Source organism: Xyrauchen texanus, chromosome 49 (assembly GCF_025860055.1).
Source record: "Xyrauchen texanus isolate HMW12.3.18 chromosome 49, RBS_HiC_50CHRs, whole genome shotgun sequence".
Lineage (NCBI taxonomy): Eukaryota > Metazoa > Chordata > Actinopteri > Cypriniformes > Catostomidae > Xyrauchen > Xyrauchen texanus.
In genome coordinates this window covers 3,522,027-3,666,205 of record NC_068324.1, presented here as the reverse complement: position 1 = coordinate 3,666,205, position 144,179 = coordinate 3,522,027, and the positions used below count along the sequence as shown (strand labels likewise).

Genomic DNA, 144,179 nt, shown 5'->3' with positions numbered 1-144,179 from the left:
ACATGTTTATCTGCATTTTCTAAGGCAATAGTTGTATTTTTTGGCTCATCCAAAGGTTGCATCCTAGTACTGGCCCTGCACTGTAACAGAGCATCACATGTGAGATCCTGCTTAATTAAAATACAATTATTATTGAATTATCAGTAGCAGTAGTAGTAGTACAGTGACTATTACATAACTATACAGTAGTGATTGGTTAACATTTGAATTGAACTTTTATTTTGCCGTGTGCTTTTATTCTGGAGTGAAGCCCTTTCCGTTTCTCACTTCCAGATAGACAGGTCACTACGTGAGCCAATGTTATTAATAAACTGCAAATGGCTGCTATACAATTATATAAATATATAGTCTGTATGTGCTACGTGCTACAAAGTGAATGAGCGCTTTGCTCGCTATCATCTGCAACAAACAGAGCGAGTGATGCTCATGATGGTGTTTACCCGTGCATGAGCCAAGGAGCTCTAAAAGCAGCCAGTGTTGGCACTGGCTCAACACATTTCAACGCACTCACATTTGAAGCATGCAGCACATGCAAACTATATTAATCATTAAATTGCAGCCTTTGCAGTTTAATAATCAAACTAGGACATAATGTGATTTTAATTACATGTGGCATGTAGTGGCGTAGTGGGCTAAAGCACATAACTAGTAATCAGAAGTAATCAGAAGGTCGCTGGTTCGATCCCCACTGCCACCACCATTGTGTCCTTGAGCAAGGCACTTAACTCCAGGTTGCTCCGGGGGATTGTCCCTGTAATAAGTGCACTGTAAGTCACTTTGGATAAAAGCGTCTGCCAAATGCATAAATGTAAATGCATATATGTAATTTGTGCACTGAATGTTTACGGAATGACATTCGTTCAACAAATGTATCGGTTTTTGGTGTCTGAGCATTATTTACGAGTACATGAGTGCATACATAGCGGACCCGATTCCGATAATGGTATCAGGACATCCCTAATTAAAAATTTGAAGAAACATAACTATTCCCATAAGATATAATTATATCTGATGGGTCATGCAGGGACATCTGGGAACACCCGATAATTGTTTTCACCATAGTTTTAACAATAGTTTACCATAATAAGTACATGTATTCTCCTGTTAAACATAATATACATTTTTACCATTAATTATTTGATTAGATACTTTTAACATCAAAAAAATGAAATTACATGTATTTAGATTTAAAGGTGCACTCAGTAATTTTTCCCTCTTCATTTAGGACTTCAGTCATTTCCGTAACCTTATAAAATCTGTTTTATTCTACATGTAGAGGGTCCCCGTATGGGGGCTGACATGTTAAGATCACATGACCAGTCAAATACTACTCGCTTAATCTAGCAACCGCCCTGTTTTTGGACACATTAACTAATAACTTACATTATTCATGGCTGAATGTGAATAGTGACATTTTACAATGGCATTGGTAACTGAAAACAATTACGTTTGAGTGATGCTGCATCCAGGCCCCTAGGACAAAAACATTACTGAGTGCACCTTTAAATATATGATCATTTTTACTGTATATGCAAGGGTAACTACCCATTAATCAGTTTAATTTTGGTTTACTATAGCATTTGTACATTCTTTTACCATTAAAATGAAGGACATTTTCAACAGGGCAAAGTAGGAAACTCTGATTATGATGGAAATATTGATGATGATGATTATGATGATGATGTCATTATTGACCCTACTAAGCCAAAGACATTTTAGCAAGTCAGTCCACTGTCGGCCATCTTTCGAACACTCTTGGGAGGTTATTTCCAGTCATGCCAGTGCAGCTCCTATATATCTGAATGGAGAAAGGCCAAAATCTCAAAAACAGTTGGTCAAGATTACGATCAAAGGGCGCATTTCTTAAGACATATGACAATTTTAATGGCTTGTATTGCTAATGCGCATGCACATGCACATTCTAGAGTTGATTGACAGGTGATGTCTGTTTTTAAAAAGTGATTGGCTCTTTTAAATATAAGGCGGGGCTTCCTTTCTACATCCGTTGATCGTTGGGTGCTCAGAGCTCCTTGGTTGAGCGTTACAATTTCTCCCATTCATTTAAATAGAAGTGGCCCGTCTCTGCTCAATAATTTGTGACTAAGCTACAAGTAATGACTACAAATTAGGGGTGTAAATCGGATGTTTCATCACGATACGATCTTATATCGATTCTCTCGGCCTGTGGTCTGATATATTCAGATACTTCAAAGTCTGCCGCGATACGATTTCGATTCGATTCGAGGTCCTGTGATCGATATTCCGATAGTATGTGCCTTTTTCACACAATCAATTAAAATATTTTTGCCCTCAAATGCAATCAAAATATAATTTTTATATTTCATTCAGCTCTCTGAATAGTGCAAATTTAGACCGTCAATCCATGCATCTTATCACGTGGCTTGTTGAGCGCATTACCGCAGAGACCTAGCGGATGTGGAGGCTTCGTGCTATTCTCTGCAGCATCCACACACAACTCACCACGTGTCCCACTGAAAGAGAGAACCACATTATAGCAACCAGGAAGAGGTTACCCCATGTGACTCTACCCTCCCTAGCAACCAGGCCAATTGGTTGCTTAGGAAGCCTGACTGGAGTCACTCAGCATGCCCTGGAATCGAACTTGTGACTCCAGGTGTGGTAGTCATTGTCTTTACTCGCTGAGCTACCCAGGCCCCCTGACATGAGAGTATTCATCTATGATGAATACTCGATATTCGATATTTATGATATCGATATTTACGCATTGTATCGATAACACTGGATCCTTGGTTATTTGATCGATGGATCGTTACACCCTTACTACAAATGTTATTCTTTTTTGCTCTTTTAATTATTAAAATGGAGGTTAAAATAGTTTGTCCTGTCTCTAAGGCTTATTCTATTATGCATATACATTTACACTGAAATTTGATGTTGACAACAAGAAAAGTTGATAAAAAGGGGCATAGATTTGGCTTGAACATTGGGGGGTTACAGTGTGAAGAATTAACATGTTTCCATTGATCATTGTATAAAGATTGGGGTGATTGTACTTGCTTGTTTTGATTATTAGGTGGGGTTCACTTTCCCCCATCCCAATGGAATATATGCCCCATGTGTTGCTATTTGCCAACACATTCACATCTGCTCAGTATGGAAACGAGTCAAAAAATTACTTGTCCATTTTAAAGTTATTTTACTCAAGTTTTTAAAAGAAATAGACGGGAAAACAGTGCTGAGATCGTCAAGATCTGCATCCTTCATCCACTCGTGTGAAATGTCACCCCACCGTCACGCGCCAGACGAATTTACCTCTCCCGTGAAATCTAACAGTTAAACTAAAGAGATGCCGGCTAAAGAAATCATACACACAATTGGCTCTATTGATAGCCAAATTCACCCACTTTAACAAGTGATGTTGTTATGATGATACGCGTTTTCAATAACTTGGCGGTAATATAATGAATTGCCGCGGATAAAAATAGCGCGCGCAGTTTTAAGCCGCTTTAAGACGGCTCGCGCAGGTGGATGGAAACAGAAGCGCTCGAGCTCTTAAGATGAAGATATCCTGACTGAAAACTTTAGTGTAAATGGAAATAACGTGCGAAAAGCGATGATTGCAGTTGCCCGTGTGTTTTTACCTAAAGAACTTCAAATAAAGGGACGCAAACTGTCGAAGGCGCGAAAGAGTTCCTATTCCGCGCGAAGACGAGAAATCGTGTCAGGAAGAAACGTGTTTTATCGGTGTGTTTTATCAAATGATTCCCAGATGACAGGTTATTATAGTGGCAGACATGCCAGCCAACCTCACCGTCTCCAACCACACCACGAACTACAACTTCCCAGCGCTCATATTCGGGATTTTATTGATTATTTTCATCATATGTGGGAACGTGCTGGTGTGTATGAGCGTTTACACTGAGAAAGCGCTGAAAACTACAACCAACTACTTCATAGTCAGTTTGGCTGTTGCAGATTTGCTCTTGGCTGTTCTGGTCCTGCCACTGTTTGTGTACGCAGAGGTGAGTGAATGACATTAATATGAACACAATATTTTGTATGATAATAATAATGCATTGTGTTATAATAACGTGTGCCTAAACGTGTAGTTAAAATATTAAGTTCTGTTTGGGACACAAGGCACGTTGGTCTACCGGCGATATTAACCAGCTTAACCAGCTTGTACTAGTTCAGCAGATTTGCCCATCTTAAAGCAGTTAGGTCTCATCCTTGAAATTAAAGGAACATTTCGGGTTCAATGCAAGTTAAGCTCAATCGACAGTGTTTGTGGCATAATGTTGATTACCACAAATGTAATTTTCGACACGTTTTCTTAAAAAAAGGCAAAAGTGTGTGTTACAGTGAAGCACAGTAGAAGTCAACGGGGCCAGACATAAACAATATGTTAACATGACTTTAGTGTACTAAAATCACTTACTAACTGTGTGTGAGTTTGTTTGTGTGTTTGGTTGTGTGCTTGTGTGTGTGTTTGTGTATTTGGTTGTGTGCTTGTGTGTTTGTGTATTTGTGTGTGTGTGTGTGTTTGGTTGTGTATTTGTGTGTGTGTGTGTTTGGTTGTGTGTGTGTGTGTGTGTTTGGTTGTGTGCTTGTGTGTTTGTGTATTTGTGTGTGTGTGTGTGTTTGGTTGTGTATTTGTGTGCTCGTGTGTGTGTGTGTTTGGTTGTGTGTGTGTGTGTTTGGTTGTGTGCTTGTGTATTTGTGTTTGTGTGTGTGTTTGGTTGTGTGCTTGTGTGTGTGTTTGGTTGTGTGCTTGTGTGTGTTTGGTTGTGTGCTCGTGTGTGTGTGTGTTTGGGTGTGTGTGTGTGTATTTGGTTGTGTGCTTGTGTGTTTGTGTATTTGTGTGTGTGTGTGTTTGGTTGTGTATTTGTGTGTGTGTGTGTGTTTGGTTGTGTGTGTTTGGTTGTGTGCTTGTGTATTTGTGTTTGGTTGTGTGCTTGTGTGTGTGTGTTTGTGTTTGTGTATTTGTGTGTGTTTGGTTATGTGCTTGTGTTTGTGTGTGTTTGGTTGTGTATTTGTGTGTGTGTGTGTGTGTGTTTGGTTGTGTGCTTGTGTGTGTGTTTTTTTTTGTTTGTGTATTTGTTTGTGTTTGGTTGTGTGCTTGTGTGTTGTGTATTTGTTTGCGTTTGTGTGTGTGTGTGTTTTTGTGTGTAGATGTGCTTGTTTGTGTGTGTGTCTGCGTGTGTTTGTGCGTGTTTGTTTATGTGTGTGTGCATTTGAGTTTTTGCGTGTGATTGTATGTGTATTTGTGTGTGTGCATTTGCGTTTGTGCGTGTGTTTGTTTGAGTGTGTTTGTGTGCATGTGTGTTTGTGTGCGTGTGTTTGTGTGCTTGTTTGTTGTTTGTGTGTGTGCGTTTGTGTATTTGTGTGTGTGTTTCCCCTTCTGTCACTCACTCTTCCCCACTAAAAGAGTTTATTTTCACTCGCAAAAGAGCAATACACATCAGGTGTTGAACGACTTTTTCTGGACGCGTCTTTTTAAAGATGCCCTTCCACCCCTGTGTAGTTCCTGGATGCGGTCGATTTCTCTCCAAAACTGACGGTCATAGAAGCTGCCTCGTGTGCCTGGGCAGCAATCACATTGAGGCAGCATTTGTGAATGGGTCATGTACTCAATGCGAGAATATGACCATGGCTACGTTGAGGTCGCAGCTTTCATTTCTTAAATTGAACGCCACTTCAGGAGCCCCCGTGCTGGCCTTCTTCCCACGGCGATTGGAGATGGCGACCCGGCTCGGCTGATGGAGGCGCATCTGCGGATGGCAGCGGCTCGACGCGTTCACTTGCTTCCATCTGGGCTCGAGGTTAGTGCGGCTCGCCTCACGGCCAGCCCGCATTCTCCCTTGAGCCCCCTGAGTTGGATGATGATGTCGCCGCTGCATCGGAGAGCGTTCAGACGTCTGATGCAGAAGTCTCGACTGGGCTGCCACCTTCAGGTCAGCCCGCCCAGTCTGAGGTGCAGATGGCCGACACGCAGATGGCCAACATAATTTCCCGGGCCGCCGTGAGCATGGGCTTGGACTGGAACCCTCCGTCCTCCCCACAGCCTTCACGACTTGACGATTGATACCTCGGGTCAGGGCACCACTCCCGCCCCCCCGGTACCTTTCTTCCCGGAAGTGCACGACGAGCTGATTAGGTCGTGGAGGGCACCTTTCACTGCCCGGAACCAACCTCCTCACCCGTCTGCTCTCACTACCCTTGACGGTGGGGTGGCCCACGGGTACACAGTGGTCCCCCAGGTGGACAGAGCAGTTGCGATCCACCTGTGCTCTGAGAACGCCTGGTGGGATCGCCCGGTACTCCCCTCCAAGGCCTGTAGGAGGAAGTCGTCACTGACCTCGAAAGCCTACAGCGCCACTGGTCAGTCCGCCTCCACCCTGCATGCCATGGCTCTCCTGCAGGTCCTCCAAGCCAAGGCACTCAAAGAACTGCACCTGGGTAGTCCCGACCCCGACGTGCTGCAGGAACTGTGGTCTGCCACCGACCTCGATCTCAGAGCCACGAAGGTCACAGCGCAAAAATAAATTGTGCATTACTAATGGTGTATTTTCACAAACAATGGTTGCCGTTGTAATTTTATCATTTGCTTGATTGTAATTAAGCACTTAATCCATCTGTTCACCTTTGACAATGCTTCCCCAATGTCCATAATATTACAAAACCAATTTAGCATCAATGGTCAATTGTTACTCTTGTGTGAAACACTCTGCAGACATGAATTCAAATCTGGTATGTGCAATGGCCTCAACTCCGTCCTGCTGAGATGGTCTGTCTGTGCCAGAACCGGACATCATAAACACATACCACACAATACACATTGTTTATATCACCCCGGGACATGGGCACCAGGTCCGAGCGGCTTCCACTAGAGAGGGCAAAAGGGCCTCCAAAATAACTACTGATTGAACATTCTGTACCAGCATGGAGGCTACAGTGTCCCTCAGACTGTTTTCTTAGGGCCCTGACAGCTGGGACGAGGTCACCGGCTGTCACTTCAGATGAAGACATGGAGGAAATAACCTCCTGTGAGTCAGCCATGACTTAATTACATTTTTACATGAGCCCCCTTTACCATAGTCTCATGGTTTGCACTTGTTTGGCGAATGTGGGTCATTGGCACGGAGGAGAAGCTATTACCAAAAAGCAATTAAGTATCTGCCCTCTTCTCCAGGCCAGTAATTAAAATGCCATTAAATCCTCCTCTCAGCTATTTTTTTAGAGTGCGATATGTGTATCAGCTAGTAAATAACCTATCAGGTTGAGAGCACATGTGGTGTGGTGTGTGTGTGTGTGTGTGTGTGTGTGTGTGTGTGCGTGTGTGTGTGTTGGTTGTTTTGACAACGACATGGCAAACTAATGGGGAAATGAAGGTTTCATACCCAGTAGGACTGTGGTGCCACTGAAAACAGGCAGTTCAAGGGTGGTTAAAGATGACAGAGAGGGATGGGAATTGAGCGCTATAGTGACCACACAGCTTTGATTTCAGAAGTATTTTTCCATTCATTTTCTCCATAGGGATTTCAGAGAAATCTTTATCAAAGAGTAACAAGGCATGAGCCAAATCAGCCACCCCCCAAGATAATCTCAACATTACAAATTTTAAATGAAAGCAAAACGTATTTGAAAAATCAGACAAAAGACAAAGGTACAAGACTGTGTACGTAAAGGAATAGTTCACGCTCAATGCAAGTTTAGCTCAATCGACAGCATTTGTGGCATAATGTTGATTTCCACAAAAATGTATTTCGACTCGTCCCTCCTTTTCATTAAAAAAAGCAAATAACTGGGTTGCAGTGAGGCACTTACAATGGAGGTGAATGGAGCCAATAAATGTACATTTACATTTATGCATTTGGCAGCACTCTTTTATCCAAAGTGACTTACAGTGCACTTATTACAGGGACAATCCCCCCGGAGCAACCTGGAGTTAAGTGCCTTGCTCAAGGACACAATGGTGGTGGCTGTGGGGATCGAACCAGCAACCTTCTGATTAACAGATATGTGCTTTAGCCCACTACGTCACCATCACTCCCAATAAATACACGATAAAAGACTCATTGCTTCAAAAGTATAGCCACAGTTTTATAACTTTGCTGCCATGATGATGTAACGCTGTAGCCTTAATCTTAAAACCTAAAAACGATGATTTAACAACTTTAAATAGTTGAAATAATACGTGAGTATAACAGATGAATTAATGTAAGTGTTTTTATGGAAATTATAAGCTTGAGATTTCTGCCTTTAAACCCTCAAAAAATTGGCCCCATTCACTTCCATTGTAAGGGGACACACTGTTACCTTGATTTATTATATTTTTAAGAAAATTAGGGATGTTTCAAAATCATTTTATGAGGTAATCAACATTGTCACAAATGTTATCGATTGATCTTAACTTGTATTAAACCTAATATATTCCTTTTAATATTCTAATAACAATGAGCTACAATCCCATGATGCATTATGAATCTTATAATAAAATATAAAACTATTGACTTAATAGTCATTTATTATAAAACAATACATTTGATATATTAGCTAATTATATAACAAAAGTGATATTCGCTGTGATAGTTCTCTCTGTTTCAGTTCCAGGATGGGGTTTGGTCCTTGAATATGACCGTATGTGATGGACTGATGACCATGGATGTGATGCTTTGCACTGCCTCGATATTTAACCTCTGTGCTATCAGCATCGACAGGTGGGTCTGACCAGATGCTTGCTGACTGAGACTTGTTTCATTCAGTTCCCATGTGTTTTGTTTTTATATTAAAAAAAAACATTTTTGTGAAGAATGTATATTTGTCTACAAAACTACAGTACTGTGCAAAGGTCTTGGGCACTTTTGGGAAAAATGTTGCATAGTGACAGGACTGGACTGGGAAGAGAAATTGGCCTGGGATTTTACATGGCAACTGGCACAAAAGTGCATATCGCAACGCTGTTTTGTGGTCCGTTCTGCATAACGCGGCAGCTCATTTTACCTTATCGTGGCCCATTCTGCACTTTCATGGATGACCCACCGGCCCACACGATTCTCCCGATGGCCAGTCTGCCCCTGATAGTGCGTCGGCCCACCAGAAAAATGCCCGGTATGCCAGATTACCAGTCCAGCCCTGCATAGTGAGGATGTCTTCAAAAAATAATGACATAAATTAGAGGTGTGAATCTTCACTGGCCTCTTGATTTTATTCGATTATGATTCAAAGCGTAACGGTTCAGTTATATCACGATGCATCTTGTCTTTCAAAAGAAGCTTTTTCAGTTTCTTCAAAATGTATTTTTTACTCAAAATTTTTTCCCTTTCAGCTTTTTATTTAACAGCTGTTTTAAAAATCAGAACGAGTCACATTACATATACTGGCCTTTTACAATCAGTATGAGCTGTGAACAAAACATGGAACATCCACAAGATGCACAAATGGAAGTTGCTGGTCCAGGATGAGAGGTATATCTGCTTCTATGAGAGTGCAGCCGTCAGCTTCTCCTCTCCTCACCTGCACAGGTGATAGTAAAGCTCTTTAAATAGCACAGTTGTTGCTTCAGAAATGTATCAAGCGTCCCGTATGCAATGTTCTATCTGTTTGCTCTGCGAGTAGAAGATAAAACCTTTATCATCAGGTGTGTGCTCCGTCCTGACAAGCGAGTGACCGGCAATAAAGCAAAGGCCAATGAAATGTAGATCGCACAAGAGTAGAGAAAGGCATTGGATAAAACAAAAATAATTAAATGAAAACATCACCAACATCTCAAGAACCGCTGCCTCGTCATTACTTTCTTCTGTGTTTTCCCCCGTTGTGTGCAAATCAGTGTAATAATGGGTGCAAGCTCATCTTTCATGTTGTTTGTTGGCTTCTTATCACGAATAAACTCTACCGTTGCTATGTGCGTGGGTTTGTGAAAGAATTACGGGATCGTAGTTTCATTCGGGTGTTTGATTCAGCTGGTCTGCAAACAGTCGTGTTTGTGCACTTGACTTCAGTGTATGCACTTAACTCGCATCTTTGTTTCCACATCTGTCTTGGCACACGCCACTGCTCAGCCGTTAAACTGAACTCAGAATTGTTTGAGTATGAATCTGAAACTATTTTTTCCATTCAGCTCTACCATAAATAGTTTTAATTGATCAATTAACATCATACAAAGTTCAGTAAACATAAAAAAGCTAAATCTATATTTGGTGTGACCACCTTTGCCTTCAAAACGGCACCAATGGCAGATAGGATGTTCAAGCTTCTTGGAGAATTCTCCACAGTTCTTCTGTCTATTTCGGCTGTCTCAATTGCTTCTGTTTCTTTATGTAATCTCAGACTGACACGATGTTCAGTGGGGGGTTTTGTGGGGGTCATGACATCTGTTACAAAAATCCCGGTTCTTCGATTGTAATCTTTTCTATTTGCCAAATAAATGTTTGGGAGTCTAAAATGTATTTTTCCTATTGACACACTAAAGCTAAAGCTATAAATAACCATCTTAAGAAAAATGTTAAGTGCCTATAACTTTGCACAGTACTGTAATTAATTACTGTCAAGCAATTAAGTGTTAAGCTTTACATTAAGGTTTTAATATCATGAGATATTAATTCAGTCCAACATGTCTAAATATTGAATTGGTCGGTTATGCTGCATGCATGGCCTATTTTTGCTCTGTATGATGCCCTGTAAACCTATTTATCGACACAGTCTTGTGTAATATTTCAGTTGATATGACTGAATCCTGGCCATTTGAACGTAAATGCAGTCCTCATGTAAATTAGACTTTATGTTTGTAATAGTTCTCAAAGATCCACTTCCAATAACTATTTTATAATGGGTCTGATCTCAATGCCGCAACCGTGGGGCGTAACTGCTGTAACTGAAAGTACCGGCATTACTAAATTAACTACATTCTTCAGTAGCGTGATAGAAGTTCAGCTATTTTTACAGTACTCTAGCTTTTCCAGTAACAAGCTGTGTTTTCGTCACTTTTTTCACATTGTATTACACACACACAGATCTCTGGGAAATCCAATTAATTTAAGCGCAACGTAAATCAATGTAAATAAACCACTTAATTACTATTCACTTATATTCAATTTGTTTTAGTAAGTCAGTTCGTTCTGACGGTTCATGTATATGAACTAATTCACATAAATGATTCACTTGAAAGGGACTTTGCCATAAATCAATAAATAGGGTGTTTTCAACTTTAGTTTTATTAGTATATCTTTAGCATGCATTCATATGATTTAATGTTGTCACCTTCATTTTGTTCTGTAATGTCATGCAAACTAACTCGTCAGAAATTCTGATTATACTATAAAAAGCCTGAATATTATATATTTAAAAATTAAAAAATAGCTTTACTGTGGTTAGCTCTGTTTTTTAGTCGAAGTGGATCTTACTACTACTTTAAATGAGTACTGTGTCTTTACTGTAGGGTAACTACTTTTAGCTATGAGTAAGTTGTAACTTGGGAAGCTACAGTTTTAAAAGTAGCTTCCTCCACACTGGTAGCGACACAGAAATCACTTTATTTTCTCAATGGACTCTCCATCCAAAGCACACATGCTGCAGGTGCTAGAAGTATCAAATGGACCTTACATTTGATGCTTGAACTCACTTGGGACAGGGAAGAGAGTATCCAATTCACACGTGCACTTGATTTTACACTGATGTAACTGTTCACAGCAAGGGTTTTGTTTTTTACTGGCAAATGTGAGGGTTCACCACAGGTGGCATTTTTAATTGGTAAATGATAAAATAGCATGTATAATGAAGGGCCCTCCTGCTATGATTAAAAGAGAGTTAAGATAGATAGATAATATGATATATCCAACTGTATGTGTGCAGAATAATTAAATGCCATTATTAAGTTACCAACATTATCTCGGAATTACTCCCGATTCCTTATTTGGACACTCCTTCGCTGTTGCACCATCCTTGGCCTGATGATTTGAGTCAATGGCAGGGTCATTAACTCCCCACCCGCCATTCTGTGAGACTCAGCTGAAAGTGTTTTGAGAGCTTAATGAGATATATGCTCAGGATGGCACTCTCTGGAGGTACAGCAGCATGAAACTTATTATGCAAGGAACGGCTACACATGCACCACTTGGCAGGACTGTCCACACTATCAGCATGAAGAAGCAATGTGTGGAGTAGATACACACTGGAGGCTGTTTGATCTGTGTGCACAGATACATGCGGCCAGAGTTGATAGACACATGCATTGGTGTTGCCTCGGAGTAAAATGCTGAGCTTGGTCTTATTTACAATCTTAGTGACCGTTCAGACCGAATGTGTTGTTGCATCTCTGTGCTGTATCTTAATTGTGCTAGATGGACGTCTTTGACCATTGCACCACGTTTTGCTGTTTGTTCAGCATTTTAAAAGATGTGTCTCCAGACACCTGCGTTCTATTTCATTCTTTGCGCTGCGCAAGAACACGTTCGGTCTGAACGGCCCCCCACTTGGTCCAATCATAATAGTACATGGCTTATTGTGCCACTAATGTGTAAATTATACCCCGCGTTACCTGTCGTTCCAGTCTAGTGTAAATGTAAATAATGTTTATTTTCCATCAGCCTAATTGTGAAAAGTTCGAGTCAATACAATTATAAGGCTGAATCTCTCACACACCTTTCCAGGTCATGTTTACCCCCAAAATCAGAAGGGAAAAAAACAAAACTATTTTTTATTATTTTATTATTTTGCATTGAGTCATTTTCATGTCATTTAAGCAAAATTTCCCCAACAGTTCTTATTACTGTAATGCATTGTGATGTTTTGTCTGCAGTTTTTTGTAATTCCCATTATTTTTAATGGTGATTTTCAACACCGTAATACAGTACTTATTTGTTTTATTATTTAAATGAGTATAAACTACTGTTAGAACAACAAACACTTGCATTATGCTCAAATACTTTGTTGGGGGAAATTTGTCCAAAAACGTAAATTTTTGTCATAATTTACTCACCCATATGTCGATGGATGTCGATCCAAACCCATATGACTTTCACTCTTCCGAGGAACACAAAAGTAGATGAAAGGTGAACTCTAGCATGCAAATAATATGACAATGCAAAATGATCTGTTCATTTGATCCATATTATAAAAGACACAAGGGTTAGATATAAGGGAATATTATCTGATTAGCAGTTGAGAGTCCAGGGGAATATCAGGTCAACAGATAATTGGGTTAACTCAATTAGTGAATTAGAGATTCAACCAGTGGCTTAGCTAGCTTATATGGCCAATTAAATGCTAAAAAAGGAAGGTGAGCACCAGAGCAAGAGGGTTTTTAAATGGGAATTAAAACGTTTTTAGTAAGTGTTTCTGTTGCCTGAACTCTCTTGATGTCCCGTTCGCTGCAGGTTCATCGCGGTGTCTATCCCTCTTAATTACAACCGCAAACATGTGGACCAGCGACAGATTGTCCTGCTTTCTGCCACATGGATCCTGGCCTTAGCTGTAGCCTCCCCTGTGATATTCGGAATCAACAACATCCCTAACCGGGACCACAGCGAATGCAAATTGGAGGACAACAACTACGTGATCTACTCCTCCATCTGTTCATTTTTCGTGCCATGCCCCATCATGCTGTTGCTGTACTGTGGAATGTTCCGGGGACTGAGAAACTGGGAGAAGGCACGGAAAGCCAAGCTGAGGAGTAGCATGCAGGCCTGCATGAAGCTCCAGGAGGCTGCCGTATCGCTGCAACCTTTGGCTGGCTTGCCGCCACCTCTGCCCCCTGTAATCGTGAAAGACCTCGAGGACATTTCCCTGGAAGAACTGGATCAGGATCAGTATCCAGATGATGGCCCATATCAAGTGAACTGTAAGGATGGAGGAGTGTCCATGCTTGCCTACCCTGGTGGGAGCAACAATAAAGATCAGAACCAGAACCGGCACAGGAAGAGGGCAAAGATAAATGGAAGGGAGAGGAAAGCCATGAGGGTACTTCCTGTTGTAGTAGGTAAGTTAGTTGTAATTAGTGGTGCTTGCTTTTACTTGGCGCCACTATTACTATTACGCCAAAATTCCTAAACAGTTCTTTTCTTATGCCAAAATTTTGTCATGTAAATCATCCTGCACCTTTTGTTGGACACCCATGAATGAGGTGTCAAATCAACCAGCTTAAAAAGGAACGTTGGGCTAAGAGTGATCGGATGTACAATGTTCGCCCAGCAGCCTAAAAACAGGCCAACATATCCTGTAGCCTTAACGTTCAAAACTGAAAATAGTGATTATATTGCCGGATCTAAATGTTATACAGACATGGGGTGAGCTAATTTGACCTGGGCTAGCAAGCAGCCTTAAGGCATACCCCTGAAATCTACCTAGCCATGTCATATCTACCATCCAAAGCACCCTAGCAACCGCATAGAAACATCATTGTAGAGACATGGAGGTGGGCTTGTCCAGAAACCATGTAGCAGTGACGGGCCACTTCTATTAAATTTAATGGGATAAATTGTAGCCCAATGGTCAACGGATGTAGAAAGCAAGTTCAGCCTTACAGGTGTTGCATTGTGAGTTAAAAGTAAAGAGCTAAATTGAGCTTCACAGACAGAGTCAACGCAAAAGTGGAGAGAAAGAGATTGAGACTCAAGCTTTTCTATGACTATGTGTGGTGTGTGTGTGTGTGTGTGTGTGTGTGTGTCTTCAGCCAAGAGCCTTGAGGCCTTGGCGGTTTGCTTCTGGTTATCTAGTGTCTGCTAGTGAATCCCACACATACCATGTGTACCCCTCCTTCGCTATGACACTGGTGGAGAAGTACAGCAGTGAAAAAAGATACAGGAAAAATAGCATATAACCACATTTTCCCCCCTCTTGATAATTAATATTATCATCAATATCTCTTCATATTCGAGGGAATCAAAGGTGTAGAACTGCCATAAGTAGAGAGAACCTTTGATATGGCACAGCATGTCAATTTATGGGCGATCAAGGTGGCAATGCATACACTTAAAGTCACAAGTTTACATACACTTAAGTTGAAGTAATTAAAAAAAATGTTTAACCACTCCACAGATTTCATATTAGCAAACTATAGATTTGGCAAGTCGTCTTTAAAACTCAAATCTACTTTGTGCATGACACGAGTAATTGTTCCAACAATTGTTTACAGACCGATTGTTTCACTTTTAATTGACTATATCACATTTCCATTGGGTCAGAAGTTTACGTACACTAAGTTAACTGTGACTTTAAGCAGCTTGGAAAATTCCAGAAAATGATGCCAAGCCTTTAGGCAATTAGCTTCTGTTAGGCTAATTGAAGTCAATTGGAGGTGCACTTGTGGATGTATTTTAAGGCCTATCTTCAATCCTTGGGAGCAATTTCCAAACGCCTGAAGGTTTCACATTCATCTGCACACACAATAGTATGCAAGTATAAACACCATGAGACCACGCAGACATCATACAGCTCAGGAAGTAGACACATTCTGTCTCCTAGAGATGAATGTAGTTTGATGCAAAATGTGCAAATGAATCCCAGAACAACAGCAAAGGACCTTGTGAAGATGCTGGTGGAAACAGGTAGACAAGTATCTATATCCACAGTAAAGCGAGCCCTATGTTGACATAACCTGAAAGGCTGCTCAGCAAGGAAGAAGCCACTGCTCCAAAACCACCATAGAAAAGCCAGACTACAGTTTACAAGTGCATATGGGGGACAAAGATCTTACTTTTTGGAGAAATGTCCTCTAGTCTGATGAAACCAAAATTGAACCGTTTGGCCATAATGACCATCATTATGTTTGGAGGAAAAAGGGTGAGGCTTGCAAGCTGAAGAACACCATCCCATGCGTGAAGCATGCGTGTGGCAGCATCTTGTTGTGGGGGTGCTTTGCTGCAGAAGGGACTGGTGCACTTCACAAAATAGATGGCATCATGAGAAAGGACAATTAAGTGGATATATTGAAGCAACATCTCAAGACATCCACCAGGAATGTCAGGAGTAGTGAATACAAATACAAATAATGTATTTGGCTAAGGTGTATGTAAGCTTTTATGGTCTGCCTTAATCCCTCTCAGAGGCTTGATTAGCCTGATAAGGGACTGGGTGTGTAGAATCACGACCCGGCAACGCCCTCCGACCCAATCACATTGATATTGTCATTCAGCCACTGTATTTAATTAATCAGATACTTAAAACACAGCAGACATATCAAAGATATGTAGTAACTGTATCTTATCAACGCTATCGTTCCGCAGCATTGGATAGGTACTAAATACTAAATTGTGTGATGGTCTTCACCCTTGGGAGGCCCCTCCCCATCTAAAAGGAGGAGTTCTTTCCTCAGGCTCCCTCACTCTTGGCCTGTAATGCTTCAGGCAAAATGTGAATAACATTCTATTAATAGAATGGTATATGGTCCCTCCCATCGGTTGCTTTTCACTTTTAACGATTTTATGTAGACCTGCTGTCCTGGTACGTAATTATGAGCCATTGTGTTCGTTTTGACCGGCTCTACTGATTTAGACCCCCACCCCCCTCCGGTCCCTGTCCCCCAAATCAAAGCAGAAGTCAATCAAAGCACTTCACATCATCTGCAATGGTTCTCCGATCTGAGAATTGCTCAGAAATCATGCTTGCCGAGCTGTGAAATGTATTTTAATGAAACTCTGAAGTGATTCACTGACTCCAACAAAGCCATTAAAAGAAAGATTTGATCCAACCTTGAATTTTAACATATATTGTGGCCTCAAAAATATTTGGACACGTTTTATCACATTTAAAAATGTCTGAATGTCTTTGCATTATATGACAAAATATCAAACCAGGTGGCATTTATTTAGAAGCAAAACATTTGAGAAAAGAACATTTGTTATATAATATAGCAGTAGATAAACTGTTCAAAATAAAGACAAAATATGAATAAGATCACCCCCAAGTCTCTATGATAGTTTGGTCTCTAGATATCACTCGTCCCAAAAATCTGGGTTAGAGTAAGACTTACAATGGAAGTGATAGGGGTAAATTTTTGGGGGGGTTTAAAGGCAGAAATGTGAAGGTTATAATTGTATAAAAGCACTTACATTAATTCTACTGTTAAAACTTGTGGATTGTTTTTATCGTTGTTTGTCAATTTTATCAGGGTTTACAGCGTTACATCGTCATGGCAATGAAGTTGTAAAATTGGTTATAACTTTCAACATAAAGGGTTAATGAGTGATTTTATCACACTAAAATCCTGTTAACACACATATTGTTTATGTCTTGTGGCTATACTTTTGAAACAGTGAGTATTTTAAAGTTTCCGGATTTGTCCCATTCACTTCCATTGTGAGTGCCTCACTTGAACCCAGATTTTTGTGTTTTTTTAAAGAAAAGTCTAAATAAATTTTAGTGGTAAACAACATTTAGCCACAAATGCTGTTGATTGACTTGTATTGAACCCAGAATATTCCTTTAAGTTTTCACCCAATTATTAGTGTTATGTATTACCTTGTCTTGTTTCACTGTTGCCCTTTTGTTTGCCATTTTTGTCACTTTTGCATTCCTTAGTTTTCACTTTTGTCCCTTGTGTAACTCCATAGTCTCTTTGTTAGCTTTCGTGTTCACCGTTCATTGTTTGCACCTGCCCTCGTTAATTTGCCATTTTGCTTCTGTTAATCACCTTGTTATCTTGTTTGAGTTCTGTTTGTTCATTGGCCCCTTTGTCCTATGTTTATGTATTTATACCCTGGTTCTTTGTCCAGTTCTTGTCTATCGTTGTATGTTGTCAAGCCTGGAATGTTTCCTCTGCCCGAGTCTTCTAGTTTATGTTTGTTTCCCCATCGAGGGTTTTTCCTTTGTGTTTGTTTACCTAATAAAGAAGCCTGCATTTAGATCCTCTCTCCTTGCCTGCCTCGCTGCTTCATCGTAACAATTAGAGACAGTATAGAGAGGAAAGGAAATTTGAGAACTGCATTTGACTCGAATCGCTTGGATGAGCATCACAGCTCAGGGTGTCGAAGCACGTGTTAACTGCTAGACTATGACTTAAAAAATTTGTTTAAAAAATGTGCTTTTCATTTTGTCTCACCTTTCACATTCTCATTTGTATGTCTCCAGGTGCCTTCCTGTTCTGCTGGACGCCATTCTTCGTTGTACACACAATGAGGGCGCTCTGCGAGGAGTGTGAGATCCCCAGCTACGTCATCAGCATAGTGACCTGGTTGGGCTATGTCAACAGCGCTCTCAACCCTATTATCTACACTGTCTTCAACACAGAGTTCAGAAAGTTCTTTCGGAAGTTCCTGCCGAGTCTGCCCAATTGCTGCTAGCCTGAACTTGTTCTTCGCTAACGGTTTGCGAACAAATGAACAAAACAAAAGTGTAAATAAACCAGATAAAATACAGCATGTTTTATGACACAAATATGAAAGGCTATAATGCACTAAGATGCTTCCTGCCATTATGCTTTACTTTTAACTTTGTATGTTTACGTTTTGCGAGCTGACATCAAAGGGCCTCATTCATGAAACACAAGCAGAAAGAACTTTTATAAATCGATCCTAAAATCATCCTCATGTAAATTGCCATGTTCATGAAAAATGAGCTGAACAAATTTCGGAGTAAATGTGTTCTTGTTTAAATAATTCTTGCATAAATCTTTGCATTCTTGAAACATAAGATAAACTAATTTCAGTGTAAATTGTTCATTATATCATTCTTTTTTTTTCTCCCCAATTTGCCATGCCCAATTCCCAATGCACTCTAAGTCCTCGTGGTGGCGTAGTGACTCACCTCAATCTAGGTGGCAGTTGCCTCAATCACCTCAATCTGAGACATCAGTCTGCATATCTCATCATGTGACTTGTTGAGGGCGTTACCGCGGAGACGTATCGAGTTTGGAGGCTTCAAGCTATTCTCCGCGGCATCCATGCACAACTCACCACGCAGTCCGCTGAGAACGAACCACATTATAGCGACCACGAGGAGGTTACCCCATGTAAGCCTCGCGGTGGCGCAGTTACTCACCTCAATCTGGGTGGCGGAGGACAAGTCTCAGTTGCCTCCGCTTCTGAGACCGTCAATCTGCACATCTTAGCATGTGGCTCGTTGTGCATGACACCGTTGAGACTCAAAGCATGTGGAGGCTCATGCTACTCTCCGCGATCCACGCACAACTCACCACACACCCCACCGAGGGGGAACCACATTATAGTGACCACTAGGAGGTAGGGCTGGGCAATAAAACAGTATTGATATATATCACGATAAAGAAAATCCACGATAAGCTTTTGAGGAATTTTCGATATTGAACGCGTGTCGCTAAAACACAAGCAGTTCGGCTTTCTCAGGCTGCGTTTCCACTGGGGCGGACGAAATCACAGCGCTAGGAGAGAGCTTGCTCCGCACCGCTGCCAATCCTACAATCCACCTTGCGAGCATGACGCTCGGCTTTCATAGGATGAAATTTTCTCTTGGGACACCCCTGAACCCACATTCAGCATCATTCCACAGTCACAAGGGCTTCTACGCCCCATACTTGAGTATCTGAACCTAAAGAAATATACAAAATATTTCATTTTAATGTAAAAATATTCCAACAAATACTGGACTGCTGTCACTATGAACAAACAGACGATCTTTTAACATTCATTTTCAATTGATAAACGTAAAAGACGATAAAATTGTTAAAAGATCCTGCAGACCAATTTTTACACAGAATTTCCTTTCCTCGTGTTTCATAAATGAGGTCCAATGTACGCTATGAAGCTTCTGTGACAGCAATGTCTGTGGAAATAATTTATGATGACTTCTCTTTGCCATTACTGCGTTCTCATGTGATACATGGAGTAGCATGCCCGCGGTTCATGAGCCTAGGTGTCAAATCCAGGGCGTTCATTTAGTAGTATCCGATTGCACTGACTGTCATCTGAGAAATAAAAGTTTTTCACAGGAACAATTTTGTGCTGATGTCTGAATAATAGAAGATAATAGGATACAATTACAAGCCTAATCTAAAAGAAGACATCAGGATGAGTGACAGCATGAATGCCAAGAACTAAGAAGATTACTACCAAGAGTTGAACTTAAGGTGACAGTGAGCACGACACTAATGTGGGGGATGCTGCTGGAAATGAAAAGGCGATTGCTAACTTTATTTAGACAATTGAAAGAATGACTTTTAGTGTTCCCAATGTTATTGATGCTAAGGATGACCGCTTTCGCAGCAATTAAATGTATAAATGATCCAATTTCAGGCATGGAGTGAACCAAGTCGAAGAAGAATCTCCAGTGTGGACACTAAACAATTGCTACGTTCATTTCTCCAACGATGCATCGTACCATAGTGGTAAAGCAGTGAGTACCGTCATTGTACGGGAAAAACAGAACAAATTCCTATGTAAATAATTTGTAAAACCAATTATATGATATGTTCATGAAACACACGTGAATTTAATTCCTTTTAATTACATTGTGCAGAACAAACCCAGCGTATGTTGTTTGTAAAAAAATCATTCTTGCATAAATTGTTGCATTCATGAAACATTAGCAGAACTAATTTCTGTATATTGTTCGTAAAAAAAAATAAAATGTGTGTAAATTGTCGCATTCTTAAAGGGATAGCTCTCCCAAAAATGGTGTGGGTGAGAAACAGAACAATATTTGAGTCCTTTTTTACTCTAAATCTCCACTTTCACATCTGAAAGTGAAAGTTAAAGTGGAGATTTAGAGTAAGAAAGGACTTAAATATTGATCTGTTTCTCACCCACAACTATTATATCTCTTCTGAAGACATGAATTCAAATAGATTACTTTTATGCTGCCTTTATGTGATTTTTGGAGCTTTAAAGTTCTGGTCACCATTCACTTGCATTGTATGGACTTACAGAGCTGAGATATTCTTCTAAAAATCTTTTTTGTGTTCTGCAGACGAAAGAAAGTCATACACATCTGTGATGGCATGAGGGTGAGTAAATGATGAGAGAATTTCCATTTTTGGGTGAACTGTCCCTTTAATTACGGACAAAACTAATTCCTGTGGAAATATTTTGTATAGTCATTCTTGCATAAATTGTTGCATTCTTGAAACATTAGCAGAACTAATTTCTGCGATTTGTGTGTAAATTGTCGCATTCTTAAAGGGATAATTCACCCAAAATGGTGTGGGTGAGAAAACAGAACAATATTTGAGTCCTTTTTTTACTCTAAATCTCCACTTTCATATCTGAAAGTGAAAGTTAAAGTGGAGATTTAGAGTAAGAAAGCACTTAAATATTGCTCTGTTTCTCAACCACAACTATTATATCTCTTCTGAAGACATGGGTTCAAATAGATTACTTTTATGCTGCCTTTATGTGATTTTTGGAGCTTTAACGTTCTGGTCACCATTCACTTGCATTGTATGGACATACAGAGCTGAGATATTCTTCTAAAAATCTTTGTGTTCTGCAGATGAAAGAAAGTCACACACATCTGTGATGCATGAGGGTTTATTAAATGATGAGAGAATTTCCATTTTTGGGTGAACTATCCCTTTAACTATGGACAGAACTAATTCCTATGGATATTTTTTGTAAATCATCGTCACATTCATAAACACAGGCAGAGACATTTTTTGGTGTAAATTGTTCACAAGATCATTCTTACGAGTGTGCATTCAGGAAACGTGAGCAGAACACGTTTCTGTGTAAATAAATGAACTACCAATCCAATTTCAGCCATTAATGGAGCAAGCTGACCCAGCCGATGTGAAAACCGAGTCATTGAAATCTAAAGTGGTCGATCTGCAATTAAAAAACTTTGGAAATGTCAGAGCACATTGATGAGCTAGAGAAAAAGTAAAGTAATTAACTAGCTGTGCAATATTTAAAGGAGAATATTCTATCACGTTTAATTATTTACAGTCTATCAAAATCACATAACAAGGGTTTCCTTAAAAAGTTTCTTTAAAGTAAAGTCAGGAGTGATATCAAGGTCAAGCGGAGATTGTGACGTGTCCTTCTGCAGCACAGGAGGCGAGTGTATTTTCTGATGCTTTTAAAATGAGACTCGTCCGAACTTATTACACTCAGAAAACCACAGCGCAGCGGCTGACTGTACAGGTTCATTCCACCCACTCTCTGCCCATGCACAAAAAGACGGAGACCTGTCAAAGGACACTTGCGACAACTGCCAGATATCAAGCAGTCACAGTGTGACCACAACATAAGTAGGTGCAGAATATGGGGCCACTGTGAACAAATGAGTTCAATCTCCTACTGTAAATTTTGACCAACCGTCCCACTGACTCCCACAGCACGGTGATGGTTTAGTCCAGTCAGTTTGCTTTCTTTTCCCCCTCAAAAAAAAAAGAAACCACACTTGTGATGGAAATGACTAAGTGCTTTTATTCTCCCGCGAGGTTAAAATATGACCACTCCCTGATTTATAAACTGCCTTCCTCCCATTAAAGTTTAATTCCAGGGTCACCACAGCCACAAATAAACCTTTACATATTCATCGAGTCATTGATGCTGGAATCTCTATCCCTGAAAATGCAATTGAGCAGCATCTCCCCCAGAGAGGAGCTGTATGGAGCCCGAAATAACAAAACCAAAAAATACCCCCCTTTTTACTAACATGCCTGAATGGGCTTTTAAATGTCAGTGTCGATTAATGTCAAATCTCAACAGGTTCCGACACGAATCACATTGTCAGCGATCCGTCTTTCTTTTAAGGGGAGATAGTTCTTCTGTGAAACACAATGGTAGGTATAATGTCAGAGCTGCTCTTTTCCATACAATGAAAGCATTTAATGACAAAAAATGTGTCCATATGGCTTGTGTGCTACATTTACAGTCTTCTGAAGCCAAACGATCATTTTATAAGATGAACAAGACAAAAATTTAAGTCATTATTCACTGATAATCTTGCACTACGCCGTAATTTGCAAATCTCGTGTTTATGTTTGTGTGTATTCATATATGCGTTTAAAGGCGCATCAGTCCAGATTTGACGTCAATTAAACTGAACGCCCTTGATCTCGCTACGCTGTACAAAAAAGCAATCCAGATGTCTACCAACGTATTACTAGTTACTTCTCTAAAATTGTAATCAGATCAATTTAGAGCACAATGCATATGGACTACTTTGTCCTTTTTTGCATATTGACAGCCCCTGGTCACTATATGGGGGCATGTGGTTTTGGGTGAACTACGCTTTTAAAGAAACACGGGCAGAACACCTGAAGATCTACAAAGATAGAGTAACTTCCAGAATGTTTATATTGTCTGGTTTGTCCTAGACAGTTATAAACTCTCATGGGAGATATTTTTCCTATACCAGATTTTTAAGAGAGCAATATAAAAGGTCTGACCTTGATATGAAAACACATATCAAGAAAGATGAGACAGTCAGACAGAGAGAGAGAGAGAGAGACGGACAAAGATTGAACGTCTCCCTGAAGTACAGAGACCTTTCATCCAGGACCTCAGTTGATGACTGAATTTAAAGGAATGTTCTGGGTTTAATACAAGTTAATCTTTATCAGCAGCATTTATGGCATAATGCCCGTTACAACAGAAAGTCATTTCGACTCATCTAATGTTTATTTAAAAAAACACGTCAAAAACGGTGGCTAGTGTGAGGCGCTCACAATGGGAGTGAATGTCCATATATGTTAAAATACGAACGTTTCTAAAAGTATATCGACAATATGTAAACATTATACATGTTAACATGATTTCAGGGTGATAAAATCGCTCACCTTACCTGCAAATAATAAGATAAATGCTGTAGTGTCGTTAAATCCCTGATCTTGCATCACTAAAATCATGTTAACGTGTATGATGTTTACGTTTTGTAGCTATACTTTTGAAACTCTCTGTATTTTAATGTTTATTAACTGGCCCTGAATTCGTTGAGCATCGTCCCATAAATCCCCCAACAATTTTGTTTCCTTGTGTATTGACTCCAATGTGGATGCTGAGCTACAAAAGGAGGTAATAAAAAAACCTTGTCCCAAGGCAAACTATCTGCCAAGGGTGCTCGAGGGAAATCTGACTTGGAGGCTGTAAAGTTCTGAAGAAACTCAATAAACAAGTCAAGATGTTTACACACTTTCTGTGCAACGGATTCGAATCTGAGGCTTCCTTGTATATTAAAGGGAAGATAAAACTTTGTCTTCAGTCTAACAAGAGCATTTACTGCCTAAGCTGCAAAAATGTTCAGAAGCTTCGGGAATTTCTGACATCGCCTAAATGAATATATTAACACATGACCTCCCACAATAATACATAAGTAGTTACGAAGAGGTAATACAGAGGAAGTAGGATCCTTACAATCATTCCTAAACACCTACATCCAGGGCTGGACTGGGAAGAGAAATCGGCCCGGGATTTTACATAGCAACTGGCCTAAAAGTTGGAGCTTGGGGGGATATCGCGGCGCTGTTTTGTGGTCCGTTATGCATAACGCGGCGGCTCATTTTAGCTTATCTCGGCCCGTTTCACGGCCAACCCACCAGGCCCGCTCGGTCTTCCTGATGGCCAGTCCACCCCTGATCGGCCCCAAGGTGCGTCGGCCCACCGGGAAAATGCCCGGTATGCCAGATTACCAGTCCAGCCCTGCATACATCTAGCAATAGCGCTTTGCTGTTTCTGGCTGTGTGTAGCACCTACAACTCTGCGCAACCTTCAGAAGGATCTCAATATTAGGAAAAAGTGTCTAATTAATTCAAACGAGCACCATTTGATCATTTCAGTCTGATCATTTCATCATGAAGCGAATGGAAGTGAATGGGGCCAATTTTTGGAGGGTTTAAAAGCAGAAACGTGAAGCTTATCATTTTTTATAAAAGCACTTGCATTAATTCTTCTGTTAAAACATGCATTATTTGAGCTGTGACGTTGTTTAAAATGTCGTTTTACAGTCATTTAGGGTGTTGAATTGACATGGTCATGGCAACTATGCTGTAAAATTGGCTATAACTTTACATAGAAAAGGTTAGTAAGTGATATCATATATTTTGTATATGTCTTGTGGCTATACGTTTAAAACAGTAGAGTGTTTTAAAGTTCAAAAACTGGCCCCATTGACTTTCATTGTAAGTGACTCACTCTCACCTCCATTGTTGTTGTTTTTTTAAAGTGAACGGTACGTTCCTTTAATAGTTACTTGGCTATTGATCATTTTAAGGACCATTCAAAGATTACAAGGCTATATTAAACTATATTACGTAACATTAATATTAAACTATATTAGCTTATATTAAAGGATAACTTTAAACCCATAAGCATTGTTACACATGTTTTACATGCAAAGAGTTCATCCAATCATATCAAGTCATTTACACTGAAACCGTGGCAACACTTTACAATAAGTTAGTATTTGTTAACATTAGTTGAACTACATTAACATGAATTAACAATGGAAAATACTTTAACAGCACTTATTAATCATGGTTACTGTTAACCTAGAGTACTTTTAAAGTGAAGTTGTACTTGAACTAACAATGAATACTGCAAATGTAAAAATACAAATTAAGATTAATAAATGCTGCAAAGTATATTGTTCAGGGTTTGTTCATGATACCTAATGCATTTACTTATAATGACAGATAGAACCTTATTGTAAAGTGTTAACGACATCTTAAAGCTATCTTGTCCAGAAATGGCCCAGAGGGCAGAAAATGTGTAGCAGACGGGGAACAGTGATTTATGAATTTCAAGGTTGTGTCCCCTTTTCCAATGCGCGTTCTGGTTAGCGTTGCATTGCTTTCAAGTCTGGATTATTTCAGGTCAGGACAGCTGTGTGACTGCTCGCACAGTAAAGCTCAGCTAATCTCTGCAATGTGCCATAGCCATTCAAAAAATGATGCCTACCATGATAATGCCTTTACTTTGTGTGAAATAAAAATGAATTTAGGGCAGATTTTTTTCCCCATTTATTTCAAAAACACTGTAAAAATGTAGTCCTCCATTAGAATGAGTTTCTGAAATTATAGCACTGTCCAATTAAAGGAATAGTTCACACTAAAAATGAAAATTCTGTCATCATTTACTCACACACATGTCGTTCCAAACCCGTATGACTTTCTCTCTTTCGCGGATGCAAAATAAGATATTTCGAAGAATCTTATAGCTTCTGCTTTCCAAAAAATGAAATGATAATGTGACCAGTGGCAGTCAAGCTCTAAAAAACACCATAAAAGTAGCTCTTGTGACTATATTTATACAGTCTTCTGAAGCTCTACTGTAGTGACTTTTTTGGTCCTTTCCTCAAACAGTTACCATGTGGCTTCAGAAGACTTGGAATATAGTGCATGAGTCTATTATACTGAAATGGTGCCGTTTTTGTCCTTTTTGGAGCTTAAGAGCCATACTCCACGTTTACTTTCATTGCAATGGAAAAGAGCAGCATTAACATTCCTTGAAAGATGTATCATTTAATAAACCCTCATGCCATCCCAGATGTGTATGACTTTTTTTCTTCTGCAGAACATAAACAAAGATTTTTAGGAGAATATCTCATCTCTGTAGGTCCATACAATGCAAGTGAATGGTGACCAGAACTTTAAAGCTCCAAAAATCACATAAATGCAGCATAAAAGTAATCTATTAGAATCTATGCCTTCAGAAGTGATATAATAGATATGGGTGAGAAACAGAACAATATTTAAGTCCTTTCTTACTCTTTTGTATTCTACAAAACAAAGTCATACAAGAACAAGATGAGGGTGAGTAAATGATGACAGCGTTTTCATTTTGGGTGCACTTTTCCTTTAAGGATCGCTGTCACTGACAGAACCTGTAGTGCGAGGTTCGAGGGGAGGATGCTGCTACTATGCGGCTTTATCGCTAAACTAAAACACATGCACGGAAAGAATCAATGAACTAAACTTCATACAGTGCGCTTTGGGGGATGGAAGTGCACTTTTGGGGTATGGAGCGCTACGCCTTCCCTTTCTCCGCTTCCAGACTGGCTATTGGAGTTTCTTCCTGGATGCTGACGGCCACGCTCGGCTGGCAGCAGCTCAACTGATGCTCTTTCCAACCCTGCAGAGAGATGGAGCCAGAAATCAAATGCAGAGCTGATGGCAAACACTTGGGTTGGTCTTACCTTCCGCTGACAGAACCCAGAGCATTAATGGACTTTGTGGCAATCCGTGCATTCACTCGACGCCTCTCGGCCGCAGTTCACTCATATGTGCTGAACAGTGAGAAAAACACATGTTAGACTCTGATTTGACACGTTAGTCTTTATTTTCACACCTCATGCCGTTCAAATCCCATATGGCTTCCTCTCATCTGGGGAACACAAACGGGAGACATTTAGCAAAATCTTTACCTGTTTTTTGCATACAGTGATAGTGGAAGGTGAATATGAGCGTCAATGTTCATGTTGTTTCATTGTAACACATTACACAAAGACTAGTAATAGTTCAAATAAATGTACAGATAAATAAAAAAAAGTATTTCTGGGGGATATTTGGATGCTACGGGAAGCCCTATAATAAGAAAACTGATAAATACACACACACACACACACACACACATACATTCAATCTAGAGCACAACACTGCTTATGTGCATCCTGAGATCAGTGATGTGCTTAAGTGTGAACAGAATGCATCAGTGGCGGCTGTGGCTCAGGTGGTAGAGCGGGTCGGCTGCCAATCACAGGGTTGGTAGGCCCACATGACTCCACATCCCAAACTGTGCTTGGGCAAGACACTGACCCCAAGTTGCTCCCAATGGCAGGCTAGCACCTTGCATGGCAGCTCTGCCGTCATTGGTGTGTGAGTGTGATTTGGACACAGTGTAAAGTGCTTTGGTAACCTCTAAGGTCACAAAAAGTGCTATATAAGTGCAGACCATTTATCATTTAGGCAGTCAAAAAAAATCTGCTGCTGCATGTGTAACACATGACGAGGTTTAGTTTGTGTGCGTAGCAGTGTATAAAAATGGCTTTTGGGTGATTTGCATGGAAAGGAGCTAGCACACCACCAGATACTGCTCTCTTTTTCACTATAGTGCTGAAATGGTATACCTTGTCTTGCTAGAAATCCTGTTATTGCAACAATGTGACGAAAAGGTATTCACAGCTTTCCTGGATTTCATTTATACTGGCCAAGTGCGGTTGCGTGCATATATCACCATGCTCTTTTGTACTTTTGAAGACTTGGCATGAAACCATGCTGGCAGTGTGAACAAAGGTTTTTAGCATGTTCTCTGAATGAACGGAGGAGGGCTTTCTTCCAATTTTTGTAGCCCTGACTCTGCAGTTTGTCACTGTTGGTTCGAGTATGTTGTTTTCCAAATAGCAAAATGCTGCTTCTTTATCTATTGAGTTCTCAAGCCAGAAAAAAACGCTCATACAGAAAGGTTGAAATGAAATATATATAGTTGTACACAAAGTGTAATTGCAATAAAACTGATAATTGCAAGGATTCATACCAGTGAATGAAAATCCACCTCAGCAAAATCTATAAAAGCATTTGTATAAATCCTCATCCAGTAATAATAAATGACTGTGAGTTCATGCGTCCTGGACAGAGCTGAGAAAAGGAACAGGTACCATGTGACACCGCCATGTATTTGGGAGATACCAACTCGTACAACGGAGGGGGGACGTCAGCTTTTTGTCTCAATATGACAGACTCACAGCAGTTACAGAAATACTCAAACCAGCCCATCTGGCACCAACAATCATCCATGTGATTATCTAATCAGCCAATCGTGTGGCAGCAGTAGAGTGCATAAGATCATGCAGATACGGGTCAGGAGCTTCAGTTAATGTTCACATAAACCATCAGAATGGGGAAAACATTTGGACCGTGGCATGATTGTTGGTGCCAGACGGGCTGGTTTGAGTATTTCAGGGATTTTCACACACACAACAGTCTCTAGAACTTACTCAGAATGGTGACAAAAACAAAAAACATCCACTGAGCGGCAGTTCTGGGGATGGAAATGTCTTGTTGATGAGAGAGATCAACAGAGAATGGCCAGAATGGTTCGAACTGACAAAGTCTGTGGTAACTCAGATAACCACTCTGTACAATTGTGGTGAGAAGATTAAGTGCGCCGGGTTGCTCTCCTGTCTCCAGCCTGTTCATCAGCGCCCCCGCTGGCGGAAGTTTATAATGCACCACCGCCTGCTGAGGGGCCGCCAGTGCAGGGAGCGTCATCAACACTGATGAGAGAGAGGACATACATGTATTTCAAAAGCATGAATGAAAAAGGATGTGATTTTAACAACTACAACACTGTTAATATTTTATTTTATAAAATAATGAGAGAAATTTGGCGTTTCGAATGAATACATTAATATCATCTGGAATGTGGAAATCGTGCGGCACATTTTTTTTTTTTTTTACATTTACATGGTTTGCAGCGTGAATCATTTACCTCCCCCCATCCCACCTGGAATATACGCCCCTGGCTCAATACTCGCACTGTATGCATTTGTGTCTATTTTTATTTCTCCAAAAAATTTAAGGTGGATCATCTAAAACAAGGTTGAGTCTTACATGAAGTATAACAGAAACCATTCGGTCTCCTGAGCGATGAAAGAGCAACCTCTGCGCAATACAACGTTCCTCTGGGATGGGTGATTTTGTGGAGGTGAACTGGAGTTCTGTCCGACAGCAATGACTTTGTTGAGTACATTCACAGCTCGTCCTGGACCTGATCTCTCTTTAACCCTGACCCACATCTCATTTTGAAAGCTTGTTCTAAAAGAAGCTGAACGGGTCTGAAATGTGGGCTAGACAAAACCCTTCCCACTCAACTCACAAAGACAGGAGAGGACATGCTTTGTGTCTGTGTGAGCTTTTTTGATGTCCCGGACTTACCGTTTGATCTTCCTGCAGACGCTGACAGTCTGTATGATGTCACATATGTCAAAAAAGCCCCACCGACATATCTTGGCCTGGGACTATCCGATTATACGACTACTGGCACAAAAATTACAAACTTCATACAAACCATGTAATGTGGATGGCATAGCTGAGATGATTTAGTATTAAGAGTAATTTGATGAGAAATGTTCATATTAAAATCTATTAAATGCTGGTTTTTGCTTTTCTTGGTTTTCTAAATACATTTGTTTACCTCTAAATGACTCTCATTCATGTTCATATAAAAAGTACATTTTACTGTATGCTATCTTCATTTCAGTACATTGAAAGATTCTCAAAACTGCACTGGGGATCTCTGGTGACATCTGCTGGAATAAAAATGACATGAAATGACAACTATAGCCAGTAGATGGCATCAGTGCTCTGTGCACTGGATGAACACAGTAATGTTGAAACAAACTTAATTTATAGATGTTATCAAAAGTTAAAAAATATTTGTTAAATTTAGCTTTTTTTTTTTTAACTGTTGAAGTGTGAGATTTTTCAGTGATGCCACAATATACTTACAGTCAAACCTGACCATGATGTGCAGCTCCAACACAAAACCTGAACTTTCTCACAGTGGGGTCAGACTAAGACCTCGGACATTTGTGTGTGTGTGTGTGTGTGTGTGTGTGTGTGTGTGTGTGTGTGTGTGTGTGTGAGTGTGAGTGAGTGTGTGTGAGTGTGTGTGTGTGTGTGTGTGTGTGTGTGTGTGTGTGTGTGTGAGCGTGTATTTATCACTTTGTGGGGACCAAATGTCCCCATAAGGATAGTAAAACCCGAAATTTTTGACCTTGTGGGGACATTTTGTCGGTCCCCATGAGGAAAACAGCTTATAAATCATATTAAATTATGTTTTTTGAAAATGTAAAAATGCAGAAAGTTTTCTGTGAGGGTTAGGTTTAGGGGTAGGGTTAGGTTTAGGGGATAGAATATAAAGTTTGTACAGTATAAAAACCATTATGTCTATGGAAAGTCCCCATAAAACATGGAAACACTACATGTGTGTGTGAGTGTGTGTGTGTGTGTGTGTGTGTGAGTGTGTGTGTGTGTCCCGAACAGTGATTAAGGGTTAAAATTAGGGCTGTCAATCGATTACAATTTTTATCGAATTAATTACACGGTGTCCCGATTAATTAATCACAATTAATCGCATATACAAATATTTGCTGAGAAAGCCCCTCATATAACAATAACTCAATATATAATGATGAAATAATTATACATAGTTATCTTTAAATATTACAAAAAGTATATATATATATATATATATATATATAAAATAAAAAATCTTCAGATAATTTAAATGCATTACATTCTTGTAGCAGAAGAGTTCATCATTGATAAGACAAAAAGCGGCTTTAGAATACAATGTATTGTTTACTACCATATTATTGATCATAAGTCAATCATTGACACACAGTTCACAGCAATTCACAAGTGAATTTGTCAATCAGTTGGAGATTATGAGGGCTTGTTTAAGGACACCTGCGTCAGACATGCTTGTGTAGCGTCTCGGGTGTTGCGTCATAAACAAAATTTTTAGGTCACTGTGTCAAGTTAAATATAGTTTAATACTTAGAACACATCTTGAGATCCCTTAAAGTTCGGATTTGCGCTCCATCAAGTGTTTGAACGCAAGAACGTAACGCATGTTTGTGTTGTTTTGTTCACTGTATAAACTGTGTGTTGCTCACACAGCTGAAGTTTCACTTACTGCCCCCTGGAGTAAACAGGTGGTACTACAAGCTTGCATTTATCAGGAATCTTCCTTATTATGGTCCGGGGGCATTACGATTAATTACGTAATTTTTTTTAAATATTTTTATTTCTAATATTTAATTATATTAATCGCACTGAATTAACACGTTAAATCCAAATTCTGAATTTAGATCTCCCTATATATTGACTTTTGACTCCAATGACTTTTGGAATCACAAATGGAAGTATTTTTGGCTTAAAAGTGTTATCTCGTGAAAATGAAGAAGTGCCGTCTGCCTGACAAACATTTGCTCACATACAGTAATAACTGTTCCTCATCTGTGTAAGCTGTCCTGTTGTGGCCCGTATCAGGACAAACTCATTATACCCCCTCTGTACAAGGACATAGCAGCAACTCTTTTAAAAGGGTGATTTTTGTCCTCCGCACTTTTCCAAGCTAAACCCATACTGAGTCCAAATGGTGGATTTGTATATAGTATTCTTTGCGTTTTGTTACTTTGGGCTGATTGAGCGACCATCCAGCCAATCACAGGTGAGTTTCATGAGCCGAAACAACCCTTACGTAATAGGCCGTCAATCAGACAGTCTAATCAACGTGGCTCCGTTCATTTCATTCAAATAAGAGTTATTTATCGGCATATCGTTCATACAAATATTATAAGTAAATTATATATATATATAAAATACTTATATATGAATATATTCTGTAATATATTAATACTGCACTGTAAGTGATGGGTCTGTGTGAGCCACCTACTCACAGCTGTGTCCCCCCACTTTTAAAATGTCTGCTACGCCCCTGCCTCTGTCCAACAAATGTGCTATTTAACTGAAGCCACCCTAGCCGGACAACAGCAAGAAGTGCAGAATTACTCATTATATGAGACACATGCTGAGCTTCCAACAAAAAAGATCCAGACTACATCTCACACACAGATGACTAAAAATAACGACCCTGTTGTTTTCAGCCAAAAGCGTGTCAGAGAGATGCCAATCCAGGGCTTCAAAGGGGGGAGAGAGAGTCTCAACCTCAAATGACACAACCACAGATTGCCAACGGACCGATCACACTGACCATCTGATGCAAATTCCACACAAACATGCCAAGCGCTCTGGCAAAGGTATCGGCAAAATCCAGTATGGGTCTACCTCGAAGATGTAATCTCAGGGTTATAAAGGATTTATTTGATGGAAATGTTTTATGAAATTCAAATGTGTTAATGTTAAAAATAGCCTAAAATATTTTTCGAGTGCATTCTGAATATATTGTGAACATTCAATATATTGCCCCGCTCTTATCAGTAGTATTCTACACTGTCATGACCTCACGACGAAGCATGCTCAGTTCAGAGTGGTGTCCAGATATCATCTAACAAATAAAAATTATTACTTTATTTAAGATCTTAAACCAAAAGTCACAAACACACAAAGGTGTCAGACAGCTGCCTGTAAATGCTCTCTCTCTCTCTCTTGCACCACCATCCGCAGTCAGCCTTTATCCCTCTCGGAGGCTTGATAAGCCCGATTAGGGGCCGGGTGTGTAGAATCACGACCCTGCCCCGCCCCCCACCCTGTCACATTCCTCCCTCGTTCTCTCAGGCCAGGGAGCCACCGTCTGCCGGCAGGTCATCCCTGCCTTCCTGAATCTGGGAGGGGATAGGGGAGGGAAACAATAATGATTAAAATAGGGGGTACTAGGCGGATCGTAGGCAGTCCTTCGCCCCCTGGCAGACGGAACGCCCCGCCGCGTTCTCGGGGAACAGAAGGGGTCTCCACCGCCCCAGGCAGCGGTTCTCCCACTCCAGGCGGTCGGCCAGGAGCCCCTCCCCGCTTGCGGTCGGCGGTCCTCTCTTAACCCCGCAGCGTTTAGCGGCTGGTAGGGGTCTCCCCGCACCCCTGGCAGCGCCCCTGACTGCTCCAGGCGGTCGGCTAGGAGCCTCTTCTCCCCTCGCGGTCGGCGGCCGTTCCTCTGCTTCCAGGATGCCGGGCTCCTCCGTCCCCCGGCAGACGGCCGCGGCTGCTCCGTTGGGGTGGATGGTAGCGCCGACAACTCCACTACGGTGTATCCCTCCTTCTTCCCGAATTTCGGCACCAGCGTAACGGGAGTTATGGAAAGGAGGCGAGAACCGGCTTGACAATATAAATAATATTTTTATTAAGACACAAAGTGTCGGAAAGTTGCCCGTAAACGCTCTCTCTCTCTCTCGTACCACCGTCCACAGTCGGCCTCTATCCCTCTCGGAGGCTTGATTAGCCCGATAAGGGGCTGGGTGTGTAGAATCATGACCCACCTTCCGCCCTGTCACACTGATCAATATTACCCACCAGCTGTATTAGTGAAGACGTCAGCAAGCGCAGGGCTGTCGGAGAGGATGGGCGCGGTCTCCCCTGTCGGCGTTCGGTCAAAAGTCAGCGTGCCTGATGTGGTGAACTGTCCGGACGGAGTCACTGTAACTGAAAGTGGAAATATATTTGAAATATATAAATCACATATTTGATATGCGAACCATAGCAGGTGCACAATGGCTTGCTTTGGTTTGTGGTTTATTATTTCAGTGTCTGAATGAGGACGTCAGAACGGCAGTGGAGACATCATTCAGATGTGACCAGACTCTTGGCTATGATGTATATCATACAGTCTTACGAGAAAGATGGTAGATGTCACACAGTCTGCCCTGGATTTAATGCAAGATCACACTTATCGTACATTCTGAGATGCAATTATCATAAAAGACAGAAAAGCCCTTACACGTTGCTCCTGGAGCCAGAGTGATGTTCTTTGCTGTCTGAACATCTTTCTTCTCAGGAGATGCGGCCGATCACAGTCTTTCTTCCTTCTTTTTTAAGGGATAAACAGTCTGACGGGGCCCGTCTATAGGACGGCACAATCCAGAATTACTCTCTAGAGCCGTCCTTAGAGTAATATGTTATGATAACAGGACACAAAACATTTATAATCACCATGGTGATGTCCTCCCCTACAAAAGATCCGTCCTTGCTACAAGAGCACGTCAATGTCAGGAGAAAGAGAAAGAGGAGATTTATGTAATTTTTTCTTGAAGTCATAAACATTCCCAGCACCGTGTCATTTCCATTCCAAACTACGCTGATGGAAATGACATTTTTAACGTTGTTTTTTTTAAATAAAATGTTCAAATCCTTTGTTTTGCTAATGCTAATTTCACAGCTAACATTTTACGTATCCTAAATACACACAATTAAATAGTATTTTCACTTATATTTCCAATAATTAATGGTAAAATTATAGCTTGACTGGGAATGACGCCCAATAACAGCTTTCTGCTAACAAGTGATATTTACAGTACCTTGAACTTCTTTGTTTCTTCCAAGCTCCAACTTCACTTGTCTTATATTTCCACTTAAACACGCTCTTCACTGACTTTTGTTGACTTGGTTAACAAGTAAGCTAACTTAAAAAAAAAACAACAACAACAAGAAAACTTTATTAGAGGCTAAATTGTTTAAAAATGCTAAATTGGTTTGATAGTAATGACGCCACAACAAATATTGCTAGTAATCATTTGCATAAAATAAATATGGAAAGGTTTATGTTTATTTCACTCTTTGTTTAGATAATCATAGCTTTAAAAATGTAATAATTAGTATTTTTATCATGGATTTTCATAGCTTAGTATTGAATGTCTGGGTCTGAAGCACAGTCAAATAAATGATTACGGCCTGGTAAACATGTTTCCTATTTGGTTTTATTGAGACCTTCATTAAACAAAAAGAAAAGGCTGAAAAGGCTGTTCTTATAAGAAAAATAAAATCCTGGGACATGAAAGTGTCTAAAGATGAAGAAGCACCTTTATAGAGGTTAAGAATGGATTGGGGGTCTTGGGTATCTCAGCGAGTATTGACGCTGACTACCATACCTGGAGTCACGAGTTTGAATCCAGGGTGTGCTGAGTGACTCCAGCCAGGTCTCCTAAGCAACCAAATTGGTCCGGTTGCTAGGGTGGGTAGAGTCACGTAGGGTAACCTCCTCATGGTCGCTATAATGTTGTTCGCTCTCGGTGGGGTGCGTGGTGAGTTGTGCGTGGATGCCGGGGAGAATAGCGTGAAGCCTCAACACGCGCTACGTCTCTGCGGTAACGTGCTCAACAAGTCACATGATAAGATGCACGGATTGACGGTCTCAGACGTGGAGGCAACTGAGATTCGTCCTCAGCCACCCCGATTGAGGGGAGTCACAATGCCACCATGGGGACTTAGAGCGCATTGGGAATTGGGCATTCCAAATTGGGGAGAATAAAAAACAGTGCAAGTTCTCACATGGGAACATGAACGTGTAAAAGAGAGCTATGGCGGAAGCCAAGATTTTCACTGTAAAATTACTTTTATTTCAACCTGTTTCTCAGCTAAACCTATCTGCAACATGAGGCTTAAGGAATATGATGCACTAGCCACATGGACACCTTTGGGTTCTTTGAGCTTTTAAGCTAGTCACTATCATATAAAAACAGCAAACTAGACATCCTATAACCCATAAGTTGTGCTCCGGTCATTTTGACCCGGACAACTTTTGTTTTTTTCCATTAATCCAATTGGAATTAAATACTTGATTTTGTTCACATATGGTATCTGAAAACACACATACAAAAATTGACCATTTTCTTTTATTGGTTTTATTTCACTTTGTTACACTTGTTGGGTTCCCGCTCAAAAATGACCGGCCACTAGAAACGAATGGATTCGACTACAAAATACAGAAATGTTAAGAGTTCAGGAGCATCCTGACCCTTTAGATGAGCACATATGTGGATGTGTGTTTGCACATACAAATTCCTCGGACATGTGCACACACAAACATGGCTTGAGCGCCCTATTGTGCATCGTGTTTCCATGTACACTCTTTGAGGAATATTCCAAGATCTCCTCATCATATTATGTTGTATTTGGGCTCATTTGAATCGGGATAGTCTGCTGTAAGTTACGATATGTCATTGTCTATGTTATATGTATGTTTCAGGAAGTAATAAGGAAAAACGTGGCTTTATCTATTTTGTCCAGATCAAGCAGTGGTTATTATATTATGACATACGGTGTTTTATTTATTAATTTTTTCCGTAGGGAGATCCCTCCACTGGCCCGGTACAAGCTCATTTCAATTAATATATATCTTTTTAAAAGTAATTTAAAAAAACAAGTAAAAAAAACATGTCAAAAGTCCACAAAAAAGACAGAAGTTGACAAAAAGGTCTAATGCAATATCTTGTAATAATATATGCAATATGAGAGATTTATAAACAATCTTAGTGGGCCGGACATTTTTCACCGTGAACGCAAAATGTGTTAGCACAAAACGAACACATCACAAGGGTTAAAATGTCTTCTTTTGTGTTCCGCATAAGACAGAAAGTCAAGAGTACATGATTTTTGCCTTGAAAGCACCTAGTTAGGATTTATGAGTCGGACTGTCACTCACTGTAGACAGATCATCACAGCAGGCCGCACAGGTACAAGACGCTGCATGAGGGACCAGAATACACTCCTGTGACAACACACACACACACACACACACACACACACACACACACACGTCAAATACTGCAGTTCTCTGGCACTGTTTTAGTGATGTTTCTCTGAGATTCTTTGTTTGGGGGGAAACCCAGTGTTGCTGTGAGTCATTTATTTGTCTGCATGTTCTGTTGTGATTATGTGCTGTGTGTGTGTGTGTGTGTGTGTGTGTGTGGTCTCGTTTGACCGGTCTGACCTGAATGAGACACTGTAGAGGTCGGCCTGCATAGCGAATGCTTCTCTTCCAGTCTTTGCTGCTCGCTCTGCCCGACATTCCCTCAAACTCTGTCGGAGCGGATCAGTTATTGTTGTGTTTGATGCAGAGACCTTTGCCTCCTGAGGTCAAAGGTTAAAGGACAAATGTCAGTCTTAGCTGCATCCTCAAAAAGCTACTTATTAAAATCCTGTTTGTGGGAGTTTTCGAAGTGTGCGGTTCCTATAAATGATTAAACAAGGTCAAATGTCAGACATGTTCAATATTCAGAAGATCCTTCGCAAATATTTTTTGAGATTAGAATAAGTGCGTCCAAATGTATGTAAAAGATGCATGGATGGTGGTGGATTTTGGAAATGGGCATACTTTTTTGGGTTAGTATTACAAAAAATTATTTACGCAATAGTTATCTTTCTAATTTTTCAAAGTTAAAATGTTGAGGAGCGTGAGGTCATATCTGCCACACCTAACAGCTGAAATAATGCATTTTAAGTTATTGAATTTAACTAAATGTTAACGCTTCCATACAAGCACAAACGGTATACTACAGGGGGTCTGTGTCATGAATATGCTACTTTATGCAACATAACAGTCTTTCCCTATACTCGTAAACCCTTTTACTAGGTTCCCAAAAGTATGTTTTATGTCCCTTGTGAAGTACATACTATTAGTTCATTGTATACTGTGTATGGCTGTGTATGCAAATCATGAAACAGGTAAAGAAGTACAAGTCATCCCTGAGTTTCAGCAATTATGTGGCGCCCTCTTGTGGTGAGAGTGTACCTGATCCCAGTCTGTTTTTGTAGAGAACTCCACTTGTGTTCCCGCAGCGCACGGGAAGCTCGTTCTCGTAAACTGATGGATCCCAGTTATACTTAGAAACATCCTTATCATGTCTAGAAGACCTGAGAGAGACAAACAGAGACATTCACATTGTAACTTCAGTGAAAGAGACAGACAGACAGACAGAAAGAAAGAGTGATAGAGTGGTAGACAGATAAAAAAAGAAAAAGATAGATAGATAGACAGACAGACAGACAGACAAAATTATATAAAGAAAGAACAATAGATAGATAGACAGACAGACAGACAGACAGACGGACAGACAGACGGATGGACAGACAGACAGATAGATTATATAAGACAATAGATAGATAGACAGACAGACAGACAGACAGACGGACAGACAGACGGATGGACAGACAGACAGATAGATAGATAGATAGATAGATAGATAGAATGACAGACAGACAGACAAAATGATATAAAGAAAGAACAATAGATAGATAGACAGACAGACAGACGGACAGACAGACGGATGGACAGACAGATAGATAGATAGAATGACAGACAGACAGACAAAATGATATAAAGAAAGAACAATAGATAGACAGACAGACAGATAGATTGAGATAGAATGACAGACAGCCAGACGGACAGACAGACAGACAGACAGACAAAATGATATAAAGAAAGAACAATAGATAGATAGACAGACAGACAGATAGATTGATATAGAATGAGAGACAGACAGACAGCTAGATAAACAGACAGACAGACAGACAAAATGATATAAAGAAAGAACAATAGATAGATAGACAGACAGACAGACGGACAGACAGACGGATGGACAGACAGATAGATAGATAGAATGACAGACAGACAGACAAAATGATATAAAGAAAGAACAATAGATAGATAGACAGACAGATAGATTGAGATAGAATGACAAACAGAAAGAAAGAGTGATAGAGTGGTAGACAGATAAAAAAGAAAAAGATAGATAGACAGACAGACAGACAAAATGATATAAAGAAAGAACAATAGATAGACAGACAGACAGATAGATTGAGATAGAATGACAGACAGCCAGACGGACAGACAGACAGACAGACAGACAAAATGATATAAAGAAAGAACAATAGATAGATAGACAGACAGACAGATAGATTGATATAGAATGAGAGACAGACAGACAGCTAGATAAACAGACAGACAGACAGACAAAATGATATAAAGAAAGAACAATAGATAGATAGACAGACAGACAGACGGACAGACAGACGGATGGACAGACAGATAGATAGATAGAATGACAGACAGACAGACAAAATGATATAAAGAAAGAACAATAGATAGATAGACAGACAGATAGATTGAGATAGAATGACAGACAGACAGACAAAATGATATAAAGAAAGAACAATAGATAGATAGACAGACAGACAGACGGACAGACAGACGGATGGACAGACAGATAGATAGATAGAATGACAGACAGACAGACAAAATGATATAAAGAAAGAACAATAGATAGATAGACAGACAGACAGACGGACAGACAGACGGATGGACAGACAGATAGATAGATAGAATGACAGACAGACAGACAAAATGATATAAAGAAAGAACAATAGATAGATAGACAGACAGACAGATAGATTGATATAGAATGAGAGACAGACAGACAACTAGATAAACAGACAGACAGACAGACAAAATGATATAAAGAAAGAACAATAGATAGACAGATAGTCTCTTCTAAAGACATGGATTTAACCACTGGGGCTTAAAGATTACTCTTTATGTGGATTTTTGAGCTTCAAAATGTTGGCACCCTTTCATTGTATGGAGCAAAAGAGCAGAGAAACTCTGAAACTGTGAGTTTAGCAGATGAAAGAAAGTCATACACATCTGAGATGGCATGAGGGTAAGTAAATGAGAGAATTTCATTTTTGCATGAACTATCCCTTTAAAAAAGATGTAAATGCATTATAACACATCTGTGAAAAGGGTCCATTAGATGAGGACGAGTGTTTCAAGTCAAGTCAAGTGGTTTTTTATTGTCGTTTCAACCATATACAGTTAGTACAGTACACAGCAAAACGAGACAACGTTCCTCCAGGACCATGGTGCTACATAAAAACAACATAGGACAAACACAGGACCACATGACTAAACAAAATACCTATATATACCTATATAAAGTGCACGTGCAAACATGTGCAAAAAGTACGGGACAGTACAACAAATGTCTGACAATGAACAGGACAATAGACAGTGCAGCGCCGACCAGTACTCAGTAGTGCAAAAAGATGACAGTTTCTAAAAATGTAAACATAACATACTATGAGATAGTGTTCTATGCACATAGCAGTTATTGAGGTAGCAGACAGTTATAAGTGACAGTAATTAAAGTGCAACTCAGGACACGTGTGTGTGTGTGTGTGTGTGTCAAACCAGTCTCTGAGTATTTAGGAGTCTGATGGCTTGGGGGAAGAAGCTGTTACACAGTCTGGCCGTGAGGGCCCGAATGCTTCGGTACCTCTTGCCAGACGGGAGGAGGGTAAAGAGTTTGTGTGAGGGGTGTGTGGGGTCGTCCACAATGCTGGTTGCTTTGTGGATACAGTGTTTTTTGTAAATGTCTTTGATGGAGGGAAGAGAGACCCCAATGATCTTCTCAGCTGTCCTCACTATCCTCTGCAGGGCTTTGCGGTCCGAAACGGTGCAAGTCCCAAACCAGGCAGTGATGCAGCTGCTCAGGATGCTCTCAATAGTCCCTCTATAGAATGTAGTGAGGATGGGGGTGGGAGATGTGCTTTCCTCAGCCTTCGAAGAAAGTAGAGACGCTGCTGTTTGCACACATAGCCCTTGGACATGCGCACACACATATACACACGTGTGTTGAGCGCCCTTTTGTGCCTCGTCTTATCATATTATGTTGTGCTTGGGCTCATTTGAATCGGGATAGTCTAATACTATACATTTTGGCTATGCGTGAATTTCATTACAAATCTTCTTGATAAATGATAGGTCCAGCTAGGGAAGAAAAAGCAGCCAACAAGTGTCATTCAATACTGTTTAAAAAGCCACTGACATCCCATATTGGTCGACCACTAGTTTCATATTACTTCAGTTATCTTTCATTAGCCCAAATTAATCAGTTTGGTTAGTGGCTGAATGGCCTGCAACAATACTAATTCAGATTGGTTAATCATTAACAGGAACTGAGGTCGTACCGTCCTCCCTAGTAGTCTGGTGCATTCTGGAATGTGATGTCATCACTCTGGGGGTTATAAGTACTCTTTAGCTGGGACGTGACTGGTTCAGCACTGTTGCCCATTTCACATGCGAAGGAGGAATTTCTTAAAGACACAGTGGCATATGAAAAACATAATTATTTAGCAAAAAACTTACTTTGCATAATAAGTGGACCTCAGGGGGAAAAATTGAATGATCGAATGACATGATACCTTCATAAAGCGTATATGCATGTGAGTGTATTTGAACCTGAGCGCACGTGTTGTCCTAAATCTTCTGATGTTATTTGCACCGCCAGTGGACAAGGAATGTTTGCATGATGACAGGTCCCTCCCACCCCGTTATAAACCACGTCCATGTGCATAACTCTATTAAACACACTCCATCCCAGCAGACCGTTGGCGAGCGTTGCCATAAAATATATATATATATATATATCAGATCAGTTTACATTTTCGTGACAAAGCAAGGTTCGGTCTGTCTGATGACACCAAGAAAGGCATTGAAAATGATGTTGAACATGTCTCTATCATATATCACCACAAAATAAAAAGAAAGATATAAGAAAATATATTATGCTAAAAAAAAAAATTTTAGGGACATTTTTGCTTTATGAATATTTTGTATTGAAATATACATAATTAACTCTCATTCTCATTACTTACATGCAAATAAAATAATTCTATATTATTTAAATAGTATATAATCTAGACATTATGGTAGCATTTATTGCACTGCCTTTAATTTATGCTGATTTAGATGTAAAAAATAAATATTACTTTACAGCATTCTTGCACCGTTTTATTCATGCAAAATATAATTTCTTAATTTTCCACCTTGATTTTCGGGTCTGTGCATGTTTTCGTGAGATTCACCCATAAATTGTACTCCTATTGCAGATCTCATTTAAACTTTTCATAGTTGAGTGTAACTTTGACCATTAGAAACACAGTAACAACCATTTAAAACCGGTTACTAGATATCTGAGATCTCAACACTTTAATAATTGACTTTAAATTAAGAAAACAGCATGTTTAATACAAAAAACTAAAACAAAAATGTGGCTTGTGACAAAACGCAAGTGCTTATTGATGTATGAAACATTTATCTGCAGTTGCTAATACTTCTTACTAGCAAATGTGGAAGAGGCGGAGCAACAGTCAGATGACTCAAAATGGGCGGGGCTTCTGAATAATTGTTATCCTTTTAAACACTCTACTGTGCATTTTCAATTAAGTTGTTGTTCAAGTTAATCAATGACATTATGATTGTGTGAATTATTGCCCAGGCTGCTGCTGAGGCAGCTTGTAAACAATTTCACGTGGTATCTGTTACATTTCTCAGCGCTGGGCTGGATGGACCAATCACAGTCGCTTGTGATTAGTGGGATAGGTTTGGCGCGATTTCCAACGAATAATTTAATAGCGTTTGGTGAGACAAGGTAAATATATTTCATTTAATTCCTGAATTTGATCCAGTCAAGCGCTTAAGACAGAAATTTTGTTATGATCCTGATATAACATTTCTAGCATTTTGTTAAGAGAAAACAAATGCAGTTGTCTTTACAGTATCCAGCCTCTAGATGGCGCCAAAAGCTGTTCCCGCCAAACCCCTTTGGCATCGTGCCGGAGTTTGGGGATCCAGACGCTGAGAAAAGAGCAGCTTTGCCCTTAAAAGGCCTCAATCCATCCGCTCCACATTTCCCCAGACTTTTCCTCTCCGCCCTCCCTTCCTCCCTCTCTCTCAGGCCAGAGGGATATTTACAGCAAGACTGGCTCTGCGTACCTTATTAGGAGCTGTCCTTGTTGTCAGTGTATATGTAAATGAGACAAACAGATGAGAGGATGAGGGGTGGCATTCATTCTCAAGGGGTCATTCATTTTTTTTGATGAAGGTAACTAGAGGCAAAAGTGTGATCTATGTAACATGCCCAGAGTTCATTCAAAACCGGCTTTAAAGGGGAAGTGTGTTTTTAATATACTTCATTAGTTCCAGTTTAATATACAGGGTCAAGCTAGTTTTTTATAGGTTGATTTCCCCTTAAAAATGTTATCCACAATTGTAAACACTGCTGCTTGTTTGAGCATCCTCACCATCCTGACAACATTGGCTCAATCAATAACTTGATCTTAGAGTGGGACTATCGTTTTTTCCGACCAATGGAAAAGGTGGGTAGCTTTGGGGAAATATGTTTGAGAACAGTCATTACTTTTGCAATTCCATTTGGTGCCACTAGTAGTACTTTCTCTTACCCTTAAATTATCTTTGTGAATCTTCCATCTTTTCGTTTTTTCCTACTCTGACTTTCTAAACAAGGTGTAACTCAAGAATTAAGACACCACAGAGCATACCGTAGTGGCCATTTGCGCTCAAGAAGGTCTAGATTTACTGTAACTTCCTCTCTCTCTGTGGGAATTTTGGATCTATTATTCCAGCTGTTGTTCTGCTGTTCATTAGTTCTGCTGTTTCTGTTGATGAGGGACATCTGGTAGGCAGACGCACACAGGCATAAGGGAAAACTGATGAGTGATGAGAGAGAAAGACAGACAGGCTCTTTCTCAAATCTTAGCCAGTCGCCTTGCATAAACGCTGAATCAAATGTTCAAACGCATGATACTCAAAAACACTCAATGGAATGCTCTGATCAAATGTTCACGCAAGCCTTTTGTGCCCAAACACTGGACTCAAAGTGCCTATCATGCCAAAAAAATGCTGAATCAAACATTCGAAGCCCCATCATGCAAAAATCACTGACTTTTGAATCAAATGTTCAAACATGCCTATGATGCCCCAATATGGTGAATCGAAAGTTTGAACACCTGATGCCTAAAAAGACTGAATCATATGTTCGACTGCACCCATGACGCCCAAAAATACTCAAACACTGTAATCAAACATTCCTATGATGACCAAAAATGCTGAATTACACATAAATCTGTGACGAGGAGGGTTGGACCGGGCCTTGAGTGCACACACCCGGGCCCCAATCAGGCTAATCAGCCAAGTAGAGGGATAAAGACGAGCCAGACGCGGCAGTTAGAGACAGAGAGAGAGAGAGAGAGAGAGAGAGAGAGCGCCACATGCAGCTGTTACTATATTACTTTGATGGCTCATCCGGTTCCCGCCACCTCCTCGCAAGACCTATAACTGCTACTTTGGTGCCGAAACCCAGGAACCGGCTGATTAGCCTGATTGGGGCTCGGGACTTTCGCACTCACGGGCCAGCCCAACCCTCCTCCTCGTCGTCACAAAATCAAATGGTCGCATTTGCTTATTATAGCCAAAAATGCTGTATCAAACATTAAAATGTGCCCAAGATGCCCCAAATAGGTAAATTTAACATTTGTACTTGCCTTCGATGCCGAAGATGTTGCGTATAAATCAAACATTCGAACATGTACATTATGGCCAAAAATGCAGTATCAAAATGTTCAAATGCACCCATTATACCTCAAAATAATCAAACTCTATTACGGCAATAAATGCTAAATCGTATGATCAAATCAAAACATTCGAAGGCTCGAACAATGCCCAAAAATACTGAAACACACCCGATGCTCCCAATTGGGAAATTAAATGCTTGAACACGCCTGTGACGCCTAAAAAGTCTGAAATTAATGTTTGAATCAAACATTGGAATGCAATTATGATGCCCAAAAATCAAATATAACTCAATAAAACAGGCTCGAGGCTACAAACACACATCTTTTATTAAGTGCCAACATTTATTCAATATATTAGAAAACAACACGTGGAGAAAACTGAACCGATATCATGTTACAAGCGGTTTGATTTCAAACGAATGTTTGTACATTTACACATTACACAAAAGGCCTTATCTCCATTTTTGAAGAAACTGATAGCAAGGATGGAATCATACAATAATAAAAAATATGAAAATAGAAATTTACGCCTTGCCCGCCACAAGTGTTGCTCTATAAAAAGATGCATAGAATAACTGGCTGCGTGTTTTTTGGCACTAACAATGTCTCTGATTGTCATCAGTATTGTTTGTTGTTGGTTTTTGGTGCTGGTTTCTGGAGTCAAACAGCCCTATATTTAGACCACTTTTAGTGGAGTTTAGGGTAAAACCTCTCAATTGTGTTTGTGCAGACAATGTAGCGTGCAAAGATGCAAAAATACTGCAAACTTCAGCTGCCCGAGACTCGTGGAATGTGTGTCGAGTGTGTGTGGTCACGCTTATGAATGTGCATGGTGCATGCGTCCATATATAAGTGCGAGTGTGTGTGTGTGTGTGTGTAAGAAACAAAGATAGAGAATGCAAACTGCAGAAAAAAAACAAAAACTTTCTTAATCAGTATTTTTGCCTGGATTCACATAATATCTATACATCTAAACAACATTTACTTTAATAGCAAAATGAAGATGCTTGTTTGCGGAGAATATATCTTGAATTAAGTTTATTTTTCCTCACCCCATCGGCAAATTGTTTTTTTCTTGTTTTAAATATAAAAATGTTTGCAAGCTTTATGCTTAATAATAAACCATTTGCCAATGGGGTGAGATGTATTCTTTTGAAAACAAGTCATATATTTACTTCAAGTAAATTTGCGATGTCTTTTGTTTTTTACTGGAAAAAGGACAAAAATATTGATTTTTTTTTTCGTTATTTTTTGCAGGGCAGAAGCTTTGTCGCGTCGTCTTATTGGCCTATTGAGATCATGGATGAAGTGCTAACACACACTCTTGTAAGAAAAAGGTAAAAGACCACGTCAAATTGTGACCCATTTGGAAGGTCCATATAAAACAAACACATTTTCCTCCTCTTTCCCCTTATTTGGATCTTGAAAGGATGTGTGTGTGTGTGGGGGCGGGGGGGTTGGGGGGTTCACTATCCCTCGTCTTTCTTCCGCTCTTCTTCTCTGTTTATTTGGAGAGTTTGCTGATGACTCTAATGAGCGCTCCATTCTCGTCCTTCAGCCTCTGGTTATCGGCTCTCAGATCCCCCAAAACCTGCACAACAGATTTATTTCATTAAATCAATTGCTAATAATACTTGTGTTTCATGTCTATGGCCATAAAAGCAAAATCAAATATTCACAAATGATGCCTCAAAATGCTGAAATGATTCAATCAAACATTCAAACGTCCACACGAATACGCTTTCGTTTAAAAAGCGCTCTGCTTAAACCTCTCATCCACACTGGAATACCGTTTGCATTTATAGAAAACTGAGACTTTCGAAAAAGCTCTCTAGAATCGCATGCTTTTGAAAACAATGACCTTAAACTAGGGCTGCAACTAACAAATATTTTGATAATCGATTAATCGAACGATTATTCGACTATTCAGGGATTATTGCAACGATTAATCATTAGGTCTTAACCGATTATTCAGCTTGTGCCTAACTTAAAAGTTTGTATTAAACATGCTTACTAACAAAAAAAGAGGAAAAAAAAATCATCTTTTAAAAATATCTCAATGACATTCACTGACTTAAAGGGGAAAAAATATTTTTTATGAGTTTAATACAGTAAAGAAATTTACTGCTAAATGTTTTACATTGAAAAACGTCCCAATATCCTTAAAACAAGAAACTAGTTTCACTTGGTCAGACAAAAAATACTTCTATTCAAGATCTATTCTTTAGTAGCAAGTCTAAATAAATGATATGCTTCTTCTCAGCTGAATGCATCTTTTTTAAACAATTTTTAGATATTTAAAAATATTTGTATTTTTAATATTATATTCAACATTCTCAGATAACAATTTTAACTTCTGCAGTGTAGCTGCTAAAGTAAATCTACATTGTTTTAAAGGAGTTTTTGATATTTATATGGGAAACAATCCAAAACAAAAACAAATAAAAAACGTATTTTGTTGTGGTGTATAATGAGTCAAAGACCAAAAAAAATAAAAAGACTCTCTTATTAATAAAGCTGCTTATTGGCAATTTTCTTCACGATAATAAATGCACAGTGACACCTATATTATGATTCAATAAGTCGCGAGTCATCACGTTATAATCTAGCTGCAGCAAGCGTGCGCGCTCGAGGGACGAGCGTCCCGTGACAGAGTGTGCATCAGCCGACTGCAGTTTCAATCTCTCCCCCTTAGAACGGGACATTCATGCAACACTGCCCTGACCGCACAGAAAAATGGCAGTTTTGGAGTTTGTAGTTATTTACATGATCTGCTTCCATATTATTTGAACTTTAATAGAGATATAACGCATTAAATATAACTGCATTTAAGATGTAATGTCGGGTTTCCTTTAAAGACTCTCGACACACAACTTTTGCTTCAGCGGAGTATCAGCTCCAGCTTTACTTATCCCACAATGAGAGTGCTTCTGTATTTTGGCATTATAATTCCCTCCTCACATCACCTGAAGCTGTTTGGAAAGTTTAGTGCATCTGGACTGTGACCGGTGTTATTCTTCCTCTCCTCAGTCAGGCACGAGCTGCAGTGCTGCTCTCACGCATCATCATTAAAGTGAGCTCATGTTACATTAAATGAAATCAAAGGACTATTCATCAACAAACATTTTTGTCAACAATTTGTCGATAACGTTGACTAATCGTTTCAGGGCTTTAGGAAACTTAAAACTGAGTTTTTTGTTTGTTTTTTTATTTTCCTCCCCAATTTGTAATGCCCAATTCCCAATGCGCTCTAAGTCCTCGTGGTGGCGTTGTGACTCACCTCAATCCGGGTGGTGGAGGGCGAATCTCAGTTGCCTCCACGTCTGATACCGTCAAACCGTGCATTTTATCAGAGCGTTACCGCGGGGACGTAGCGAGTGTGGAGGCTTCACACTATTCTCCGCGGCATCCACGCACAACTCATCACGCGCCCCACCGAGAACGAACCACATTATAGCGACCATGAGGAGGTTACCCCATGTGACTCAACCCACCCTTGCAACCGGGCCAATTTGGTTACTTAAGAGACCTGGCCGGAGTCACTCAGCACGCCCTGGATTCAAACTCGCGACTCCAGGTATGGTAGTCAGCGTCTTTGCTCGCCGAGCTACCTAGGCCCCGAAAATGGAGCTTTAAAGCGAAAACGGATTAATGTGGACGTAAGACAATTTCATTCGAAAATGCATTAATTTTGCTACATTTATGTCTCTAATCCACACTAAAACAGTGTTTCCTCCACAGAAAATGCTCTCCATTACAACGCAAGGAAATGTTTTTCAAATGAAAATGGATTTGCATTAACGTGACCTTAATATAGTGTTTCTATATTGGAACTGCATTTGCATACTGAAACAGAAAATCATGCAAAATGTTATCATGCTTAATTCACAACCCAAACTGAAACTCAAATTAACATGTAAGAACTGTATTTATAACTTATATGTGCAGGTTGGGGCACATTGTGAGCCATATGCCTCTTGTTAAACAGGTTTTACTTGTGTTTACAGTAATTTATGGCTGTATTGCTCTCAGCAACTATATTAAGTGCAGATTTCACCACAGTCAGAGAATGGAAGTACATTGATCACTCCACAAACTACCTCTGAGCCAATCAGCATCAAGAAGTGAATGAAAGAGCATATCAGCATCCAGAGTCAACTCAAATAGCCAATCAAAACAGGCATACGATGATCATTTACTTAATTTCGTTCTCACCTTCAACTCCTCTTCCAATTCAGCAGCACGCCTCTCCAACATTTTTCTTTCCTGAGAGAAAGATTGAGCCAGAAAGAAAGAGTGACGGCTTTATAGTATTACCCGTGTGAAGTGACATCATAAGACTGAAACTGCAGTCACAAAACATGCATCCATCCAAGAAAATGCTTTTTGTTTTCCTCTCACAAAATATCATATTTTCAAGTAAACTCACCTTCTTTTCCATTTCCAACAAAGCTGTGCAGTCCGTGAACCTTTCCTGCCTCTGTAACACACATTTACTGTAAGTTTCTCACAGTACTTGAGTGAATCCCACTAAGAAATGTCCACATCGTACTTCACCCCAAAATCAAAATGTGTATATATACACTCACCTAAAGGATTATTAGGAACACCATACTAATACTGTGTTTGACCCCCTTTCGCCTTCAGAACTGCCTTAATTCTACGTGGCATTGATTCAACAAGGTGCTGAAAGCATTCTTTAGAAATGTTGGCCCATATTGATAGGATAGCATCTTGCAGTTGATGGAGATTTGTGGGATGCACATCCAGGGCACGAAGCTCCCGTTCCACCACATCCCAAAGATGCTCTATTGGGTTGAGATCTGGTGACTGTGGGGGCCATTTTAGTACAGTGAACTCATTGTCATGTTCAAGAAACCAATTTGAAATGATTCAAGCTTTGTGACATGGTGCATTATCCTGCTGGAAGTAGCCATCAGAGGATGGGTACATGGTGGACATAAAGGGATGGACATGGTCAGAAACAATGCTCAGGTAGGCCGTGGCATTTAAACGATGCCCAGTTGGCACTAAGGGGCCTAAAGTGTGCCAAGAAAACATCCCCCACACCATTACACCACCACCACCAGCCTGCACAGTGGTAACAAGGCATGATGGATCCATGTTCTCATTCTGTTTACGCCAAATTCTGACTCTACCATCTGAATGTCTCAACAGAAATCGAGACTCATCAGACCAGGCAACATTTTTCCAGTCTTCAACTGTCCAATTTTGGTGAGCTCTTGCAAATTGTAGCCTCTTTTTCCTATTTGTAGTGGAGATGAGTGGTACCCGGTGGGGTCTTCTGCTGTTGTAGCCCATCCGCCTCAAGGTTGAGCGTGTTGTGGCTTCACAAATGCTTTGCTGCATACCTCGGTTGTAACGAGTGGTTATTTCAGGCAAAGTTGCTCTTCTATCAGCTTGAATCAGTCGGCCCATTCTCCTCTGACCTCTAGCATCAACAAGGCATTTTCAGCCCACAGGACTGCCGCGATACTGGATGTTTTTCCCTTTTCACACCATTCTTTGTAAACCCTAGAAATGGTTGTGTGTGAAAATCCCAGTAACTGAGCAGATTGTGAAATACTCAGACCGGCCCGTCTGGCACCAACAACCATGCCACGCTCAAAATTGCTTAAATCTCCTTTCTTTCCCATTCTGACATTCAGTTTGGAGTTCAGGAGATTGTCTTGACCAGGGCCACACCCCTAAATGCATTGAAGCAACTGCCATGTGATTGGTTGATTAGATAATTGCATTAATGAGAAATTGAACAGGTGTTCCTAATAATCCTTTAGGTGAGTGTATATATATATATATATATATATATATATATATACACACACACATACATACACAGTACTGTGCCAAAGTCTTAGGCGCATAAGATGCTTCACAAAAACATTTGTCTTAAGATGGTTATTTATATTTTTAGCTTTAGTGTGTCAATAAGAAATATAAATGTTAGACTCCCAAATATTTATTTTACAAACAGAATAGAAGAACAGGGAGCCCTGCAACAGATGTCAATGCCCCCACAGAGCCCCCCACTAAACATCATGTCTGAGATTACAAGAAGAAACTTGAGAAAGCCGAAATAGACAGAAGAACTTTTGAAGAAAGAAGTTTGGAACATCCTCTCTGCCAACAACCAAGAAAAAATCACCATGAAATGAAATATATGACCCAGACATACAGTTTTCTTGACAGGTTTTGTGAGATTCACTCACTACAATGCAACACACAATTATACATACAGCAGAGATGTGCATGTGTGTTTCCACCTGTGTAGCCTTTTCCAGCTCCAGCCGTGTCAGTGAAATAGTTCTCTGTGTATCTGATAACTGTGACTGCAGACGACGGTTTTCCCTGGAGACCTCCTCGAACAACTGAAACATAAATACAGACGTATTACACACACACACATCCCCTCGTAAAAGGATTAGAGATGTGGTTCACCCAACAGAATAAAAAGTAAATGAGCAGCTCTGACATTCTGCATAACATCTCCTTTTGTTTTGCATGGAAGAAGAAAAAAAAAAGAAGAAAAAAATGATAGGGTTGGAACGACATAAAAGTGAGTAAATAATAACACAATTCTTAATTGTTTGGGTGAAGTTTAAGGAATATTTGAACGATGAACATCCTCCACACCTTTTTAAAGTCCCTGGACTCAGATCCTCTTGTGAGAATGCTGTCATTCAATACTGGATCAGACCTGAAGGAAAGAAAGAAAGATGGAGTGAGAAGGGCAGACACTACTTTCACAAAGCAAAGTGAAAGGTCAAAGGTCAGACTTGTACCTGCTGCTCATGTGTCTGTCTGTCTGCATGAGGGAGACGCAAAATAGTTCACAAGTCAGTGAGAAACCATAAACATAAACACAAATTAACTTTAAAGGGGTCATATATCATGGACAAATGGCTGGTCCACCACTGGTGATGTAAACGTAATTAGAAATCAAAACTTCCCCACAATTAAAATAATAAATAAATAAAATCAACTGGTTTAAAAAACCTCACAAATCAAAAAATTTTATAAAATGCTATAAAAGTGAAAATATGACCCCTTTAACATCAATTCATTCAGCCTGACAAGACTTTGAGAAAAACATGATAGCTTTGTTTAATCTGTCAATCAATTATAAAGAGCATGCTGATTGGCCAGACCTGTGGGTCCCGCCCACCAATACTCTCATCCTCTCCACTGGGCTCATTGTCGTCACTCTGAAAATACAGAGAAGTCAAAGATCAATCACTGGATGTCATTTCCGAGCTCCTTCTTTAGTCATGTGTCGTCCTCGTCCTCACCTCTCCTGTTCTTCCTCTCCTGTGAGCTCTGGCCCGCCTGCGCTCCCTCACCCGCTCCTCAATGTCTGCAATAGCGCTGTCCACGTCTAACACACAAACAGACAAAAACAGACAGAGTAAAGAAAATGAGAGATAACGAAACATCAGGTTGTATTATGAAATACGAAGGGTCGAAGGTGAAAGGTCACCCTGTCTGTCAGGACGTGGAGCACCAGGCGGGTGAGTGAGACCCAATAAATCAGACTTCTGCAGGTTAGCGATTCGAGACCGCCAGCTCACCTCCTGCACACATAAACACACATTTAAACACCTACGTTTACGGTAGATAAAGTACAACAGTTAGTATGATAGAAAACAAATAAACTCCGTTCAGTCACAGCAAAACATCATTTGCGGAGCCGTACATTTTCAATGGCCACATTTACACTATGTCTTTGTTTAAAAAACGCATTCATTTTGCAATGTTTGTGTCCCTCATCTACATTTTCCTCCGCAGAAAATGCTCTCCATTACCACATATCTTGGAAAACGTAGACGTTAGGGAACACAGCAAGCTAAATCGACTTTAAAAGGAATATTCCGGGTTAAATACAAGTTAAGCTCAGTTGTCATTTGTGGCATAATGTCGATTACCACAAAAATGTATTTAGACTCATCCATCCTTTCCTTAAAAAAAAAAAATGACAATTGAGATTCTAGTGCTTGCAATGGAAGTGAATGGGGCCAATTTTTAGAGGGTTTTAAAAGGTTAAAAAAAATTCTTCAGTTAAAACTAATTTGAGCTTTGATTATTATTTGAGCCGTTTTGTTTAAATCTTCATCTTTACAGCCATTTTAAGGTTTGTTGACAGTACATTAAAATTAAAATTGGCCATAACTTAACACAGAAAAGGTTAGCAAGTGCTTTTATCACTCTAAAATCATGTTTACACGCACATTGTTTACGTCTTGTGGCTGTACTTTTGAAACAGTGAGTATTTTAACATTCAGAAATGGGCCACATTCACTTCACATTTCACACAGTTGTTGCTTTTTATTTATTTATTTATTTTTATTTTTAAGAAAACAAGGGACTAGACATAATACATTTGTGGTAATCATCATTATGACACAAAAGCTGTCGATTGAGCTAAACTTGAATAAACTTTGAATATTCTTTCAAATCACATGCAGGATATGAATTATAGATAATCACATTTTCAGCCAGTTAAAATGCAAATTCTTGCTTTGCCAGGCTGTTATTTAAAAAAAAGAATTCTGTTCTAAAGTAACTTGCCTGATTAAACAAAGAAACATTCTAAATTCCAATTTCAAATATCAGAAATCTAATTCCTACAAGTAAAAATGATTTATTTATTTGTTTTTGTATATCAATAATAATTACACTGTAACTAGTAAAAATGATACTTTTTGATTTTGGTTAGTTTCACATATCTGTAAAGTGACTGTTAGTAGTAAGAGAGCCTTTTAAGATGCGTTTAATTACGGTCCAATTTCTAGATATGCGAAATCCATTTCTAGATATTTGAAAGACCAAATCAAATAAGTTCAAATACATTTACAGACATCAAAGATAATCATTTTCAACTGTTGATATCAGGAATGAATATTTGCACTAGGAACAATGTAATTATTGATATTAAAGATGAAGTGCAAAGCTGATATGTGAAACTAGAATTTCAACTAGTAAGAAATGAATTATGGATATCTGTAATTACATATTGAATAGGAGAGATTGACAGATCACTGGACAAATGCAATCAGCATTTCGCATTTTTTGGCATCAAGAATGTGTATTTCTGTGATTAATGACTTCATGTTTGATATTAAGAATTAACATTTCCATTTACGTTTACATTTATGCATTTGGCAGATGCTTTTATCCAAAGCGACTTACAGTGCCCTTATTACAGGGACAATCCCCCCGGAGCAACCTGGAGATAAGTGTCTTACTCAAGGACACAATGGTGGTGGCTGTGGGGATCGAACCTACAACCTTCTGATTACCAGTTAGGTGCATTAGACCACTACACCACCACCAAAAGTCAATTAGGCTTGCCATAAATGAAAAAGTGAATGATGACCACGGCTGTCAAGCAGATTTTCAACCGAACATTTTCAGCGAGTAACAACTTCAATTTCAGTCTGTTCCGCAAACAAAGCTATTATAGTGCAAGAGTAGCGTGGACTACTTGTATGATGCTTTACGGTGCTTTTTAGAGCTTCACAGCCCTTGGTCACCATTTGTTTCTGTATTGTATGGAAGACAGCAATCGAGGATACTCTTTAAAACGTCTCCTTTTTGTTCCACTGGGTTTGGAATAACATGAACATAATGACATAATTTTCATTTTTGGGTGAACTACACCTCAAACATCCTTAAACATCCATACATCACCTTTAAACAATATTTCTAATTACAAAACCACAGCCAAATAGCAGAGCAAACACAGATATTTGGATTAAACTCAACCTTTCTCACCCCTTCCTCTCCCTTCTTTTGCTTCCCTTCTTTTTCCTCATCCTCTTTCTTCTCTTTTCCCTTGTTTTCCGTCATTGTCTTCTCTGCTTCCTGCAGGTCTGTGAGAGTGACACCCTGAAGAGCAAATGCAACAGTCGCACTGTGTGAGTGTCTGGGCTAAAAACAAAACATTTTACACAAATGTTTTTCCCTGTGTAAAGGTCAGTGTTAGGGGTTAAAGACAGACCGCCCATGGATCGCTCAATAACTACATTTACTTATATTTTTAAGGTTAATGGCGTTACAAATTTGAAGAATATTCATAAGTTTTGTTTGAGAAGCTTTGCACATCAGGTAAACTAAATATTTACAAGCAGAACTTTAGGGCAAAAAACACTATGCAAGTATGTGAACACGGATGCTTCTGGTAACGCAAGCTCGATTTTGTGCATTGTTGTGTTCCAAAATGCATCGGACCACATTTCTCAGCATTAGTACACGTTGCATTCTCAATGTTTCCACAAGGGGCGCAATAGTGGACATTAATGTGAGCTGTCCGCTGCTATGGCGATTTGAGAGAATATTGCCGAGTAAGTCAGCCTAAATCTTGAATAATAATGCATCCAGTAAAATAGCACAGACTTTAAGGTAACTCTATCGCCCCCTTGAGTACAGAGGTTTGTTACCGCCACAGTAATGCAAGAACACACGTTAAGCATGTGCAACCAAACAGCACGTTTGCAATGCGTTGGCCAAGTGCATGAATATCACAAACAGGATTGGTGACAAAGCGCAGCCCTGGCGGAGACTAACCCCCACATGGAACAAACTCAACTTCGTGCCGAGGACACAGCTCTCGCTTTGGACGTACAGGGATTGGATCGCCCCAAGAAGGGACCCCCGCACCCCGTACTCCCGCAGCACCTCCCACAGTATCTCCTGGGGGACCCGGTTATACGCCTTCTCCAGATCCACAAAACACATGTAGACTGGATGGGCATACTCAAATACTGCGCAGACGACACAAAGATGCATATATAGAAAAACTAGGCTGCATGTGGACCAGACTTTATATGCTGATAGATACAAATCTGGCTACATGAAACTAAAGGTCAAAAGGTTGAGCTGACCTGTGTGGACCGCCTGGACTGGCGGGCATGTCGGGACCGGGCCTTTCTCTGAGCCTCCGCCTCCTCATCACGCACCGGAGTCAGATAGGACCTAAATACACAGAAATAAATGCAGACACAGTGAAAACCATGTGGTTGGTAGCTGGTATAAGATGGTTTCTAGCTGGTCCAAGCTGGTCTAGAGAGTTTATCTGGACTATGGGCTAGTGGACAAACTAGTACTGCCCTGCAAAAGCAAAAGACCTCAACTCACTAGAGTGTGAAACTGAGAAAAATGACTTTAAAGTTTCTGTTTTGTCCAGACAAAAGTATTATAGGTAGGACTCCCAAAATTTCACAACTAGTTGCTATACAGAAGAAATGTTTGTATGCAAAAAATCTTGAGCTCAAAATTGACCTTTGACCCTTGTTTGGCAGTTAATGTACTCTGCCTTTGTATCATGTGCCAAAAATCAGGAGTCATGCAAAGGCAAAAGGCCGTAACTGACATATAATCAATATTTACTTGCTGTTCACCATACTTACATCCATTATAAGAACACCTAACCAAGGTCTAGTCATCATGGTATTTGTTTTAAATTATATAGAAGACCTTTGGTTGTTCCTATTTAGTGCTATAATGATCAGGATAGTGCGGCAACACTAACACAGTTAAACAGTATAACAGATAAGTACAGTATGTACAGTATGAATAAATACAATAAATATTTTCACAATAAAGATAATTTAATTATAATTGAATACAAAGGTATATTCAGCAGGAAACCGATGGAGTGCGTACTCCAGGTAGGGAATGAGGTTTTGCCCCAAGTGAAGGAGTTCAAGTACCTCGGGGTCTTGTTCACGAGTGAGGGGACAATGGAGCGGGAGGTTGGCCGGAGAATCGGGGCAGCAGGGGCGGTATTGCACTCGCTCTATCGCACCGTTGTCACGAAAAGAGAGCTGAGCCGAAAGGCAAAGCTCTCGATCTACCGGTCAATTTTTGTTCCTACCTCACCTATGGTCATGAAGGTTGGGTCATGACCGAAAGAACTAGGTCGCGAGTACAAGCGGCCGAAATGGGCTTCCTCAGAAGGGTGGCGGGCTTCTCCCTTAGAGATAGGGTGAGGAGCTCAGTCATCCGTGAGGAGCTCGGAGTAGAGCCGCTGCTCCTTTGCGTTGAAAGGAGTCAGTTGAGGTGGTTTGGGCATCTGGTAAGGATGCCCCCTGGCCGCCTCCCTAGGGAGGTGTTTCAGGCACGTCCAGCTGGGAGGAGGCCTCGGGGAAGACCCAGGACTAGGTGGAGAGATTACATCTCCACACTGGCCTGGGAACGCCTCGGGGTCGCCCAGTCAGAGCTGGTTAATGTGGCTCGGGATAGGGAAGTTTGGGGCCCCCTGCTGGAGCAGCTGCCCCCGCGACCCGACTTCGGATAAGCGGTTGAAGATGGATGGATGGATGGACAAAGGTATATGTATTTAAATGCAAGATATAGAGTAATAATTAATTAAACATTAGACCAATACATTAGAGATTAGAGACTGCTCATTCCAAGTTTTTTACTGCGCCTAAATAAAATCTGACTGAAAGCTAATTTTTTGAGATATCAACCTAAAATTTGGAACACAACTTGTCAATAGGTATATGACAAAGCATTCTTGAAATACAACCATTTAAGTTTGGATAGTGATTTTCATGTCTATGCGAAAAAAGGGGGAGGGGTGACAGTTAAAGGGTTAAACTTTGAAGTCCAAATTGCTCAAGATGCTCAGTCAACGAACTTGACTTGGATTACTACTTTTAATTCTGAGATAATATAGACAGAGTATACCGAAAAAAAGTTGGAATTACTTTTACTATTTAGGTTAGCCTACTTTGTACGGACGTTAGCGTATAACCAGCTGTAAAATCTGACGTGAACACCTGCAAGAAGGAAATATGGCTCAAACACGTATGGATTGTTGTGGATACAGCAGATGACGTGCATTTCTATGGATTATATCTTCTATGGATTATATCGGATTGCATGGAAAGGTAGGATGCCTCTGTATTTAATATTTGGTTTTCAGCATCTGATGTGAGGCGAGTGTCAGCGTCAACGTTAGCGCTAATTTACGTGACACCGATTAAAATTAGCAAGCTCCGGGCTGTCACTGACATTGACAGATCTGAACCATCGCCCTATCACATCGCTATCACAGAGTAATAATACAAACAAGCAGTCGGCAGTCTACACTTTATCAAAGTTGTGTCGTGTGTATGTTACGCGGTTCGGTGACAATAAAAGAGCGGTAATCTTTGACAGTATGACAAAGCCAGAGTACGGTAACATCACAGCGGCACCGTAACATCTCTCTTGGTGCCCGGCGAAACAAAGTCAGAACACCTTAAACTCAAATTCAGCGTGCCGGAACAAAGGCTAAGAGCCGTAACAACTGTTACGACGTTCTGCTGTGGTTTCTCATATGGTTTTGGATGTTACGGTTGTCATAGCCCTTTCATTTCTCGTTAAAACAATCAAATTGACTCACGATATTTATTCACATGATAAAGGAGGTCTTGAATACCCCAAAAATGACATTAACTCATTTTTGACCAAACATGATGTTACGGCGTTTTGCCTTTGTAGGGCAGAGTAGAGCATCTTGGTCAAACTCGCTAACGCAGGTAGACCACCTTAGACCAGATATAAACCAATGGGACTTGATTTTTATCAATTTGATCATGAAGTGGTCTCCATATGACAGGGGGTTGGAGGTGGTCTGAAAAATAAAAGGGTTTGGTGATGTTAGCCGAAAAAAGAAAGTCGCAATCTTTTGAGAAAAGACATCGAAATAATTTGTCACGATAAGACTGGGAAAATGTATTATGACTGTAAATAGGGTGAATTCGGAGTTCATGTTGACTTTAGAGCTGGTATGACCTGTTTTTTTCTAAGGTTTATTGGCACTATGTTTCAAGGAAATTTTAAGTCATCCTTATAAAACTCACGTGGATACACACTCTGCTACATCATCTCACACTCACTTGCGTCTCTGTTTGGTCTCTGGCTCGCCTGTTGTGGTTACAGAATTGGAGGTCGTCACAGAGACGGGTTCCTTCTTCTCAGCCTCTTCCTGAGCTGACCTGAGAGAAAATATGAGTGATTCTTCAATTAAGGGCACTTTTGGCTTTAACTTTTTTGAATGTAACTTTTTAAAACTGTTTAATTTATGTTCAAATATTAATCAAATGTGCCAAAATAACAATCTGATCATGGCCTTCGTCATCCTTGATCTAAAACAACGTATATTTTTCTGATTTTAACACATTTATCCAGAGCAAATGATACACACACATTTATTTTAAAGGGAAAGTTAAAAAGTCAAAAGCCCAAAATATCGAACATAGATCAATGAAATGTCTAATATATACACACACACACACACACACACACACACACACACACACACAGTTTTAAAGCATAGATTGCTTAAATTGTTTATATACTGTATATAAGCATATTATTATACATATTATAAGCTCCCCTTATTGACAAATTACCCTTTGTTAACTAAAAATACAAATCAAAACATTTACATTCACACAGACACATGCATAAACACACCTTTGAGCCACTAGATTATTGATGCGACTGAGTCCAGAGGTTCCCGTGGTTACAGAGGTCACTGAGGGGTCATCAAGTTTCCTTCCATAAGATGAGCTGCGAGGTAACAGGGGGTTCTGACCCGGCACGTCACTAGAGGACTGGCTGTTCAACCGGCGAGTGCTCCGGCTTAACCAGCTACACACGCAACACACATGATGAATTAGCATAGAAAACTTTCAAAGCAGGTGATATACTTCAGATTTAACAGTGTACTTCCTGCATTTCTCACCTGCTGGTGTTGTCAGGGTTGGTGTTGGTGTCTGTGATACTGAACAAACGTTTGAACGGAGTGGGCTGCACACGGGCCAATCTGGGCTCCTGAACACCGGAAGTGACGTCATCATAACATGACAAAATTAACTTAATTGTGTGTGTATTTGGTTGTGAATGTGTTACCTTATTATCAGTTTCAGAGCTCAGTCTGGGACTAGATAACGAGCGTGTCATTTTAGTCTCCGGGTCCTTGAGGGCCTCATTGGGTGGGTCAGAGGCCCCTGCAGGGCCCAAAGCTACAGAACTTCCTGCTTTACGCAAAGATGTTCTCCAGGAACCCGGAGCTTCTGTCACTGGTGTCCGAGCAGGTTCAGCCTGAACGCAGATACACAATGTTTATACATAAACATATTTCTTCAAAATTCTAATAAATTCTATCATTAAAAAAAAAAGCAAATATATCATTCAATCAATCATTAGGAGCCAAATGGATCTTCTTGCTAAGAGTATCTCTCAGTGAGCAAAGCAAGTTTTCCAAAAAGTTGAGAAAATGTTGGAATTTTTAAGGTGGAGATGCTGAAATTATTTTGGAAACTGGTGGCTGAGGAATTATGAGGATTGTTACTTATAGTAATTTGACGAAATTTGGTGTGCCTCCTCAGATTATCATAGCATCCATGTGTACCAAGTTACGTTAAATTTGGACATTGCGTTCAAAAGATATTAAATGTAAATGGTCTGCACAGATATAGCGCTTTTTTTAACCTTAGAGGCTACAAAAGCGCTTTACACTGTGTCCCAATCACCCATTCACACACACACACTCGTATAGAGCTGCCATGCAAGGTGCTAGCCTGCCATTGGGAGCAACTTGGGGTTCAGTGTCTTGCCCAAGGACACTTCGGCATGTGGAGTCGTGTGGGCTGGGAATCGAACCGCTAACCCTGCGATTAGCAGCCGACCCGCTCTACCACCTGAGCCACAGCGCCCCCATTTATTAGTCCATTAGTTAATATGGGTAGGAAAATTTAATTGGCTTGCATCTCCAATATGATCTGTAAACAATTTCCCTTAATAACTTCTTGCGAGAAGCTTCTCTCGGTAACACATGCCAAATTTTATTCAATCAGACCAACAGCCTAGAGTGAGTAAAAAATACAAATAAATAAATAAATTAATAAATAAATAAATAAATAATTTTTTAAGTAGGTCTTCCATAAAATTTAGAAAATGGTGGAATTGTTAGGGGGTCAAAATGCTAAAATGTTATTGGCAGCTATTTTGGTTTATATTCACATATCTGCACTTGCACATAAGAAAAGCCAAAATAATCAGTCACTATTAAATGGCTGAGGAATTAGATACTAAAAGTAAAAATTATTTTTGTGAAATTGGATGAAATTTGGTGTGCATCCTCAGATTATCCTGATCTCCACATGTACAAAGTTTTGTTAAGTTTAGACACGGCACTCAATGTAAACGTCAATGAGTCGACATGAATGCGCTCAGAAATTACATTGGCTTCTATCTGTAAGATAATTTGCATAGTTTGAATAGCTTTTAGTTGGGAGTATCTCTAGATAATTTACTCTGAATTGGACAAATGACCTAGGGCGAGTCTAAAAAAAGTCTACTTGAAATGTGTAATTGTTTTGACCCAATTTTGTTGCTTTAAGCTCTCTCCTCACCTTTTTAACTTGGTTTCCGCCAGAGCTGGTCACCAAAGTGCTTGCAACGGGAGCAGCATTGTTGCGTTTGTTGTTCAAGTTGTTGATCATTTCCCGCGTTTTTGCTTTCTCTGAAAAAAATGATATGTACACATTAAAACTCCGCTAATATCTTTCTGACTTCCAAACTTACAAATGGCAGTGAGTTCTTAACTTTGGTCACCTGACTCGGCGTCACTCTCAGATTCACTCTCTTCCTCTGAACTGGAGCTGCTGGAGGCTTTTGGGGGGACTGTTGCACGTGACTCCTCCTCTTCCTCTTCGGTGGGTGGAGTCTGGAGTGTGGGTGGAGCATGTTTCTCTCTCTCATGCAGGGTGATCTTCTCTTTGCTGCTCATACGAGAGATGGATCTCCTGCAGGGGGCGGGGCCAGCCGAAAAACACAAGTGACATGCAAATCAACCAATTAGAGAGAGCAAAACAGCAACGACGAGCCAATCAGTGAGCAGGCAAACTCACGCCATTGGTTGAGCCAGATCAGAGTAGTTTAACATTGAAATCATATTCAATTATCTATCCACTATTTACTCATTTATGCTATGATGTTAGAGTTTGTGAGAATCCTTTTGCAATTCATCCCTCAGGAAGTTGTGCTCAGGTGCAAACAGCTGATTGGACGCTATATGTGATATTACCTGCGAGGGCGAGCTGGTGCCATAGAAACAGGTGGGCTGGTCTCAATGACGGGGGTCTGGATCTTCTGTTTCTCTAAACGCATCTAAACAACATAAACAGCTCTTACTAATTCAATCATCACTAATACAGCTATAGCTCTGTACGACACATACAGTGCCGTCTTCTGGTTACTCATGCAGCAAAGACAACTGCTCATCAACGTACATATAAACACAAACTTACAACGTTCTGCTTCTTCTGCAGTTCCTCCAAGTTATCAACAATGCTCTCATCAGCAACATCAAGTGGAGTTTGGCCCTGAGACACAAACATACAGTGCTTTAAAATACTAATTATAAAGCTACGGGAATACTTGTTCCTGATTGGTCAATTTGGGCTAATTGGTGTAATGACCGCTAAACTGCACATTATAAAACGAATAGTTGCAACTCTAAATTCTGATTGGATGAGCCATATTTGAACCGGTTGTAAAATGTAAAATGCATAAAATGTACAAATGCTAAATCGCAAGCAGCCTACAGGTTATTATTAGAATTGTTTTATTAAGCATATTAAAACTGTTCAATTAAAATTGGTGTCATTAATAATTTTTTGGTCACCATTTTGTAAAAGCAAGGTTATTTTAAACTATATTATTTTATGGGCTGTTGATTTTACGTTATGAAAGTAAGGCAATTAATGTGATTCTAGACCCGTGATAACATGCCTGGGTTTATTGTAAATGATCACTTAGCCACTTCTTATTTAAGACACGTGTGTGTGTGTGTGTGTGTGTGTGTGTGTGTGTGTGTGTGTGTGTGTGTGTATCTCCGCTCCTTTACCACATTACTGACAGCACTCATGTCACACATGTGTTCAGAGAGTAGACTGCAGGCCTCTTCCTGACACCAGTGAGCTGCCGCATGGAGAGCAGTCCAGCCATCACTGTCCCGACTGTCCACGTCTATCTGACACTTTAACAGCACCCTAAACACACACACACACACACACACACACTCTTAAAGTACCACACACTTTGTAGATACACCAAGGTAAAGAAATGCATTACAGTTATTGAAACAATGGAGCTGTATCGATGCATTAAGAATCGTTGTGTAATTGTTTTTTGACCCCCTGAATCAAATAATTTGGTGGACTTTCCATTACAGTGTACAAGTAGAACGATATATTGGTTTTACCGATTAATCGGTGCCGATAGTTGCCGATCTGTTATCGGTAAAGATCTATGCCGATAGTATTTTGTTTTTATTCATCCGTGTTTTTCTGTGCCTGGCGCTGGAGGATTCTACAGTTGTACAGTGTAAAAAGCGGCATTTAGAGGGTACATAAAAACAACCGCGATGCATCGTGGGGATTTGCTGTATCTAAATCTTTCATCATTGACAATATTCAGCCATATGTTTATCCTCACTTCAATGCATATTGCTATTCTGATTAGATTGTATGTGTATTAAATTGAAGAGCACGCAAAGAAAAATGTGACCATGTCGAAACGTCTCCCATCAGCACATTCATCGTGTCTCCATCTCACAATATATACACACACATATTCAAAACCCTTCATCTGAGGAATATATAAGCTATAAAAAGTGTAATTTGGTTAATACTTCATATAGAGCATTTTAAAAGAGCGAAGACACCGTCATTTCAAAATAAAAGTCCTCAGTGTGTTTCTGGGTTGTTTATAGATAGAAGTCCCACGTTATGCACCACATCTGAAATTTTTCTGATTATTATTGGGCTTTTGGTTAATCAATAAACTATATCTGGGATTTTATGTATTTGGGACCTTTGTATCCTCTGTGTCTGTGCTCGTCATTGCAAAGACAGACATTTTTGAACATTCAATTAATCGATTCATTTGGTTATCTGCCTGTTCCACCACCTTAGTTATCTGTATGGGCAAAATACTATTGGTCAACTTCTACTAATAAGGCCCTGAAACTCTTAAAATTATTAAATAAAATGTAATACAATTACATTAAATTAAAAAACTAAATGTTTTTATTTTTCAAACCGACAAATGGCCAGAAAAATGAAATGTTTAACCATCAGATGTGTTTATTTTTTACCTCTCAGGAGGTTAAACTATATATTACAAAAGGCCATTTTATATTAAGATTTATTTCTATTATGTTTGCTACTTTTTACAACAGTGTTAGCATAATGGGAAATGACTAAATACAGTTTAAAACATTCAATTAACAAAAAAAATTTAACTTAAAAATTAAGTAAACTGAAAAATAGTATGTTTAACATGATTGCATATTTAGCAAATGTTTTCCTTTGAAAAAGCACAGATTTTTGCAGTATGTGGTTTGAAGTTGTCCTGCTGGAAAATGCAGGGACGTCCCTGGAAAAGACGGTGCTGGATGGCAGCATATGCTGCTCCAAAATCTTGTACATATCTGTCACAGATGTGAGTTACCCATGCCATGGGCACCGACACACCTCTGGCCCATACAGACACTTGGCTTTTGGACCTGACATTGACAACATCTTGGATGGTCCTTTTCCTCTTTGGTCCGGATAACACAACAGCTTTGTCTTTCAAAAGTTTTTAGTAATGTTCACTGCATTAAGTACTGCAGTGCATCTCCTCCTCATGGACGCACCAGATTTGCCAGTTCTTGCTGTGAGATGTTACCCCACTCTTCCACCAAGGCACTTGCAAGTTCCCGGACATTTCTGGGGGAATGGCCCTAGCCCTCACCCTCCGATCCAACAGGTCCCAGAAGTGCTCAATGGGATTGAGATCCGGGCTCTTCGTTGGCCGTGGCAGAACACTGACATTCCTGTCTTGCAGGAAATCATGCACAGAACGAACAGTATGGCTGGTGGCATTGTCATGCTGGAGGGTCATGTCAGGATGAGCCTAAAGGAAGGGTACCACATGAGGGAGGAGGATGTCTTCCCTGTAGCGCAGTGTTGCGATTGCCTGCAATGACAACAAGCTCAGTCCGATGATGCTGTGACACACCGCCCCATACCATGATGGGTCTCCACCTCCAAATCGATCCTGCTCTAGAGTACAGGCCTCGGTGTAACACTCATTCCCTCAACGGTAAACGAGAGTCCGACCATCACCCCTGGTGAGACAAAACTGACTCGTCAGTGAGGAGCACTTTTTGCCAGTCCTGTCTGGTCTAGCGAAGGTGGGTTTGTGTCCATAGATGTCTGGTAAGGACCTGCAATCCAACAGGCCTACAAGCCCTCATTGCAGCCTCTCTCAGCCTATTGCGGACAGTCTGAGCACTGATGGAGGGATTGTGCATTCCTGGTGTATCTTGGGCAGCTGCTGTTGCCATCCTGTACCTGTCCCGTAGGTGTGATATTCTAATGTACCAATCCTGTGCAGGTGTTGTTACACGTTGACTGCCACTGCGAGGACGATCAGCTTCTGTCTCCCTCATTGCAATTTATTGCCCTGGCCACAGCTGCAGTCCTCATGCCTCCATGCAGCATGCCTAAGGCACGTTCACGCCAGTGAGCAGGATCCTGGGCATCTTTCTTTTGATGTTTTTCAGAGTCAACAGAAAAGTCTCTTTAGTGTCCTAACTGTGACCTTAATTGCCTACCGTCTGTAAGCTGTTATCTTAAGGACTAGGCTGTTTTTGGAGGCTCCTTTTATACTATGACACGATTGCCTCACCTACTTCACATCACCTTAAGACCTATTGGTCTTAAATGAACCCTGTCTCAACCATTTTTAGAGCGTGTTGCGATCATCTGATTTGAATTACTGTACATTTGAAAAGAAACAATGAAATTCACAAGGTAAAACATCGCATAATGTTTAGTTGTAGCGCTGTCAATATAGGGTAAATATAAAGGGTGAATATAATTGACAAATCACTCGTTTTTGTCTTTATTAGCATTTTTCATACTGTCCCAACTTTGTTTTGAAATTGGGGTTATATTAAATAGTCAGTTTTCGGTTGCAGTACACTAATCCAGTGTGCTATAAACTCACTTTAACACCTCGATGTATCCTTTAGCAGCAGCAACATGCAGCGCTGTGGCACGTGTGTTTGGATGAGGGAGCAGAGAGCCTCCTCCTGCAAGCACGACCATCGCGTCCTGTAACATCACTCTCTCCTCCTCTCTCCTCGCCTGCTCCACGTCAATACCTGAACATTCAGTGAAAAAACAAACACTTTCTAAGCATCAGACAGAACACCCACAAGACATTCATAGACTGTCTGACGCATATTGTACACAAAAATCGATGCACTCTCAAAAAGGCAAGCTGTAATCTGATCAGCTGACTTTATACCATTTTTGTGGGTGTCAAGGTAAAAAAATTTTTATATCAGTTTATCTAGAAACAAAGGTCCCAGGTTTCTGCAATGAATGAGCTGAAAAAATTGTCACTGGCTTTACTGAAGTTTAAAAAATGTCACGATGTTTTGAGACAGTTGTAGCAAGTAAACTAAGTATCAATGAGCATTCCTGTATATGACGTGTTAATTTAGTGCAATTTATTTAACAAAAATTAAATGTTAAAAAGGTTAACGCAATTAATCATGTCTCCAGACCGTAATAATTCTTCCTACCATTGGAGAAATTCAAGCTTGAAGTGCCACCTATTTTCAGTAGGGGGCAGTAAGCGAAACTCCAGCTGTATAGGCAATGCACAGCTGTACAGACAACAAACCACACTAGCGACAGCACGTGAACATGTTCTTGTGTTCAAACACTGAATGCAGGAATCTCAGAAAATGTTTCAAACTACTTTTAACTTGACAGAGACCTAAAATGTTTATGATGCGACACAACTAAAGTGAGATGCTCCAAAAGCATCCGTACGTCAGAATACATCTATCTCGGACAGATTTACGAATTAAATTGCAAAATGGATTACTGTGGACTGTAGGTCAAAGACAGGCTTTTGTTCAATAATATGGAAATAAGCAACATACTGACTTCTAAAGGCCCTTTTTGTATCGTCTTATCAATGCTTTACTCGTCTGCCACAATAATGTAATGCATTAATTACCTGAATTATTATTATTATAATATAGATATTATATTTAAAATGATTTAAATACATCCATTTATAATTATTGTAACTTTATATTTTGAATTATTGTTATTTGAAGGGCTCTCTCTGCAAATATTTATATATACACAATTTATTCGATTAATCATGTGATTAAAAATTATGCAAAATAATTGATTTACAGCCCTACTATTGCTCAATGTTCGCAAAAGTTATATTCAATACATCATTTATATCAGTTTTTCCTTAAAGTGTACACTATGACTGCACTGTGATATTCTTTAATATTCAATGACAGATGCAAGTGCAGACGGCGCACAAAAAACTGGGCTGCATGCGGACAGTACTGGCGTACTGTGCCAATGACGAAATGTGCGTCATGTGGACTGTATGTGAGACTTAGCGGCACGCAGAAGCCAAAGTATACTTCATACTTATCCAACGACAAGCAATTTGTCTGTCCACAAAGGAAGCAAAACTGCTGCTCTGCATAATATACAACTATGTGGAGCAGGGATTTGGACCAATGAGTTTTCACAATGGGTGGGGCTCCACAGTGTGACACGGCAGAAACAGAAAGCAAGCAATTGTCAAAATGTCCGGTCACTCATCGTGGCCGGTTAGGACGGAACGTTTTTAGCCTTTATCGCTTGGAGCTCTACTAGATACTAAATATGCTTGGTCGCATTACATGTCAGTCAGGACTCTTCTTGTCTAAGTGGGCGGTTCTTGGCCAGAAAAAGCTGAAATACAGTGGTGGTCAAAACTATTGGCACCCTTGGTAAATATGAGCAAAGAAGGCTGTGAAAAAAAATCTGCATTGTTTTTCCTTTTGATCTTTCATTCAAAACATTCACAAAAATGTTCCCTTAAAATCTACTATAAAAAGTAAAACAATTGAAAGAGCGGAAATCTCATTATTAAATACAATGTTGTCTCCAAAACACGTTGGCCACAACTATTGGCGCCCCTAGAAATTCTTATTAAATATATAATCTTATAAAATATCTGAAGTATATTTCCATTCATATTTTACATTTTTAGTGCACCTGGGTGGGCCAAATTACCTTAATCATCAAACACAATGGGTTAGACTAAAGACTATAGTTCTGATGTGTGGAAAAATGGTGTTGAGCTACACAAAATGGGAAATGGCTATAAGAAAATGGCCAGTTCCACCATCAGGGCAATAATTAACAAGTTCAAATCAACTGGAGATCTATAGAATCGGCCTGGAAAAGGACGAGTGTCTGTATTGTCTCCACACACGGTGAGGAGGAGGGTTCAAATGGCCAAAGAATCTCCAAGGATCACAGCAGGAGAATTGCAGAAATTAGTTGGGTGTTGGGGTCAGAAAGTCTAAAACGATATATATATATATATATATATATATATATATATATATATATAAATAAATAACAGACATCACCACAAGTTGTTTGGGAGGGTTTTAAGAAAAAAAAAAAGCCTGATCCAACAACAAAATCAAGCATCTTCAGTTTGCCAGACACAACTGGAACTTCAAATGGGACCGGGTTCTATGGTCAGATGAAAAAAAAAAAAGAGTGCACAGAGATGAAGTACCCAATGCACACGGTTAAATGTGGTGCTGGATCTTTTATGTTGTGGGGCTGTTTTTCTGCCAGAGGTCCTGGACATCTTGTTCAGATACATGGCATCATGGACTCTATCATATACCAACAGATAAAAAAATTAAAACCTGGTTGCCTCTGCCAGAAAGTTTACAATAAGCCCAGGTTGGAACTTCCAGCAGGACAATGATCCAAAACACACATTAAAATAAACACAAAAATGGTTCACTGACCACAAAATCAAGGTTCTGCCATGGCCATCCCAATCACCTGACCTGAATCCCATAGAACACCTATGGGGTGAACTGAAGAGTCCACCAACATGGTCCTCTGAATATGAAGGATCTGTATTGAGGAATGGTTCCAGATCCCTAGCCAGGTGTTCTCCAACCTCATTAAGCATTTTAAGAGAAGACTCAGAGCTGTTATCTTGGCAAAGGGAGGTTGCAAATGTATTGAATAGAAGGGTGCCAATAATTAAGAGGTATTCTTCCTAAAGTAACACTGAAAAACAGATGAAAGCAATCTCAAAAACTTCCAGACTTTGAAAGGTTTCTTTAAATCACACCCAACACATCTAGCCAACTACAGGAGGAAGTTTATAAAATCCATGGGAAGCTTGATTGTTTTTATGAAGGCTTTGATGTGTGAAATTTATGTGTTGTTGCTCCGCATGTGTTGTTAAACTCAACACACTCTATAAACACGGACACATGCATATATGCAATGAGCTTTTGTGTTTAGTTTCTATACACCCTTGACGATCAGACACCCAGCAGGTAGAGATCAGACAGCAGGAGTGCTTAAGACGGATAATAGGACTATTGGGGAATCTTTATGTGTAAATAATGTCTGCGTGAATCTCACACTGTGTAATCATAACGGCATAAAAATACACATTTTATTTGCATAATACAGTAATAAAAATCATCCCATCTGGACGCAATTATTATAAAAACAATTGTAAGGCGGTAAAAAAAAAAATACTACCATGATGTACAAATAACTTACCATTTAAATAATAGTTCATTAAATATGATATACTTTTCACATTACATTAATCATGAGGTTTTCTTCTTTACATCTCTCACCCTGTTTTTTAATCTCGGCTTTCAGCAGTCTCTCCATGGCATCCTCCGTGGCGACGTCTAGAGGAAGTTCACCCTCGCTGTTCACCGCTCCAACATTTGCGCCATGCTCTATCAAGTACCTGCAACAGGGATGCAACTTTAAAGTGAAAGTTCAATCCAAAAATGCTAAATATGTCATCATTTATTCACCCTCCTGTCATTCCAGACCTGTATGACTTACTTTCTTGAGTGGAACACAAAAAGGAAATATTAAGCAGAACATCCAAACTGCTTTTATTCCCCAAGCATGCAGTGCTCAGGAATAACAAGCACCATAAAACTAGTCGAAACCAGAGTATGTGAACGTAGCGGAGTGGGAGCGGCATGATTTTGCCTGGAGCGAGGAGCGTGTTTTCCCTCACTCCAAGAGCGCTCCACTAATTCTCCATCAAGGGCAAATCACCTGTTAACAGACCTTAAAGCAATAATTGGCCACGTGTTAAGCAGCGTTAAACACTATTGGAATGAAGGAAAGATGGAATTTCTGATATAACCATTAAGAATATACTCATTTAAAATCTAGCAGCACTTGTAATGTTCACATACAGTTCGATCTCCAGCGCGAAGGTTACTTTCACTTTGTTTTCACGCTCCCTGTTATTGAGATAAGCTTGCAGTAAAGCTTGACTTAACAAGCTTGTGTTTCGTCAGTTTATTCTCACGTCAACTGGCATATAGTGAAAATGAATGACGGGACGGCGAAGGAGAACACGAGTGGGGAGGTGATTGCCAAGATCAAATGTTTGTTGTGAAATCCTAAAAGACGTGTCCAAAAATCACGATAATAATCCGTTCACATGTGGAGAGAAAAATAATCATATCAACATTCGAATCGAAAGCATCTCAATCGTAACTGTAGGTTATTGTGTCCCGCATTAAATAGAAATGAACTTTTAATGACGTAAAACACCAACTGGACTAATCAACATGTTATTGCGTAGTTAATATTGCCATCTAAATCTATTTTAGCGCCGTAGGATAATTTATGCGCTATACATTTGCTGATGAAGAAGCTCAAAATCTTAATATTTTAAACGCTAATATTTCAAAAATTGAACTATGCATTAGACATGGTATCTAGTTTTGATAAAAAGAAAAAAAGAAAAAAGTAGAACATTGAGAATTTTATTTTTTTTTCATTCACAGAATTATATGGCAATGTTAATTAAGAGAACTGCAATAATAGAAAATAATAGTCAATAATTAGGCAATAATACTTAGGCCTAATAATGATTTTTGTTTTTTGGTAATTTATTAATTTTATTTAATTTAAGGTTTTGTTTTTGTTCTGGTAATTTATATTTTTTTAATTTGGTAATTTATATTTTTTATTTAATAATTTAGATTTTGAATTTAAATGTTTTTTTGTTCGTTTGTGTTTTTGCATCTAGCAATTTATTTAATTGATCAAACCCAGAGAATGCTGCCGATATGTTTCAAAATTAAGCTATAAAAATGATTTAATTTAGCCTTGGGCTAATGTAAGTGTTTTAATACAGCACAATGTAGCTTTTCTTCTAGTATTGTGTATTTATTTTTTACTTAATACACCTTCTGCATGGAAAGTTGTGATATTAAAAAGCATACTGAAATAACTTTACAGTGGAGAGGTAGTGAGGTACTACTTTTGCCATGGAGAGAACACGGAGCGGTATTTCTCTAATCCAGGAGCATGGAGTGAGCGAGGAGCAGGAAATGGACGACCCTGAGAGGAGCGATTAAAGAATGCTTTGAGCGTGGAGGGGAAATTGTTGGCGCTCCTATCCACTCACATACTCTGGTCGAAACAACTCACTTTTGAATATGCGCAAACACAAATTAGATGATTCAAGGGTTATGGCAGAGGCGAATATTTTCAGAAAAGAGGCTTCTGTCAAAACCATGTGTCAAAATAAAAGCACAATTCAAAATAAAAGCTAGGCGGCTGAAATTGATTAAATTAAAACAGAAATATATTACAACTGTTTAGTAAAATGTAATATTCACTGAAGTAATATTAACATGAATGATAAACAATAATTAATAATGATAATAATAATAATAAGAATATAGCTGCAAGCAGCAATTATGGGGCCAAGCACCAACACGTCAACCACTGCACAACACGAAGCACAACCCAAAGAACACACAGAGATAAAATAAAAGGAGAAAAAATATTTCAAGTCACCCAAGGATGGGTTTGAATCTATGACTTTGTTCAACAATCCAGTTGACACTCCAATGTACCACAGAGGAACAACAGTGACAGTCACAAATGGGACAGAACAGGCTGAGAATTAGCATAACAACAGTTGCCAGAGTCAGCTTTGAATTTGCATTCAAAGTTAAGAGTACTAAATTGATGCTAAATAAAGTTTTTGATAAATCAAATTGGTTTGAAACGAAGCAGGGATTTGGCAACCGTGTATTAGAGTAAGCAACACGTGAAAACTTAAAGATGAACAGCAGTAAAATGTATTTTAAGAGCAAGTAAGAGTTCTTAAGATGACACAATCTTACACCATTTAAAAAAATGGTCCAATGCTTTAACCACTTGGATTTGACAAGTTTAGAGCAAGCACACAAATACATTGGTTAACATGCTAACCTATTAGCATGCCAACTGATTAGTATGCCAAGCTAATATTGCCAAATGATAGCATTGTGATCAAATAGTCTAACAAATGTGTTGGTTAGCATACTAACTGATTAGAATGCTAAGTGATTGGCATGCTACCCTATTAGCATGCAAACTGATTAGCATGCTAGCTGATTAGTATGCCAAGCTAATGTTGTGAACTGATAACATTGTGATCAAATAGTCTTACAAATGTGTTGGTTAGCATACTAACTGATTGGCATGCTAACCTATTAGCATGCAAACTGATTAGCATGCTAGCTGATTAGTATACCAAGCTAATGTTGTGAACTGATAACATTGTGATCAAATAGTCTTACAAATGTGTTGGTTAGCATACTAACTGATTACAATGCTAAGTGATTGGCAGTTAACCTATTAGCATGCTAACTGATTAGCATGCTAGCTGATTAGTATGCCAAGCTAATGTTGCCAACTGATAACATTGTGATCAAACAGTCTTACAAATCTGTTGGTTAGCATACTAACTGATTAGCATGCTAAGATAATGTTGCCCTACGTATAGCAATGTGATCAAATAGCCTTATAAGTAGTGGGTGACTGATATGGGTTTTTTAATGGCCGATGTCGATATCCAGAGAGCAGGGTGGCCGATAGGCCGATACAATGAAGATATATCACACAATATAATAAAGTAAATAACATAAACATAATTGCTAAAAAAAATATTTACTCAATTTCACACAAAAATGTAACTTTGTAAAAACAAATGTAAAAATGGTAGATAATAGTAAATTTTGATTTCAGTTTAGTCAAAGTTTTGTAATTTATTTCAGTAGGGCCCTGCTTCAAAACACACACACACACACACACACACACACACACACACACACACACACACACACACACACACACACACACACACACACACACACACAATTAAGCAATGTATACATTGAAGGAAACATGCATTTCTTTTGATTTATTATTTACTTTAAACTAGACTAAAGGAGTGTTAAATAGCTCATTACCATATTAGCACATTTTTTCTGTAGTATCGACTATCAAATATGGTCAAATGTAACTCGTATCGGTGCCGACTACTGACATTTTGGTATTGTGACATCACTAAAAGCAATCATATGGCTTCAGAAGACTTGGAATGTCGTGCACACGTCAAATGGACTACTTTTATGGTGCTTTTTCGGAGCTTGACAGTCCCTGGTTACTATTTGCTGACTTTGTAAGGAAAAGAGCTGCATCACCTTCCTGCAAAACATCTGATTTTGTGTTCCATAGAAGAAAGAAACTCATGAGGGTGTGTAAATAATAACGTAAATCTAATTTTTGGGTTAACTTCAAGTCCAGTCAATAATATTCTTCTCTTTCTCTCATACAAACAAACACACAAAAACACTGACTTTGCGATTTGGATGAAACCGCAGGATGCAGCCGCATGAAGGGGCGTCCAGCCTTCATTGTCTCCTCTGTTTACATCACTGCCGCTCTCCACCAGAAACTGAACCATTTCAGCATTTTCATCAATACACGCCTATGGAGAGAAAAAGACACGAGCAATCAAAATAAACGAGAACAATACTGATTGCCAATCATTATTTATTCTGGCACATGACCAATATGGTGGCAAATGCATTATTATATTTATATTGTTTGACTATTGTTTACACTAAAGCTCCAACCTAATCTAAAGTTGGTTCAAGTAAACTCACACATCAAAACATTATAACGTACAGCAGAAAAGATTCAAAATACATTTTTTAAACCCAGCATAGGAATAAGCTCTGATGTTAATAGCGGATTACATTTCTATAAATGACTCAAAATTAAGTCTCTGACCTCTCAAACACAGGGCGCTGTCTTTCACCTTTGACCTTTTTCAGACTTACAAACACGCGCTAACACAATAAGATGACATCACCTTTATCAGCCAAGCATACACTGTGAATAACTCAATTGACAATAATCATGGCTTCCCTGGTGACATCACTTTGACACCATAACACATTATGTCATTGGAAATCCATGTTTCCATGTCAAAATACTGCCGTCAACCCAGAGCAACACAATCATTACTCAGCAAACTGTTCACATGACAGAAATGTTACCACACAGATGTGTGTGTGGTGTTGAGGAGTAACTTCAACTAGAAACAAAATACACTTTTCAGTAGCGTTACACAGAAGCTCGACTATTTTTGTATTAGCGTAGCTTTTCCAATAACAAGCTATTTTTATTAACAAATAACGGTGTAGCTTGACAAAATGTTAAATTATTGTTATTTTCACTTCATATTGGATTGCGCCAACTGGGTCAATATTCAAATACTCTCATGCCGTGTCCCGTTTCGAAGGCTGGTGCTGGGACATGTCCCATGTAGGCAACGGTATACCAAGCATCCTCAACTAGACTCAAACGGCCTTTATAGGATAGTCGGAAACAGAACGTATCTTGGGTGCCATGACAACATGCAAGTATCTGAGGTCAACTTTAAGAGGGTTACAATGATCTAAAGAAAAATAAATTGTACTTTTCATTTTGTTTTGCCGTGAAATTTTCTGATGTGGCCTTTTTTTTTTTAGAGAGACATTTTTTGTTGTTGTTGTCTTTAGTGTAAGTTTGAAGCTTGATGCGGTCACCATAATGGTTTTTGAGGCACAACATTTTAAATCTCGATTTTTTTTAAATAAACTGTATATGATGGCTATTGATTAAAACACTGTCCACTTAAAAAGCTTCAATGTAAATTACTATCTTTAATCACAGACCATGTGATGCAGTGAATTTACCACAGTTAAGCAGAGTTTTTAGCCACAACACAAAGCAGAGTTGGAAAAAACAACAACCCGAGCAGATCCCAGAGGACCCACACGGCCTATAGAAAACTACACGTACACAGCACTCGCTCTTGACTCTCTATGTGCGATTAGGAAAACAGAAGCCCCCTCTATTTATGACCCACTTTCTTGTGTATTCTGAAGAACAGTGGGAACCTTCTTTATGGAGAAGGTGTGAAGTTCTTGACTGTGTGTGTGTGTGTGTGTGTGTGTGTGTGTGTGTGTCTCAAGTACGACTGGCCTTTGCTTCGGACAACAGTCGCTTGTACTGCATGAAGAATGTTTTCCATGCTCTCACTAGGAGAGAGCGAGAGAGACTGACTCTGGATGGAAGGGACGGAAAAATTTAAAGAGCACCAACTATATTTAATTCCCATTACCGAGCAACAAGAGAACAACAGGATCAAGATTGGGATGAGCAATGACATCATGCAAACTCACACCTCTTCAATTATAAACATCTTAAAACACACTCTAATAAACTTATGCATGAGTCAGGCACACGTACACCATTTATTAAAATCACATATTGAAGATAACAATATGACTTAATACAAACAGACATGAATATGAACACAAACAACTTATTTGAATACAAACAAAACAAAAACAATTTGAATATGAGCGAACACTATTAATACTAACATACACAAACTTAAATACAAATCAGAACAAACACTAATATGAATGACACAAATATGTAATAGGGTAAATAAGGTGTGATTTGCCAGGGGGGCACCGGAGTGATTTCCCTGCCTCTGCTGTAAATATGCCACCTTCTGGTCATTCATTCACGTACAGTATATGTAAATGAATCGAACAAATATGAATGTGCACAAATATGATTTCGAACAAACACTAGCAAGAATATAAATATGAATCTCAGTTACCTCCACATCTGAGAACAGTCAGTCCATGCATCTTATCACGTGGCTTGCTGAGTGTTACCGCAGTTACCGCGTGTGGAGGCTTCCTCATGAGTGCGAGAACCACACGTTATAGCACTCATGAGGAGGTTATCTCACGTGACTCTACCCTCCCTAACAACCGAGCCAATTTGTTTGCTTAGGAGACCAGGCTGGAGTTACTCTCACTCATACTTGCGACTCCAGGGGTGGTAGTCAGTGTCAATAATACAGAATGTCTATAGGAGCGCAGCATTATGCAATTTTAAGCAAAGCTTGTAGGCTCCCCTTTAGAATGGCTCTTGTTTAACAATGCTCAATGGCGCAAGCAACAGCTTTTTAGTTACACTGCTTTGGTAAACATGGATCGGACTGTTTAGGTGAGTATTTGATTGTGTTGTTTTCAATCAAATGCCTTTATTAACCTTAAGTGCCAGAGAAACTAGGGCGCAACAATCTTCAAAAATGTGTCTCCTGGTCCAGCAGTTGCTATATACAATCAGAAGTTTACATACACCTCAACCAAACACATTTAAACTCCATTTTTCACAATTCCTGACATCATAGAAAACATTCCCTGTCTTGGGTCAGTTAGGATCACTACTTTATTTTAAGAATGGGAAATGTCAGAATAATAGTATAATCACATTCCCAGTGGGTCAGAAGTTAACACACTTTGTTAGTATTTGGTAGCATTGTCTTTAAATTGTTTAACTTGGGTCAAACATTTTGGGTATCTTCCATAAGCTTCTCACAATAAGTTGGCCCATTGCTCCAGACAGAACTGGTGTAACTGAGTCAGGTTTGTTGGCATCCTTGCACTTGTAAACTGTAGTCTGGCTTTGTTATGGTGGTTTTGGAGCAGTGGCTTCTTCCTTGCTTAGCAGCCTTTCAGGTTATGTCAATATAGGACTCGTTTTGCTGTGGATATAGATACTTGTCAACCTGTTTCCTCCAGCATCTTCACAAGGTCCTTTGCTGTTGTTCTGGGATTGATTTGCACTTTTTGCAACAAACTACATTCATCTCTAGGAGACAGAATGTGTCTCCTTCCTGAGCGATATGATGGCCTCATGGGGTTTATACTTACATACTATTGTTTGTACAGATGAACGTGGTACCTTCAGGTGTTTGGAAAGGATGAACCAGACTAGAGCCCGACCGATATGGGATTTTAGAGACAATACCGATTTTAGAGATGGAAAATTCACTGATTACCGATATGGTGGCTGTTTTGTAATGTACTCAGAAGGCTGTTTTCTTAAACCAATATTTGTATTAAAGAATATTTGACATTATTATACATGGTCAACAAATTCTAGAAATGAACACTGAGAAAATTAAGAATAAATAAAAATACAATAAATAGCTTAAAAAAACATCAGTACTGTTTAGTATCAGTCAAGCGCTGACTATATTAATACTGCCATTCAATTAGTGTCAGGTTGTAAACAAGAAGCATTTACACCTGCCGAGACCAGAGATAAACAGAAGCAGCGGTGCTATAAAAGTTCAGGGGGAACTTTCAACGGTGGAAATCAAGACTTTTAAATATTATATTTTGTAAATACAACAACTGGAATTGTTTGGTTGAAAGGGGTTTGGTGAATACATGTTTACACATTAGCTTCCACTCAGCTGACAAGCAATGAAAGAAGCTATGTGGTTAGCTAGTTAGCTATAAGCTCATTGTCACGGAGAGTAAAAGATGGACTAGCATTGCGTCTCACCAACTAGGTAACAACGTAGCATGAAATAAACACTCAGACACAATCCACCACCTCACCGTTGCCTGCTGAGCTGCAAAAAGATGCTCTGATGTTTAGCTTTCAATCTGCTACATTACATACTGCACTGACAAACTATAGCTAGCTAACATAAACAGATTTGATGAACATGAGTGACATGGTTGTCAGGGACAAGGTTAACATTATATTTGTTATAATGAGGGGAAAATGATGGGGTCATTGTTTATTAACTTTCCAGTGTGTATTTCACTAACTAGTTAGCACCTTACCGAGAAGACACCGCTTAACTCCGCCATCAGTTCAGAGTCAGCTCTGTAAACAATGGAGCCGGAGCGCTCTCTGCTGGACAAACTACGTTATGACACCTATCAGAAACTAATTGGCAAATTGTCTAAAGGCTTGACATGATTTTCTGGAATTTTCCAAGCTTCTTAAAGGCACAGTTATCTTAATTAAACTTCTGACCCACTGGAACTATGATATATTCAATTAAATGTGAAACAATCTGTCTAAACAATTGTTGGACAAATTTCTCATGTCATGCACAAAGTAGATAAATGACTTCAACCTAAGAGTATGTAAACATCTGAATGTTCAGACTTCAACTGTATTTGCCCTTGAGGGTTGCACAAATATTAATACAAACAAACATGAACACATAAATGAATATGATACGAACAAACACGAATACAAATATGAATACCAATGAACATTAATTAGACAAAAAAACGAATAAGAACAAACACAAATTGTTAATGCAAACATGCATTTTATGAATATGAACGAACACGTTTGAAAATGAATAATCACAAATATGATAACAAAAAAAACAAGCACGAACATAAATACGAAAACAGGGAGAAAAAAAACAAACTCGAACACAAATATGAGCCAGGGCAAGCGGTGTCAAAAACAGGAGACATTCAATAATACGCTCATTTGCTCATTCAATGGGATGTAAACTCCTCTTGCATATATTATGAGATGTTGTAGATACATAAAGCATTTAGGCCAAAACCATATGCCAGAGCAAGAGTACACTTTTAACACACAATGACAAAATTAGGGACCTTTGTAATGTAGATAAACACATTTATAATCACTGAAACGAGCGATGACAACCTAGATTGTATGATGTTAATGAATCATGCGAGTCATTTGGTTTGAATCGTGAAGGTCTTTCTCCTAAACAAACTCATAAATGCCAGAGGAGATCTGTTCACAATCTTTCGTTCTGGCCTGTCCATCTGTGTATGGAACTTCTGTTTACTTTAGGACGATTAGAAGGTAAACCATCATTTGTAACTCTATCTGAGACAGAGGAGACCGTGCGCGCAGGCGCCGCGCGCGTGTGTGTGTGTGTGTGTGTGTAGCAAAGGCCAAAACAGTGTTTTGGACAGGATGTGACAATGATTTTGTCCAGAGCTGACATGCACAAACACATACATACAACAACAGAGAGCTATGTGTCCCCAGGCTATTTTCACTGCAAGTAACAGTTAGTACTCATGAAACTCACTTCACTTCACTTAGTTTTATGTTCCCATAAAATTAATCTTATGTCACTTTAACAGATTATATACGTATAGCTCTGCACCCCGTATAGACACTTATCTCATAACTAGTGCACCTCTGTACCTCACAAACCTGCCCGAAACATTGGGTAATTCAGACACCCAGTTTACTTTTATTTAAGTGAATGCACTTGCAATGAAAATATAACACAACAGGATTTTAAACAGGAAAAAAAAAAAAGATTGTCGCATTTTAACACTGGATTAAATTTCACATAAAGATCAAAAGACAAAAACTAAATAATTTTTAAAATAATAATAATAATCTTATTTTTAAAACCATTAAGATTATTGCATTGTAACAATATTTTCATGACGATTAAGGATGATTATTTGATTCTCATTAGATTCTTATTATTGTAATAATGTATCAGCCATTGGCTAACAATTGACCAAATGAAAACCAGCATATGTCATATGCATAAAACTAATATAAATATTCATAAATAATTACATGATATAAATATTAATATTTTATAATATAAAGTAACTGATTTGAAAAAAACTGCAATTTATTTATCATTAATTACATAAATGTTTTGCATTGTAAAGTTTATAATAATTTTTTCTGTGTGTAATATTGTGCCTACTAAAATAAATGAAATCGGAAAAAGCATGAAGAATTCGCATATTATAGAATTGGTAATGTTTCATCTCACATATAGATTGATTTCTATTGTTTACAACTGCAAAAACAGAAGTGCAACATAACCTTTTTTCTCACACATTAATTGTTTTCTTTTTTTACATTGTATTTATCATTCATTGTAGCTCTCTTAATATGTTGGCTTGTCATGTGTTCAACAGATCCAATTCATTTTCAATGAAAATGATTTATTGTAAGAACGATAAAATAGATTTTATATCACTTTATACATTTTCATTCATAATAAGTGGCAAAATATTGGTATTATAAAGGATTACAAAATACCGGTATCGGCCTATAGTTGTTAATAATGTCACAATGCAACAAACAAAAAAACTCCTAAGTAGGTTTGGGGTAAAATGTGACACGGACATGTCAGGATGTGTGAGATTAACACATTTTTGAGAGAGAAAAAAAATTACAACATCCACTTCACATGAAGTTCCACAGAACTTCAGAATACCTGCGAAACTGATGCGTCACAATCATTCAAATCTGAATTCAAATGCCATTGTGACATCAGCGGAGTGTTCAGCCAATAGATCTGCTCGCGTGTCCATTCAAGACCACGTGACCAACAGTCCGAATCAAAAAGTGTGTGTAAAGGGATCAATGGAAAGGAGGAGGCGAGAACCGGCTTTTCAACATAAATAATATTTTAATAATAAACTAAAACAGAAGACACAAACACACACATGACGGACATGTCCGTAAACGATCTCTCTCTCCCGCAGGATCCTCTGCAGTCGACCTTTAACCCTCTCGGGAGGCTTGATTAGCCTAGTAAGGGACCAGGTGTGTACGATCACGACCCCGCCCTCCGCCCTGCCACAGTGTGTTTCACACATTTACAGTGGATTTGAGAAAACAATAAATATAATCATTTTCAACTGAAGAATATGTTTTTTTTTCTCTCATTTTAAACTTTATATTATGATTCGTTTTCAGAAGATAAACACTGAAAAAAAACACTGCTGAGAAAAACACAAAACAAACACCAAATCAAAAGAGGCCGATAAGAATCCAACCTTTCATCGAAAGAGCTCAAAAGATATGAAGAAATTCTTGCTGTGCCAGTTCAACCTGGATGCTGGTTAGTTGGTGTCATAAGTGGGCAGTGGCTACATTAAACATGACAGCTACAGAACGGGCCCAAGACACTCCCTAAACTTCAAGTACACAGCTACACAGCCTGGCCAAAAAAAGGTTGTCGATTGGATTTAAATAAGCAGATACTTAAGAGCCTATGATTGGATCATTATTACAGTTTTTAATATGATTCAGCTGGCAACAATTCTTTTAACCCTAACTGATACTTCTCATTTCTTAAACAATCGTGTCAGAAGACGTATATCCCGTGGTCGTGGAAAAGATGTGGAAAATATTGGCCTGCATCAAGCAAAGAAAACAACTAAGAAGATGGCTGAAATCACTGGAAAAGTCAGCTGACCACCTGAATGTACTGAATGACCAGGTTATCCCATCAACTGAGGTTTTCTTCCATGACAGCACGGGAATATTCCAGGATGACAATGCCAAGATTAATCGGGCTCAAATTGTGAAAGAGTGGTTCAGGGAGCACGAGGAACCATTTTCACACATGAATAAGCCACCACAGACTCCTGACCTTAACCCCACTGGAAGTCTTTGGGATGTGCTGGAGAAGACTTTATGGAATGGTTTGACTCTCCCATCATCAACACAAGATGGCCAAAAATTAAATACACTCCGAACAGAAATAAATATCATGTCGTTTCATACGGTTTCATAAGGTAGTCCAAATAAATATTCGAGTATGTGACTTTTAGTTTGGCCAGGCAGTGTACTATACTGTAAGAACCTCATGGACACAATGTCAAATAAAACTCAAAAGAAAGAGCATGTGAATAATGACACTTGACATACAGATTTCGAATGAAGGAAGTAGGAACAGAACTATTCTGGTCCAGACCCAAAACCTTGCCAGCAAGGCAACCTAAAAAAAAAAACAACAACAAAAAAAAACACTGGCCTTAGTGCAAAACACCACAGCTATTTCAATGGCACTTTAAGATCAGCTAAATATGTAATGGAAGGTTGTAATGTTTAAGTAGAACAATTACAAACTATGTCCAAAATGTCAAACATGATGCATTTGCATTCCAAATGATCCAGCTTTAGATAACGGAAAACCCAGACTCGGGACAGCCAATGAGATCAAGACTTCAGGCATCAAACGGTGTTACAAAAGTAACCACGCCAACTCGCATTCGAAATTTCGAATCACCACTTTTAAGTACGTTACAATGTATCACTTTAACAAACGGGTTCTATATTGTGGCGCGTTCTATATTGTGACGCGTTCTATATATTGTAGCGCTTCAGAACGGCGCTGAGAAAAGTGTTTGACTGTCAACAGTTTCCAACTCGGATCAAACTTTAGTGTAAACACATCAAACCTGATTCGTATACCTGATGCAGCGCCGTCAGTCCGTCTACATTGGCGTGGTTGATATCGGCACCCTGTCTCAGGAGCTCCGCTACCTCCTCCTGGTCTCCGGCTGAGCAGGCGGCCATGAAAACGGCGCCCTGGGCAAAGCACACTCGGGCCCGTCGGTTTCCGGGAGCGGAAGACTGGCTCCTCGTCTCCGACCCGGTCCGGTCCGTCTCCGAGCCCTGCCAGCGCTGCAGCTGATCCTGCCGCCGCTGTTTCGCAGCTTCGGACCGGGAACGGTCAGTCGCCGCCATCTTCCTCCCTCGGTCTCTCCCGGGAGTGTTTGTTTGTCAGAGAAGTGATGTTCAATTCGCAAACGAGTCGTTCTTTTGAACTGAATCATTGTAATGACTCAGTCGAACCGATTCGTGAATCACTCAACTGTAAGTGAGGACTAGATTAGAGATAAAACTGTGGAGCGATTAACAATACTATCTTGAATTATCACTAGACTAATATTATCTATCAGTGGGATCAGTATTTCTAATTATGTTGTTGACAATATTAGATCGTTGGACGCGATCTCGCCTAATCGAAAACATAGCGATTAGATTAGCAACCATTTACCACAAAAATCTTTTCTGGGAACACTTGACTTATAGGCTACTAAAAATAACTTTGAATCGGGTCTTTGAACAAGTTGTTGAAATGAATCGTCTGAATGAACCGATTTACTAAAAAGATTCGAATCTCTCGATGCCACATCAAATCGGTGAGAGGAGGCGGAACGAATCGCGCCCCCTGCCGGACGCGATGAGAAGAACACTCACTGAGCGGACGGTGAATTCAACCGAGAACTCATCAGCCAATAGGAGCTCAGCGTCAGGATGACGCGATAATGCCACGCACTTGAACTTGTATGTTGTTCTTTTATTTTGTTGTTAATTTATTTTATTTACTTGTAATATTTTGTATTAATATTGTTGTTGTTTTTTATATACTGTTTTTGTTGCAATTGTTGTTATTAAAGTTTAAAAAAAATAAAAAAATGTTGTTTGACGGCGGCGCAGTGGAAAGTGCCAATTTTCTCTCTCTCTCTCTCTCTCTCTCCATAAATTATAAAACGATTTGTATAGTTTGCCACAGAATAAAACGCAAACATTTGCAAGGCATTAGCAATAGTGGTAGGCTACATGTAAACACAAGCTATTACTTTCCTATAAAAGCAGCCATGTAAAAGTCAGGAGTTTGCAAACATTTCTTAGACACTTTTCGTAAAGTAATGGAAAATATATGGCCAAACGGAGGAAAAATAAAACCCTATTAAAAATACAGGTTCCACAGGGAAACCTTTTTAAATCCTATAATCTTTAGAAAACCCTGTATGCATTTTGATAACAACAAATAACCTTTATTTTTAAGATCTCTTCACAACCTAAACAAAGTCAATATATATATATATATATATCTAAAAAAAATTTAAAGGCTTTAGGTATGTTAACTAATTTTAAAATCTGACTACTTACTGATGACTTGAAAACAGCAGAAATGACAGTACTGTAGATTAGGAGGATGGTCTCACAAAAAACCAAAGCATCAGATTATGAAGCAATTACAATGGATTATCAGATTAGCTCAGTCTGGGACTAACCTTAATCGGTGTCTGGCAACCATTAAAAAAAAAAATAGAAGTTGGAAAATAAAAACAAGATGTTGCATTTACAAAGAAACGAAAAGTCAGTTCAATACAGTAGCAGCATTGGTACGGCATATTTCATATTGTTTGTTTTCAAGTCCAGTAACATTAAGTTTGTCTGGCATCCGTTCAGTCCTGAGTTTATATTACTTTCACATTCTTATCCAGGTGTGAAACAGTGATGAGGTGCACACTGGTGTTCAAAACATAAATACATTGACAAGGGCATATAAGATACATTCAATGACATTCTGAGAAACAGGACATTTCTTTCCAATAGTCTTAAAGGGATAGTTCACCCAAAAATGAAAATTCCACCCCAGATGTGTTTGACTTTCTTTCTTCTACTGAACACAAATTAAGATTTTAAGAATAATATCTCAGCTCTGTAGGTCCATACAATGCAAGTGAATGGTGATCAGAACTTTGAAGCTCCAAAAAGCACATAAAGGCAGCATACAAATAATCTATATTACTTTTTTAGGGAGTGGTATGATGCGTGGGTGAGATAAAGGTCCATATTTTGGGTGAGCTATCCCTTTATCACAAAACAATATTTGACAATCTCAAAGAAGTCATGATTGCCTTAGGTCAGAACATCCTCACTGATTAAAAGTTGCATAAATGTTGGTCCTCCAGTAGACCCAGTTGTTAAGGGGGCAGGCTGGTGTTTGGGGTCCAAGAGGTCACATGCTAAGACCCTCATCTGCGTCTTGGTGTGTAGTGGTGAAAGACCCTCGAAAGTCCAGATTGACACGGAACAATCCTGGCAGGAGTTGGCGCTGGTACTGGTCCAATCGCAGCATGGCATCCAGGACCGATGAGCTACCCCCGCTGACCCAAACCGGCAGCAGGCGGACCGCACTGAAGCTGGCCGGGACGGACTGGGAATGTTTCAATTCTAGCTGATAGGAAAAGCTGAGAGAGAGAATGAAAAGATGACAAAAGGAATTTTTTGGGTGTTTTGAGAATGTCGAGTCAAAGCTGATTTGTTAAACGTGCAACAACACAGCAACAATAGTACTTGTTGACAATGGAACAACAATAAAATATATTTCTTTTAGATAAAAATTTTATATTTCAACAATAAAATAAGTAAATAAAATAAGATAATAGGCAAACAGAACAAATTGTAATAAAGTTTAAAACTATGAAGCGGTGCGGGCACTAGTAATAGTGTAGATGTATAGAAATATAGACTATACAGTGTCTCACCGTGCGGACACCTGCTGTGACACACTCCTCCCGGCGTGAGTTAATACGCTCTGCAGCAGTTTGACAGTCTGTTCCTTCATCCAGCCCACATCCTCCTGAATATCTGGCAACCAGTCTAACAGTCTGACACACAGAGAACATATTGGTATAACAAGAACATTTATACACTACCAATTAAAATTATGGATACACCCCTACTCATTCTTTATTATAACTGTTTCCACATTTTCAATAATAGTAACGTCATCAAAACTATTAAATAACACACATTGAATTATATGAATCTTATATTTGAGCGTCTTTGTCTAGATTCTGGCTGTGCACTTTGGTCATCCTCTCAAGCACCTTTAAACATTATTGAAGGAGTTCCAATGTATGCTGGAGACTTGATGACTGCTTTTCCATCACTATCCACTCTAACTCATCCATCTCAAAATACATACTGAAGTGTTCACCTGATACTGAGAGACACAGCTGACTCCAGAGGAAGTGTGTACGGTAACAGTACGGCAGACGCCATCCTGACTGGTAGCAGGTTGCTTATGGACTGAAACAGACTCCGCCTCTCCCGACAGGCCTCCACAAGCGCTTAAAAAAGACCAAATACATTTAACATAGAGCACAGATAGACAGAGAGATGGATGGATGAATGGATTGATGGATGGATGTAGACAGACAGACAGATACAAACAGACAGATAGTACAATAGATGGATATATGGAACAATAGATTGATGGATGGAAGGATAGATAGAACGATAGAACGATAGATAGATAGAACGATAGATAGAACGATAGAACGATAGATAGATAGAACGATAGATAGAACGATAGATAGATAGAACGATAGATAGAACGATAGAACGATAGAACGATAGAACGATAGATAGAACGATAGAACGATAGATAGAACGATAGATAGATCGATAGATAGATAGATAGATAGATAGATAGATAGATAGATAGATCAATTGACTGATAGATGGAAGGATGGAACGAGATAGATGGAACAATAGATAGATGGAACAATACATTGATGGATGGATGATGGAAGGATGGATGGATGGAAAGAGAGATAGATGGAACGATAGATAGAACAATACATTGAGGATGGATGATGGAAGGAAAGAGAGATAGATGGAACGATAGATAGATAGAACAATACATTGATGGATGGATGGATGATGGAAGGATGGATGGAAAGAGAGATAGATAGAAAAATAGACGGATGGATGGAAGGATGGATGGAACAAGAGATAGATAGAACAATACATTGATTGATGGATGGATGAAAGGATGGATGGAACGAGAGATAGATAGAACAATAGATTGATGGATGGATGATGGAAGGATGGATGGAACGAGAGATTGATAGAACAATAGATTGATGGATTGATGGATGGATGGAGTGTTAGACAAACTGAACAATGGATGGATGGAATGAAAGATAGATAGAAAAATAGATTGACGGAAGGATGGATGGATGGAGTGATAGACAGAGTGAACGATGGATGGATGGAGTGATAGACAGACAGACAGACAGATAGATAGATTATAATATAATAATAATAAAGTGGTTAACATTAAAAATCTGTCAGTACCTTCATGTAATCGAGGAGGCAGATGTTCAAGAATGTGTTCCTCGATGCTGGAGTGATTGTTGTTCTCTGTTTCTCTGTTCTGAGACTCTTCATCAGGACCTTCATCATCCTCATTATCCGAGTTTCCCACTGCTGCCCCATTTGCCATGCCCAGCATTCGGTGCGGACCTTGAAACTGTAACATACCTGGAACATACACACGATCAGGTTGGTTGCAATGCCAGTGATGGCCACTAGAGTTCTCTCTAACACCAGTGAAGCTCTTTCCATCTGTCCAGCCATTTGTCAATAAACCGGTGATAAAAAGAATCTGCACCAACACAGCTGTGAGCAGATAATAAATTCTATTCCATTAACTGGCCATGATAAGAGTAATATATCTGCCCATTTCAGGAGTAAATGAACCGTTCTGGTTTGTTGAAATGTTGATATACAATTATCAGGGTTCCCGCACATTTTGACCAATGAATTTCCATGATTTTTCCAGTGGCCTGTCATTACAGAATGTTTGTTTTTATATATATATATAATTTTGATTCAGACTAATTTGCTAATGAATCATTCAGACTGATTAAATAAAATAAATTAGAGCAGAGCATAACCAGTCAAATTTACAGAATATCATGACTTTTAAGAGTTAATGACATCATTCCTATGACTTTTTCACACAAACCATCAATAAAGAAATGCCTGATAGACCAGTTTTCTTTACTGGGGAACACGTCTGATAACTGAAACTGGAGGTAAAAAACACGTACACAAGGAAGAAATGTATTTATGTATTTGTTGCTCTGACTCACCATTTTTCTTCAGGAAGTGTAAAGCATCTCTGTATCCCTGCTTGCACATGTTCTTCATCACCTGAGGAAGAGATAAAACACTGACACTGTGTCACACTGAGAGGTGACTGTAATTCTGTGACAGTCTGTGTGTATTTTTAAAGCACATTTCTACAGGGAAAATTCAGCAGAGAGAAAGTGTTAATAGAAAACCAGAGCTGTGTGTGTGTGTGTGTGTGTGTGTGTGAGTGAATGAGTGAGCGTGTGTGTGTCTGTGATTGTGTGTGTCTGTGAGTGAGTGAGTGAGTGTGTGTGTGTGTGTGTGTGTGTCTGTGAATGAGTGTGTGTTTGTGTGTGAGTGAGAGTGTATGTTTGTGTGTGTGTCTGTGAGAGAGAGAATGTGTGTGTGTGTGTTTGTGTGTGTGTGTGTAAGTGTGCGTGTGTTTGTGTAGGTGTGTGAGTGTGTGTTTGTGTGTGTGTGTGTGTGTGAGTGTGTGAGTGTGTGTGTGTGTGTGAGTGTGTAAGTGTGCGTGTGAGTGTGCGTGTGAGTTTGTGAGTGTGTGTGTGTGTGTTTGTGAGTGTGTGTGAGTTGGTGAGTGTGAGTTTGTGAGTGTGTGTGTGTGTTTGTGTGTGTTTGTGAGTGTGTGTTTGTGAGTGTGTGTGAGTTGGTGAGTGTGTGTTTGTGAGTGTGTGTGAGTTGGTGAGTGTGTGTGTGTGAAAGTGTTTGTGTGTTTGCGTGTGTGAGTGTGAGTTTGTGTGTGTGTGTGAGTGTGTGTGTGTGTGTGTGTTACCAGTGGATCAGGTGGGAACAGTGCTCTAGAGACTCTGTAGAGGTTGGCGAGTGTGAATTGAATGGATAAGTTTGTGAACCTCAGCTCGTGCAGGTTTGTGGAGCTGATGTCACGTGGGCAGATGTCACTTTCTCCAGAGAATGGAGACACTGTGATGGTGTTTTTCAGTTCATATTGAGGCAAATTATCACTGATACCACCATCCACATACCGCTGAAAAAGAGAAAAAGATTATTTATCTTTAATCTAAAGTTTATCCTCAATGATCTAATCACAGTATTGAATTCATGTTACTTGCTTATTTTATTCCTGTTTGCTACATTTGTTGATGGCTAGTTGCTTAGTTTACTCAGCTAAATATATTAAACATTTTTATTCCATTGCCCTGATTATTTAACTTTTTATACTTTATATTTATTTATTTATTTTTCATTTTATTTCACTCAATTTGTACTATAATTATATATTACAATTGATCATTTATAGCTTATTTTATTTTACGTCTGAAATATGAATGCAAAGTTTATGTCATGCCATTAAAGCACACAAACCTGAAATTAAGAGAAAAATAAAATGGTGTACATCACAACATTCAGATAATGCCAAATAGTCGGGTGGACACGTGATGTTTTAGTGCAGTTCTGAGCACCGGCAGTCTTGCCATATTGGTGCAACACACCCATGCACAAGCAAACACAGGTCTGCCAACACACACACAGACTCATCCACTGGCACACGACTCAGAGGGAGTGGCAGGCATCGCCAGTTTGATGACATGCCAAGCCACGTGCCAGTCAAACAATCACAGATTGTGAACACGTGCTCACTGGTTTAAGAAGAACTGATCACAGATCAGCTTCACCTTTGATCTTTCAATGACTAAGAGTAGAGCTGTGGTTTAATTACAAACAAACAAACAAACACAAAAAACAGTTTCTGTCTCCTTTTCTTGAAATGCTTCCATTAAGTGAGCCATTTGTAATATTTTAGACAGATTATTTGGTGTGGCTGTGTGGTAACAAGTGGAGAGGAAAGTATTAATATTTTTAATGAAAAAAAGAAATAAAAAAAGACATTAAAATTTTTGCTCAAAGGAAATGAAGTCTAGATTTAGTGCCATTAAGATTTCTTTGCATTATGATTTTATTTTTATGACAGTTCGGCACATTTCCCATCCAATTCCCATTCCTGTAATGCAAAAAACAAAACAAACATGCAATGCAAAATATTTGTACGACACAATTTATGCTGATTTTATTTAATTAAAGGTAATCAATTAATTATTTACAGTCATTTATGCTAATTAAAAAAATCCTTGTGTCTGATTTCAGCCTATATTTAAGATTTACGCATTTCAATTTCATAACAAAATTCCATCAACGTGAATTGAGAAATCATTAACAAAATAAAATAAAATAAATGTAGCTAAAAATTACACAGTTCAATCAGATGGATTTATTATTAAATATAAATGCGTATTACATTAATGAGAATCTAACCCTCATTAATAACCTTAACCATCCCTGAGAATAAAAAGAAATACAAACAAACTCTGGATCCATGACTGTAAACAGAAATTTGGAGGGAAATGTGCTTAATTGTCATGAAAAATCTTCATATTGAAAAAAGGCTTCATTTTTTTATTCAAACGTAAAATCAGGGTTAAATGTAACCTGGACATGTTTTCATAAGTAAAATGAACACGAAGTTAAACAAAACATAAAAACCAAAACTAAAGCACTGTTAAAAGACACTCAAACAGTTAAACAATTCAAGGAAAAGCAGGAGAGTAAGAGCAAAGGTCAAGAAATTGGCAAAGGTCCCAAAACGGATTAGTGAGAAAATGAAGAATAGAAAGAAAGAATGTAAACAATCCCTTCACTCGCTGTTTTTACATGAAATAAAATACTTCTCTTGGCACAAGATCTGAATACAAATGAAAAAAAGACAGATCAGTCAGATAAAACTCAAGCAAGGTTTTACAGCAATTTAGCAACATTAAATGGAGACTTTAATAAACGTAAACCAACAGAACTCAACTCAACCATATTCCTAAATTCTGTTAAAATCAAGAAATACATTGTAGGCAAGCATTTACATACCAACTCATATTCAAATAAATGAGCTTTTTTTTCTCCCCTTTTCTCCCCATGTGGAATGCCCAATTCCCAATGCGCTCTAAGTCCTCGTGGTGGTGTAGTGACTCGCCTCAATCCGGGTGGAGGAGAACGAATCTCAGTCGCCTCCGCGTCTGAGACCGTCAATCCGCGCATCTTATCATGTGACTTGTTGAGCGTGTTACCGCGGAGACGTAGTACGTGTGGAGGCTTCACGCTTTTCTACGCGGCATCCACGCACAACTTACCACACGCCCCACCGAGAGCAAGAACCACATTATAGTGACCACGAGGAGGTTACCCCATGTGACTCAACCCACCCTAGCAACCGGGCCAATTTGGTCACAACTCAGCACACCCTGGATTCAAACTCGCGACTCCAGGTGTGGTAGTCAGCGTCAACACTCGCTGAGCTATCCAGGCCCCTAATGGTGGCTTTTTATGCAGCGGATTGTTTACTCACCACTCCTTGCAGGGTCGGAGGTATCAGGCCGCAGTACACAGGAATGTACAGACTGCATATACATGCCTGTGTTTTATGACACACACACACACACACACACACACACACACACACACACACACACACACACACACACACACACACACACACACACACACAGAGAAATAGTTAGCAAAACAACACACAAAGGGTTTGGATATGAAACTCAAATGTCATGTGATCTGAGCTGTGTGGATTTATTGTAAATGTCTTGAATTCGTAATTGTTTACATTTGGTTATTAGGAGAATATCAAGGTCCGTCACTAAACCGCCACCTGGTGACTACTACATTTATTATTATGTGTTTACAGCTTTAAGAATGTGCTAATGAGACAATCTGGTGCAAGACTGTACTATACTGTATATGTGTGAATACTACTAAGCTGTAGACAAATTTGTCCACAAAAGGGAGCTAAATCTGACAAAACCTTCTTTTGGGAACATTCTGAGATGTTTTCAATTGTAAAAACAATGCATACATACTGTAAAAAAAAAACAAATATATATATTGGATGGATGGATGGATGGGTGGATGGATGGATGGGTGGATGGATGGGTGGATGGATGAATGGGTGAATGGGTGGATGGATGTATGGGTGGGTGGATGGATGGATGGATGGATGGATGGATGGATGGATGGATGGGTGGGTGGATGGGTGGGTGGGTGGGTGGGTGGATGGATGGATGGATGGATGGATGGATGGATGGATGGGTGGGTGGGTGGGTGGATGGGTGGGTGGATGGGTGGATGGATGGGTGGGTGGATGGATGGGTGGGTGGATGGGTGGGTGGATGGGTGGATGGGTGGATGAGTGGATGGATGGATGGATGGCTAAGGTCGAGGGTTAGGACGTGTGTATGTTTGTATGCGAGTACACACTTGCACTAGTTCTTCATTGCTGCTAAAGTGTGACACCAGCACGTTTTCTCCATCCGTGACTCGGGTGAGAGAGATGCCCAGGCGGCCGGTCGCCCTACTGTGGGCATCGTGTGGCATTGTGCGGCGCATCGTGGTCCTCACAATCTTGATGAGGTTGAAGGAGGGGTGCATGGGCCCCAGGAAACGCTTTTGGGCTTCTTTAGCCACAGCAATGACGTTCGCCCCAGCCTCTCCTGTCACAGGACCAGATTGAGAGCAGTCAATGAATAAACACAGACAATAAGCAACAGGTGCGTATTACATCACGGTGCATTAGAAGTGTTCATGGTACCTTGTTTAAAAATGTCTTTACCTGTCCCGGGTCAAAAATGACCCTAAGACAATAGAAGGGTTTAAAAACACATGGTAATACCATGGTACACTACTTTGACATGCACCCTGGACCTAAACAAACCCATATTCATATGACACTCTCATGCTCCGAGTACTTCAAATAATACCATGGTATATTGTGTTAGTGACTACTACTTAAAAAGTGGTGCATTTTGTTAAATAGCAAAAACATTTCTAAATCTTTAGTTTACCCAGGCATGCCCCGCTGACCAGCGCAGAGGCCGTGAGCGCGCCCGCGGACGCGCCGTAAATGTGACGCGCATTCTCCACCAGAAACGGCGCTTGTTGTTGCAGACAGCTGGCCACTCCAATGTGATAGATACCCAGAAAGCCACATCCGGCGAAAGAAATATTCCACGAAGAGTCGAGAGGGAACATACTGAACGATTAGATGAAGTTACCTTCGTTCAAAGTTTTCAAGCGTTTGACACCGTAAAAGATCCATAAATGACTGTAAAGCGAGCTGTTCACCAACGCTTTGCGAAACTGACGGACATCCAGACGGACACAAGCCGTCTTAATCCGATCTGAGCTTCTGTTCCATCGGTTTGCGTGTTAAATAACGTTGCGTTAAGTGAACCCGGTGCGTTTGTTTCGACGTGCTTGTCACCGCTCACTCCTCCAGCACAAACATCATTAGGGAGGGGCGTATTGATAAATGGGCGTGGTTGTGGATGTATTGGCCAATGAGACGCTGCGATTGCAGACCCTTCACTCTTGGCTGTCATTTCAAATGTTTTCACGAATGCGTTGAGCTGTCACGCGCCCATATCAGCTGTTTTGTTGGATTGAATAACATTTTTCTATTTGCATTATTACACTATCTATCTATCTATCTATCTATCTATCTATCTATCTATCTATCTATCTATCTATCTATCTATCTATCTATCTATCTATCTGTCTGTCTGTCTGTCTGTCTGTCTGTCTGTCTGTCATTCTACCATCCATACATTCATTGATCTATCTATCTATCTATCTATCTATCTATCTATCTATCTATCTATCTATCTATCTATCTATCTATCTATCTATCTATCTATCTATCTATCTGTCTGTCTGTCTGTCTGTCTGTCTGTCTGTCATTCTACCATCCATCCATTCATTGATCTATCTATCTATCTATCTATCTATCTATCTATCTATCTATCTATCTATCTATCTATCTATCTATCTATCTATCTATCTATCTGTCTGTCTGTCTGTCTGTCTGTCTGTCTGTCTGTCTGTCATTCTACCATCCATCCATTCATTGATCTATCTATCTATCTATCTATCTATCTATCTATCTATCTATCTATCTATCTATCTATCTATCTATCTATCTATCTATCTGTCTGTCTGTCTGTCTGTCTGTCTGTCTGTCTGTCATTCTACCATCCATCCATTCATTGATCTATCTATCTATCTATCTATCTATCTATCTATCTATCTATCTATCTATCTATCTATCTATCTATCTATCTATCTATCTAAGCATTATTTAAATGTTCATTTGAATTTATTTGTATTTAAATACAGATACATGGTGAAAGATTTGTTTTTTATACCAGAAACAATTTCCTAATTCATAAAAGGGAATTCTTCTCCAATCAGTTTTAGTAAACAGCAGTTGAAAAAGTGTGACATCCTGAATGGTGTTTTCCACCTTTGTACAGTGTTTTACAACATTTCTTACCAGGGATCCTCCCAAAGGACACAGCAAAAGTATGTCCTCCCAGGGGACATTTAAGAGGACATAATAACATGCAGCAATGTTTTTCAAATTTATATAAGTAAAGTTGTGTTCTCCTCCACATGTGTGAGTACAGTGTTCTTAGATTAAAAATAGATTTGGAATATAGAGAGTTTAAAGTTTATTGGGCTGACTTTACAAATTAACAACAAAACTAATTTGTTCATCCGATCTTATTGGTGAAATCACCACAATTCCACATTAAAACTTTATAGACATTTAGTTACTTAACTTAGTTACTTGATAAATAAATAAATAATACATTTACACACTGATTGAAGATTGGAACAAACAAATGTCAGTGAAATAAATAGTTTATTTTTCATGCATACATTCATTTTACTTCAACTTGAATGAAAATGGTCTTTTTCTATTAAAAATAAATGTAGAATGTGACAATGTAAGACAATATAAATACAATACAATATACTTATATAATATTGTTGTTGTATGTGCTATGTGGTTAGGAGATATGTAACATGCTTATTAACATTTTTGTTCAAAATAAAATGAATGTTTCAAGTTTACATTACTATTAGTATTTTTAATCACCTTTTTTGCCTTCAATTGTTCAATTTAAACAGTCCTGCAATGAGACAAATTCATTGTTTAAAGTTTAGTCTCTCTATTAATGGTTAAAGCCATTCAATGTTTTACGGAAACAATATTTTAATATTATGTCTCCTTACCTCATCTTTCACCTATATATGATGCATAACTGTCCTCCACATGAATAAATAGAACCTGAAAACAACTGGCTTTACTTTATCTGTTTTTGCCAGATATATTCCCAAATTCTTCAGATGCTTAGATGTTACACTCATGCTCTATTTCTGTCTTTACCCCTCATGAGAAGAAAATGAATCCTTGATTCTCCTCGTGGAGAAATTAAGCCTTGGTCTCGGGGGCAAAACCAATCCTACACTTCAGCAGGATGGAGAACTGAACATGCAGAGACAGGCATATAACAAACACAGCAACAACAGATGAACTCTCTTGTCAAATTTGGCTTAATTTAATTCTCTCATTCATTTAATTCTCGACTGTTCGATATAAAAGCTAAAATCATGTTTGAATTAAGATTCAATCTAGAATTTGTACCCCATAATCCCATAGATTTTCCCCCATAACCTTTACTTCATAATCACATAATCTGTACCCATTTAAAGTTACCCCATAATCCCATCATTTAATCCATCCTTCCATCCATTTTTACACTGTAATCCCATAATATTTTCCCCATAATTTGAACACTCTAATCCCATACATTTGATCCCTTAATATTTACTAATATTATCTATTCATCCTTCCTTCCATCCATCCATCCATGCATCCATCCATACATGCATCCATCCATCCATGCATCTATCCATCCATCCATGCATCCATCCATCCATCCATCCATCCATGCATCCATCCATACATGCATCCATCCATCCATGCATCCATCCATCCATGCATCCATCCATCCATCCATGCATCCATGCATGCATCCATCCATGCATCCATCCATCCATCCATGCATCCATCCATGCATCCATCCTTCCATCCATGCATCCATCCATCCATGCATCCATCCATCCATGCATCCATCCATCCATGCATCCATGCATGCATCCATCCATGCATCCATCCATCCATCCATGCATCCATCCATGCATCCATCCTTCCATCCATGCATCCATCCATCCATCCATCCATCCATCCATCCATCCATCCATCCATGCATCCATCCATCCATGCATCCATCCATCCATGCATCCATCCATCCATCCATGCATCCATCCATCCATGCATCCATCCATCCATCCATGCATCCATCCATACATGCATCCATCCATCCATGCATCCATCCATGCATCCATCCATCCATCCATGTCTCCATCCATGCATCCATCCATCCATCCATCCACCCATGCATCCATCCATCCATCCATCCATCCATCCATGCATCCATCCATGCAACCATCCATGCATCCATCCATCCATCCATCCATGCATCCATCCATGCAACCATCCATGCATCCATCCATCCATGCATCCATGCATCCATCCATCCATGCATCCATCCATCCATCCATCCATCCATCCACACATGCAACCATCCATCCATCAATGCATCCATCCATCCGTGCATCCATCCATCCATCCATCCATGCATCCATCCATCCATCCATCCATGCATCCATCCATGCAACCATCCATGCATCCATCCATCCATCCATCCATGCATCCATCCATCCATCCATCCATGCATCCATCCATGCAACCATCCATGCATCCATCCATCCATCCATCCATGCATCCATCCATGCAACCATCCATGCATCCATCCATCCATGCATCCATGCATCCATCCATCCATCCATCCATGCATCCATCCATCCATCCATCCATCCACACATGCAACCATCCATCCATCAATGCATCCATCCATCCGTGCATCCATCCATCCATCCATCCATGCATCCATCAAAACTATTTGTGTGTGTGTGTGTGTGTGTGTGTGTGTGTGTGTGTGTGTGCATCTCTCTCTGAGCAGTATGAAGGTCCTCAGCCATCTGAGTTGTGCATCCTGCTGGAGTGGGAGCAGTTTTTGCCAGATTAGAGAGAGGCATTGACATAGTATTCAACAGAATGTTATATGATGCCAGAATTCAGTATTTATGGGAATTATTATGTTCTCAGACTGTCCTGACTGTAAAGATGGCAGACACTCGTTCACATGTGCCTGACTCACCCACAGCAGGGCACTGTGAGACGACAGGTGAGATGGGTGCAGGGGGACAGGTGATCCAGTCCAATATTAGAAAACTCTACCTTAAGACTCTTTCATGTGTATGTACAGGTTCCTGGGCTTTGTTTTAGTGCAATATGTGAGAAGGTGGTCCTTTCAGTGTTGCTACAGATCAATGTGTCTTGTAATAAGACGTGTGTCCCTTTAGGTGTCGTTTTACAGGGGGGAAGTGCCCAGTGATCTTCCAGAGGAAGTGGCTCATAAAAGAAAAGGTCATGACAGTCAGTGGATGGCCAACTGTCCCCTCCGACTTTCTGTAAGACATCTGGAAATATCTAAAACAGGATGAATCTGTTCCTAACACTACTGAACTGCCTACCCAGCTCTGTGAACATATTCATCTAGCATCCGCTAACACGTCCTTTCACTTCAAAAAGCTAGATGCAGCACCACAAATAGAACAGAGCACAGGCATTTCTAGAGACATCTTTTTTGTCTAAAAAGCACTGCAGTCCTGTGTGAGACACTGACAAATTTAGATGGGGTGCAACGGTCAAAAACGTCTGCCTAGCACATGTGTACATAGGAAAACAATTGGAAAATGGCAAGAGATGCTAAAACGTGCATCTAATTTGAAACTAATTTGAAACATTGTGGACACTAAAACACATTCGGTGTGAACGTCCCCTTAGTTGCCAGGGTATACAGTAGATTGCCTGTTACAGATATAGAGCTCTGTTTTCATGACCGCGCTAGTCACAACGCTATGTGCAACGACCGCACGCTGCATCGTATCCATTATAGTGGGTGTTTGTGCTATCTGTGGGTGTATGCACGCAAACTGAGGGTGTATTGTATATTAAAGAAGTGGTGCAAAACGGAATTAGCTATTTTTCTGAGAACCATGTATATATGCCTAACCCTTTCTATACAAGGGGTGCATTCCTTTTAGAAGTGATCATCCCTATGCCCTATTCCCTTTGAATACTTCACCATCCACTGTGTGAGCTTTGGAGAGCTGAAAGGTGTGGGGCTCAAAAATACAATTTATTCAGGACTTTATTCATTATAAGTCATTTTGTATGGGAAACTCTGTTTTTAAGCGATCTTACCGCATGGCTATCATGATTGTTCTCCCTTTGAAGTGCCCTTCAAAGGCTGATTTATCCCATTTGGAATGCAGGGAAAGTCTAAACTCAGTTCCTGCATTTGCAGTTTGGGGATTCCACAAATTATTGATCACCTTTAATACTAACCATGCTTTGTGTGTTCAGATCATTCCAAACTGTTTCAGCATCAGAATTAGAATCTATAATGAAACCAAGCTGTGTGTATTATTCACACATTCACAGAGTTCAGACTGTGAAGGGAGGAGCTACGGCGAGCTGACACGAGGCGACCTGGAGGGTGGCAATCTGATACAAACCAGCCTGCTGTCCATCTCCATGCGCTTCAACCAGGATTGCCAAAATATCGGCATCAGCTATGACCAGCCGGAATAAATCCGAAACCAGCACAGGTGGGCATCAGATCAGAGCTGGCAGCGTGTTTGGAGCTGAGCCCACCAGCAGATGGCGCTGTTAATCACACATGAATGCCTTCATTTTAGGACTGATTTATTTAAGTCCTAAAATGCCAGTCTGGAACGGATTGTGAATCATCAGGAATGTACAGATTCAAGATATTTTTTTATTACATTGACTGTCCTCTTCAGAAGCCTCTTGTCAATTAATAAGATAATGTCAGATTTATATAGAACAGTAACAACAAACCAAAAATAATTTGTAGGGCTGTCAAACGATTAGATACATGATATGCTGGTTAATTAATCAAATGAATCGCAGTTAATCACATATGTCAAAATTTGTGGAGAAAGGCCCAAAAATAAATGCCTGTTCAGATGGAGATGCGCTTACTGCCCCCTGCTGCCCGAAACTTGTAAAACATGAAGGGTTTTTTTTTGGCTGAGGGGCATTTTTAATAGTTTTTTTTTTTTTTTTTTACACTTAATATTTTATATAATTAATCCCACTTATTATCGTATAAAGTCAACATCCCTAATATTTTGTTTTACTGTCATTTCTGCGCAAGCACACACACACACACAAATTACATCATGTAATATTGCTGTCTTTGTTATGTGTCCTAAAATGTACCCCTATTTTATATTTAGATTGTCTCTGAGCCATGCCACGTGTGCCATATTTGCTGACAAAAGGTCTTAATTCAACATTGTGATACATTGCAACAATGTGAATGACACAAATGCGAATTAAATAATCATCATCAAAATGTCATCCAGGTTCAGTTCATTCAGTTCCAGGATTTGGAAAGCATTTCTATTATGAGGACATTTCTAGTGTCCACATAATTCAAATCGCTTATAAATCATACTAAACAATGTTTTATTGAAAATGTAAAAATGCAGAAGGTTTTCTGTGAGGGTTAGGTTTAGAGGATAGAATCTATAGTTTGTACAGTATAAAAACCATTATGTCTATGGAAAGTCCTCATAATGATAGGTAGACCAACATTTGTGTGTGTGTGTATATATATATATGTGTGTTTGTGTGCGCGCGCGCGCGCTGTGTGTATATATATATATGTGTGTGTGTGTATGTGTGTGTATATATGCGTGTTTGTGTGTGTGTGTGTGCACGCACGCGCGCGTGTGTGTGTATATATGTGTGTGTGTGTATTTGTGTGTGTGTATATGTGTGTGTGTGTGTGTGCGCACACACACACACAAACACGCATATATATATACACACACACATATATATACAAACACATGCGCACACACACACACACACACACACACAAAAACGCATATATACACACACACACACATATATATATACACACACACGCGCGCGCATGCACAAACACATATATATATATATATATATATATATATATATATATACACACACACACGCGAGCGCACACACACAAACACGCATATATATACACACACATACACACACACACACAAACACACACATATATACAAAAACATGCGCACACACACACACACACAAACACACTGACAATGTTCCCCAATGCTGAGGATGGTTTATTCCAGCAGGACACTGCTCCATGCCACACAGTCAAGAGCCTGTCACGTCCAGCCCAATCTCCAGACCTGAACCCCATTGAAAACCTCTGGAATGTGTTCAAGAGGAAGATGGACAGGCACAAGCATCAAACAAAGCCGAGCTGCTTGAATTTTTGTGCCAGGAGTGGCATAAAGTCACCCAACAGCAATGTGAAAGACTGGCAGAGAACATGCCAAGACAGATGAAAGCTGTGATTGAAAATCAGGATTATTCCACCAAATATTGATTTCACTCTTCCTAAGTTAAAACATCAGTGTTGTGTTTAAAAATGAATATGAATTTGTTTTATTTGCATCATTTGAGGCCTGAAAACATCTTTTTTGTTATTTTGACCAGTTGTCATTTTCTGCAAATAAATGCTCTCAATGACAATATTTTGGGGGGGAATTTGGGAGAAATGTTGACAGTACTTTATAGAATTAAACTAAAATGTTCAATTTACTCAAACACATATCTATAAATAGTAAATCCAGAGAAGCTGGTAATTTTGCAGTGGTCTCTTAATTGTTTCCAGATCATATCAGATCATCATTATAATCTAATGCATCACAATCTTAACAGTAGGCTATTATGTCCCGCATTCATTTGAACTTTTAACAACCTAAAACACCAGCCGAACTAATCAATATATTCATATTGCATAGTTTGGCTATAATCGATTGCCATCTAAATTGATTTAGTGGCGTAGGCTAATTTATGCATTATACATTTGCAGATGAAGAAGCTCAGCAAACGCGAACAGAGAGAGGAAGATTTAAACTCTTTAAAAGAAGCTAGTATTGTTATTGTTTACAACAAGTCTAGTAATGTGCGCTAGCAAAATAAATAGGGGCAATTTTGTTGCATGTGGACACTTCCAATTCAATTCCAGCACATGTACAATCAGCACTGGTGCCCCCCAGGGATGCGTGCTCTCCCCTCTACTCTTCTCCCTGTACGCCAATGATTGCACCGCCAGTTTCATTCTTTTTTGTATTATCTCTGTATTGTTTCTGTATTGTTTGTGCACTGGAAGCTTCTGTCACCTAGACAAATTCCTTGTTTGTGTAAGCATACTTAGCAATAAAGCTCATTCTGATACTGACTTTAAACAGCAGAGAAAATATTAGATCGCGCAGTAACCGAGACGCACCAGCAGACGGCGACAAAACACTCTCGTCACGTGGCTCGTTTGGAAGACCGCATACGTCATCGTTTCAGACACTTCGAATGCGACCTTCTTTCACGGGATGGATGCGCGAGGTGTATCCTTCGTGGGCACTCACAACCCACAATTCTTTGCTTCAACGGAAATATAAAATAATAATAATAATAATATCGCTAATTTGCCCGTAAATAGGATGTTCAACCGCAAGGAATGTTAATTCCCAAGTTGAAGTACCTCAGTAGATATTAATATATAATTAAAATAAAGTATTAGACTAAAAGTACACCTGTAAAATCTATTTTATTTTCTCTTTACATCAATATAACTCTCCTAAAATGTACCTCATACATTTCCTTCCAGAGGGACTTCTCACGCAAAGCGCTCGCGCTTGATAAACAGTGGCGTGTTGTCATAGCAACCATGCTACGTTCCGTTTCCGTTTGTCCTACCAAGGCCGTCTCATTTAAACGAGGTTTGTTTAAAGGTGGACACTCGGTATACTGCAGCCTTCAAAGGACGCGACCTACCTAGCATGCAGCCTTCGAAATGAGACACAGCCTCGTGCATTTGCTCCCACCCTTTCCTCCAAAGACACACGGACGGGAGCAACACCGGCAGTATTAACTGTTATCACACTATCAACGGAGGAGACACATCAGATAAAGCCATAATAAACGGGGGAAACAGCGGAATCCGGTATGTAGCGCTGTTACACTCTTAAAAGATATTATATTTATTCCTTGCACGGGATTTTTTGTGTGTGCATTATTGTTAATATTTGTTGTGTTGCAAAAGCGAAGGCAGTCCATATAAATATATATATATAAAAAATAAAAAAAAATAAAAATAAATTATATATATATAAATGAAATAACGGAAATGATGTCGGTACAGCGGATCATATATAATGTGATCTTTTCCCGTTATGTGCCTAGACATGATTCCCCGTCGCGGCGTGACGCAAGAACGCGTCTGAAACGCAAAGGGTCACCGCTATCGCACATGAAAGACTACCGGCAAACGTTATGCACGAGTTTTTCTCGACGCGTCAAAACTAAAATGCTTTTAAGCAAGCATTCTGTCATGCCGCGTCCTTGTTTGACGCGTCGCAGACTTGCAGCAAATGTACAGCTTCGTTGATTATAACGGGTAAAACGTGCAGTGGAAATCTGTTCTTCACGCAAACATCTGTTTTTCATCATTTAGCGGTATGCGTTTTCTTTCACTGCTTTAAGTTGGTTTTCCCCCTTTGCTCCATATTAGTCATACGGAGAGATTTATGTATAGCCTATATACGCTCTGATGACCGCAGGAGTAAACGAGCCCACGGACGCGGATGCGAAGCCCCTCCACCCGTGGAATCCGCCCCCAGAGGTGGCATTGATACATACTGTATGTGGGTACAGGTATGCCAGGATGCAGCGGATCACCAACATAAGGACGCGTCGGCGTGCGCGCACTCGTGCGTCCTGCGCGCTCTTGAGAGATAGAATTGAACAGGATTCTGTGCAGCAGACTCCCATCAACGACCTCGTTCATTTCTTTACTGCTATCTTTTTCTTCTGTACACTTTGACAGTTCACTGATAAAATAAATCATCATCTGTGTACTGTGTCCTTGGACTAGCAAAGCTATTTAAAGGGATAGTTCACCCAAAAATGTAAAATTCTGTAATTTACTCACCCTCATGCCATCCCAGATGTGACTTACTTTATTCTGCTGTACACAAACAAAGATTTTTAGAAGAATATTTCTGCTCTGTTGGTCCATTCAATGCAAGTGAATGGTGACCAGAAATGTTAAGCTCCGGAAAACACATAAAGGCAGCATAAAAGTAATCCAAATGACTCCAGTAGTTAAATCTGCATCTTCAGAAGTGATATTATAAGTGTGTGTGAGAAACAGACCAATATTTAAGTACTTTTTTTGACTATAAATCTCCACTTTCACATTCTTCTTGTGTTTTTGGCGATTCACATTCTTTGTGCATATCGCCACCTACAGGACAGTGAGGAGAATTTATTTGCGGCTATCCTTATGAGGACTCTCCATAGACATAACGATTTTTATACTGTACAAACTACATATTCTGTACCCTAACCCAAACCCTACCCCTCACAAAAAACGTTCTGCATTTTTACATGTAAAAAAAAAAAACATAGTTTAGTATAAATATGGGAATGCCCAATTCCCAATGCGCTCTAAGTCCTCGTGGTGGCGTAGTAACTCAATCCAGGTGGCGGGGGACGAATCTCAGTTGCCTCCGCGTCTGAGACCGTCAATCCGCGCATCTTATCACGTGGCTTGTTAAGCGTGTTACCGTGAAGACCTAGCGCGTGTGTTCGCGCACACTATTCTCCGCAGCATCCATGCACAACACACCACACGCCCCACCGAGAGTGAGAACCACATTATAGCAACCACAAGGAGGTTACCCCATGTGACTCTACCCTCCCTAGCAACTGGGACAATTTGGTTGCTTAGGAGACCTGGCTCACTGAGCTACCCAGGCCCCACCGTTTAGTATGTTTTTTAAGCAATATGAATTATGGGGACACAAGTAAATTAGCTAATCTTTACCAAGTTTATGCATTACATTTCAGACAGTGTCACATTAAAAGGGTGTGGTTTAAGGCATAGTGGTTTACATGGGTCCTGGGCAGAGGTGCTAAATTAAGGATATTCTGGATTTGAAGCACAATACAACATTACCTCCTCTGTAGATTAGACACAGTGCTCACACTGAAACCATGACGACAGGCCTGTGGAGAAAGAGAAGAGATGAGCGACTGGACTCACTATCTTGTTGCTATACCAACAATTGTGCAGAATTATCTTTTACATCGCTCGTTGTACACATGTGCGCTACAACAACAATTACTTTTATTACATTTCACACAAATCACAAGAAAAGTGGTAGATTATCAGTTCATAAACAGTGACCACATTTACATGCACTTATAAAATGGGGTAATTTAAGGGATTAAGAGAAAGCAGTTGAACATACCTGGGTTTCTCCCGGAGAACGCGCTGGCTTATTGTGACCATGTAAATGCATAAGCAGCGTTCTAATTGGTTTTTGAGGAGTGCCCATGTGCATGAACAGACCGGAGAGCAAACATCATAGGATGAGTCCAACAACATGTCAACACAGCAGAAAGAATTCAGCATTTCTAGGAGTACAGTGGGAAAAGCACACACACCATAAACTGTTCCCATTAACAATATACACACCAATGTAAAATATAGGCTGTCCCTCACTTTCGTGTATATGCGCTTGTACGTTGGGGAATCCCATAGTTTTACATAAGAGGAAATCCCCACTATTGCAGTGCAATTCTGCTGCAAAAGTTAAGGAAACAAACACAGCAAAAAAATAATAATAATTGCGTTGATGTGGAGAAAGCCACTTACTGACCAAGTTGCATGTATACGAACACAACTCATGTAAACCCATACACTGATTTCGAGCCTTAAGCAGATTTCTGGTAATAAATGGCTTTCTGGTGTCTTTTTGCCCAATTATTTGACTTCCAAACACTTTTACTATAGCGCATGACTTTTAACGTTTGCATTACATAAACAGCTACAATTACAAGCTTGTTCAAGTGCGATCAAATTGCATGGTAGATAAACTGATAGGACATAACACTTGCGATGCAAAAGACCAGGGTACGAGTCCAGAAGAGCACGCGAGTCGACACGTGAACGGAAAGTTTCAGAGGAGCACCACAAAATGATGTGGTTGCTTTAGAAATGTTTTTTTATCTCACGTATGCTTTTTCTCACACTATCGGTTATGTTTAGGATTGACGTTTAGAGAAGGTAGGTGCGTTTTGTTTATTTAAAACTAATCTGTTTGGGAGGAAATGTAACCCACTTTTAGTGCCACACAGTGGATATTTCACCCTGGAATTGCCGCGATGCGTGTAACGAACAACGTAATACCATTTCGCTAAAATTATGCCACAGTTACATCATCAGGCGGGCGATGAGGGAGGCAGAGAGCAGTCGAAGGGAGAGATAGATATAATGTTTAAGGGGCCCAGATTTCCATTAAACTTCAAAGGCTAAACACATTTGGAGTCAGTGCACACACTTTAGATCTGTTATCAGGGTCAGAGAATGAAGGGTGGGGTTTGGTCAAAGGTATGCAGGAAAACAAAATAGAGAATATTTTTACTGGATTCTGGATTCAGGTGTGGTGAAAGAACAACTGGAACAAACCAGGTCATACCAGCTTAAAGGAGCTATTAGCAGTTTTATTTATTTTTTGTGGTATAGCACACAGAAATTGTGTGCAACCTTACGGATATTTCTGAAATAGGTGTCCTGAGAAATCACACCTGTCTCTGTGACAGCCGTAGGCTCTGTAAACAGGGACATCATTGTTTAGCCAATCACAAGGCTTTGAGGAGATCTCTGCCTGTCAGTCATTTTTGGACATTCGACTTTACGGACATGTCTTTGGAGGGCAGGAGTTTTGAGAGAGGGAGTGGTCTTATTCAGTGGCTAAGTCTAGTGAAAGTTAGCAGAATGGCTAACATCACTTAGAGCACCTTTAAAATGGTCCAACTGGTTTTTGGAACATGGTAGTTGGTGTATTGCTTGTCCAAGTTGGAATGGAATACCATGTAACTAGCTTGACCAAGATGGTCTACCAGGTCAAAACCAGTACTACCAGTGGTTAAACCAGCTGATCAAGCATTCAGATGATGAATGACTTGCTTGGACCAGCTACAAACCAGCCAGCTATCAGAAGTTGGTTTTAGCTGGATTTTCCAGCTGGGTTTATGCCTCCTTTGCTGTAAGTGTTCTTGACCGTACCAGCTGCTTGTATTCTCAGGTCGGCTTCACCTACTTTTCTCTCCTCCTCCTCTCTCTTTTATCATTCCCTCCCTCCATCTACTACCTTCCTCCCACCCAGCTGTCTTTCATTAGATCTCCCTATCTTCTTTTACTCCTCCTCTTCTCCTTATCTTCCTGTTCAGTCTCTCTGCATCCCTGCATTTAGCTGAAGAGCAACATGTTAATCAGTACAATTTATTGTATATTTTGGTCTGTGTGTGTGTGTGTGTGTGTGTGTGTGTGTGTGTGTGTGTGTGTGTGTGTGTGTGTGTTTACCTTGCAAAAAATTTCTGTGGTGAAATCTAAAATGTTTCTTGGTAGCATGTTAAAGGGTAGCGTGTTCCCCCAAATATTTTAATTCTCTCATCATTTACTCACCCTCAACCCATCCCAAATGCGTATGACTTTATTTCTTTTGCAGAACACAAAGATTAGTAGGTCCATACAATGCAAGTGAATGGGTGCCAGAATTGTGAAGCTCCAAAATCCACATAAGGGCAACATAAAAGTACTCCAGACGACTCTGCTGGTTAAATCCATGTCTTCTGAAGCAATAAGATAGGTGTGGGTGAGAAACAGATACATATTTAAGTCCTTTTCCCTTCACTTTCACGTTCTCCTTCTTCTGTTTTTGGTGATTCACATTCTTTGTTCATACCGCCCCCTACTGGAGAAAGGAAGGAGAATTTATGACAAAAATTACTTAATTTTGATCTGTTTCTCACCCACACTTATCATGTCGTGTCTGAATACATGGATTTAACCATTGGAGCCATATTAATTACTTTTAAGATCCCTTTATTTTGATTTTGGAGCTTCAAAATGTTGGCACCCATTTACTTCCATTGTATGGAGCTACAGAGCTGAAATATTCTTCTACAAATCTTAATATGTGTTCTGCAGAAGAAAGAAAGTCCTACACATCTGGGATGCCAGGAGGGTGAGTAAATCATGAGATAATTTTCATTTTTGGGTGAACTATCCCTTTAATACCATGTTTTATTTTTTAAATACCATGTTGTACTATGGTTATTCCATGTTTCTGGACATTAGTACCACAGTGAAATAATTTGTTTTGCATGTAATATATGGACATACCATGTTTTTTGGACAGTGGTCCCATGGTAAATTCTCGGTTAATCACGAAATAACTCTTAATATGGCGATAAAGGAGGCTTGCAAGGCTTGAGCCTGTGACAAACCATCCTAAAAAGCGATCTCTTTCCCCTCATGTCACTTCTAACTCATACTGTACCGGAGCAAGTGAATGGAGAGAGGAGCGGCTTCAGCTTTCAGAATGTAAGCGAGCTGCTAGACCCAAGTGTCATGAGCTTCATCTGCTCACATTGAGCGCAATCAGGCTCAGTGAGCACTGTTAGTAAAACAGCGCTCAAGCTCGCCAGACAGAGGGATGCACCAATGAAACACTGGAAAACACTAATGAAACACTACTGTCTTTACAAAGACGTGCTTTCAGCATTTAGATCAGGTGAAGATCAACAGCGAAGCATTGGTTAAGGGTTTCAGAGCATGTGAGATGTCTACCCTGAAAAAGGAAAATCCTGATGGTGTGACATTGGGCTCCAGCTTATATATTCATGATGATGTATCATATAGGCCATGTGGAATATATCAGTTGTGTATTTTATGGGGACTATAGAGTGTGCAGTATGCTAATTGCGCATTTTATGGGCATTGTGCCAATGGAAGGGTTAATGTGTTTACTACTATACATACGTACCTACTAAATGTATATGAGAGAACGTTCAGGAGAAGTATGTGTTGAGGAAATGTTGTGAACTGTCTTTGTGTTGTCTCTGTAAAGCTACGGAATGGACAGTGTCCAAAACAAATTTCCCTTCGGGGACAATAAAGTATATCTTAATCTTAATGATGTCAGAGCTAAGCTTTGCCAGCCAATCAAATTAGTGTGATGGTACAGGGTTTCAAAGTCAATGCCCCCTGAAAGGTGCTCCCGTAAATCAGCTTCTGACGCAGCGTCGAAGTTACCTGATGGAAAAAGAAGCATATTTTTTGGTCATGGTTATACCGTTTATTTAAATTGTTAAAGTTCATGGATATACCATGTATTATTATTATTATTATTATATTTTATTTGGAGGTGGAACAATTGGTAATACAATTTTAACATACTATGTTAAGCCCATGTTTTTTGTTCATTGTGGTATGGTAATTGTATGTTTTTGGACATTGTTACATGGTAAAACCATATTTTTTTTGCATATGGTGCAATGGTAATACCATTTTTTACATTGTTACACTATGGTAAGACCATGTTTATTTATTTTTAGAGGTGGTACCATTGGTAATACCATGGTTTGGACATTGATACATTGGTAACAAACCTCTTGGTTCAAACCTACTTAAGTGTGTGATGAAGTTGCCTTCAAATGTCTGTGTCATTAAAGTGGATGTGATATAATTCTGTTAGCTAGCTATAAACATGTCAACAGTTTAACTAACTTTAAATAACTTGCCCAGCAACCACTAAGCAACCACTAGCGGTGAAGACCTGCAAACTTCTGGCAAACATTTGCAGCATATCACAAGCTCATTTGCATGTGAAAATAAAGAGTGGCAAGATCGCAGCTAGTTTGCCAGAACTCTAGATTTTTTGTAAGGGGACACATGAAATCAAGCATGTATTGCAAGAAGCATCTGCGTTCATGTACTTCCGTAGAGCACAGTATGTTTCGGGCTGCGCTGCTCACTGTGAGTCAGCACTGACGTGTGTGTATTAGCATAACATTTAACGTTCATTAGTAATTAGCAAAAGTGCCTGAATTGCATTCACACACACATTCCCCATAAAAATGACAGACCTTCAGAGTGCACGCGTGTGTGTGTGTGTGTGCATGTGAGCGTGTTTGATATCTTCTGCAACCGATGCTGAAATATCTATCACTCATTAATAGGTTTTTCTAGCGCTATCTTGATTCTGCATCCATGACAACAATCTCAGTAAACTCTGTTATGTAGAAATACATTCTCAAAGATAAAATGGTGTGGAGTGACTTGCCCATGTCGGATGAATAGGAAGATCAGTGCGGTACTACGATTAGATTTCAGTAGAATTTAGCGTTAACATGTTGCAAAATGAGAGCTGATGTGTGCAATTTTTTTATGTTAAAATACTTTCCATCTCAGCTTAATATGCACAGACAACTATAAGTAAGCTATTCATTCTGTAGGAGGGTTTCCCTGAAAGGGTAAACACTATGGTGGTACCAAGTGGTGCTTTCAAAACACTGCGCTGGTTGTTCGTGTGTCAAGATGTAGCTCAGCGACGCAGCTTGATTGTAACTGCATGTAAACGTACAGATTGTGTGGTGTAATCAATTTATGTAATGCACAGCGGGTGAGTGTGTTACTTCAAAGGTTTAAATGAGGGTCAGAGATCATCTGGTTCAAAGTGCACTGATGCGATTAAACTCACACACACACACATTTCCAGGTGTATGCTGGGTAGCAGTTCAAGGTTTACTTCAGTGAAACTGCTCATTCATTCTTTGTTTTCTCATCAATGGCTTCTCTTGTCTTTAAAGTGAGTCGGCTGATTGGTCCTTCTCTTTCCAGGTGTGGGGATAGTTAGTGTGCGACTACCCGAACTTGTTGATGGTCGAAGGACTTTTTGGTCTGGTAGGATAAGGATATTAAACATATTTTGTGCTGAATTTAAGACAGACAATCTTGTACTCAAGCTTAGTGCTTGACATTCAGAATAATCTACATTCGACAGAATGCTTTTTCTTTTCTGACTATCACAAGACCAAACCACTATTAACATGCAAACTCATTTGATTTGTGTGCAGCCTTTTCTGTTCCTCTATAGATTGAAACTGAAAGCTGAATTTTTGTGATGGTCTCCCTGAAGAACTCTGTATTGCTTTTTCATAGCTCACAAGATTTAATGGAATTGTCAGTTACTGTATGTTGAAGTTTTATCTTTATCACAGATGTTTCTTCAAAATACAAATAGACACAATGAGACAGTTGTTGGGTATTGAGCTATTACATTAAAGTTGATAGGGTAGGGGGCCTGGGTAGTTGAGCGAGTACTGATGCTGACTACCACCCCTGGAGTCATGAGTTCAAATCCAGTGAGTTTAGTGACTCCAGCAAGGTCGAATATTGGCCAGGTTGCTAGGGAGGGTAGAGTCACATCGGTTAACCTCCTTGTGGTCCCTATAATGTGGTTCTCGCTCTCTGTGGGGCGCGTGGTGAGTTGTGTGTGGATGCTGCGGAGAATAGTGTGGGCCTCCACATGCACTACATCTCCGTGGTAACGTGCTCAACAAGCCATGTGATAAGATGCGCGGATTGGCGGTCTCAGAAGTGGAGGCAACTGAGATTCGTCCTCCTCCACCTGGATTGAGGCGAGTCACCATGCCACCATGAGGATTTAGGTTCCCATTGGGAATTGGCCATTCCAAATGGGGGGAGAAAAGGGGAGAAAATAAAAAACAAAAACAAAGTTGATAGTATAGTCAGATAATTTAGTCTTGGAAGAATTTGATGAGAAATGTTTGAGATTATATTGATCTGGTGCAGTTTCAGTTGGGTTGTCATTGTTGCTCAACCATTTTCATGTCACGAGGCCTTGTGCAAGACACTAAATATCCATGATTTAGTGTTAAATGATAGCAGGAACATTATGCCAGTCAAAACAGGCCTGATATTCCCTCAGTTAGAGAGATAGATGGACAGAGGTCAGGCTGATGGAAAAACAGCAGGATGGAAGTGGAAAAAACAAGAGCTGTGCTGTGAGAAGAAAATGAAAATAAAGGTCAACTTGGAGCAGCAAGTATTTCCATGCTGGTCCAGACTGGTTAATACTGGTTTGGCAGTGTTCTACCTGCTGGAAGGTTAAGGTTTAACTTGTTAAGATAGTTAAGAAGCCCGGTGGGGACACCAGCATCCTAAAACACAACTTAGAGACCGTTCATACGAAACACACTAAAAGAAGTTAGACGAAGTGCAGCGAATAGAACAGAACACCGGTTTCTTGAGAAGAAGTTTTAAAGTTCTTTTTAACCAGACACGGCCAAAAACTTTGCGGTTGTGCGTGGGCAGGGCTGGACTGCTAATCTGGCATACCGGGCATTTACCCGGTGGGCCAATGCAATTTGGGGCCGATCAGGGGCGGACTGTACGGCTGGTGGGTCGGCAGAGAAACGTGCCAAATTGGCCACGATAAGCTTAAATGCGCCGCCGCGTTATGCAGAACGGACCACAAAACGGCGCTGCGATATGCAGGAAAGGACAGCGAACCCCCCCTCAACAACTTTCGGATAACCACCACCACACACCCCCTCCCTCTCGACAAGTTTTGGGCCGGTTGCCATGTAAAATCCCGGGCCAATTTCTCTTCTCAGTCCAGCCCTGTGCGTGAGACGCTGAAAAAACAGTGAGCCATGCAACGGTCAAAGGTGAAAAATGCAATGCTGATTAGTTCGCAAAATCAGGACTGTATCTTCAAAAATAATGACTGTTTCCAAACATGAACAAGCCCATAGAAGCTGTTCTGTCATGTTTTTTCAAGTTCACACATGATTTGTACCCATAATCTTGACAAAATAATCTTGACAAAACAGCAAATAAAAATAACTGTAATGCACGCCTTCTTTGAAAACTGTTGTGGCACAAACATCCTGCCACAATTAGCTTAAATATTTGCTATATACAGTAAATAATCCTTCTTTTAGTAAGTAAACAGAAAAAAATAAAGGATGGACGTCCGGAGTATATACGTATGCATAATATTATAAATTATGAATTGAAATGATTTGGGATGCTAATTCTAATCTCACATACTATTTTGGATGGATAGTTGGCAAATTGGAAAGTCCATGTTCTACAATTCTCTTTCTCAATTTGAGTTTCAACATTTTAGCATGTTTTGCTAGCATGACAAATCTATTTTCAGCCTCTTACAAGAAGAAGAAAAAGAGGAAACCAGTGAAAAATTGCTGATTTATAGGTAGAAACACTGAAAAGATTTCCAGTCAGCAGAAATCAGGAGAGGAAACGCAGAAGGAAGAGAGGGCGGAGACAAAGCAAGAAAGAGATGTCGTGATTGGCTGAATGGAGGGGAGGAAAGAGGGAGGAGGGGGAGAGAGAGAAAGTCTTCAAGTCGTTCAAATTCCAAATATGATTAGTCTTATTTTCCACACGCACACCTTGTGATCTTTTCTATCTCGCTTTCTGTCTCTATCTAGTCTTCTCTTTTTAAACTTCATCCCATTTCAATGTGTTTAGTAGTAAAGGTTCATTCATTCATTAATTTCTGTTAAAATGACCATTACAGCTGCTTTTACTAAGGGGGGTAATAGGGTTCAAAACAGTGTTACTTTGAATGCAAACTTTAATAAAGTGAAAACTCATAGCATAACATAAATATATAACAGAAATGCCATGAGTGTACCTGCATTCACTATTACCATTATTTTGAATGGCCATGGATAATGAAGCAATGTGATAACAATTTTACCTGGTCGCAAAAAGTAGTCCGTTAATTTACCTGATGAACTTTCACCTTTTGCTGACCTTTTATGCTTCTCAGAGCTAATGTGTGCTTCTAAACAACTTGCACCTTTATTAGCAACAGACCATAAGTGCCATCTTTACATGTCATACATTCTGCTTCCTATGGGTCTCGACCTTGCACTTTGGTTTGAGCATTGTTTCCAATTAGCTGCCATTTGCCTCTACTGTCAAGCAACTGTTTGATGCCGCACGCAACAGCTCTTCGCAGGTTCGTGGAGAGATTGACAGGCAGGAATTTGGCCAATAGTTGCTGCAAGCCTCTTATAATCGACCGATTGCTGTTCGAGAAGGCGGGATTCACAAAAGAGGGGTTAAAGCCATGCAAACATGCACACACACACAATTAAGTATTAGACAAGATACATCATAATGCAACTAAAGCCGAATCTCTGACATTTTCGCAAATTTACAAATCCCGGCCAGATGCTTTTTTAAGGTCCGAAAAAGAGGACATGTGGAGGCTGCTCAAAATTCACACATTTGTCCATTAAATTTGACCCAAATCATTATCAAAGGACATTGAGTATTTACTCTAGCCATCACTGGATGATAATGTGTGTCTATGTATCTTTCTGTGATGAGGAGGTTAGCGGCGTGGAGTTGTTGAAGCACTAGTTGTGCTTTCCCAGAGTAAAAACCCCATTAATATTTATTCATTTTAATTTCCTATTAATGACACTTCATGAACCTGTAAAGATAGACCTACAAAAAGACTTCCGGAGCCAGTATGGCTTATATGAAGTATAAGGAGTAAAACAAGGGATGCTCTTCAGTGCGAAGAATTTCTGCAGTCAAATATCGAGATATGACACCTGCCTCATAAAAGACACTGACTGCACTGCTCACAATCAGTCTCTCTTTCTCTCTCTCTGTCTTTCAGATATCTAGCAGAGACAGGTGAATGAACTGATCGCAAATCCAAGCCTCGGAGATACCCACGAAGACGTTCACTCTAACGCCTTAAACATACACACACAAGCACACACACTGAAGACGAACAGGGACTCAGATAAATGGCTGACAAACAGATCAGGTGAGTTTATAAATACATACCAGTCTTTCACTGGTCGAAAAACAGATAGTCTTCCAAACTCATGCCGTTGGTTGAGTCATTGTCGCTGTGTCTGGCTTGACGGGCCGCTCAAACAAACATAGCAATGTTTTGATAGTGCCACAGAGACATAGTATTTCCTTTCCCTTTGATGTCTCCCTGTTTCTCATTTCCTCTCAATCGTTGCTCCAGTTTGCCTGCAAAGCTAATAAACGGCGGTGTGGCCGGACTTATCGGCGTAACCTGTGTATTTCCAATTGACTTGGCCAAGACTCGCCTTCAAAACCAGCAGAATGGATCCCGCCTCTATACCAGCATGTGAGTCGAATTCAAATCTCATTACAGGTTCTGTAAGTCTTCGTGTTGTGATTGTGCATTATTTCATTGTGTGTATGTTTGTGCATTCTGCAGGTCAGACTGCCTTATTAAGACCATTCGGTCGGAAGGATACTTTGGGATGTACAGAGGTATGTGATTATTTTCAACGGTACATCACAGTTATTAGCAACCTGGTCTCATAGTGAAAACGTGACTCTATGTACATTTTTGCAAAACATGTTATAGGTGTCTCTAGGTACAATTCCCTCAGTTCCCAGGAGAAATGAACACTAGAGGCACTACAATATGTGTGTTTTATTCACTTTCACTCAAATCATGACTTCAATGGCTGATAATGACTATAAATACTTATTTTTCTGTCTATTACTCAGACCCTGCTATTTTATGATATCGACACACCTTTACTCTTACGCAAAACGATACATTTTAATGCTTGTATTACAGACCTTATATACACTTATTCCAGAATTAAAAGCTTAATAGAGCTTTGGACTTCAAATCAGAGGGCCATGGTTCAAGTCCAGCCATGAACTCAAGCTAAAACGTGACACAACAGAGTCATAGCATCGACACGGAATGAGGTGGTTGCGTCAGAAAATGAGATTTTGATTGGGTTAGGATGTCTTTTTTAAAAGTCTTGTTTATATCTTAAAACACTATTGGTTAGGTTCAGGCAAACGTTTTAGGTTAGGGAGGTATATTTGAAAAACATCCATCTAAAATTCACCCTAATACCACATTTGAATATACCAATTTACTCGCTTTTGGTGCTCCCAGCTGGACATTTTACTGAATAACTGCAGCCAAACGCGTTATACAACTCGTAAATCTTGAATTGCAAAATGTTGTCATGGTCACATAAATTGAATGAGGGCTTGTTATTAGTGGTGTTTCCACTGATTGGTCAATGGCACCATCTAGTGGTCTGATATTTCTGAGTAACAACCGCACATCCATGTATCAGACCGCTCATCCGGGTATTAAAACATATCAGACCACTTATTGGGTATTGCAATTCATCTTTCCTGCTTTACGGATCATTGTGTAATCTCAACAAGTAAGCTCAAATCAATGTTTCATGCCCATGTGTTTATTTATTTGCCAAGAAGTGTTGCAATACTGTAGGCTGGAGAATTAATCAGATGGTAATTTTTACAAAATAAAAACCTACAGAACTCCGACGCAAACCGGAGATGGATTTCAGCACATCAGCGATTTATTTCAATATTTATATTCAATATTTTATGTTCATGTATTAATATATGGAGAGTGGTGGTGGCGTAGTGGGCTAAAGCACATAACTGGTAATCAGAAGGTCGCTGGTTCGATCCCCACAGCCACCACCATTGTGTCCTTGAGCAAGCATTTAACTCCAGGTTGCTCCGGGGGGATTGTCCCTGTAATAAGTGCACTGTAAGTCGCTTTGGATAAAAGCATCTGCCAAATGCATAAATGTAAAAATGTAAATGTAAATATTGTTATCGCAAAATAAACCCCTTTGGGATGATACAATACTCCTGAACACCATGTCGGGGCTTAATTTGCGATAACAAATGGCTGAGTGTACATTATCCCTTTCAAATGAAATTGTTGCATTGCACCTGCCACATCTACCAGCAAATAGAGCAGCTTTCATCTAAAGTCCTAATCAAACCGGAAATGTTTGTTTGTGTAGATGAAATTGAAACTGTAGCATTCTTTACTCTTCTTTTCATTCTCTCTCTCGCTCTCTCAGGTGCTGCAGTGAATTTAACTCTCGTCACTCCAGAAAAAGCCATCAAGTTGGCGGCAAATGATTTTTTCAGGTTTCACCTCTCTAAGGACGGGTGAGAAACATAAACAGAGACATATGAGCAAACATACAGCACATGTACAAATCACTATAAACATGGTGACTAGCCCTTTTAGGTGACTGTGCAGCTCACACACACTGACACATCTTCTGGACTGATATACTGGTTGGTTTCATTCCCGGCCTCGAACACTTCCACACACACACACACACACACACACTCACACACAAAGCTCGACATTTCTCATTTCTCTGTGAAATATGTCAGGTTACACTGACATTCTGTAAAATGCATTAAATTATGTATTTATCAATCTGAAAATGTATTTATTTGGCTTATTCTTTCCATTAATGTTCAGGTTAAAGGGATAATTCTCTCATCATTTACTCACCCTCATGCCATCCCAGATGTGTATGACTATCCCACTTCTGCAGAACACAAATTAAGATTTTTAGAAGAATATTTCAGCTCTGTAGGTCCATACAATGCAAGTGAATGTTGGCCAGAACTTGGAAGCTCCAAAAAGCAAATAAAGGCAGCATAAAAGTAATCAATAAGACTCCAGTGGTTTAATCCATGTCTTCAGAAGCGACATGATAGGTGTTGGTGAGATACAGATCTATATTTAAGCCCTTTTTTTTTTTACTACAAATCTCCAGTTTCACTTTCACATTCTTCTTTTGTTTTTGGTGATTCACATTCTTCGTGCATATCACCACCTACTGGACAGTGAGGAGAATGTATAGTATAAATGGATTTAAATATTGATCTGTTTCTCACCCACACCTATCATATTGCTTCTACAGACATGGATTAATCCACTGGAGTCTTATTGATTACTTTTATGCTGCCTTTATGTGCTTTTTGAAGCTCCAAAGTTCTGGTCACCATTCACTTATGGACCTACAGAGCTGAGATATTCTTCTAAACATTTTTGTGTTCAACAGAAGAACTAGTCTTTCATATCTGGGATGGCATGAGGGTGAGTAAATGATGAGAGAAATTTCATTTTTGCGTGAACTATCCCTTTAAGTTTCATTAGAAATTAAAAAGCAATATTATGAATGAAAAACACATAATTAGGTTGTAGAAAGAATATGTAACATTAGTGTTGTGCTATTAATGTTATTAATATGTAATATTTGTAATATTTACACTCTAATTATAAACTTTCTTTGTTATTTAAAACAATCTTTAATATTCCCCCCCACAAAAATGGATTATATTTGTAACATGGTACTGTGGTATCAGATTATACCTTGGTATTATGATATATACCATGTTACTGTATTATTACCATATTCATATACCATGGTATTCACTTCAAATAATAGCATGTTATTACCAAAGTACATGTCCAAAAAATCATGATAATACCATGGTACTTTTTGTAAGCAAGTTATTTTCTACAGACCTGATAAAATCACAAAAAGTACTTGGTATTACCATAAAAATATACCATGGTTTTTGGCCACTAACATTATGGTAATACAATAGTATTTTGATATTTACCATGGTATTCTATCACTACCATGATGGTAGTACTAGAGTATTCTTTAAAGTACCTTGCGGTGCCATTTAAATATGGTAATCAAACAGTACCATGGTATATATCAAATTACCATGGTATTACCATCTGATACCATCACTGAGCGATGGTAACCATGATAATATGTTTCTGTAAAAGACATGCCGGCACTGTCAGACATCTCAATTGATTCAGCACATGGAAGAGTGCTGCATTACATGACAGACATTAATATTAAATAGAGAGAGCAGCACACAGACAGCACAATGCCCTCTCAAATATCATCAAGATTCTCTGACCTCCTGCATCTCCATGATGACTGAAAACAGGTCCAGTGAATTATTGACCAAAGCTGCCTTGTTAGACTGTGAATTATTAACATCCTTCAGTGTGTGTGTGTGTGTGTGTGTGTGTGTGTGTGTGTGGTGATAATACCATGCCTTCATAGGTGCTTGCTAACAGCACTTGCCCCTACAGTCTGTTAAGGCTAAATGGGGGATCTTTGTTATCTTTGTTGTGGTGATAATGACAACGTTTGCTCTGATTTAGAAAAAGTGTCCTAAATATCGAATTCTCCATTCATATTGTTTATTCAGGCAGAAACTCACCTTATTGCGAGAGATGCTGGCTGGTTGTGGTGCAGGTACATGTCAGGTCAGTACACAAAACACACACACAAACATTTACCAAACTGTCTTAATAGGGACATCCCATAGACTTCACTTACAAATGTACCATTGTATTACAATGTTTTTGGTCATGTACTGTACCATATTCAGTTAAAACCCTTGGAGTACCATGTAAATACTATGGTAGATGAATATGGTAATAATTCAGTATCATGGTATATTAAAAGTACCATGTTATTACCATCTGATTCATCACTGTACCATTGTACCACCACATGTAGTCTGATTCCCAAACAAATGACTCTTATGAATTGTTCTTTTGAATCTTCAACACAAAACATACAGCGTGAACAGTGCAGCTGATTCCCTAACAAATGACTCTTATGAATCGTTCTTTTGAATCTTCAACACAAAACATACAGTGTGACCGTTGCAGCTGATTCCCAAACAAATGACTCTTATGAACCAGTTCTTTTGAATCTTCAACACAAAACATACAGCTTGAACAGTGCAACTGATTCCCTAACAAATGACTCTTATGAACCAGTGCTTTTGAATCTATAGCACGAAACATAAGTGTGACCAATGTAGTCTGATTCCCAAACAAATGACTCTTATGAATTGTTCTTTTGAATCTTCAACACAAAACAAACAGCGTGAACAGTGCAGCTGATTCCCAAACAAATGACTCTTATGAATCGTTCTTTTGAATTTTCAACACAAAACATACAGTGTGACCGTTGCAGCTGATTCCCAAACAAATGACTCTTATGAACCAGTTCTTTTGAATCTTCAACACAAAACATACAGCTTGAACAGTACAGCTGATTCCCTAACAAATGACTCTTATGAATCGTTCTTTTGAATCTTCAACACAAAACATACAGTGTGACCGTTGCAGCTGATTCCCAAACAAATGACTCTTATGAATCAGTTCTTTTGAATCTTCAACACAAAACATACAGCTTGAACAGTGCAGCTGATTCCCTAACAAATGACTCTTATGAATCGTTCTTTTGAATCTATAGCGCGAAACATAAGTGCGATCAATGTAGTCTGATTCCCAAACAAATGACTCTTATGAGCCAGTTCTTTTGAAACAGCAACATCATGCGCTAAAAGCAGACGACTAGTAGCCTGAGACTGAGTTTGAAAGGAACGAGTTGGACCCATACAGGCAAGGAGACTCTTGCGTGTTACTAGACCAGTTATTGAACCAAAGAACTCGTTCAAAATGAACGAGTCAAACCTACAGGCAGAATCTAAAGTCAGCTTTTCGGTCAAGTACAGCTCAAAAAGAACTGTCCAAATAACTGTCGAAGTTTGCCAAGGATTACAGAGGAGCTGCTAATATAAGCATGCATGAACCGAGGGCTTAAACGAGCCTGGGGCGAAAATCTTAGTGGTTTTTCAAAGCACTTTACACTGTGACTCATTCACCCATTCACACACACACTCACACACCAATGACAGCAGAGCTGCCATGCAAGGCGCTAGCCTGCCATTAGGAGCAACTTGGGACACTATCTTATGACACCGTATCCATCAACTCAGAGTACAATAATTCCATCTGGCCTGCGAGACAAACACAAATGCATTAACCGTACAAACACACACCCGTTAAACATTCACATTATACCATCATGAGCACATCAGCCACAAACACACTCTGTTGAACACACATTTACCTGCAGCGCTTCACTAAAACACGAGATAAGGGTAATGAGTGAAAATGATGTCAGAATTTTCCATTTTTGGCAAACTATTCCTTTAACCAACCAAATGTCTGTTATGTACAGTGGAAGTGAAACAGTCATGTGACATGTTTGAGCCAATCAGAGCTGATCAGCTTCCTGTGGTCAATGACTATGTTTTTAACCATGTCTGATTAAATGATGGTATTAGACTAATGTATGTAACAGACTCTGGATTAAGCTAGCCGTTGTGAGCACATGATCTCTCCAACCCTTATATCTTTTATATATAATCCCATCAACCAGCAGGGTTGTGAGGGTTACTTTTGAAATGTATTCCACTACAGATTACAGATTACATGCTGTAAAATGTCATTTGTAGTGTATTCCGTTAGATTACTCAAGGTCAGTAATGTAATCTAAATACTTTGGATTACTTTTCAGCACTGGTAACTTTTTTCACTTGTTTTGACTAATAAAAAACTGCCATTTTAGTAAGACAATATACACATTAAAAATACATTCTCTGAAAAACCCAAATATCTTATGCAGTGTTGTTTCTAAAACAAGATCAAATTGATCTTGTTTTAAGGATTTTTAGATATTTTTTACAGGAAAAAAATACAACAATTATTATCAAGAATACGATTTTTGCCCTAATATTAAAGGTCTTACTAGCAAAAAATAAATTATGATCCAACCTGAAAAAATACGATCGTGGCTGGTAACATGTGCATGTAAAATGGCTTGAAATAGCATTTTAGCTTAGCATAAAGCTAACAATTTACACAAGGTTTATTTCAATTTCTTCTGCTTCAAATGTGTTTCTCTGTCTGCTCGTATGAATGTAACACATCATAAGAAAGTGTTTCACCGCTGTTCAAATGCACTTTGGATCGCATCATTTATATGTATAAATGTTTTCCATCTGAAGAACTAAATGTTAAATGAAACAAATGACAATAAAATGCAAAGAAATCTCTTCAGTAATCAAACTACTTTCTGAATGTAACTGTATTCTAATTGCAATGATATGAATTGTAACTGTAGTGGAATACAGTTGCTATTATTTAGTATTTTAAATACGTAATCCCTGTTACATTTATTCCGTTACTCCACCAGTGCCTAGTCAGGCGAGAGAGCGTAACCCACTTACAGTACCGTCCACTGACAAACCCCTTCAGATTTGAATAAACGTGTAATCGGGTCTCCTGTGACTGTCATTAATCCCCAGTCATCTATATTCACTGATGTCGCTTCATGTTTATGCTAATCTTACAGAGTTTTGCACGGACACAGAAAATGTGAAATCTAGTTGAATATCCTGTTTCACTCAGAAATACGGCATGTTGTTGAAGTAAAATGGGTTGCATTGCAAAATGTTCATACAAATTTCACGTCGACTTAAAAAGACTCGGGCGGGAGGGATATGGCTAAGTGCATGTTGTTGGTTTTAGTTTCTCTCCAACACAAAGTACAGGCTTTCTGGACAATGGATGCTCTTAATCACGGCTAGCTAAAGGAGGAATGTTAGCATTAGCGTAAAAAGGCGCACAGATTTACAACCAGTTTAGCAGGTTACAACTAAGCTTTAGGCTGTCATCAGACAGCGGTCTAAATGGGTGGCTTTGGGTGTCAAATCCATGACGTTTTATTTATGTGGATACATGAGTTAAAAACATGTGTGTGCTTGTTTACAGCTGTTTTAGGTAGTGAGGTCTCTCATTTTCCTCTTCTTATCTCCTCTGTATTGCAGGTTATTGTTACAACACCAATGGAGATGCTAAAGATTCAGCTGCAAGACGCTGGAAGAATAGGTAAGGATATAGATATCTAAAGAAAAAGAGGAAAGTATGGAGTGAGGTAAAGTGAGAAAAATGAGGAAAGATACAAGAGAACGAAAGTTAAGCATTAGCTGATCACAAAGCTCTGCCCTCTTGTGGCCATGTTTCACTCAGGCCTTTCTATCTGCTTTATCTGTGTGTTATTGTCAGTCAGATAGATATGATATATCTATGTGCACGTTGCAGCTGAATGTGGCCAAAATCAGATTTTGTTTTCACTCACATGTGACACAGATCTGTTAATTGGGTGACAGTGTGAACAGCCACAATCAATTTGAATCTTACATTTTCCATTTTGATCTGGGCCACTTTCATAAGTGGTAATATATCAGATTTTTTTCCCCATGTGGCTTCAGTCTGAACAACCAGGTCAAATTTAATGTGATTGTTTTTACATTTATCCAACTAAACATTCGTCACCTGTGTGCTTGACTTACTGCATAATATGCCTGTTATAGTTTCAAGTCATATCTTCTTTTTAGTTAATAAAGTTGGAAGAATTTCACTGTAAGAGTCTCAAACTGTATCTAAACGTGAATGCAAGCAAGTCAATAGAAATCTAAATGAATGATTACAGATAGCATCTCTTTCCTTACATATACAGTGGCAAGAAAAGTTTTACCTGCTTGGGAATTACCTGCATTTATATATAAATGTGTCTGAAAATCTGGTTTGACCTTCATTTAAGTTACAATAATGAACAAACACAATCTGTTTCAACTAATAACACACAAATTATTGTATTGTTCTTGTACACACTAAATACAGAATTCAAACATTCACTGTATAGGTTGGAAAAAGTATGTGAACCCCTAGGCTAATGACGTCAACAAAAGCTAATTAGAGTTTGGAGTTGGCAAACCTGGCATCCAGTTAATGAAACGAGATTGTAGGTGTGGGTTAGAGCTACTTTGACTTATAAAAAGCACTCAAACATTTTGCGTTCGCTGTGCACAAGAAGCATCTGCTGATGTGAAACATGCCTCGCAAAAATGAGATCTCAGAAGACCTGCAATCAGGAATTGTTGCTTCGCATAAAGCTGGATAGGGTTACATAGTTGTGGCAGGGCGGAGGGCGGGGCCGGGACGTGATCCTACACACCCGGTCCCGTATTAGGCTAATCAAGCCTTCGAGAGGGATAAAGGTCGACTGCCGAGGATCGTGCAGGAGAGAGAGATCGTTAATGAACATGTCTGTCATGTGTGTGTTTGTCTTTTCTTTTAAGTTTATCATTAAAACTATTATTGTCTATTATCAAAGAGCGGTTGTTTTGAGTGATGCAGGACACTCAAACCAAAGAGGTTACAACTCAGCTGTTAGTACCGAAGAGCCGCCGGGAAACACTCTTCCAGGCGGCGCACTATAATCCAATGGCCGGCCACTTAGGTCACGAAAAGTCTTTGAAACATATAATGGCCTGTTTCTTTTGCCCGGGCATTCACGGGGACGTTCGCAAGTGGTGTGCGGCGTGCCGGGAATGTCAGTTGGTGAACCCACCGGCCACCCCAAAAGCGCCATTGCGCCCGCTGCCGTTGATCGAGATCCCCTTCGAGAGAATTGGAATGGATCTTGTCGGGCCATTAGAAAAGATAAACACACACATGACGGACATGTCCGTTAACGATCTCTCTCTCCCGCACGATCCTCTGCAGTCGACATTTATCCCTCACGGAGGCTTGATTAGCCTAATATGGGACAAGGTGTGTAGGATCCCAGCCCCGCCCTCCGCCCTGCCACAATAGTTATTAAGAGTTTAGATATTCATCTGTCCACAGTTTGATCGTTGTCTATAAATGGAGGCGATTTAGTACTGTGGCTATTCTCCCTAGATGTGGCCGTCCAGCCAAGATGACTCAAAGGGCGCACCGCAGAATGCTCAATGAGGTAAAAAGAAATCTAGGGTGACAGATAAAGATTTGAAGGAATCACTGGAACTGGTTAACGTCTTTGTTCATGAGTCTACTATACGGAAAACAAGGAAATCACGAAGGAAGCCGCTGCATTCAAACAAATGGCATAAAAATGGCGCCGCATACTAACATGAAAACATTATCCCAACGGTTATGTATGGTGGAGGTAGCGTCATGATTTGGGGCTGCTTTGCTGCTTCGGGACCTGGACCGCATGTCATCATCGAGGGGTTGTGTTCATTCGATTGGGATGTGTTCAATAAAGGCATGATATATATGTTTATATATGCATGACTATAATTGTTTGAGTGTTGTCAGCTTAAGCACACTGAGTTTGTTCAAACTTTTAACTCTGATGGAGGTGAAATCACATTTTATGACCAATTAATGGAGAAAACCAGCTAATTCTAAAAGGGTTCACATACTTTTCTTGCCACTTTATATAATGCCATTTTTCCTGCTGTTCTTCGATTTTATGAGGTCAAAATATGGTTTCATACAAATGGAAATATCTATATCTGTTAATTATGCATTGCCGATAAAGTCTCTCAGACTGAATTGAAGCCTGTTGATCATCATAACTGGTGACTTGCTCCATCGCTTAAAATATTATGAGTTTTGATAATATAACACTAGAGGAGTGTTCTGCTGTATTTTAGTGAAATAAAGGGATTTATTTAGACATTTCTAATTTGTTTGGCTATTTTATAGGTATAAACAACATATTATTATGTCTGTGCATAAGGGTGCATTTATAGTAATGTAACTCTTTGCTTTGTGTGTGTAGAGGCCCAAAGGAAGCTCATGCCCCAGACTGTGACTCCAGGAGGCCCCGTGGAGGTGAAATCCCCCACAGCTATGCAACTCACCAGAGAATTACTGAAGGAAAAGGGTATTGCTGGTCTTTACAAGGGCTTGGGAGCCACGCTGCTCAGGTAGGGGAACATTTACAAACAAACAATGAGCAAAAATACTGACAGAATGATTACCTAAACTAATTTGGTCTCTTTTTCCAAATTCTCTTTTCTCCCTTTAGGGATGTCCCTTTTTCTATTATTTATTTCCCTCTGTTTGCTAATCTGAATAATCTGGGGAAGAGGGGAGCCGACGGTCCCGCCCCGTTCTACGTCTCCTTTGTTTCCGGCTGCATCGCGGGCAGCACAGCCGCAGTTGCCGTCAACCCTGTGGATGGTAACATACTTTTAACTTAAAGGGATAGTTCACGTGAATATGAAACACTCACATGCCATATACTCATCTTAAGGAGATGTTTAGTTGAATATTAAATTCAGACTGCTCTTTATTGATACAATTAAATCATGCAGTAAACATGTTCTCAAAACAACAACAACAAAAATGCACCATAGAAGTAGCCCATATGACTGGTGTTCTATATTTCAAGACTTCTGAGGTCATATGATAGCTTTTCAGTGAATAAAAACTTACCTTTCTCTCTGTTCCTCACACAAGGTTATCATATGTCTTCAGAAGTCTTTGAATATAGAACGTGGATTACTTTAATGGTGCATTTTTTGATAGGGAAAGAAAGCCATAAGGGTTTGGAAAGACATGAGGGTGAGAAGACTGAACAGTACTCTGTTATCTTTACCATAATGTAATGTTTGCAATCAAATTTGCGATAAGTTCTTGCACTGGTATATACAGAAGGAAGTGACCACAAACTGCACAGTGTGTTATGCAATGCACAAATCAACATCTGTGCAGTTTCGTAACTGAACATTGAACCGGCTTGAACTGTACAATTGTGTGTGTGTGTGTGTGTGTGTGTGTGTGTGTTTCAGTGATAAAGACTAGGTTACAGTCGCTAACCCGAGGTAGTCAAGAGGACACCTACTCTGGGGTGATGGACTGCATCAGGTGATTTGATACTCTCATTTTTTATTGGTTAATAAGGCCATCAGGTGACCTTGTTTTATAAATTGCATTTATTGCAGCAATCTGGTTACAAAAGGTCAGAGGTCTTAAGTATTGACCTTTAGCATTGCTAGCAAATGACACGAGTTTGTACAAACAAAACTGTAAATAAGGGTTAGTTCAAACAAAAATGGAAATTGTATCATTATTTGCTCACCCTCATGTTGTTCCAAAGTCGCATATGACCAGTGTTGGGTGTAATCTGATTACAAAGTAATTAGTAACTTAATAGATTATATTTAAAATTCTTGTAATCCGTTTACAGTTATTTAAATTACTTTTAAGAACATTACTTGGATTACACATTTCTAAAATTAAATAATGTAGAATGCTTGTAAATAGAACACATTTACACATTTCTGTAACACCTGAGTGGCCCTATAACGTGTCATTGTAAGGATGAAATGCGTGATGTACTTGTAAAATATTTACATTTGAATTTGTTGAGAGAAAAGTCGTTTCTGTGAAAAGTGTTTTGCAAAGTAATTTAAAAGTACAGTAATAAGTGATGAGATTACTTTTGGTAAAGTAATCTGATTATAATTTTAGAAAAGTAATTAGTAATTTATGGTATATTACTTTTGGTTTTGCAAAGTACAGTTGAAGTCAGAAGTTTACATGAGGTTGTACGTAAGGTTGAAGTTATTAAAACTTCTTTTTTAACCACTCCACAGATTTCAAATTAGCAAACTATAGTTTTGGCAAGTCGTTTAGGACATCTACTTTATGCATGACACAAGTAATTTTTTCAACAATTGTTTACAGACCGATTGTTTCACTTTTAATTGACTATATCACAATTCCAGTAGGTCAAAAGTTCACATACACTAAGTTAACTGTGACTTTAAGCAGCTTGGAAAATTCCAGAGAATGATGTCAAGATTTTAGGTAATTAGCCAATTAGGCTAATTGGAGTCAATTGGAGGTGTACCTGTGGATGTATTTTAAGGCATATCTTCAAACTCGGTGCCTCTTTGCTTGACATCATGGGAAAATCAAAAGAAATCAGCCAAGACCTCAGAAAAACAATGGTGGACCTCCACAAGTCTGGTTCATCCTTGGAAGCAATTTCCAAATGCCTGAAGGTACCACATTCATCTGTACAAACAATAGTACACAAGTATAAACACCATGGGACCATGCAGACATCATACAGCTCAGGAAGGAGACTCATTCTGTCTCCTAGAGATGAACGTAGTTTGGTGTGAAAAGTGCAAATCAATCCTAGAACATCAGAAAAGGACCTTGTGAAGATGCTGGTGGAAACGGGTAGACAAGTATCTATATCCACAGTAAAACGAGTCCTATATCGACATAACCTGAAAGGCTGCTCAGCAAGGAAGAAGCCACTGCTCCAAAACCAACATAAAAAAGCCAGACTACAGTTTGCAAGTGCACATGGGGACAAAGATCTTACTTTTTGGAGAAATGTCCTCTAGTCTGATGAAACAAAATGTAACTGTTTGTCCATAATGACCATCGTTATGTTTGGAGGAAAAAGGGTGAGACTTGCAAGCTGAAGAACACCATCCCATGCGTGAAGCATGGGGGTGGCAGCATCATGTTGTGGGGGTGCTTTGCTGCAGAAGGGACTGGTGCACTTCACAAAATAGATGTTATCATGAGGAAGGAAAATGATGTGGATATATTGAAGCAACATCTCAAGACATCAGCCTGGAAGTTAAAGCTCAGTTATAAATGGGTCTTCCAAATGGATAATGACCCCAAGCATACCTCCAGAGTTGTGGCAAATTGGCTTAAGGGCAACAAAGTTAAAGTATTGGAGTGGCCATCACAAAGCTGAACTGAAAAAGCGTGTGCGAGCAAGGAGGCCTACAAACCTGACTCCGTTACACCAGTTATGTCTGGAGGAATGGGACAAAATTCCAGCAACTTATTGTGAGAAGCTTGTGGAAGATACCCAAAACATTTGACCCAAGTTAAACAATTAAAAGGCAATGCTACCAAATACTAACAAAGCGAATGCAAACTTCTGACCCACTGGGAATGTGATGAAATAAATAAAACCTGAAATAAATAATTCTCTCTACTATTATTCTGACATTTCACATTCTTAAAATAAATTTGTCATCCGAACTGACCTAAAACAGGGAATGTTTTCTATGTTTTCTATGTCAGGAATTGTGATAAACTGAATTTAAATGAATTTGGCTAAGGTGAATGCAAACTTCTGACTGCAACTGTAACTGAAATTACAGTAATTAGTGATGTGATTACTTTTTTCACAAAATAATCGGTAAAGTAATTTGATTATAATTTAAGAGAAGTAATGACTCATTTGTGGTTGATTAAATTTTTGCAGTAACTTACCCATCACTGAGTAAATTATGACAACATTTTCATTTTTGGGTTTACTATCCCTTAGTTTTGGTACATTTTTATTTATACTCTATTTTCTATCCGATCACAGGAAAATATTACGTAACGAAGGTCCCACTGCTTTCCTGAAGGGGGCGTACTGCCGAGCTCTCGTCATAGCCCCGCTCTTTGGCATCGCACAGGTGGTCTACTTCCTCGGCGTGGGAGAATTGATCCTGAGCTATCTACCCAAACGGAACAACTAACCAATCAAGTCACTGCCTTTTCATCATGCATTGAACCAGTCAGATCTTTTCTCCGCTCTCTCACATGTCAGAAGGTCGTCATTACAGAAGGATCAAAGCGTAACGTGGACCACTTCACTGATTTAAATTGTTTGTTGTTGTGCCATTTGTTAAAAGTGACGTGTATTTTTATCGGAATGTGGTGTTTTTAATATCGAGTGTAAAGTGAGACTGTGTTTGCCAAGCTGCCTGTTTTGTCTCGTCCTGTCTCACGCTGAGACAAAATAACCTTGATCATAGATACAAAAAAATTATTTTACAAGCATTCAATCTAGGGGATGTGTTTTCTATCTCACAACATTTAAACCGTAAAATTCAGGATCCACAATCAATCGTAACACTTTAAAAAAGACACCCTCGTTAAGTATGTGCTAAAATATCAATCTTATTTTAATATCTTGAATCTAGAGGGCATGTAATGTTTTTTGGGAACTTGAAAAGTTTCCCCCCGACATTTGTTATGGCCTAGTCTGAATGCCTTTCCTCTGGGCAAGGAACAACCTCGAGAAAACAATGGACGTGTGTGTGTGTTTATCATTGGCTTTGGGAAAGAAGCTAGACTTTATTTAATGATTTAGACACATATTCTTTCATTCTGGATAGCCTATCAGTTACATGAGTGAAATTGAGTAATTCAGGTAATTTCTTGAAAGCATATCAGTTACTGGGACATGTGAAATGGATTTGAAAGCCTCTCAAATTAACCAAATGAATGTGGAATTGCCTCCAACCAGGGTGTAGCAACTTTATAGCAACTGGTAAGTTATAAAGTTCACCCCCTGTTTTTTTTGAGAGATCATTTTATATCTTAAGTCAGGGGTGTTCAATCCTGATCCTGACGCGCTATCCTCCTCCAGAGTTTAGTTCCAACCCTACTCCAACACAGCAGCTGATTCAGGAGTGTTTGATTAGAGTTGAAGTCCATGCAAATCCATTTTCGTTTGAAAACACATTGATTTTGCCACGTTTATGCCTCTCATCGACACTAGAACTGCATTTTCCTTCACCAAGAATGAACATTTTGAAAGACTTTCGAAAGCATTCTCTATTCCTGCACACTTTGAAAAACCAAAGTAAAAAGACCAAGTGCAACGTCTGGTAATCCTTCTATGGTTAGCGACTACTTACCAGTGAACATGTTTACATGCTCACCAAAATGCTGAATAACTACCAAAAATCAGCTGATACAACAACAACAACAACAACAACAAATATTGAATCTGCTTTGCATTTGCACAACAGTTGTGCACATTAGATAAGCCAGTTAGAACACCAGTAAAGGTATTTATAAGCAATGCAAAATCAGTGGACACGTGCACGATCTTACACCAAATAGGTTTAATAAGCCGACAGTGTGTGTGCTCATGTAAATGCCTTGTACGTATTTCCATTAAAGAAATTTAAGCATAAACCGATCGGCACACATAGATTTTTGCCCATTGCCCCTATTTCACATTGAGTAAAAACTTTATTGGCGTTCTTACAGGCTTTTCCTATGTGCAAAACTGTTGTGCGTATGACTGTTTACATTCTGACATCTAAAGCAAAGAATTCTCAGATGATTTTATCTCATGCAAATGCGTTTGTCTTAAATTGTCGGATTAAAATATAATAATTATTTAGTAGTTATCAGCATATTGCTGTGGATATTAAGCTCCGCTCCACTCCAACCCTGTCCACTGCAAACTCACATTATCCTGTTATACAATTCTATTACTAAATATTATTTTAATGTGAAAACATTTACAGTTTTAGGGTTCATATCTGTTTGATTTCATGGCCTGCGTTACAGCTACATCTAGTCCAGTTCTATCAGGAAGACTTGCAGACTTGAGTAAAGTTTTAGATGACATTTATTTGATGAATATGAAACAGGAATGGACTCTTTTGCCTAAGCCCCGTCTGGTGGTCTGAAGAAGTTGTACTCGGATCCTGCCGGAGATAGGAGGCAGGAGCGAGGAGCCTACCCCCGTGCAGGACGGGACTCAACTGGTGGTGGTGGGGTGGTGGAGGTTGCAATGTGATAGATTGTGAGCAGACTTATAAAGCAATGGCTTACATGTGATTGGCTAAGAGTTACCTAGCTAATGTTGCGATGATGTACAGCTGCTAGTCATCCCGCTACATCTACAGTGCACTTACTTTTCTAGCAAAGAGAAAGAATGCTAACAAATTGCTAACATGCTAGAATGCTAACAATTTAGTTAACAGACACAACACTTGATTTACAACATTTGTTATTTGTTAATCGTCATTCAAACTTTGCGAAAAGCACATAGTCATGGGGTAACTTTCCAGACTTTGTACTTGATAATCCTTACTCTATAGATGTATACACCCATATAGTATATCTCACTATATATTTGTATCAATAGTTTTATTAGTGTATAATTGTGTGTATGCTCATTGTTGATTACTGTGTAATGTATATATGCAGATGATATTATGAACTGTTATGATTATGGGTTTTGTTTTGTTTTGTGTATGATGGCTTATTTGCACACCTGCCCATTCCTACTGTTTTTCTTTTTGGCATCTGCAATCCTGAGATTTAAAGTGATAGTTCACCCAAAAAGAAAGGAAGTTTAGGCAGTTTGTGAGTCTCGGTCACCTTTCACTTTCATTGCATTATTTTTCCATACAATACCAGTAAATAGTTACTGAAGCTGATTTTCGGCCTAACATTTCCTGCAGTGTTCCACGAGAGAAAGAAAATCATACATGTTTGGAACAAAATGAGAGTGAGTAAATGACATAATTAAATTTTTGGGTGAACTGTCCCTTTAATATGCCAGTTTACACTTTGGTCTTTGAATCAGACCTGTAATGTATCATGCAGGAACAAACATTGTTTCTGCTCAAATGGCTATGTGAAGCGTGTGACCTTTTTTAATGCTTGAATGCTCTACCAAATGAGCCGAACCAAAACTAAAATGGTTTCAAGATGTATTGCTTCTTTAATTGATGCTTACGGTTTTATTTATTGCTGACATTTGCAGATGCTTTTGGGACGATCCAAAATATTGTGGAAACAAGCCTATATTGAGAACTCAAAAAGAAAAGATCAAATTGTCTATGAAGCATGTTCTTGGCTCAGGCTCACAAATGATCACTTTGCCTAGCTCTGTTAGAGTACATTTTCATACTGCCTAATGATTCCTGACCAAATCCCTGCCTACTGTATACTACCTGTTTCATAAGCTTTCATTTCCTTTTCCCCATTTGTTTTCCCCTTCCCTCCCTTTTTTTCACTTTCCTTTCCTTTTCTTTTCCCTTCCCTTCTCTTTCTCTTTTCCCTTCCTTTCCCTTTTCTTTCCTTTCCCCTTCCCTTTTTTCTTTTCCCTTCCCTTTCCCTTTTCTCTTCCCTTTCCCTTTTCTTTTCTCTTCCCTTCCCTTCCCTATTCTTTCCTTCCCTTCCCTTTTCTTTTCCCTTCCCTTTTTTCTTTTCCCTTCCCTTTCCCTATTCTTTTCCCTTTGCCTTTCCCTTTCCCTTTTCTCTTCCCTTTGCCTTTCCCTTTTCTTTTCCCTTCCCTTCCCTACCCTTTTCTTTTCTTTCCTTTCCTTTCCCTTTTCTCTTCCCTTCCCTTTCCTTTTCTTTTCCTTCCCTTCCCTTTTCTTTTCCCTTCCCTTCCCCTTTTCTCTTCCCTTCCTTTTTCTTTCCTTTCCCTTTTCTTTTATTTTCCCTTCCCTTTTCTTTTCCATTTTCTTCCCTTCCTTTCCTTTTTCCTTTACATTTAATTTCCCTTTCCTCATTTCCTTTCCTTTTTCCCTTGCTTTCCTTTACCAATTTCTATTTGATGTTCCCTTTTTCTCTTTCCTTTACTATTTCCCCTTTTCTTCCTTTATGTTTTCCATTTCCTTTCTCTTTCCTTTTCCGTTCTTTTTTCCAATTTGCTTTCTGGTTCCCTTTTCCTTTCTCCCATTCATTTCCTTTACTTTTCCCCACATTTCTTTTTCCTGTTTCCTTTCCCCTTTCCTTTTCCATTTTCTTTTCTTTCCATTCTCCCTTTCCTTCCTTTCCCTTTCCCAATGTTGGCATTATTACACTGTCTGACCTTCACTGTAACTCAGACTGCTAACCAGTTACGATGTTGTACTGGTCATATACACACTGCAAAGTTTAGGAAGTGACATCAGTGTCACTCCACAAATCGCAATTGACCAGCTCAATGTTGGAATGTTATAGTACGGCAATAGTTTAAGCCACTATCGAAAGAAGCACAGAGTTTTGTTTACACACATTAAGCTGCTGCTCTGTGTCTCACACTTCTAATTACGTCATTAACAATTATAACAACACACTACATGGACTTAATGACAATTTGATTGTCACTACAACGTTCCGGCAGTGAATTTGGTTATAGAATCCAGTTGGAACCAAACTGTGTGTACAGATTGGGAAGAAGACTGACAACCATATAAAGCTGCAGTGTGTATGTGGCCACTGACTACTCAAAAGTCACTCTAAGCTGTCTTACAGGAGAAAGACATTTAAATGTGCTTTAAGTCTGAAGGATTTTCACACCCAATTTGAAGGCTTGTCTGATTTTCTTAAGTACTTTGGCTAACATGCTCCTACAATTGAAGAATGTTTCAGAGGGATAGATGGTTCTGCCTTACAAGTAAACATCTCTAGACTTGGTGAAGATTATTCACAAATTAAAAACTGTTCAGATGCTCATATTTCATGTTAAAGGTCATGACATACTTTACAAGGTCTGAATGTGTCCAAATGGCAGAACCTTTCTGACTGGCTTACCTCATATATTGTTAATTGTTAAATGCAAGTGTATTGTAAAATTTGAAATTTTATGCCTAATTTGAAATGACTAATGGCAAAGCCGACCCTGATGACCTTTTTATTCGTTTCTTGTCTTTGTTTCGCAGCTTTGATTTTGTTCTATTATTTCCTAAACATTCCAAATGCTCACTTAAGATATTTATTGTCATTATTGTGATGATTATTCTCTGTCGTTATTTTTTATTGTAATGATGATTTCGTCTTATTTCAAACTGTGTTTTTGTTTCGTTTCGTAAATTGTACTTTTTTAATCACACCTCTGATTCTTATTGTGATTTCTTCCACGTTCTTTAATCAGCTGTGAACTTGAACTCGTTGTGTTTTGTGACCGGTCATGTACTTTACGTATGAATATTGGGAGGGGGTTTAATTGTGTGCATGGGATGTGAGTGTGTGTGATGGCGTTGTGCGTTTCTTTTTTTGTCGTTTATGTAATACTAAAGTCTTATTTTCTCCCTCCATTTCACTTTCCACCATCTGTCTGTCTTAGCAGAAATAGCATTGATTTTACAATCAACAGAGAAACAAACAAACAACAAAATAAACAAGCACAATAAAAATCGGGCACAAGCACAATACTCACACGCAGCCACTCATGACACCTCCTTTAATATCGTACAGTATTCTGTATGCTAGAGTACAGATGTTATAAGCAATTTAAGTATCACCTGTTTTGTATTTGACAAACCAGAGAATGTATATTTGAATCGTGTAACCATTGATGATAGATAGAATTCAGTTTTATTTGGTAGTAAATAAGATGTTAATATTTGTAATTTCATTATATATCTAATGAAGATTATATATATATATATATATGCTTTAAGAGGACCAGCACACATTTATGCACTAATTAAGAAATAATCAGAAGACACATAAACAGGTATATCTCACAACAACATGCCAAGGTCACATTTTACTGCATATATAGTCAAAGGTTTGGAATGTTGTACAGATTTTGTTCTTATGGAAAGAAATGTGTACTTGTATTCACTTAAGTGGCATTCAACTGATCACAATGTATCAGTCAGGACATTCATAATGTGGAATTTACTATTACAATTTGAAAAAACTACTTCAAGGAGTTCTCATCAAAATCCTCCATGTGCAGCAATGACAGCTTTGCAGATGCTTGTTATTCCAGCGGTCAGTTTGTCCAGATACTCAGGTGACCTTTCAACTTACACTTCCTGTAGCACTTGACCTTTCACCCCACACTTCCTGTAGCACTTGCCATAGATGTGACTGTCTTGTCGGGCACTTCTCAGGCACCTTACAGTCCAGCTGATCCCACAAAAGCTCAATGTGGTTAAGATCCGTAACACTCTTTTCCAATTATCTGTTGTCCAATGTCTGTGTTTCTTTGCCCACTCGAACCTTTTCTTTTTGTTTTTCTGTTTCAAAAGTGACTTTTTCTTTGCAATTCTTCCCATAAGTCCTCCTGAGTCTTCTCTTTACTGTTGAACATGAAACCGGTGTTTAGTGGGTAGAATTCAATGAAGCTGTCAGCGGAGGACATGTGAGGCGTCTATTTCTCAAACTAGAGACTCTGATGGACTTATCCTCTTGTTTAGTTGCACATCTGGTCTTCCACATCTCTTTCTGTCCTTGTTAGAGACAGTTGTCCTACAGAAGACTGTAGTTACACGTTTGTATGAATGATGTTTCTTTTTTTGCCATTTTTGACCTTATAATGACCTTAAGACATGCCAGTCTATTGCATACTGTGGCAACTCAAAAACAAACACAAAGACAATGTTAAGCTTCATTTAAAGAACCAAATATCTTTCAACTGTGTTTGATATAATGGCAAGTGATTTTCTAGTATCAAATTATACATTTATCATGATTACTCAAGGATAAGGTGTTGGAGTGATGATGCTGCTGTCTAGATTTAGACAAAAATGACTTTTTTCAAATCGTGATGGTGCTGTTTTATACATCAGTAATATCCTGACTATACATTGTGATCAGCTGAACTCCACTTTGATGAATTAAAGTACCAATTTCCTTCCAAAACATCAAAATCTGAACATTATTCCAAACTTTTGGCTGCCAGTGTGTGTGTATATATATATATATATATACACACATTACATTTGAGTGAAATATGACCTGAACATTTTCTTTACAGGATTCATGAGATTGAGATTCAATTATGCTGCTGTTTATTGACCTGTAGAGTTATAGATAGAACGTCCTGCTTCAACAACGTCTTTGCTTTCCTTCTTTAGAAGGAAAAGTGCAATAATGCACTCAGAGTAGTCACACTATACACAAACACGCAAAATACACAAGGCCCTTCTGGAAGTCCATGAAAATCTGTATGTCAAGGCAGAGTGAGTGTTGTGTTGAGTTTTGTCACACGTGAGACTGAAACTAAAGACACACTGATCGTGTTGCATTCCTTGTTAGATTGTTGTTCAATAAAAATACATTTGTTCATTTCAGGTTTTTGGGGTATTTTATTTAGCTTGTAATGGTTCTTTCTGATTAATAATGCTATCATTTTCACAGTGTTATAAGAACTGCTCCGTGTTTATTATTCTGCAATTAAGAGACTGATGGCTTTAACTAGATCATTACGACAACCAACTCATGCGTTTTAGTCAATTACAAAACCATAAGATGAAACGGTCCATTTCATTTTGTCCGATCACATATTTTAGGTGCTTTAGAAGAAGTTATTAGCTTTACAACAATTTCAGTTTGGAAATCTCTGCTCGACATGATTTTAGTGTGATAAAATCTCTTTCAGTGTTTACTGTGGTTGTATTCATGGCAGTGAAATTGTAATATTGTGTATATTTTTCACAGAGGAGGTTTGCAAGTGATTTTATTACACTAAAATAACATTTAATGTTTGCATCTCGTGGGTATACTTTTGAAACAGTGAGTATTTTAGTGTTTATTGACTGGCCCCCATTCACTTCCATTGTAAGTGCCTCACTGTTTATGTGCCATTGACTGAGCATAGCATAATCTGATTTATTATGACCATCTTGCAATTCTAACAAGGTAATAAACTAAAAGTGCAGTTCAAGACCACTGGTGTGTGGGTTGTTTAAAAAATTGGATAAGACCAAATGAAACACAAAATCAACATTAGTACATTTTAAAAGAATAGTTCACCCAAGAAATGAAAATTCGGACAATGGCATTAAAATGTATCAAATGTCATTCACGTTTATTCAAACAAAGACCAGGTTTGATGCCAATAAAGCCAAACAGGCATTGGTTCTCACATGTAACTGATCACAAAGTGTTAAGTTTCAATATGAGAAGGTGCAAATGAGATTTGAGAGCAACAGTTGAGCGAAAACTGACTTCAGTTGTAGTACTTGTGCTTTTTGTCATTTTTTTAGATGGACAGCAACTGGTCAGTGTGTGCTTTCTTTATATGACAAACATTAAACACAAACATTGTGCTAAACAAGGAGTGGTGGTGGCGTAGTGGGCTAAAGCACATCACTGGTAATCAGAAGGTTGCTGGTTTGATCCCCACAGCCACCACCATTGTGTCCTTGAGCAAGGCACTTAACTCCAGGTTGCTCCGGGGGGATTGTCCCTGTAATAAGTGCACTGTAAGTCGCTTTGGATAAAAGCTTCTCCCAAATGCATAAATGTAAATGTAGAGAGGAATGATATAAGAATGAGTAACTGATGACAGAAATGTCATTTGTACATTTTCAACTATTCAGGAGTTCAAGAACTGGTTTTCACAAGGTCATCATGTCAGTGCAATATTCAGAATGGGCCTCTGGATGTCACTGTGGTGTTGCTATAAATAATTCACTGCCTGTGGAATGATGAAATATGAATTATTTGATCCTTTGAGACACATGAGCATTGCAACTCTTAATACGACCCATTCTTACATTATAAAACAGCAAGACCGAGGGCCATTCAGACAACACATTCATTAATATTTTAAAAACGGCCCAGAGTTTGTTTCCCTACTGCTTCAATAATGGTAACCGAAAAACAGCATTAATGTGATTTATAACTGACAGTGTGAATGTGTGTGCATGTGCATGTGTGTGCATGTGTGTGCGTGCCTATTGGAATTCAATGTGCTTTCAGGGTTAGGTTTCACATCGACTGGATTAGAAAGAGCATTCAGCTCTATTGTTTACAATAGAGAACACTATACGTTTACTCTGCAGGTCATTTTGTACTGATCTCCTCCTTATGTGGGACATCAAAACACACAATAGCAGTGAGTCATTGCACATTTCCAGTAATTGCACTCCGTGTAAATGCATAAAAACTGCACACGATCGCAGCCTATTAAGTTCAGATTCATCCTTTACGGTGAGGGGCTTTGATGCTAGAGCTTGAGATATGAAATATTACGCAACCCCCTCGAGTAAGAGCTCTTAAAGGAAGAGTTCATCCTTTAACTTCCATGTCATTCTAAAACCTGTATGCTGTTTTCTTTCTTACACAAAAGGAGTGATTTTTGAGGAATCTTTCCACAGACCTTTAGCATAAAGTGATCGTTTATAGTGTCCAAAACTAAAACCTATTACCGTAAAAGTCTACAGGTAAAAATGTAATTAAATAAAAAAAGATCTCCTCACAATAGTTTTGCATTACTTTGAAGTAGTTAGCGTTCCCTCACAATGTTCCCCAAATCTGAGGATTGGTTTTACCAGCAGGACAACGCTCCATGCCACACAGTCAGGTCAATCAATGTGTGGATGGAGGACCACCGGATCAAGACCCTGTCATGTCCATCTCCAGACCTGAACCCCATTGAAAACCTCTGGAATGTGTTCAAGAGGAAGATGGACAGGCACAAGCATCAAACAAAGCCGAGCTGCTTGAATTTTTGTGCCAGGAGTGGCATAAAGTCACCCAACAGCAATGTGAAAGACTGGCAGAGAACATGCCAAGACAGATGAAAGCTGTGATTGAAAATCAGGATTATTCCACCAAATATTGATTTCTGCACTCTTCCTAAGTTAAAACATCAGTGTTGTGTTTAAAAATGAATATGAATTTGTTTTATTTGCATCATTTGAGGCCTGAAAACATCTTTTTTGTTATTTTGACCAGTTGTCATTTTCTGCAAATAAATGCTCTCAATGACAATATTTTTATTGGGAATTTGGAAGAAATGTTGACAGTACTTTATAGAATTAAACAACAATTTTCATTTTACTCAAACCATAGGAAACTGATCATTTTTACAGTGGCCTCTTTATAGAGCTGTATACTGTGTGTGTGTGTGTGTGTGTGTGTGTGTGTGTGTGTGTGTGTGTGTGTGTGTGTGTGTCCATTGTGTTGGGAAATAAGGAAATAAGACACAACGAAAATAAGTCACAAAGTCATTTCCATTGTATTGAGGCTCATTTCCATTGTATTGAGGCTCATTTCTATTGTGTTGTGGCTTATTTCTATTGTGTTGTGGCTTATTTCTATTGTGTTGAGGCTCATTTCTATTGTGTTGAGGCTCATTTCTATTGTGTTGTGGCTTATTTCTATTGTGTTGAGGGTCATTTCTATTGTGTTGAGGCTCATTTCTATTGTGTTGTGGCTTATTTCTATTGTGTTGTGGCTTATTTCTATTGTGTTGTGGCTTATTTCTAGTGTGTTGAGGTTAATTTCCATTGTGTTGTGGCTTATTTCTATTGTGTTGTGGCTCATTTCCATTGTGTTGCGATTTATTTCCATTGTGTTATGATTTATTTCCATTGTGTTATGATTTATTTCCATTGTGTTATGATTTATTTCCATTTTGTTGTGGCTCATTTCTATTGTGTTGTGGCTCATTTCAATTGTGTTGTGGCTTATTTCTATTGTGTTATGATTTATTTCCATTGTGTTGTGGCTCATTTCCATTGTGTTGCGATTTATTTCCATTGTGTTATGATTTATTTCCATTGTGTTATGATTTATTTCCATTTTGTTATGATTTATTTCCATTGTGTTGTGGCTTATTTCCATTGTGTTATGATTTATTTCCATTGTGTTGTGGCTCATTTCCATTGTGTTATGATTTATTTCCATTTTGTTATGATTTATTTCCATTGTGTTGTGGCTCATTTCCATTGTGTTATGATTTATTTCCATTGTGTTGTGGCTCATTTCTATTGTGTTGTGGCTCATTTCAATTGTGTTGTGGCTTATTTCTATTGTGTTGTGGCTTATTTCTATTGTGTTGTGGCTCATTTCTATTGTGTTGTGGCTCATTTCTATTGTGTTGTGGCTTATTTCTATTGTGTTGCGATTTATTTCCATTGTGCTGTGGCTCATTTCCATTGTGTTGCGATTTATTTCCATTGTGTTATGATTTATTTCCATTGTGTTATGATTTATTTCCATTTTGTTATGATTTATTTCCATTGTGTTGTGGCTTATTTCCATTGTGTTGTGGCTCATTTCCATTGTGTTATGATTTATTTCCATTGTGTTATGATTTATTTCCATTGTGTTGTGGCTCATTTCTATTGTGTTGTGGCTCATTTCAATTGTGTTGTGGCTTATTTCTATTGTGTTGTGGCTTATTTCTATTGTGTTGCGATTTATTTCCATTGTGTTATGATTTATTTCCATTGTGTTATGATTTATTTCCATTTTGTTGTGGCTCATTTCTATTGTGTTGTGGCTTATTTCTATTGTGTTTTGGCTCATTTCAGTTGTGTTGTGGCTTATTTCTATTGTGTTGTGGCTTATTTCCGTTGTGTTGTGGCTTATTTCTATTGTGTTGTGGCTTATTTCTATTGTGTTGTGGCTCATTTCAGTTGTGTTGTGGCTTATTTCTATTGTGTTGTGGCTTATTTCCGTTGTGTTGTGGCTTATTTCTATTGTGTTGTGGCTTATTTCCATTGTGTTATGATTTATTTCCATTTTGTTGTGGCTCATTTCAATTGTGTTGTGGCTTATTTCCATTGTGTTGTGACTTAATTTAGTTGTGATGTGACTTATTTCAGAGAATATTCAGCAGAGATGGGCCACTTCTATTAAAATGAATGGGAGAAATTGGAACACCCAAACAATGTGCTCCAAAGCCCAATGGTCAACGGTTGTAGAAATGAAAGACCCACCTTACAGTTAAAAGAGCCAATCACCGTTTAGATACAGACATCACCTGTCAATCATCTCAAGAACACGCATGTGCATTAGCTATACAAGCCGGGAAATTTTTGTTTTTTAGCCTAGTCTGAAATAAAGAAGCACAATTTATGATACCAGCATTGTCAAACTTTACTGCTGATTTGAAATATGTCCTTAGATCGTAATCTTGACCAACCGTTTTAGAGATTTTGGTCTTTCACCATTCAAGTAGATAGGAGCTGCACTGTCATGACTGGAAATAACTTTCCGGAAGCGTTTCAAAGATGGCCGCCAATGGACTGACTTGCTAGAAAGACTTTGCTTATTTCCATTGCTTTGAGGGTTAATTTTGTGTTGTGGCTTTATTTCCATTGTGTTGTGACTAAGTTCTGTTGTGTTGTAGCTTAATTTTTATTTTGTTGAGGGTTAATTTTGTTGTGTTGTGGCTTATTTCTGTTGTGTTCGGGCTAATGTCCATTGTGCTGTGGCTTAGCATAGTTGTGTTGTGGATTAATTTAGTTGTGTTGTAGCTTTGCAATTTTGCTTCAGGTTTGTTTTCAGCTTTTTTTTGCTTTGCTAATCTTAGTCGTGCAGCTGGTGCTTGTTGAAATGTATGACCCTACAGGCTATAAGAAAATAATGAATAAGATATACTCAATGTCAGTGTGTCACACATCTTCATGTGCATTTGAGAGCTATGACGGAGGGCAACATTTTTAGTGGTTTTAACTTTATGAGTTTCAAGTAAGAAAGAATTGGTGACAACATGTTCATGTTTGGGTGAACTGTAGGCGGTTTTTGGTTGTAATTACACATTGAAACCGCTAGAAGTCGCCACTTTGACATGCAACTCATCAGCTGTGAGGCGTGAGTGGCGTGCGCAATGAGTGAACACACAGGGGGTTTATTGCGGGACAGAGGCCAGATTGATATGCGATCACCCGTTCATTCTCTCCTCTCTCGTTCTGATCCTCTTCACGAGCCTGTTGGGGCCGCTGTGCGTGCGTGCTAACGGGGCTGATTAGACGGAGCAGGTGGAATCAGCTGGGAACACGGTGTGGTGAGCGACCAGCCCCACCTGCGGAGTCTCATCTGCATAAACGGCTGTTTTGCAACAAGGGGTTAACATATGTTCCACACAGTGCATCGGGTACCAGGTGCATCTTCAAGACTCTAAGGATACAGCCTTGCGTTACGCGTTTCGAAAGCGTGTTTTATCCAAATGCTCAAGCGATTGACATTTCTTACCACTCAAAACTCCATGACCCAAGCTTAATTGGCACGGTGCAATGTCTTAGAATGCCAAAGCATTGATTAATATTATCCATATGCATGCACAAACACACAATATCAGCTCCGAAGCGTTCTCTACCCCATCCCATCCCACCCCACCCGCGGGGCAATGTCTCAAAGCACGTCACTGTGAGTGTGTGAGGAAGGAGAGGGAGACGGAGAGAAACCTGCTTGCGCGTAATTCTGGGATGACTCTCCGCCGAGCAACGACACAATAAAGACGCGCGGAACCGCAAGAGTTTCATCCGGTGGAGTAAACAATCCCTGTGATACCACGACACCCCTACCAGCCAGGAGACCATCACCATCTATTTGCAGCCATGTATCTGAACAGAGAGGAGGACTACAGCAAAGGTGAGTGTTTTCACCAAACTTGTTGGAGTGTCTTCTCATGGCGAGACCTTGGATTGGTGATGTTGGCACGGACTGGTCTGGTGACATGGCACAAGTATGTTTTGGTATGCAAACCAGGAGGATGGCACGGGGTCATCGCTCCTTTGCCCCTTTATAAACACGCGCGCGCACTACGGAGACATTGTCATGCGCTCTCGAGATTGCCAACGCGCATAGATCTGCTTTATTTGCATTGCTGTATAGTTTTGTGCATTTAATGCATGAACTTTGATTTGAGGTCCCCTGCATCATGCACGAAGGGTTTGGTATTGCATAACAATATTTGCATAGGATTGTTGTCGGAGCTACTTGTTGTGGGCGACCTGCCGATCGTTCGTCCTTGATGCATCCTTACATCGAAAGACTTGAGAGAGGACACATGACTAAAACACAAGGCCAAATCATCATCTCCGTGGCTAGACGAGTGTGTCTCGTCGTTACGCATCATCCGCGCTTTATTAGACGTGAATCTCTGTGTTATTGTAGATGTATACTGATTTTGTGGTCGTGAAGGAATGGGTGGCTGTTATTTGTGTCATCTCTCCCACGTGTTTCCGAAGCGTGATTCCCCGCGAATTCACGGGGTGGCCACTACAATCTCCCCGGTGTCCTTCCTACGGTAAATGGATTCGCTTCGGGGCTCCACGGTCGGAGATAATTGGAATTACGAGTGGGAACGCGTTCGGGTTACGCTAGAAACACCTGCTGCTTTACCGAGAGTCAGAAAGGAAGGTTTAAGAGGATGTCTGATATGCGGTAATGGATTCAAAATGAAGAGGCTGATGCAAAACGAAGTTAAATGATATATTCCACACACACACACACACACACACACACACACACACACACACACAGAGACAAGATTTATAGCTATACATATTTGAAAAGATTTTCCACCCACATCTACTTTTATAAAAACAGCCCAGCTAACATTACTTGGTTCCCGGAATGTTCTGGGAATGTTAGCTTGTTAGGACATGCACCCCCCCCCCCAAAAAAAACCCAACCATGAACATTCTGTGTTTATCAGTGTTTGGTGTAATGCGTTATGAAGTAATTAATTACTGTAATTAAATTACTTTTTCCTAAAAAAGTAAAGTAAGGGATTACTATACATTTACAGTGATTTAATTACAGTTACTTCTGATTTAATTGAGTTTCTCAATTCTATATAAAACAATAGTGAACTTAAAATCGAGGGCCTAGGTAGCTCAGCGAGTATTGACGCTGACTATCGCCCCTGGAGTCGCGAGTTTGAATCCAGGGCATGCTGAGTGACTCCAGTCAGGGATCCTAAGCAACCAAACTGGCCCGGTTGCTACGGAGGGTAGAGTCACATGGGGTAACGTCCTCGTGGTCGCTATAATGTGGTTCTTGCTTTCAATGGGACGTGTGGTGAGTTGTGCGTGGATGCCGCGGAGAATAGCGTGAAGCCTCCACACGCGCTATATCTCCGTGGCAACGCGCTCAACAAGCCACGTGATAAGATGCGCGGATTGACGTCTCAGACGTGGAGGCAACTGAGATTCGTCCTCCGCCACCCATATTGTGTCACTACTTAGAGCGCATTGGGAATTGGGCATTCCAAATTGGGGAGAAAAGGAAAAAGAAAAGAAAAGTATTTTATTTCAGACAGTAATCTAATTACACTGTCGAAGATGTAATTAGTAGTTAGTAATTAATTACTTTTTTAGAGTAACTTACTCAACACTGGTGTTTTTGCTGGGGAGATGATTATAATAACAGTTAAGTCATTAATAATTAAGGCATTACTTAGTCCGTTATTAACCTTTTTTTTGATGTTACCAAGAGAGGGTTCAGTGAGAAATTTCATCCTGTAAAAATTCAACACACGCACTCAATTACTGGTTTGCTAGTCAGTCGGGACTTACCTCCATCCCGGTTAATAAGAGCACTTGCACGTGTCGGGGAGCATGTTTGTTGATAGTTTAATTGTTTGGGGTTTAATTGATGTAGTTTAATTGATGAAGTAATTTGGCAGGTTCTTGATGCTTCGTTGGTCGCAAGCCCACGCATTTCGAATTCAAGGTGAAGCCGGGACTCGCGAGATCGATCAGATCATGAGCTGATGGCTTTTCTCCCCTCAGAGATTTGTTACATTTTATTAGTTACGTTAATGTAGTTAGTATTTGGGAGTGACAACCGTAATTACTATTAGGTTGACATTGGTTATCAGACCAAGGAGAGGTAACCCCCCACTAATCAAAACAAGCAAGTACAACCCCCAATATTTATACCATGATCAATGGATACATGTACATGCTTCACGCTGCACTCCAAAGCCAAATCTATGCCCTTGAACCAAACTATCCCAGGTCGCACACGTACATCTCTGAGTTATCCGTTTAGAGCTTTTCATCATGGAAGCGTCCGCATCTAATTAACCTGCTAGACATCTTTAAAAGTTCAGATTAGCAAACAATGTAAATAATAAAGACATTTGCTGAATGTCTGTCTGACATCCGAGACTACGTACTTATTGACATATGTCTTAGATATATTGCAAATGAGCAAACAACATAAAAAACGTGTCTTCCAGATGTAAACAAACACATCAAATAGACTTCTGGCTGATACGTGTGTTCTCTCAGGGATGTTTGAATAGAACAATATTTCACACTCAAAACAAGGGTAATGACCATATCCTACTGCGGGTTGAATGTAAATGAGTTCATTGATAATGAGAAATGTTATTGCAAATGTTGTCACTTGTATGAACACAACTGGTTTATGGGGGCCTGCTAATTGTGTTTGATTAAAGACAACAAAAGTTTAGCTTACTAGGTCTGTAATGAGAGAAAATAATTGGAGGAATGAAAACCAAACAGACTGGAGATGCCAAGTGCAATCTGGAGTCTCACCCCCCCCCCCTCTCC

At 39.3% G+C, this 144,179-nt stretch overlaps 5 protein-coding genes and 1 pseudogene across 9 annotated transcripts in view; 3 read left to right on the top strand and 3 right to left on the bottom strand.

Moving 5' to 3' along the window:
* The first annotated feature begins 3,454 nt into the window (after positions 1-3,454).
* Positions 3,455-19,705, top strand: LOC127640636 (D(4) dopamine receptor-like). Its single transcript, XM_052123317.1, has 4 exons — positions 3,455-4,004; positions 8,575-8,702; positions 13,356-13,957; positions 18,046-19,705. Exons 1-4 carry the CDS (start codon positions 3,777-3,779, stop codon positions 18,255-18,257), a joined length of 1,170 nt encoding a protein of 389 aa, XP_051979277.1. The 5' UTR covers positions 3,455-3,776; the 3' UTR covers positions 18,258-19,705.
* Positions 19,706-27,101: 7,396 nt separating this feature from the next.
* On the bottom strand, positions 27,102-43,812 carry LOC127640220 (deformed epidermal autoregulatory factor 1 homolog; annotated as a pseudogene).
* Positions 43,813-45,014: 1,202 nt separating this feature from the next.
* LOC127640622 (protein phosphatase 1 regulatory subunit 12A-like) lies at positions 45,015-82,608 on the bottom strand. The gene is made up of 24 exons (XM_052123281.1): positions 82,297-82,608; positions 73,539-73,669; positions 69,501-69,619; positions 65,789-65,945; positions 62,637-62,781; positions 62,038-62,112; positions 61,815-61,897; positions 61,343-61,533; positions 61,141-61,250; positions 59,636-59,827; positions 59,469-59,557; positions 59,198-59,374; positions 58,618-58,716; positions 55,612-55,702; positions 54,503-54,616; positions 52,209-52,302; positions 52,021-52,106; positions 51,880-51,936; positions 51,514-51,536; positions 51,365-51,428; positions 50,995-51,099; positions 49,140-49,190; positions 48,926-48,976; positions 45,015-46,301 (listed from the first exon to the last, which is right to left on the bottom strand). Exons 1-24 carry the CDS (start codon positions 82,570-82,572, stop codon positions 46,215-46,217), a joined length of 2,667 nt encoding a protein of 888 aa, XP_051979241.1. The 5' UTR covers positions 82,573-82,608; the 3' UTR covers positions 45,015-46,214.
* Positions 82,609-83,674: 1,066 nt separating this feature from the next.
* On the bottom strand, positions 83,675-92,841 carry LOC127640625 (patatin-like phospholipase domain-containing protein 2). Its single transcript, XM_052123289.1, has 9 exons — positions 92,424-92,841; positions 91,840-92,072; positions 90,920-90,985; positions 88,340-88,552; positions 87,570-87,630; positions 86,770-86,955; positions 85,625-85,757; positions 85,170-85,292; positions 83,675-84,872 (listed from the first exon to the last, which is right to left on the bottom strand). Exons 1-9 carry the CDS (start codon positions 92,608-92,610, stop codon positions 84,641-84,643), a joined length of 1,434 nt encoding a protein of 477 aa, XP_051979249.1. The 5' UTR covers positions 92,611-92,841; the 3' UTR covers positions 83,675-84,640.
* An 8,734-nt stretch (positions 92,842-101,575) lies between these two features.
* LOC127640628 (mitochondrial glutamate carrier 1-like) lies at positions 101,576-134,961 on the top strand. Of its 4 annotated transcripts, none has more exons than XM_052123293.1 (11): positions 101,576-101,666; positions 113,266-113,418; positions 113,629-113,754; positions 113,848-113,903; positions 115,511-115,601; positions 117,693-117,750; positions 121,176-121,236; positions 123,962-124,109; positions 124,211-124,365; positions 124,977-125,052; positions 127,541-134,961. In XM_052123293.1, exons 2-11 carry the CDS (start codon positions 113,399-113,401, stop codon positions 127,692-127,694), a joined length of 945 nt encoding a protein of 314 aa, XP_051979253.1. In that variant the 5' UTR covers positions 101,576-101,666; positions 113,266-113,398; the 3' UTR covers positions 127,695-134,961. The 4 variants fall into 4 exon arrangements, with proteins under 4 accessions (XP_051979253.1, XP_051979254.1, XP_051979255.1 ...); XM_052123294.1 differs by lacking the exon at positions 101,576-101,666 and adding an exon at positions 109,340-109,383; XM_052123295.1 differs by lacking the exon at positions 101,576-101,666 and adding an exon at positions 109,367-109,415.
* Positions 134,962-141,092: 6,131 nt separating this feature from the next.
* Positions 141,093-144,179, top strand: part of LOC127640624 (synaptotagmin-7-like) — a 137,423-nt gene continuing 134,336 nt past the window's right edge. For both annotated transcript variants that reach the window (XM_052123287.1, XM_052123288.1), the window contains exon 1: positions 141,093-141,243. In XM_052123287.1, the coding sequence (XP_051979247.1) occupies positions 141,210-141,243 (34 nt within the window). In that variant the 5' untranslated portion in view covers positions 141,093-141,209. The remainder of the gene's footprint in view (positions 141,244-144,179) is intronic.

What these genes read in the sequence shown, in the direction of transcription:
- LOC127640636 (XM_052123317.1), top strand. Translation starts at nt 3,777, where the DNA reads ATGCCAGCCAACCTCACCGTCTCCAACCACACCACGAACTACAACTTC. An exon ending in CACTGTTTGTGTACGCAGAG is followed by an intron (nt 4,005 to 8,574) that starts GTGAGTGAATGA and finishes TCGCTGTGATAG; the next exon opens with TTCTCTCTGTTTCAGTTCCA. An exon ending in GGTACTTCCTGTTGTAGTAG is followed by an intron (nt 13,958 to 18,045) that starts GTAAGTTAGTTG and finishes GTATGTCTCCAG; the next exon opens with GTGCCTTCCTGTTCTGCTGG.
- LOC127640622 (XM_052123281.1), bottom strand. Translation starts at nt 82,572, where the DNA reads ATGGCGGCGACTGACCGTTCCCGGTCCGAAGCTGCGAAACAGCGGCGG. An exon ending in GGTTTCATCCAAATCGCAAA is followed by an intron (nt 69,620 to 73,538) that starts GTCAGTGTTTTT and finishes TCCCTGTTGCAG; the next exon opens with GTACTTGATAGAGCATGGCG. An exon ending in AAAAGAAGGGAGAGGAAGGG is followed by an intron (nt 52,303 to 54,502) that starts GTGAGAAAGGTT and finishes TTATGTGTGCAG; the next exon opens with GAGGTGAGCTGGCGGTCTCG.
- LOC127640625 (XM_052123289.1), bottom strand. Translation starts at nt 92,610, where the DNA reads ATGTTCCCTCTCGACTCTTCGTGGAATATTTCTTTCGCCGGATGTGGC. An exon ending in GCAATGAAGAACTAGTGCAA is followed by an intron (nt 90,986 to 91,839) that starts GTGTGTACTCGC and finishes CATAAAACACAG; the next exon opens with GCATGTATATGCAGTCTGTA. An exon ending in CTCCGACCCTGCAAGGAGTG is followed by an intron (nt 88,553 to 90,919) that starts GTGAGTAAACAA and finishes TCTCTTTTTCAG; the next exon opens with CGGTATGTGGATGGTGGTAT.
- LOC127640628 (XM_052123293.1), top strand. Translation starts at nt 113,399, where the DNA reads ATGGCTGACAAACAGATCAG. An exon ending in GTGGTGCAGGTACATGTCAG is followed by an intron (nt 117,751 to 121,175) that starts GTCAGTACACAA and finishes TCTGTATTGCAG; the next exon opens with GTTATTGTTACAACACCAAT. An exon ending in TTGGGAGCCACGCTGCTCAG is followed by an intron (nt 124,110 to 124,210) that starts GTAGGGGAACAT and finishes TTCTCCCTTTAG; the next exon opens with GGATGTCCCTTTTTCTATTA.